The sequence below is a fragment of the Amblyomma mixtum genome, chromosome 9 (genome assembly GCF_055824585.1).
Source record: "Amblyomma mixtum isolate Tamu chromosome 9, ASM5582458v1, whole genome shotgun sequence".
In the NCBI taxonomy this organism is placed as follows: Eukaryota; Metazoa; Arthropoda; class Arachnida; order Ixodida; family Ixodidae; genus Amblyomma; species Amblyomma mixtum.
Window position 1 is genome coordinate 41,406,572 of NC_143020.1, and position 126,977 is coordinate 41,533,548.

At 46.7% G+C, this 126,977-nt stretch overlaps 3 protein-coding genes and 2 pseudogenes across 6 annotated transcripts; 2 read left to right on the plus strand and 3 right to left on the minus strand.

Moving 5' to 3' along the window:
* Positions 1-6,785: 6,785 nt before the first annotated feature.
* Positions 6,786-29,010, minus strand: LOC149328835 (uncharacterized). Its single transcript, XM_089559796.1, has 6 exons — positions 28,761-29,010; positions 23,481-23,633; positions 16,831-16,948; positions 12,420-12,496; positions 10,326-10,567; positions 6,786-9,713 (listed from the first exon to the last, which is right to left on the minus strand). The coding sequence occupies exons 1-5, from the start codon at positions 28,856-28,858 to the stop codon at positions 10,348-10,350; spliced, it is 666 nt and encodes a 221-aa protein (XP_089415922.1). The 5' UTR covers positions 28,859-29,010; the 3' UTR covers positions 6,786-9,713; positions 10,326-10,347.
* Positions 29,011-40,507: 11,497 nt separating this feature from the next.
* LOC149328836 (fructose-2,6-bisphosphatase TIGAR-like) lies at positions 40,508-63,932 on the minus strand. Its single transcript, XM_089559799.1, has 7 exons — positions 63,833-63,932; positions 63,047-63,157; positions 62,272-62,309; positions 57,445-57,563; positions 55,791-55,865; positions 50,235-50,345; positions 40,508-42,372 (listed from the first exon to the last, which is right to left on the minus strand). The coding sequence occupies exons 2-7, from the start codon at positions 63,070-63,072 to the stop codon at positions 41,638-41,640; spliced, it is 1,104 nt and encodes a 367-aa protein (XP_089415925.1). The 5' UTR covers positions 63,073-63,157; positions 63,833-63,932; the 3' UTR covers positions 40,508-41,637.
* A 17,330-nt stretch (positions 63,933-81,262) lies between these two features.
* LOC149328837 (uncharacterized) lies at positions 81,263-84,365 on the plus strand (annotated as a pseudogene).
* Positions 84,366-85,174: 809 nt separating this feature from the next.
* On the plus strand, positions 85,175-89,172 carry LOC149328838 (neprilysin-1-like; annotated as a pseudogene).
* Positions 87,560-119,756, minus strand: LOC149328839 (uncharacterized). 4 transcript variants are annotated; one of them, XM_089559804.1, is made up of 4 exons: positions 119,617-119,756; positions 93,941-94,193; positions 91,985-92,270; positions 87,560-90,356 (listed from the first exon to the last, which is right to left on the minus strand). In XM_089559804.1, the coding sequence occupies exons 2-4, from the start codon at positions 94,180-94,182 to the stop codon at positions 89,478-89,480; spliced, it is 1,407 nt and encodes a 468-aa protein (XP_089415930.1). In that variant the 5' UTR covers positions 94,183-94,193; positions 119,617-119,756; the 3' UTR covers positions 87,560-89,477. The 4 variants fall into 4 exon arrangements, with proteins under 4 accessions (XP_089415930.1, XP_089415933.1, XP_089415931.1 ...); XM_089559807.1 differs by lacking the exon at positions 119,617-119,756 and adding an exon at positions 111,840-111,857; XM_089559805.1 differs by lacking the exon at positions 119,617-119,756 and adding an exon at positions 110,769-110,909.
* Positions 119,757-126,977: the final 7,221 nt, after the last annotated feature.

Below are 126,977 nucleotides of genomic sequence, written 5' to 3' on the forward strand. Positions count from 1 at the left end.
TTATCAAACGCACAGCGACTGATATCTTTATAAACATTGAGAAGGCACTGGCAGCAGTTATTTTTTGTGACTCCTTTGGAGACCAACCGGCGCTTGCATGCCGGTCGCGTAGGAGGGCTTAGAGAGTCTCGTTAAATCTCGTTAAGTCTCGTACGGTGCCCGGATGACTGGATTTCAGTGCCCGGATGATGGCTCTCGGCGTGACGTCACCACACTGCCGACAACGGGGGCTAAAAGCATTTCATGCTTAGTAATAATATCTGGACCAACAAGCTCACATTGAAGCTAAATCGTCGCGCTTGGCATCACTTTGTAGCTGTTGTGCCGGAGGCTAATGCGTTCGCAAGATTTGGAGTTCAGCAGCTAAAATGTAAAAAAAAGAAGAAAACACCTCAGCGGTACGAGAGATAAGTACGCGCACAAGCAGGCTATAGTCGAATAGAACTCAAGCCTGCAATGAAGCTCCACCCATGTTCAGGACCATGGAACAGAATTCCTCCGTGACACAAAGTACACCGTTGTTAAATCTGTTCTTCACTCTAAACACGAATATGCCTGTATGGGAGTGAAAAGGAGTAAAATGAGACGAACTTAACGCTCCTGGCTTGTTCGGTACAGGCAAATATTAAAAAGCTGATTTTGTTCACAGTTCTGATTAGTCAGCGGAGTAATACAGAATGCCCTGGATCGCGACCCATTGTTCGCAAATGATACTAGTGTTCTGCGGTAAAGAAATCATATACGTGGCCAAATTATGGGCAAAACGGGAGAGGCCGGGGTGCGCTGACGTAGCTGTCTTTCCCCTTACAACTTTGAGCACCGGCCTGAGCCGAGTTATGCCGACGAGAAACGGCGATGCGACTTCGTTCAGTCGAGAATTTCGCGCAACCAGGAAACCAAGCCGGGCACCAGGTGGCGTCGCATCTTGTAGAGCTGTCAGTGTTTGTTTAAGCTATGGTCGGTCGGGTACGTGTGTGGTGCAGATGACGAAGTTTGCAGGGGCAAAGTGGCTGCAGCTCAAGTAAACGACAGGCATAAATGCAGGTCAAGATATATAGAACAGGCATTTGCCGCGCTCAATTACAGGGGGCCCTCTATGGCGACGACTTATTGCCATGACGTGCGGAACAGTTGCAAGGCGATTGACAATACTCCATGACATCTTTTTCGGAGCATTTGCCGCTTCCTTTCGAATTCAGTTGTATCTGGCCGCCGTGGTGGCTCAGTGGCTATGGTGCTCGGCTGCTGACCCGAAAGACGCGGGTTCCATCCCGGCCGCGGCGGTTGAATTTCTTTGGAGGAGAGATTCTAGAGGCCCGTGTACTGTGCGATGTCAGTGCACGTTAAAGAACCCCAGGTGGTCGAAATTTCCGGAGCCCTCCACTACGGCGTCTCTCACAGCCTTAGTCGCTTTGGGACGTTAAACCCCATAAAACCAAAACCAAATCAGTTGTATCTGATTATAGCGAAAATCAGGAAATTCGTAAAAATCATCACATCTGTTTGTTCATCTTTTTCTTCTCAGATGCAACATGTCGCAGACGAACTCGCGAACTCCACACACGTCTGTCTCCATCACCGCGCGGTTAGAAGGGGGGGGGGGGGGGGGGGGGGTCTGTGCAACAGTGCAACACGACTCTAGCGCCGGTGTCAGTTCCCGGCAGGCGTGGGCTGTCTCCGTGAACGTGAGAACGGACCAGAGCGTCAGACAGCCGGGACGTAAAGACTGGGAAAACGGCGAGGACTGTGCAATGCTGTCTTGCATTCATTCCAGCATGTGTTATTCTGCTTCCATTTTTCTTTAATTTTTACTCCTTTTCTTGCAATTTTACGCGGGACATACATAACGAAGGACATATATACGTGACGTATATTTTTAAGTCTTTACATATCACCTGATTCCGGCAAGCGGTTCGGATCAATCGACAACGATCGAATATCCGCTATTTTCCGTCCGACCTCCGCCCTTTCACCGCAGCCAAGCATACCAACTAGGCACTGAGCCTGTGTCGGAAATGCGCCTTTCACGAACAGTTAAGCGCTGCGCGTGAGTTAGCACAACTATACACAGTTTTGTGCCTGCACCATCTCTCATACATCACACTTCTACGCACTTCCACAGTCACCAAGAGGTTTGCAGGGCAGACTGTTAAACGTTGTAGCCCTCAATGCTCACAAGCGCCGCAAAGGAATGCAACATGCGATGTTCCGTGGTGCTTCCGAGCGTTGCATTGCCGTTTCGTGGTGTACCGACTACCGGGCGCTTCGCGATGACCTTCAACACATCGTTGTTGCGTAATAAAGATTGAATATGATATCGAGACTTGCCTGTTTCATTCCACAGAATAGCCGTACCACGCAGGCCGCTCCTCCTCCCCGCGTCGCGTGCAGCAGACGACGTGTTCTACCGGAAGCGGGTCTCGACTGCAGCGCAGTTAGTTGGCACGACCGCCACTGCCGCCGATTTGCGATTACATGCGTACGGGGGTAAGGGTTCGGACTAGTAGGTATCCTAATTCAGCGTAGTTCGAAAGTCACCTTTCACAAAACCCTGTTGGTGCAGCAGTCTTGTTAATTCACCTCGAGGCAACGTCTCGATGGTTCCTATTTCACTTTTTTTTCCCCCAGAGGACCCATGAAGGAACCACCGCCCGTTCACTGCTTCCCATTAAGTAAACTATTGCAGTACTAAATCTGAATCAGTAATAATTTTTGCGAAGCCGCTCCTAAAGAGTGAAGGAACAGATGTGCATTTTGCCAATATAGCTTATCACAAGGCATAACTTGTCACAACCCTCGGTGCAAGGTGTTTCTGGGCTCTGAAGAGAGTGTGTAGGAACTTACCTCCTCAGCTTTGACCTGCTCTACAAATAGGCACTGGAAGATGACCCCCCCCCCCCCCCCCCCTACAGTCCACCGTTGAATAAGATGGTGGCCTTTGGTCTTTTGTGAAAGTCCGAATGCCACAGCCACTGCCATTGAGGAAAGTAACCGAAAATTGTCAGAAATAGAACTGAAATGGAGTCCACACCTTAAGCTTCAATGAGCTGACTGCAAAATGCGTGCTTGCGCCTGAAAAGACTCAGGCACACGATGCCTAGATGCAACTTACTACGTCAAGCAGTCAGAGAACTCATCTTGACATGAAAACAGCTTGATTTTTTTTTGGGGGGGGGGGGGGGGAGTGGAATGACCTAACAGTGACCTGAGTGCAAGAGTACGGCCACTCAAGTGACTAAACACATGCTTTCGCATGTCTAATCGCTTTCACCACTTTAAAACTCTACCACTTTTTTTCACCCAGTTGATATGTTCCAGGATAACACGATTTTCCGGCTGCTGTTTAAAACACAAATTCCGGTCCTAATAATATGTTAAGTGACCAACTGCACATGTGAAAACATACAACAGGGCTCAACTCGGGGCACTTGACATAAAGAGCTGAAATGCAGTGGCAGTCAGCCACCGGGGTGGGTTCTCTACAGTGTCTGGCTGCGAAGGGGCAAAGCACTAAAGAAAAAAAAATTACATCGTCTAAGTTGTTGCTTAACATTGTACTATCCAGTGAAAAGCTGTCCTCGCAGAAGGATTCCCACCGCTATTTGACTCTGCTAGCATGGCGTTCATCCGTAAGCCCAAATGTAGCTAGCAGCAGTTCCATCAACGGTCCAGGCAGGGCCGAGGAGGCTGCACAATAAGTTGCTCTTGGGTTCCACCCCTCATCCTTCTTGGTTGCAGGTTCTAGGAACGTCCTCTCTGAAGCCAGCTGGCAGCAGCGTAGGCGAGTCCACCACAAATGAGCTAAAAGCAGCCGCAAACCAATGCAGCATGTTTTCTCCCGCTCAGAAGCTGCCTTTCCCAGTCAAAAAAAAACCATTGGAACCAATTGGATTTCCAATGGGTTCCAATTGGACGAGTTCAGTTTCCAATTGGAATGGTGTTCCAATTGGTCGGTCCAAATGGACTGCCCAATTGGACCATTTGGGTTTCCAATTGGTGAGCCCAATTGATCTTACCCATTGCATCCAACTGGTCCGCCGAACTGCACCCAATTTATCCAATGAATGTTTGCATGTTTGACGAAAAAGGTAGAACTAATATGGTACTTACATTAAGAGCTATCAGCAGCTTAGCCTAATAAATCCTACTCATCACCTACACCACCACTGGAGCTGAAATTAAATTAAATAACTGCGCTCAGTGGGCAAGCACCACCGGCCCCAGCATGAGAGCCTCATGAACTGGGTATATAAGTTGGAGCAGAAGTGTGTTCTTTGGATGTACATATTGAGCTAATGTATGCCACTAGTGCCTGAATGTGCAGTGTTGCTTGTGTGTGTGATGTATGTGTGTCTGTTGGCTTTGATTTCCATAAAAGCATGTTAATTTCAATTCCATAGAAAAATGTTGATTGGCACTTCCCAGTCAAAAAAAACCATTGGGACCAATTGTTTTTCAGACACCATTGGAACCAATTGGCTCAAAAGCCAACTGGAACCAATTGGTCTTTCCAATTGGTTCCAATGGTGCCCAAAAATCAACTGGTTCCAATTGGAAATCTCAATGTTTTTTTTTTACTGGGTTTCCTCCTGAATTCGCCGTTCGAGTGGTACCAGACAGGGTAGAAATGGGGAGTGCTTCGTGGGGGGGGGGGGGGGGGGGGGGTACGAGGGATATGAGGAGGAGGAACAAACTTTTATTTGTCATAAGACAAAGATGGCAGGGGTCAGGGGATAGACAGATTGTATGCCCTCTCGAGAATGCTAGGTGGCTTGAAGTCCATGCTTCACGGTGACCTCCAGCGCCCAACCCACTACCCGTAGTGGCACCTCCGGGTCAGGGCTGAGCAACGCAGCCTCCCACTGTGATTAGAGATTTGGAGGCTCAGAGGTGGCTGGTCTTCTGGGCATTTGAATAGGAAGTGATTGAGGCTTCCTTTAGAATGATAGAATGATTGCAGAGAGTGCAGCGGGAATTGTACTCCGCAGGATACATTAATGGAAATGCAGACACGAAGACATATCGCCGCCCCCTTCGCAGATGCCACAACTGCTGCTAATTTATAACCACAGCCTTTGCCAGCTACTGTGATGTCCGTCCTCTCTCTTCATACTTGGCTGTTCGGCGCACAGGATGTGTGGAACAGCAAGGGCGGCTGCACCTGTGATGGAATGCAACTTCGGTGTGGGTGAGCTCCCTAAAACGGCTTTTCTCTGTAAAAAATGTGCTCCATATACAATGGTTTCAAATTGGGCTAGCTGGTTGTAATCATGGTCTTTCATTACTGCACTTTTAACGGCACTTAAATGCAAGAGAAAAACAACACAAACACGAATGCGCATCTGTGTTATGTGTTGTTTCATTCTTGCGTTTAAGTGTTGTCACAAGCGCAGTAATGAAAGACCATGTCTAACATACGAGCGGGACATTCTCGCAGTGGCATGATAGGATGAGAAGCACGATGTCTTAAGCTAAGCAGGCAAAGCAGATCAGAGACCAACAGTGTTGTGCTTGCATGCGAGAGAGCTGGGTCTGGGGAGCGCAACATGAAATGCAAGAACTCTGCGACAGTCCACCAGCGCGGTGGTTTTGTCCTAGTGCATAGGTGCAAGGAGGCGAAGCATCCAAAAATGACGAAGAAGAGATGTTGGCTGCTTTCACCATTACCGTCAGCAGACTGGATATGCAGCGAAGTTCCATCCGCACTTTAGACAGTGCAAATGCTAACTGAATTCTGTGAGCAGTAGAAAAGGGGCTGTCCAGACGACGTTCCCAGAAATGCTAACTGATATTTTTATGCCAATAAATCAGTCAATAAATGCCGGTACACCTTATTCCCTGCACCCTCAAGGTCAGGGACACCACAAGATTCTTGGTTCAGTTTGGCGCCACGAAGTAGTGCTTTTGTACTAAAATTAAGCACTGGTGTTTTCCATTTAAAAACTAAAGGGTTGGGTTTTTGTGGCCACGAAATACTATTTAGGGGGAAAAATTGTTTTGAACTGAAATGACAAGCAGTGCCTGAAAGAATTAGCAAACAGCTCATGACTTCATGTTTTCTGCCCTCAGCACATATTTGTATGCCTTGGCTAGTCTGTGACTGCTTGGCTAGTCTGTGACGCCGTGACCACAGCAATAAGGTACATATTCCACACTCAAATACGCTTGCATATTCATACTCATTTCTTCCCCGTACAAGAAATGACTGGAATAACCTATCAGCATCACTAACAAGCATATCTGGAATTGAGAACTTTAAATCCGCATAACAAAGTTTCTTTTCATAGGTCGTGTTCATATTTTCATCATGGCTTTTAAAGACGGTATTCATATTCTCATTATGGCTGTTTCTTTATTAGGAGCTGTATTCCCTGTTTTATATTTGATTCCTTTGTCATATTTTTCTGTATTTATTAACACCGTTCCCGATTTCGAAATTTACCATCTTTACCTTTGTTCTTTTTCCTTCTTTTCGTGTGCTTACTCATGTTTTTGAACTAGTTTTTACAGAGATTCGTGTATATTATTTCGAATAACTTTTTTTTGTGTACAACGTGTATGCCTCTGCATCCGCCCCTCCCCTCTATAATGTACAGTTGTACCCTGAGGGTATAATAAATAAATAAATAAATGCTGCATGGCTGTAGGAGTATGAACATAAACCTCGGACCTTGCCACAGGCCACAATTGCTACAGCTTGGTTCATGCTTGCATGGTGGGAGTTGAGAACCCCTTGACGGCAATGCCGACTAATGCATAAGAAATACAACAAGCACACACACAAATACAAACAAAACTACACACTATATTCTCAAGCATGTTAATACAATGACTAGAAAAGTACAATGCACGCGGATAAGAAAGCACAGCTTTAAGAAATGCTATGAAAATGCCTTCGCTTCCTTGCATCACACCCACTCCACTTCAAGAGCACTGCTTGGCTATTGTGACCTAGCACTACTGAATCAGTAAAAAAAAAAAAAACACCTCTGTGTCCTTTCACTAAGATAAGCTGCCAAATCGAGGATACGTTGAGTACACAGTAGCTGCATTCACAGAGCATTGTGCAACTGTATTACAGGCACAGTACAGATTCGGTGCCAAACTCATCGTGCATCGAAGCACCAGAACGGCTCTGTGGTGAGCTACAGTGCAAGCAGAAGCAGTGCTGTCAAATTGTAGAAACCTTAGAAAGGATCACGTCACTGACACAGTACTTGTATGCGCAATGGAAACAGGCATCATTGTTACCAAACACCTCTTCCACGGCCACTGTCTATGGCAGATGCCAACCAGCAGACTCGCAAGTCGAGGTTCATTTTCGCGAATTGCAAATGACGTCGTTAGGGACCATGGAAAAAATTGCTCTGACAGAGATAAGCTGTCCACTGCCCAGCATGCAAATGCAAACAACGTGAATTTGTAATATCAGGACAAAAATGGTTTCCAAATGGCTGCTTTAGTGGTGTTATAAGTTAGGTGTACTAATTAGTAACATCTCGATGAACGTCCATGAGTGAATAATACTAGGCCTTGCTATGTCCTTCCCACATCAGCCTTTACAGTACAACAAAAGCCTTCGAGATTTCGGTCCTTTTACTTATAGCTACATGACATGCAGTTACATGGGGAAGATAGCAGGCCTTCGCTTCGGAAGATTTTGGAAATGAACGCGGAAGTTTGAGACCTTTGAAGAGCAACATATAAGTGTTCAGGAACCTTTGATAGCAACGCCATTTGGCACAATACAGTACAAGCACATGAGATACGATATATAAAAGCTGACGTTGATTAAAGGCAGCTTATGAATATCATAAATGCATATATTTTTCACTCCTAAAAGCACCCGTCTGCAGCCTGGAATGCGACATCAGCGTCAAAATGGACCACCGGTGACAAATGTCTGCAGTGCCTAGGTAAGATCAGAAGCTCTGACCAAATGTACTGCGACACCAACTCAGAGTTTCATTTAAAAATTGCATTCTTTCTCGTCTTTTAGAGTAGGCATAAGCATGAAATGCACTGCAAGGGATACAATTCACACATAAAGTTAGCTGCATCGTCCACACAGAGCGAAAGCTTCCACTACCTTCACCCACTTCTGTTTCCAGCTGGGCATCGTGCTTGGTCTCCCTGGCCGCTTTCGCATCTTTGCATGCTGCTGCTTTCGCATCTTTGCGTGCTGCCTTTCAGCTGCACTATAACGTAGCCTGATTTGCCACTCCTTTGAGGAGGAGTTCAATGAAGTGCCTTCACAGGAAAGACATTTGGCAAGTACCAGTTATAACTTGCAGCTCGTACAGTGCTTGCTGACAGAGGGAAGGACTTAAGGAGGTGCTAAACATGCTGCTGCTATGTTATTCAGTCTTAAGCTGCTATCGTAGTCTCACTGAAAACAGTCTGCCTATACCAAACAGCATATTATATAAGGCAATGCAACATAACTTCTTCATGATGGGCTAGAAGTTCATTACTGGAATAAGTAGGGCTGTGGATGTCAACCCTAAGACAGGGTCAACAGCACAGCTGGGCTTGTAAAGCAAGCCCGGACTCTCTTTGGTAGCTAAGAGGCCTCTTAGGAAAATAAAAAATTCCGCACATTGCCCCATCCATGCTGCATGGTCCTTACCTATGTTAATTTGTGCAGCACTACACTGTTCAGAAATGCACAAACTGTTTATATTTTGAAGATGCACCCGTTACATCGAGGCCACATCAAAATAGTCTGTGTAACTGAAGTTCTTTCAAGGTGGTCAGTGCAAGCCTGCCTTGCAATAATCATTGTGTTTCTACCTGAGACTGGTACGGGTACTGTTGCAGCCTTACCTGAGGGCTTGCTCAGGCTCAAATTTTACAAAGAGGTAGTAGCGTCTAGCGGTGCCTTTTCTTTCCTACAGTAGAACCTCATTAATTCAAATTTGTTCAACTATAACTTCCAGGTTATCGGAATGCACACATTGGTCCCGTCAACATAATGTGCATTAAAAAATGAAAGGGGCTCATCTTAATTAAAAAGCCACATAGTTTGAAGTAATTTGTGGTACCTCCCATTTTAGTCTCCAGTATATATCGAGAGCTGATAGAGTTCTCACCAAGTGTACTTTTCTGCGTTTCTTCATAGTAAGCGAAATACACTGGTCATAGGAACAAAGCTTAGCTACAGACTTCAAAGCCTGTTGTAGAGGTTGAGTTGCATTGTTTCTTGGTTACTGTAGACATTTCCAATCCCCTTTCCAATCCCCTCTGTGTGACACGTACTTTGATTTTTCTTTTTTTTTTTGTGTCCAATGAAACTGGCAAGTGTTACCTACAAACACAGTGTGCAACAAAATCTAACACAATATACAACCTATGAGTAAAATGTAATCCTAAATGAGCCATCACTTAGCAGTCGCAAAAATTGTTTGCATCATCTCGTAACACAATTACAGCCTTCTTTGGAGATAGTGACGTGTGAAGTCAGAACTAGACATTTATCAAAGGGTTACTCATCTCATGAGAACCCCCGATATCAAACTGCACTCTTTGCATACTTCATAAACTACAGGATGAAGATGAAGCTGACTTCACCCTTTGCGGCCGATCTTCTCCAATCCACAAGTTACAAATCACAAATCTTTCAAGCACTGCGAACATGACAAAGAAAGACGTTTACAATCCATTCCATTTCACCAGTGCAAAAAAAAAAAAACTTCGCAACACCGATGTTAAAGGCGCACTGAAGAGGAATCTGAACTCGTATTTTTACCGCTGGAACTCGATCTACACGTTACGAGCGTCCTTGGAAACTTCGAAATATCACCCTGTGTGGCCGATTTCCCTAATTTAAAACAGATTAATGTCGGGCTCCTGCCTTTTTTTTTTTAATTCCCCACAAACGGTGGGAGGAGTCGACCAACCCTTCACCCAGTCCCGTGGCGGCTTGCCGCTGTGCCATCGGCAGAATGATACGCAGTCATCAGTGAAAGCAAAGAGTCCAGGCTTATCTTTTATTTCCGTGGGCCTAATTTGCAGCTATGCAGTCTCTGACTAGACCTATTTATTCATGGAAACCTAAAAGAAACAAAATAAGAGCGAAAGCAAAGTCGCCACGCGATTGCCTGAAAGGCACTCCATGCGGTGGTCGACTCCTCCCACAGTATGCAGGGAATTAAAAATTAAAAAAAGGCGGGAGCCACGACATTAGTCCGATTTCAATTAGGGAAATCGGCCGCACAGGGCAATAAATCAAGTTTCTAAGAACGCTGGGAACGTGTCGATCGAGTTCCTGCGGCAAAAAGATGAGTTCAGATTCCTCTTCAGTGCACCTTTAACCTCAGCTAAAGTAATCACCGGCACTTTTGTGTCTCAAAAGTAGTCCACTTTCTGCAGGCACAGCTCCCTACGGAAGAGACCGAAGAAGACGGTTGTCGGGAGGCGACCGTCTTGGTGCAGAGTGAAGCGACCGTCCTCCAGTCTGCTGCAACGCCAGGGAAGGGGGAAGAAGGGCAGGCTCACGTAGGAGGGGCACACGTGACCCCTGGACGACGCATCACAGCAGGTCACAAACAGGTGACATGTCCTCCCACTGCAAGGGCAGAACAAAGGAAAAAGATTGCTACTTAGCAACGCAAAAAACGAGGACCAAAGCGAACGAGGAGACACAACACAAGCGCAGACTATCAACTGAATTTTTAGTCATGGAAAGGAAGCTTTAAAGGCATAAAAAAACATAGAAAACACAACAATCGATTTCCACACGTGCAAAGAAAATCAATGACGTTTCATTCCTGCGTCATATAAGAACACAACAACAACACGATAACAAGTGCAATCGCATCAGGCCAACCCCCTGTACTGTCTACGCACACTCAAGAAACTGCACAGAAAAGGAACCTCCTTATCCTGCAGGCTGACCTTATCCTCATCCTGCAGGCTGACCTTATCCTCATCCTGCAGGCTGACCTTATCCTCATCCTGCAGGCTGACCTTATCCTCATCCTGCAGGCTGACCTTATCCTCATCCTGCAGGCTGACCTTATCCTTATCCTGCAGGCGGTGATGCGGTAATCAAGTAAGCTTTTATCAGCTGCCCGCATACCTTATCACTGCGCCTGAACAAGATACTTGTCCTGTCTAGGTGAGGAAAGCAGTCTTTGCAACCCATGCAATGCAATGCAAGGTTGGAGGACACACAGTGCCTTTCAATGATCTGCGGTGTTCTGCTAGACACTCATTGATACATCGACCGGTCTGGCCGATGTAAGTCTTCCCACATGAAAGCGGAATGCGATACACGACACCTGTGTCACAATCTGCAAACCTATTTCTGTGGGCTATTGTACATTTACTCCTTGCACAGTCACCACCATACTCAAGCTTTCAGTTGATAGTTTGCGCTTGTGTTGTGTCTCCTCGTTTGCTTTTGTACTCGTTTTTTGTGCTGCTAAGTATGAATCCATACCAACTAGCCCAACTTTCTGTTCTTATTGAAAAAGACTGCAAGAAAAATATGCACTTAAGATTATTCTGCAGCACCAAAATTTTACAAAAGAGCTCTCACATAAAAGAATGGCATCATGGGGTCACGATCGAAACCATGCTGCCAGAAAGGGAGCAGGAATCGAAGTTCACACGGTGCCTTGAAGGACACGAGGTGAGTCTTCGCTTATGGGACTTGACCATTTGAGGGTCGAGTTTTTTTGAAACTTTCCCAGATGGTCAAATTGCTTTACTGGGGATTTTGAATGTACGAAATGTACAAAATCAGAGTCAGAAGAGTCATCGCTGTCGGTGTCAAGAGAGGCGGCAGCGTGTTCAGCCATATCTCCACTTTGCCATGCATTTGAAGAACTGGAAGGAAACTCAGTAAACAAGGAGACCGAGAATACCTCGTGAGCGTCAGTGATACGCAAGCTAAGAGCAGCGCCAATAAAGATGGAAATCAACTTCCACAGCCTTTGTGATAAAGATAAATATCAAGTTTCGGACGCCTCCATCGCAATCACGCAGCGAAACCAAAACCATGAAAGCGCGCTGCCGCAGATCGTGCGACACTCTGAAGTTAGAAATCAGTTTCGGGCCTTTTTATCCTGAACTGAATGGGCCTTTTTATCCTGGCATCATCCTGAACCATAACATTTTGCACATAATAAATACACTCTGACTGGCACATTTTTGAAATTCACATCATCGCAAAATTCTGATTAACCACAATCGTATCATGAGATTGCATGCTATCTACAAGATGCCACCTACCAGGAGTGTTCAAGAATCTGCAACTTTATTTGGACTGCTGAAACATAGGAATCTCGATGTAACAAAACTCGTGAGTTAACGAATTTTTCGGCTGCAAGTATGACTTTGTAATATCGAGGGTTGACTTAAAAGCCTACAAAATGCATCCTTTAAGTACATCACACTTGACTTGAGGCACTCACTTTTTGGAGGTCGCAAAATTTGCGGCATCCTGCAGCAATGCGAAGAGGCGGGCCACAGTCTGGTCCCCATTTTCTGTCTGAGAGTGAAAGAAACAGGAAAACACTCTAAACCACTTTCGACAATTTCCTACGGCCATGACTGCGTCACCAAAAAAGCGCTTCTCTTGGAGAAAGAAACTTGCCTATACTACTCCATTTCACGATTGGCACACATATACCACACTGCAGAAGCCACTAACGCAGCACACTCCAAATATGTTGACAATTCTGCACGTATCATTCATATTTTCGTAAGACCCTCGCAAAGGAGAGATGAAATTCCGATACAGTGCTGAGCCTAATAGAACAGCGTTACAGGTATTTTAATTTTAATGCATGAAATATTTCACGTGTGCAACTAGAGCCACAAAAAGGTGCAATATTATTAACTTGGCATCAAAACACACCAAAACACCAAGCATGACGTACAGTACTACAGTCTACCAAACTGCAGTTCTCGTATGTTTTCAGCAAACCCTATGAGCCGAGAATATAAGACACACAGCCTTCGTCAAAAGTGAACAGCACAAGCCCTCGCCATTGGGCGGAGGAGAAAAAAATAGTTCTACCTTAAAGTTATCTGGAATGCTTGCAACGCATAATGCGCCATACAGAACGGCTAAGTACAAGACCCCTTGGAGTCTATGGCTTTATCGCTTTTTGCAAAGGTTTCACTACAATTACAGCAGCAAAACTGCCAAAAATTGACTTGTTCCACCCACATGAGAAACAAACTAGGGCTGACAGCTGTTGCTTCAAATTAATATGACTGTACAATTAAACAAGCCCTTAAAGGGAAACTGCATAGGTTTTAGACATCAACGATCTTAAGAGGGTCGAATGTGTGAAACTTGGAGGTAAAGCATGCGAAGTCTTTTTGGGCTAGCACTTGAAGTAGTGAAGTAATGCCGATTAAAATCCGGACGCCCTTCAAGCTTCTCCGCAGCGCACAACGCCAAGTGGGGGGCGCATGATGACGTCATCGACGGTATCGGTACATTTCCAACGTACAAACGCCTGCTTTGAAGGAAAAAAACCAACGCCACCGAAGGCGAAACCTGCCAAGAGTTGTTTGGCGGCGTCTAACGCGTCAGGGCAGGGTATGGCTGACGACAGCGGTAACTTGAAATCATACCTTCCGTGACGTCACGCTGAATTTCTCTGCACTCCTCCGGTGCATTGAGGAGAAGCTCAAAATTGAATCGTCGATTACGTCACTATTTTAAATGCTAGTGCAAAAGCACTTTGCATGCTTTACCTACAGCCTACATAGATTTGAATCCTTGAATATCGCGAAATTCTCAAAAAAGTGGTGCAGCTGCCCTTTAAAAAACCTTTGCTAATACAGTCCCTCAGAAAATTTTTTGTCACCTCAGTTGTTCTTTGTGCAAAAGTATGTCCCACTGTCTGAACTATGTTTCTTTGAAGTTCGTTTTGCTACTGCTGTAATTGCGTAACATGAGGTAGTTGTATGCCCCTCACCAAGCCTTGAAAAAGGCTTTAAGTATAAATACTATTTCACCAAAACACCTGACAAAGATAAGACCTGGTCAGGATTTACGCCGCAATAGAAGCCACAGCCCATCAGTCGTCCTGGAGTTTTAACCCGGGATCACAAAGCATTTTGCGATGCAATGCAATGGGGGACCACTGTGATGCAAAAAAGGCATATTAATCAACTGAAATGACTGTAAAAGAAGCACGCATAATGTTTAGATCTAAAAACTGTGTTACAATCAAGTAACGAGTGCCCAAAGCAGTAAGGCATGAAGTAGTAGAATTACAGTAGAAAATTGATAGTACGAACCCCGCTGATCCAAAATTCTGGAAAAATGTCCCTAGACAAAGTGCAATGCATATAACGTGAAATAATTTCGGTGTTCTGAACACTTTTTTGCAACCACCCAGATGATGCCAACACAGGCGCTGTAACTGTATTGTCGAGCTGCAAGGACACCACAAACACTAAAACCGTATTCAGATGGATGATGGAATCCCTTCCGAAGCAAGGACAACTTCGTACACATCATGTCTTCGAAAGGCCGCGTGGTCACGCAGCTTCCAGTTTTGCTCCAATGGACACCGCTGGCGGCTACGGGGACCATTAATTCGGCTGGCACCCTATTCGGCATTCGGCCTATATATTTGTATATTATATGTATCTTTGGCAGATATATATATATATACGCCAAATATATGTATATTTGGCATTTGGCTGGCATTTGGCTGGCTGGCACGTTTAATCCCCATCTCACCAGGAGCGCTTCCGCCTTTTGTGGCATGCTAGTTAGGGTCACCTAGCATGATGCTCTGCTTGACGCAGCTGGCTGCAGTCTTTCCGCATTTCTTTCCTCTTTTTTGGGTTTCTTTCCTCTCTTACCTTCCTTCCTTTCACGCATCTATTCTGTTTTTCCGCTCTGGTCATTGTTTATTTATTTATTTATTTAGCCACCACTGTCCTCAAAACCCTGCTCCTTCAACGTGGAAGCAGCCTTCTGGCCCCTTCTTTGCTTTTCAACCGCTCTGCCTCTGCAGTCCGGTCATTTTGCTCGTCCGGATCCCTCTTGACTGCTCCCCGCTGCCCGTGTAAACTGTTTGGTTTGGTTTATTGGGGTTTAATGTCCCAAAGCCACTCAGGCCATGAGGGACGCCGTAGTGGAGGGCTCCGGGAATTTAGACCACCTGGGGTTCTTTAACGTGCACTGACATCGCACAGTACACGGGCCTCCAGAATTTCTCCCCCAAAGAAATTCAACCGCCGCGACCGGGATCGAACCCGCGTCTTTCGGGTCAGCAGCCAAGCACCATAACCACTGAGCCACAGCGGCGGCTGTGTAAACTGTCAATCCGAGAGTAGGCATGGAGTATCGCAAGCCGGTGATGTCATGCACCTTCTCTCCACATCCATCCGCGCTGTTCTCTCCCGTCTGAATACCACTTAAGCAGTGAAGTAGCACATATATCACGAACGCCGCGATCGCATGTCATGTATTAGCACTCACTATAAGCACTAGGCGGTGGGATGCAGACTATATTTCACCACCACCATGATCACCAGCTGCACATCAAGCACCTATGAGAAGCGAGTGGTGGTGTGTGGCCATAAATAAACGATTTTAGTAAACAGATTTCCACTAAAGGCATTTCCACTGCTTCAGCGCATGGATTTTGATACTGATTTGTCGAAGAAAACATACACTCACCAAGGTTCAAAGAAAAGCTTTGTGATCAAGGCACCCGTACGGGCACCGAAACGTCAATTCGTTTTTATTTTCTCCGAACCTTGGCGAGTGTATGTTTTCTTCGACAAATCAGTATGAATTTTTCTCGCCAGATGGGATTCCGTCGAACCCTAGACTTCATGGATTTTGATCCGCTTTCAGGTGACATGACTGTTTCTTGACCCCGTGAAATTCGTGTCAGCGAGCTTCTACTGTAGACTGACACACACGATCTCATCAATTTTCTCCTTGAGATGAAGCTGGAGTAGATGGTGCAACTACAGGTTTGTAAAAATCTTGATTTTTTTGCCGCACCCCAATATTAACGGATACAAATCTCATAAATGCACGATTTCACAGCTTCCGCCACAAAAAGGCTTCTAGCTTATTCTGTTTTTCCTCGCCACTCCGGTAGGAGGCTACAGGACTGCATGCAAATACAGAGACTGAAAGCTTGAAAGCGGCTATTTCCTGCGTTTTTCGTTCTGCCTCTGAAGTTCCTTCCAACAAGAGCAAGTTCTCGGCTATTCATGACAACATTCTTACATATGCCACTGAAGCATTAACCAAGTGTGTTCCCTTTGGCATGTGTCTATCTGCATTTCATTATTAATTTCTATGTGCATGTGCAATGCAGGTGTGATGTCTACCAATAAACAGTCATGAAAGCAGCATCCAGTCAATGCAAACGTGCCCTTAGCTGTGAACATGGTTTCTTCCTGCTGTAGTTATATATATATATATATATAAAAAAAGTCACACCAACCTGCCCAAAACTTTGCCTTACATAGTGTTGCTACTCTATCTAACTTTTCTTAGCTCAGGAAGTAAGTTATGTAGCGCTTAATGACACCAACAAAATGCTAGTTTCTGCCCTATTTAGATTGTTTCTTTTCAGAATTTCAAACTGGAGGGCAGTTCTTTTGCTCGCAAGAATACTTATGGACAAAAGTTTTCGGGATGCTGATTACCAGAAAAAAAAAATAAATAAATTTCGGGCTGCCTCACACATATCCTCTCATGCTTCTATGCACTTCACTGACCTGTTGTGCCAAACTGCGCCGCAGTAAATTTTTTTGCACAAATCCGCATCCTGCAAGCTTTTGCCCACAACTCTCCATGCATTGAGATACTAGTGGAGATGGACGCACCTCTGAGGCCTCCTCGATGTATGCCTCAAGTCCGTGCAGCACGAGGACATTGGGAAGCACCGGGAGCTGCTGGAACTTGACGAGGTAGTTGAAGAGAGAGTCCAGGTCCGCCATGTACCTGCACAACAGTTCACCACACAGCACAGCACCAAATCAGCATGCAGGGGGGAAAAAAAGAACAAAATGGCTGCCAGTTTGGCATCGCTAAGTGCGGAATATTGTGTGAAAGCACAGTTTTTAGCAGGTGGACACCATAAGCACACACCTCAAAGCGCAATTGAGGTGTCCACTGACCCAGGGAGCCAGTTATGCACATCTTTAACCTTTATGGCGAAAGCCTTTAATGGCTCATACTGTCGTCCGTTAGCAGAGGGTGTCACACCTTTGGCAGCATTTAACTCGTGTTAACTCGGGAACTAAAAAACATAAGACAAAACAAATAGTTGGTTCAGATAGAGGAGGAAAAAATGAACCTAGAAAGCAAGTTTGATGACTTTAGATTAATTAGTTAATTAATTATAGGCAAAAATGTTGAAACTGCGTTGAAATAGCACGGAGGTCGGTATAGCCATGGGAATGGTGTGACGTCACATCCACCGGAAGTCGTCAGGACATGGTGAAAATTGTCACAGAATGGTCGGAAAAACGTTGGATTTGTGTAAAATTAGATGGAAAAATGTGTAATTAAGCGTAATTAACACTTCAGACCCCAGAGAGATGTTTGGTTTGGTTTATTGGGGTTTAATGTCGCAAAGCGGCTCAGGCTATGAGGGACGCCGTAGTGGAGGGCTCCGGAAATTTCGACCACCTGGGGTTCGTTAACGTGCACTGACATCGCACAGTACACGGGCCTCTAGAATTTCGCCTTCATCGAAGTTCAGCCGCCACAGCCGGAATCAAACCCGCGTCTTTCGGGTCAGCAGCGGGTCCTCGCAATTTTTTTCATCGTCAATGCCAATTTAGCCAGTGTACGACGGCGGCCTATGCTCCTGTACCGCGTTTCTGCAACAATGTTGTCAACGTCAACGCATATTGCTCTAGCGCTGGGTTTATGCTACAACGTTGCCGATGCCAACGCATTCAGCGCACATATCTCTGTCACTACCACTACATAGCTCAAAGTGTAAGTATTAGTTTAATAGTAGTATTAGTTGATGAAGAAGATGTGCAATGCACAGTGCGGTAGTGTGTTGCAGTATAACACGAGGCTTGTTTGGCTGCAGAAATAGCCTACTGCTATGTGCAGTGGCCAGCGAAGCTGATGTGTTCGTGCCGCCGCGGGTTCGAATCCTGGTTGTGGGTATTTATTTGACTTATTTTATTCATTTATTTCACTTGGCACAAACTCATAAACATCGCAAGATCTTCACAAACCCGCAAACATTTCAAGGTCTTGCTCGGGGTTTACCCATCAGAACAGTGCTCTCACACTAAAAGAAGCATCACAACACAAACAGAGGAGAGATCTGTATTGCCATCACGTCTGTCACAGCCAGCCACGCACTTTGTACACAATCGTGTATTTTGCTGAATGGCAGCTTTTTCTGGGAATGTTTTTTCTCGGTTTCAGATTACTTTTTCTGGTTGTAGCTGGGGTGATTTCTCGTGTTCACTAGCCAGTAGAGTAAATAACGTTCCTCAAAACAAGTTTAAAAATGGCAGAACAAACTCCGCTACTGTCGTAAAGACAAACTTTTGCCACCAGTAATGATGTTTTTCTTTTTTTTTTTTCTCTCGCGTCATAAGATATGAGGCCCCCTAATATCTCGAGTAATCATATGACAGCTCTAGTTATTTTGATGTCACATATTTCAAAGATTGTGACACTTACTGCAAAACATTCTGCCCGCCTGTAAGCAAATAACTGCTGGTATTTTACATTTAAAACATCACCAATTCACTTTCTTGAGGCCTGCATAAAAATTTTCTTCTGATAAGAAAATAAAATGTCGGATGGAAAATGAGAAGACTAAACGAGCCCTAACGAATAAAGATGTGGTTTTTGTTTTCTTTTTTTCTTCCTTTGTGCTCAAATAATATATGTCTCAGAAACATTGCTGACAACAAGTAAGAATACCAAATTCCTAAATCTGCGCAGGTATATGTATTTTCAGGCTAGCTCTGCTAGGTGGCTTCAGTTTTGCTTTCCCTATGGAACATGGCAAGTTAAGTGTTAGTGGTGTTGTGTCTCGTATTAATCACTCGATATCAAAGAACAGATATCTCTTAACCCATACCACCCACTGCTCTCCGAGCCACACGCAGTGCAGTTTCATGTTTTGAGCTAATCTCGTTGTAATGCGCAACTGTTCATACGCAATCTCTGTTCTCCACCTCTCTTGTGACCCCGGCGATTTTCACATGCACTAGGATTGACAGTTTCAGAAACCAAAACTAGCTAGGCACCCAAAATTTCTGCCAAAAAAGGTTATGCATTGGCAAGTTGTGTGCTGTGATTCTTGACGTTGTGTGCTGTGATTCTTGACGTGACTGCATATGAGGATTGCTCTAAATTAGAAAACACAATCGAATTTATGATGTCCTTAAACCCATTTAAATGAGCAAACCTTGAGGCATTTTTTGTTGAAAACTCTTTTTGCGTGAGATGAGTCGTTTATCCCCTCGACGTCGACACGCAACATTCCCAGCAACCACATGATCATGACGTTACACAAGTTAGCCTTTTTCATCCTTTTCGAGAGGTTTAAACTTGTGAACAGTGACGAATGCACTCATATGTTCATCTATAAAACGGTGCCATTTCACCTGCAGTGAAATGCACACACAAAAAAATGTAATTCTCACGCAACAACGTTGACGAAAGATGGTAAGGGGTTTGAAAACACAAGTGTTTGCAAGTTCAAGGCCCTCGGTTCATGGCAGAGCCTGACTATGTAATTCTCACGCAACAGCGTTCACGAAGGATGTTAAGGGGTTTGAAAACACAAGTGTTTGCAAGTTCAAGGCCCTCGGTTCATGGCAGAGTCTGACTATGTAATTCTCACGCAACAGCGTTCACGAAGGATGTTAAGGGGTTTGAAAACACAAGTGTTTGCAAGTTCAAGGCCCTCGGTTCATGGCAGAGTCTGACTATGTAATTCTCACGCAACAGCGTTCACGAAGGATGTTAAGGGGTTTGAAAACACAAGTGTTTGCAAGTTCAAGGCCCTCGGTTCATGGCAGAGTCTGACTATGTAATTCTCACGCAACAGCGTTCACGAAGGATGTTAAGGGGTTTGAAAACACAAGTGTTTGCAAGTTCAAGGCCCTCGGTTCATGGCAGAGCCTGACTATGTAATTCTTACGCAACAGCGTTCACGAAGGATGTTAAGGGGTTTGAAAACACAAGTGTTTGCAAGTTCAAGGCCCTCGGTTCATGGCAGAGCCTGACTATGTAATTCTCACGCAACAGCGTTCACGAAGGATGTTAAGGAGTTTGAAAACACAAGTGTTTGCAAGTTCAAGGCCCTCGGTTCATGGCAGAGCCTGACTATGTAATTCTCACGCAACAGCGTTCACGAAGGATGTTAAGAGGTTTGAAAACACAAGTGTTTGCAAGTTCAAGGCCCTCGGTTCATGGCAGAGCCTATGTAATTCTCACGCAACAGCGTTCACGAAGGATGTTAAGGGGTTTGAAAACACAAGTGTTTGCAAGTTCAAGGCCCTTGGTTCATGGCAGAGCGTGACTATGTAATTCTCACGCAACAGCGTTCACGAAGGATGTTAAGGGGTTTGAAAACACAAGTGTTTGCAAGTTCAAGGCCCTCGGTTCATGGCAGAGCCTGACTATGTAATTCTCACGCAACAGCGTTCACGAAGGATGTTAAGGGGTTTGAAAACACAAGTGTTTGCAAGTTCAAGGCCCTCGGTTCATGGCAGAGCCTGACTATGGAATTCTCACGCAACAGCGTTCACGAAGGATGTTAAGGGGTTTGAAAACACAAGTGTTTGCAAGTTCAAGGCCCTCGGTTCATGGCAGAGCCTGACTATGTAATTCTCACGCAACAGCGTTCACGAAGGATGTTAAGGGGTTTGAAAACACAAGTGTTTGCAAGTTCAAGGCCCTCGGTTCATGGCAGAGCCTGACTATGTAATTCTCACGCAACAGCGTTCACGAAGGATGTTAAGGGGTTTGAAAACACAAGTGTTTGCAAGTTCAAGGCCCTCGGTTCATGGCAGAGCCTGACTATGGAATTCTCACGCAACAGCGTTCACGAAGGATGTTAAGGGGTTTGAAAACACAAGTGTTTGCAAGTTCAAGGCCCTCGGTTCATGGCAGAGCCTGACTATGTAATTCTCACGCAACAGCGTTCACGAAGGATGTTAAGGGGTTTGAAAACACAAGTGTTTGCAAGTTCAAGGCCCTCGGTTCATGGCAGAGCCTGACTATGTAATTCTCACGCAACAGCGTTCACGAAGGATGTTAAGGGGTTTGAAAACACAAGTGTTTGCAAGTTCAAGGCCCTTGGTTCATGGCAGAGCGTGACTATGTAATTCTCACGCAACAGCGTTCACGAAGGATGTTAAGGGGTTTGAAAACACAAGTGTTTGCAAGTTCAAGGCCCTCGGTTCATGGCAGAGCCTGACTATGGAATTCTCACGCAACAGCGTTCACGAAGGATGTTAAGGGGTTTGAAAACACAAGTGTTTGCAAGTTCAAGGCCCTCGGTTCATGGCAGAGCCTGACTATGTAATTCTCACGCAACAGCGTTCACGAAGGATGTTAAGGGGTTTGAAAACACAAGTGTTTGCAAGTTCAAGGCCCTCGGTTCATGGCAGAGCCTGACTATGTAATTCTCACGCAACAGCGTTCACGAAGGATGTTAAGGGGTTTGAAAACACAAGTGTTTGCAAGTTCAAGGCCCTCGGTTCATGGCAGAGCCTGACTATGTAATTCTCACGCAACAGCGTTCACGAAGGATGTTAAGGGGTTTGAAAACACAAGTGTTTGCAAGTTCAAGGCCCTCGGTTCATGGCAGAGCCTGACTATGTAATTCTCACGCAACAACGTTCACGAAGGATGTTAAGGGGTTTGAAAACACAAGTGTTTGCAAGTTCAAGGCCCTCGGTTCATGGCAGAGCCTGACTATGTAATTCTCACGCAACAGCGTTCACGAAGGATGTTAAGGGGTTTGAAAACACAAGTGTTTGCAAGTTCAAGGCCCTCGGTTCATGGCAGAGCCTGACTATGTAATTCTCACGCAACAGCATTCACGAAGGATGTTAAGGGGTTTGAAAACACAAGTGTTTGCAAGTTCAAGGCCCTCGGTTCATGGCAGAGCCTGACTATGTAATTCTCACGCAACAGCGTTCACGAAGGATGTTAAGGGGTTTGAAAACACAAGTGTTTGCAAGTTCAAGGCCCTCGGTTCATGGCAGATATCATCATCATCAGCCTGACTATGTAATTCTCACGCAACAACGTTGACGAAAGATGGTAAGGGGTTTGAAAACACAAGTGTTTGCAAGTTCAAGGCCCTCGGTTCATGGCAGATATCATCATCATCAGCCTGACTATGTAATTCTCACGCAACAGCGTTCACGAAGGATGTTAAGGGGTTTGAAAACACAAGTGTTTGCAAGTTCAAGGCCCTCGGTTCATGGCAGATATCATCATCATCAGCCTGACTATGTAATTCTCACGCAACAGCGTGAGAATTACATAGTCAGGCTTGAAGGTGTTTTAAGGGGTTTGAAAACACAAGTGTTTGCAAGTTCAAGGCCCTCGGTTCATGGCAGAGCCTGACTATGTAATTCTCACGGAACAGCGTTCACGAAGGATGTTAAGGGGTTTGAAAACACAAGTGTTTGCAAGTTCAAGGCCCTCGGTTCATGGCAGATATCATCATCATCAGCCTGACTATGTAATTCTCACGCAACAACGTTGACGAAAGATGTTAAGGGGTTTGAAAACACAAGTGTTTGCAAGTTCAAGGCCCTCGGTTCATGGCAGATATCATCATCATCAGCCTGACTATGTAATTCTCACGCAACAACGTTGACGAAAGATGGTAAGGGGTTTGAAAACACAAGTGTTTGCAAGTTCAAGGCCCTCGGTTCATGGCAGATATCATCATCATCAGCCTGACTATGTAATTCTCACGCAACAGCGTTCACGAAGGATGTTAAGGGGTTTGAACACACAAGTGTTTGCAAGTTCAAAGCCCTCGGTTCTTGGCAGATATCATCATCATCATCATCATCAACCTGACTATGCCCACTGCAGGGAAAAGGCCTCTCTCAGGTCTCTCCTATTAACCCTGTCCTTCGCCAGTTGTGGCCATCCTATCCCCGCAAACTTGTTAATCTCATCCGCCCACCTAACTTTCTGCCGCCCCCTGCTACGCTTGCCTTCTCTTTGCAATCCACTCCGTTACCCTTTAAGAACCAGCGGTTATCTTGCCTTCGCATCACATGCCCTGCCCAAGCCCATTTCTTCCTCTTGAATTCGAACAGGATGTCATTAACCCGCGTTTGTTCCCTCACCCAATCCGCCCGCTTCCTATGTCTTAACGTTACACCTATCATTTTTGTTTCCATAGCTCGCTACGTTGTTAAGAGGTAACACATTGCACTCGTATGCTGATTCGTTTGATGAACAGGGTGCAGCCACAAGAAATGAAGGACAACAAGAACTAATGTCCCAGCACCTTGGGCGAATGAAGTCGACCATGTCTTGGCTGAAGACGGGCATGTCGCGGACATGGTACGCTGTCTCGATGGCATTACATCCAACGATGGCCACGTACTCGCCGGCTTCGGCAGATGTGACAGCGAGTTGCAGAGCCAAGGAGTCTAGGCACCTGGAATGCAGCATGCACAAATGCCCTGTAGCAACCAAATGCTTACCTACTTGTAACAGGAGGAGATCACATTTGCGCGGTCACCAAAAGTGATGTGAATAAAAACTATGCAGTAAATAGGTAAATAGTTATTTAGAATGGCAAATGATGGTTTGGTTTATTGGGGTTTAATGTCCCAAAGTGACTCAGGCTATGTGGGACACCGTAGTGAAGGGCTCTGGAAATTTGGACCACCTGGGGTTCTTTAACGTGCACTGACATCACACAGTACACAGACCTCTAGAATTTTGCCTCCGTCAAAATTCAGCCGCCGCAGCCGGGATAAAAACAGTGTCGTTCAGGTCAGCAGCCGAGCACCGTAACCACTGGCTATAGAACTGCCATCTAAGGCCCATCGTAAATGAGGTACATGATATCATTAACATCGTTACATGCCGTTATCCCACGTTACCTTTATTTCTGCTTGGCGATTTTAATCTACCAAATATAGTATGGAACACTGGATCTCCAACCTTACAGCCTTTTTCTTCATTAGCCAATGAGTTCTTAGAAATGTGCTCAGTTTTTTTGTTTTCACAACTTGTTACGCAGCCTACAAGAATTATGGAATCTGTCGCAAACACACTGGACCTTGTATTAACAGCGCAACCTGATCTTGTTTCCGACATCACGTACTTACCCGGCTTGAGCGACCATTCGGCCCTTTCATTCAACTTGAATATCTTGCGACCAAAAACCGTTAAAAAATTCAAACCGTTTCGAAATTATGCAAAAGCTAATTTTGAAGCCATTAATACTGAATTATCAGTCTTCTTTGACGACTTTCTACAAGACTTTGACTGCCGTAGTGTTCAGTCTAACTGGAATATGTTTTCTTCCAAAATTGCTGAATTAACAAACAAATACATCCCACTTCGCACCCTTGTCTGTAACCATAACGCTCCATGGTACAGCACCTGTCTCAAGCGCTTGTCTAATAAAAAAAGGCGTCTCTACAAATCTGCGAAAGGTTCTGTTAGCATAACACGGTGGACTAAATACAAACTGGCAGCCCATGAGTATTTAACCGCGCTTAAACAAGCAAAGAATAACTTTCTTCATAATACCCTGCCATCAATGCTTAAAACCGACATAAAAAAATTCTGGCGTGTGATTAACCCCAAAGCGGATGACATGATAACCTTGATTGACAGCTCTTCCAATGTTATTCCAGCTAACGAATGTGCGTCTGTACTTAACGAAGTTTTCCTGCGCAACTTTTCTTCAACTACCAATATTACGCCCCAATCTACGCACAACAATGTTTATCCAGCAATGTTTCCCATAACCATTGAAGCAGAAGGCATCGAATCAATAATTTCATCTCTAAAACCATCTTCCGCTCCTGGGCACGATTTAATCAACGCGAAATTTTTGAAAAACACGAGCTGTTATTCTTCCATTTTTCTAACAAAGATATTCCAGCAGTCGCTCGAAAAAAGTTCTTTGCCGGCTGAATGGAAGGTAGGGAAGGTGATCCCACTCCATAAATCAGGTGACAAGCATTGTCCTTTTAACTACCGGCCTATCTCGCTCACTTGCATCCCATGTAAAATTCTAGAACATGTCCTTGCCTCAAATCTAGCTAGCTTTCTCGAATCTAATTCATTTTTCTCACCATCGCAACATGGCTTCCGCAAGACTTATTCATGTGAAACACAACTAGTATCATTCACGCATCAGCTAAACGTCATCCTTGACCGCTGTTCACTTGCCGACTGTATATTTTTAGATTTCTCGAAAGCATTTGATAAAGTATGCCATAACCTTCTAATGTTTAAGTTACATCAACTTAACATTGATCCCAAACTGCTTGCTTGGATCGAATGCTTTCTTTTTAACCGTTCGCAATTTGTTTCTGCTAATGACTCAACCTCGCAGCCAAGTAAAGTACAGTCCGGCGTACCTCAAGGGTCGGTACTTGGTCCTCTACTTTTTTTAATTTACATTAATGATCTACCCTCTTGTGTTTCCTCTAACATTCATTTATTCGCAGATGATTGCGTCATCTACAGGGAAATAATTTGCGACGATGACATATCTTCTCTTCAATCAGACCTTAACGCTATCTGTATTTGGTGCCAATCATGGTCAATGGAATTAAACATCAAAAAATGTAAATTTCTGCGTGTATCAAGAACATCCGGCCAGCTACCTTCCTATCACCTTAATAATGTCCCTCTAGATCCTGTTTCTTCTTACAAATATCTTGGTATCCATATTACTAGCAACCTCACTTGGTCCATTCACACATCTTACGTAATTAATAATGCTAATCGCATGCTGGGATATCTAAAACGTAATTTCTCTAAGGCACCTTCTTCCCTAAAACTACTTCTATATAAGACACTGGTCCGCTCAAAGCTAGAGTATGCTGCAGCAGTGTGGGATCCCTTTCAACAAAACCTAATTCACTCATTAGAAATGGTCCAGAATAATTCTGCTCGTTTTATTGTATGTAATTATAACCGAACTGCCAGCATCTCTGCAATGAAATTAAATCTCAGCCTGCCATCTTTAGCATCTCGCCGTAAAGCCCTTAGACTATCACTTTTTCACAAGATATTTTATCATCCTTCACTTCGCCACGAACTGATCTCCCCTCCCCAATACATTTCATCAAGGCTAGATCACAATAACAAAGTCGGAATTCCATTTTGCAAAACCAATGCCATGTTTCAGTCATTTCTTCCGCGCACATCTGCTGAGTGGAATCACCTTCCTGCATCTACCGCTACCATTACTGACAACCAACGCTTCAAAACAGCATTAGAAAACTTTGTATAAGTAGGAGCATCATCTTCTTTTTTTTTTTTATTCTATATTCTTGTTGTTTTTTGTACGAGCGTTTTGTTTGTTTGTTTTTCACTGTATTGCTGCGCTGTATTTTGTGTATTATACACTATTAACCAGCACACCAAGAACCCAACAGCTAATAATGTATAACTAGGAGCAATCATTTTTGTATTACTAATTAGTTTGCTGCACTGTACATTTTTTTTCTTAAATTTTTGTAACCACTCCCCTCTATAATGCCTCTGGCCCTGAGGGTACACGAAATAAAATAAATAAACGAAATAAATATCTTTACATTCAAAAGCTTGGCACTAGCTGAGCAAAGCTTTAAAGGGGCTGCGAAACACTGCTTGGGGGGATACCGGCTATACTTCAGGTGGATTCGTTATGTCACATAGATGCTGACTTAAAAAGAATTACAGGAATCGATGCACAGGAACGGGAGTTACTCAATGAAAAAATTTAAAAATACAAGCAAACAAAACGCTGCCCTCAACTCGATTTTGGCGGGGCTTTCCACTCCTATTTCACTCTCCCTATGACGGCACCTGGCGCAACCAATCAAAACAGCCTGCCAGAGCATGTCGCGGAAGTTTGCACTCCATGGTTGCCTGCTCTCTCTAACTCGTTCTTGCTGAGACTGGCAGCGTCGTTTCCATGCCAGAACCCCTAGTGGTGTATTTTTATTTTACTTGCTTTGCAGGGCTTTTATCTGAAACGAACAAGTTGTTTTTGTTGATCTAATATAAAACACCGAGAGGTGACAAAATGTGTCTCTATTTATTCACACAATTTGCAGTATATTGACTCTGTTCAATCATCAAGCTCGCGCCAGGTGAGGTCATATCCGCTGCTAAAACCAGCCACTGTGTGGGGACACCATCAGAGCCATGAATTTGTTTTTGGGAGGAGATTAAAACATTAAAAAACGCAATATACGTGGTATTACCGATGCTAATAGCACCATTGTAACTCACTCTATGCGATCAACAGGCAAAACAGTAAACTAAGATTGTGTTTCTGGGCCCCTTTAAGGCTTCCGTGTTATGTTACCTTTGAAACACTTTCAGAAAGTGGTATGGTGTATGGTATAATGGGGGTTTAACCTGTATGGGGGTTTAACACTGCTTTTTTGAGCAGCAGCTCTAAAAGTTTGTTGTAAAGCTTGCACCTGCTAGCGTAGGTTCAAGAAGGGCTAATTTTTTCTGTGCAAAGATTATGTTGTGCATGTTACGTTTTGTGCGCTGTGTATGTTCAGAAAGATCCGCCAATCTTTTTTGGATGCCAATTTTGAAATTCTGACCCCCTTGACTACACTGCAATTCTGCCAGAAAAACAAATGATTTTTGTGCATTGTCATAAGGAGACCACCGTGTGTGATGATAACGCAATTTTAAAGTTGATGCCAAATATCTGAAGCTTTATTTACCACATGCGACAGGCAATCAATGCGTGCCTATTATCTTCCATTGCAGGATGGCTCAAATGTCGGCGTTGAGAAAGATATTTCCGCTAAGAAAAGGATGATTTTGAATTGTGCAGTGAAATAAACATTTTATATCAAAATATTTTTTCATTTACTTCAAAATTCAGAAATTTCTGAAGTATACAAAAGGGAGCACATGGTTCACACTAAAGAGCTAAATTAAAATTTTTCCTCTTCATGCAGGCATTGTGCATATCACGCATCTACAGTAATATACTTTTGAAAAAAAAAAAATAAAGCAAAATGTAAGCTTCTCGATCATACTTGCGGAGTAACTGCTCAGTGCTTGTAGTAAGGTATTCCTTTTTATACTGCTTCAACCTGTGCCGTGGAGGCAAGTTTCAGGCTATGAGGGACGCCGTAGTGAAGGGCTCCGGAAATTTCGACCACCTGGGGTTCTTTGACGTGCACTGACATCGCACAGTACACGGGCCTCTAGAATTTCGCCTGCATCGAAATTCAGCCGCCGCGGCCGGGATCGAACCAGCGTCTATCGGGTCAGCGCAAGTTTCATTTGTCCCATAAATATATACCCCTATGTGAGAAAGCAAGTTGCAAGACGATGCTGTTCACAGTGAGCTCCTGCAGGTAACAAGCACATACCTCGACGTTTTACTGAGTGGATGTGAGGATGCGCCTGAACGCTGTTTTAAGTCAACGTTAAGTACACAACAGAGCCCGTGTTCAGCGCTGTTTTGAGGTATCAGCGGTCGGAAGTATACAGATAACTACAACTGCAAAAGTTCCGCATTTATTTCTCTTGATTTGCGCAAGCCGGCACTGAGAGGAAATCAAAAAGTACTCACGCAGGGTCGTCGCCCAGGATGAAAGTTTCGGTTGAGTCGAGACACACCCTTGCCTTGGCGTCGTCTTGCGAAAACGGGAAAATTCGATTCAAGCTCATCGCAAAGCATTACCACTCCAAGCCCTTCGAAACTACTGTGATTGCTGTTCCAACGAAATCACGTTACATCTCGCATGGCAGTTGTTTGTTGCAGCCCGCCGAGCATCTTGTTACGTAGTAAACAAACGCAGGTAAGCAATCGACTCCACTGCGCAAGCTACTGCGCAAAAGTGGATGAATAAGTGGATGGAAGATAGGAGCGTCTCCTTTGAAGCGGGGTAGTGGTAGTTGCCACCATGCTCGGTTTTTTGTTTGTTTATTTTTTAAACTGTGCTGTAAATTACTATTTGCGATTTTCGTTCAATACGTTTTTCTATACTTTTAACCCTAGTCACCACTCTGCTCTGAAGCCATCAATTTTTCAATCGCTTTTTGCTAACTTACGCGCCACTACTAAAACGCACCGCTCATCGTCGTTGTCAACCTCATCTGAAGCCGCTAACAGGATATTTTCAATATTTTGTGATCATTGTGATCCTCACAGAGCATCGCCTTTTACAGAGTAGTGGTACGATATAACAAGCCAAGAAGTATCAGTTTCGTTTTCTTTTGGTACCAGTTCCAAAGCTGGTTGCTTGGTTTTTGAGGAAGGGGAATTGGTGCAGTATCTGTCTCACATATCTCGGCGGACACCTGAACCGCGCGGTGGGAGTGAAAAAAAGGAAGAAAGAGGTGCCGTAGTGGAGTTCACCGCCTGTGTCTTGGCCACTCCCCCGTAGTGGGTATGTGCCATTCTACTCGAGGCCAACCAACCAACCAACCAAGTGGAGGTCTCCGGAAGGATTTCGACCACCTGGGGATCTTTAACATGCACTGACATCATGGAGGAAGGACATGACTGACATCGTACAGCACACGGGCGCCTCTTGCGTTCCGCCTCCATCGAAACGCTGCCGCCGCGGTAGGGTTCGAACCCAGGTACTCCGGCTCGGTAGACGAGCGCCTTGACCACTCCACAGCGGCGGAAGCTGAAAATTGTTTTTTGAGGAAGGCGCGGTAACTGTCTCACTTCTCAACTAATTGACCTGGCCGTGAGGGAAGTAACGCAAGGCGAGTAAAAGAGGTGCCGTAGTGGAGGGCTCCGGAATAATTTCTACCACCCTAGGCTGACTGAATTTTAGCTGCGTGGTCACCACAGGAGATGGTACACTCATAACTGGGACAGTATCCGCACTTAGCACACACATGTTGGAAAAGAAACCATTGCTCTAGTCATTGCGGGATCTTCGGCAGAAACCGTCAGCGACTCAAAATTGGCGATACGTAACTACACGTTGGGAGGAATCTCCTCACAGGCAGCACGGTCGGATTCTGCAAAATTCTCAGCCCACACGGCGCATGCGCCTAATCAGGACACTTGCTCATGATTTTTTTGCTGGTAATGAGGCGGCTCATAACCTAGCTCGAGAACTGTCCCGCCGAGCTGGGTCGTGCAGCCCGCCCGCCCTATACTCCGGCAAGGACAGGTTCCCTGCAGTAGCACCGAAACATTGCCATAATGTTACATTTTTGTTATGCTCAAATGTTATTTCAATGTACTAAATGTCCTTTTTTTCGAATGTTTTTGTAATATTACATATAAATGTTCGAATAACCTTCCCCAAACATTCATTGAAACATGTAAACAACATAAATGGAACTTTCTCGAAAACGGTAAAGCAGCAGACCTGCCATACAACACTTTGCAAGAACCAACAAGAGAGACACCTCCACTACACAACAGATTAACACGCAATTCGTATTCACTCACCTCCAAACGAATATCATGCCGTCGAGCTTATATACTTGCTACTGTGGGATATCCCATGAGTGATAGTGGGGAATGGGTATTAACTAAAGTTTTGTGACAAAATAATGGGGCTCTTCATGTAATCTATGGCGAGTACTATCTAAGAGATGTGGTTACAAGGTACAGTTAGTTGAAAAATATCGTTACTCTAAGAACAGTGAGAAAATGTCTGGAAATCCGTACTCGAAATATATTTCCAATGTTGTTTTACAGTTCCGACTCTAACATAATAAAATTTAGAAGATTATATGAAAACAATGTTTGTTTAGAACGTGAAAGTAACGTTTCCTATATAACTTACATTATGTGTTAATTTTTAATGTTAATGTAAAGTTACAATGCAACATGTAACATTACTCAAACTTGCATAACATTTTTATAACACTATTCTAATGTTCGGTGCTACCTGGGTTGTTTTCTTAGAGAAATCCTGCAGCACTACAGGCTTGCAAGACTCATGCAGATTCTCCCCCAGCAGATAAAACGCCCTCTAAACTACAGGCCAAAGCCTGGCGTAAACTTCAAACTATACCTATCCAAATCATGTGTACTCAGACAAATGCAAAAAACAGCAAAAATTGTGATATGAAAGCCTATCTAAATCATATGATTTGGAACTGCCCGCAGTCCCTACCCACGAGTCACAATTTATTACCGACTCTGATCATTGGGAGGCTCTCAGCCCCGACCCGGGGACACAGATCATGCTCCTCCAGCTGGCTGAAGACGCCGACGCTGCCCAAGGGATAGCGGCCGTCGGGTCGCTCCTCCCGTATCCGCTGGTAATAACATTTCACCACCACCACCCTGATTTCGATCACCAGGGAAAACCTGCACTGTCATCGACAGCACAATTAAGGCTGCACTTTGGCGTTTCGAATGTAGGAAATTTAGTGCCAGCCTCCAGCTACCAGACACGTGCATTGGTAAGCTAACTGCATCTTTGTTATTTTTGAAACAAAATAAACAACAGGATACAACTTAAAAACAATCAGTAGTTGGCAACGGTCTGCAGCTTCCTGTATTACTCCACTGAAAAATTAAAATAGTGAACAAAGTAATATTTTACATTTGACTTTATCAAACAAGCTAGAGGCATTAAAATTATTGGTTATAATTTAGTCTCATGATTAGTTTCCTGTTTAAGTTACAAGAAAATGTTTAGTTTAGTTTATGGGGTTTAACGTCCCAAAGCGACTGAGGCTATGAGAGACGCCGTAGTGAAGGGCTCCGGAAATTTCGACCACCTGGGGTTCTTTAATGTGCACTGACATCGCACAGTACACGGGCCTCTAGAATTTCTCCTCCAAAGAAATTCCAGCCGCCGCGGCCGGGATCGTCTTTCGGGCCAGCAGCCGAGCACCATAGCCACTGAGCCACCGCGGCGGCTAAGTTACAAGAAAAGATTTAACAACGGTCACTTTTGGCTACGGAAGAATTCTGTTTGGCGGTACTGAATGTGAAGGAGCTTTTCTGCAGACGAGTCGTACCTGGTTATATCCAACGCCCTTCTCCTCCCCCATCCCCCTTACCACACTGAAAAGAAAAAATGACGCAGTTTAGCATTGCTCAGCATGCAATATTGTGCGAAAGTACGGTGGCCCAAACCCATTCTAGTGGTGTCCCAGGTCGAATGTGGGTAAACTTAATTGGTTGGTTACCTTAATTGGTTGGTTGGTTGGTTTCTGGGGTTTAACGTCCCAAAGCGACTCAGGCTATGTGGGACGCCATAGTGAAGAGCTCCGGAAATTTCGACCACCTGGGGTTCTTTAACGTGCACTGACATCGCACAGTACACGGGCCCCTAGAATTTCATCACCATAGAAATTCAACCACTTACATCTCAAAGAACTTAACTACTGTCTTTCCCGGCAGCCTTACCTTAATTACATCACAAAGAACTTAGACCATACAGAAGTCTCTGTACAAATGCATATTCCCTCCGCATTTTTACAGGAATGAGCAATCACGCGATGTTTGTTTCAAGCAACTATGCCTTCAGAGCAAGTATGGTGCCTTAATTAGCACAGCTGCAGGTCAGCGTTTCAGCTAACGAACAAAAAATAAGGTGCATTAGCTACAAGCTCTGTCAAACTGCTCCGGGCCACTTAAAACCATGCAAATTTTTCTAAGCAAGGCAATCATAAGCAGCACTTATCTCCGGCAGCAATAAGAACGAGTGGGAAAGTGTGCCAAAAAAAATGCTGGAGTGGCTGGTGATAGTGCCACGGTTCTCGAAGGTAGTGCAGATGAGAGGTGCTGTTACGCCTTCTCCCAACCGAAGACAGTGTGCACAAACGAGCCAGTTGGCAACATTTTATTACAGGCTGTGTAAAGACCGGTGAACCTTCTTCGATCACTTTGTCATTAATTTTTTTTTTTTAAGCTTAAGCTACATATAAATTCACCAGTGTGTGTCTGTCACAAGACACTGCCAAAGCACAGAGAAAGGAAAAAATTCTCAGACTTCCAACAGCTCCTATGCCATTCTCAAAAAAAAAAGAACTTAGGCTACACCAAAAATAAAAACCCGTTGTAGTCAAGAAAATTGGGGTAGACGTCCATTCAGGGCCAGTTCACGAAATTGTGTGTTTGCCACAACGGCATGCGCTGCTGACATCCACGGTTAATCCAACAGGCTTAACATAGAATTGCAGGCATTACTATCATGGTAAGAACAGCTGGTTACCACAGCACTATTGGCAGAGCTATTGTGAAGCTGTGCCCATACAAAACAAAGTTAGCAATCAGTTTTTACCATCACCATCATCATCAGCCTGACTACGCCCATTGTCAGGCTGATGATGATGATGAGTTTTTACCATAAAATGCTACTGAACAGTTTGTACCAAAAGTTTCTCTAGACAGCTGTCCATTTTTATCAAAGAAGCACCACAAGGCGCACCGACAATTGCGATGTACAGCCAAACACAACTCCACAATGTGTTGTTACTAGGGTCTGCAGACCATGCAGACACTTGGCACTGTGCTGATACAGCAAAGGGAATAAGTGCGCGTCACACTAGAACTCCCAATAAAGTTGTACTTAAAGACAGAAAAAAAAAGCAAAATGAGTACACACTCTTCTCACTTTTGCTTGAACGTCATCAGCATCCAATGACCTGCTTTGACGCCAAAGCAGGCCTTGGTTTCTATCTATTCGCAAGGCATCCTCCGTTCACAGTCTTGCGGTGTGATACAAGCCATTTTGCGTAGAATTAAAAAAAAAAATGTGCGAGCAAAGGCACCACTGACAGCAGAATATTCCATCACCCCCAGAAAGGAGCAGGGACATTTAATTCTGCGTGTACTTTCTTTGGAACCATGTGCAAGACATTAACCCTTTAACAACCAACCCGACCTGTACTTGTCGTCGGAGATTGTACCAATACGACAAGTCACGCTCATCCAATCCCATGATGAGTTGCTACCAATGCCAAAGACGAGTTACGGTCGGCAGTTGTCCGTGAAATGTGTTCTCTGCCTTCAGCCCATTTTAAGCCTGACAACAGTCATTTTCGCCCGAAGTTGCCAAAAATTTGGCGATTTTTGATATACAATGCACAGAAAAACACAGAAGCTTGACGATTTCTAGTTCAGCTAACTTTTGCTGCAGGCTGGCTTAAGAGTTAAAAGTGAACCAAAATGGTCAAGCGACGATCACATTGCAGAGCACACACATTTCAAGCGACTTCAACATTGTCTGCGACGTCCCGTTGAAATGGTAGCAACAATACAGAAGAAACTGAATGATATATTGCTGAGTGAAGGTAGGCAAATTTAATGCGGTGCTCTGTGTGTACTATTGTCTTGCACATTGTCTTCCAACAAAAAAGAAAGTACACAACCCAAAATTTGGTGTCCCTACTCCTATAGTGTGTTGTAACAAAAAAAAAATGAAAACAAGCAAACCTTCCCTTCCCAAACAATTATCACCCTGCGCTAACACTGTGAGAGGACTCCAAAATAAGGACATTTTTAATTTGCAAGCTCAAAAAACGAACAACATTACATCACCGAGTTGGCAATTCACAGGTAACAAAGACACATTGGCGCAGTGGATTCTAGCCACTCCAGACACATTCTCAGGAAGACTAAAAAAAGAGAAGAAAACAGCTGTAATGCCCATGAGTGATTGCTAACACCTCATCTTCAAATTTAGGTACCAGAACGCACTGTTCAAAACAACACTGCCTCTCGCATTCTGCCACAAAGGGCTCAACAAATACAGCACGAGGAAAGTAAGTATGATATTAAGACACATTCGTACCGTTAGCATTTGACGATCCTCGTAATCCACGAAGTGAGCTAACACACAAACAATGTCATGTCACATTCTTCAGGCTATAGACAATACACTCGTCTAGAAAAAAAAAAAGAACAGCAGAGAGAGAGAGTTCCACTTGGCTTTCAACAAGTCCTTTCCGTCCCGTTATGGAAGGGGCTCTAGCACGCAACGCTGATCGAGTCTCTTGCACGCACACCACAGCAAGCGGCTGCAATCTGTACAATCCCTTTTATTGCTTGGCCAGGCAGGTGGGTGGAGATTATATCCCCACCAACCAAACACTTCCGCTAGTGCATTCCGCACGCTCGCAACACACCCGTATTACAGCAGCACCTGCTCTCACAGCACCACGCAAGGCAGCTCGCCGTTGACGTACAAGAAAAAGCAGTACAAACAATTCATTCCGCCCACCACTTTACGTTTTCACAAAGAGAAATGTCCCTTAGATGTCTCCCTAGCGACAACATCCACACAAATTTGCGTCTCCAAATAACCACTAATACAGCAGTCTTTGAATAACCAATACACCTGCTAATACAGCAAGAGAGCTTCGACTGGGAACATATAATGAGTGTTGTTGAAAAGTAAACGTTTTTCACCAGGCAGGTGGGTGGAGATTATCCCTACCAACCAAACACTTCCGCTAGTGCATTCCACACGCTCGCAACTCACCCGTATTACAGCAGCACCTTCTCTCACAGCACCACGCAGAGGCAGCTCGTCGTCGATGTACAAGAAAAAGAAGTGCAAAAAATTCCTTCCGCCCACTGCTTTACGTTTTCACCAAGAGAAGTGCCCCTTAAATGTCTCCCTAGACTGGGAACATAGAATGCGTGTTGTTGAAAAGTGAACGGTTTTCAACTCAATGTGTTCCAAAAACAGCCGGAAGAAGACAGAAGGAATGAAAATGCCTTCCAGAGTAGACAGGGACGTTACAAGGCCATGTCCCGCGCATAATGACAAGAACAAATCACGAAACGAGCTTCCAAAACACGAGAGCAGCGCATTTGGGGGAAGTGCTCGAAACCTCGAATGACGCGATGCACCTCTAAAGAAAACATCCAGAGAGCCTTACACGTTTTTTTTCGCCACCAGAAAACTGCCGCAGAACACTAAGGGGAGTTTCCGCTTCTCGCTTAAAAAGACCGCGTTTTGTTTCAAGTACGCCTATATGGGAGTAATGAGTAAGCTATGCTCTAGTGCGCACCCTTTTATAAAGGGAGTAAGAGGACAGCTTACTCCCCTTTTAGTCATTTCTGTTTAGAGCGTACAACGGTCACATGTGAAAAGTTTCAAATGGCTGAAATTCCAAAAACGGCTATTCCCGCATGCCGAGCGTTACATATACACTTTCTTTTGAACAACATCCACATCTCACAACAAAGAGAAGCCTTTCATGCAATGAAGAGAAAAAAGCTGCACTCAACAGAGCATTACCTTTGGAGGTATAAAAAGACAGTAGATTGACTGTGCTCGGAACGTTAGAAACGCTATATATAAGCAATGCTTCATGATCTATTCTGTATCAAATGAGAGAGAGAGAGAGAGAAGAAAACCTAATACCAATAAGTAAACAAGGAAGGATGCGTTACGCACCTGAAAATTACCTTTCCCATTGCCGAAAAGGCAGATCTTAGCAGTCAGTGCCATTTGTGTGGTGCCACGACAACAATTTCAATGGCATTACCAACCTCTGGAGTTCATTAGCCAGCTCACCGAAAGCCAATGTACAGATGAACAACGTTAAAAGCATCCAATGCATCAATAACAAGCAGAAATAGCTTCTCTAACAGCTTAGTAATTTGCTGCCAGATTTGCTAAATTAAAAGGCCATTGAGGACAGATCGATGTTCGCCTGTGACAGTAGGTTACTGCATTCTAATGGAATGGAAAACCAAAAAAGGGATCTAAGGAAAAACAATTAGAGTGCAGAAATATGATTCTTTTACTAGTTAAAAAAAATAAAAACTGTTGTCAGTTGAGCCTGGCGACAGTTCCCAGGTAATCAAAGTAGCATTAAATGCCACCAACTATTCAAATAAATGAATGACTGTTCCATGAGTGATTGGCCTAAAAGACTGAGTAACCTTTGCCCGCCCTGCAGTGTTTGTGATAACATAGCGTAAGATGGAATCACCATACTGCTCCACTGACTAACATTTTCAATACAAACCCTTTTCACTGCTTTCGCTAATCACTCCATCTTGTCGAAGATCAGTCATCATGCAGATGGACGTCTGAATATGGACTGCCGACACATAACACCCGTTTTTAAACTAACAGCATTATATTAGGAACTGTTATGCTCTAAGCACTTGAGGCCATTTTTTGTTATTTCTGCCTGGAGTAAGTAAGAACAAACTCATTCAGCCAAAAGATGTCACCGACACACCATACAACGTGCCAGGAGCATTGCGGTGACTAAATATCAAACCTCAACGTCTTTCAGAAGTGTCGAGAAAAAGGCTAGCGCAGAAGGCAAGAGTAGCCACCATGACCAAAAATAATATAAGGACAATCTTGACTGTGCCTCGATAAAAACTACAGCAACTGAGTCAATAATCTCGCTACAGTAAAAGCTCTTTAATTCGACTCCTGCTAATCTGGACACCGGGATAACTTGAACTGCCTGCTTAGTCCTGGCCAATGCCCACATAAGACTATGGCATTGGACGCTTGGTAATTCGGACGATACGGGTCTCGCATCGGTTAATTCACCAGGCTCCCAAAGGGAGGGCACGTCCAGCTACGACCGTCGTATCAAGAGATCGTCGAAATAGCCGTTTTCAAAACCGGTGCTCTATGCTGCAGAGTCACCAGCACACCTATGACATGCACGCAACAGCAGGCACGACGGGGAGTGAACGGCCTAGTTTCTAGTCTCTAAAAATAGTGCCACCGCTTAGTTTCAGTTTTCCTTTTCCAAGTTTCAAGCCAGCTCACAGTGAGAGTGGCTTGACCAGCCAGCATCAGCCAGCCTACCTAACCCAGCTGAGCATCAATTCAAATGCTGCTTGGCCATTTTCAAGCCGTTTTCAAGCTGTTTCCAAGACATTTCAAGCCGTTTTCAAGCTGTTTCCAAGACATTTCAAGCCGTTTCCTTCACTTCGGCCCACATGGTTCCATTCTTCCAGTGCACCAAAACTGCGTGCTGATGCTCGTCACATGCCACTTGCCGATCGGGTGGTGAAGCCTCCTCACACGCGAGGTTGCCACCTATGATGGGCATGTGCAGTAGCAGCGGAGATCCACCGTGTCCCACTGTGAAGGATGCGGGTGGCCATTACGATTTTGGAACCGTTCTGCTCCAACACTCCCGACAATGTGCACGCAATAACACATTGATAAAAACGTGAAAAACAGTTTTTGCCACCCTGTTCTCAACTGAAAATCAGGCCACCACTGTGCAGTCTTTCACCAGATACTACATCTACCGTGGTGCAAGCAGTTCTTTACAAGTTTTATGGGGGCCATTTGATAATTCGAACATTTTTTTCCAGTCTCCTGAAGTCTGAACTAACGAGCTTTCACTGTACCAGGAATAAAACAAAATTTAAGAGCATTTTGGTTTGGTTTTATGAAGTTTAGCATCCCAAAGCAACACAGGCTACGAGGTGGAGCTCCGAATAATTTCGACTACCTTGGATTTTTCAACGCGCACCGACATCGCACAGTACATAGGTCTCTAGCACTTCGTCTCCATTAAAATGCGACCACCGCAGCCGGGATCGAACCCGCGTCTTTCGAGTTAGCAGCTGAGCACCACAGGCACTGAGCTGAAAGAGAATTTTGTTGACGCTTTTGCACAGGACGCAAATGGCAGGACAGGAATCCACACATATTCCCTTAGCGATGAGATCAAGTGAAGAAAAAGAAGACAGAAAAGCATTGGCACCACTGCTTAAAAACACATTTGACACCAAGGGAACAAACAGCTGCGACCAAACCTTTCCAAAAGAAAAAGATCACAAAAACTGCAGAAGCACGGAACACAGTGAGGTTCAATTCACCAAAACTTGTTCCTTTCACCGTAAAAACTGAGTGCAATTGTTAACAAGTCCTGGCAGCGAGGCCAACAAGGAAATATCACCAAGCAAGTGCGATTTCCACTTTGCGAGCTTAATCCCACTAACCTGTGTTAAGGTGTGCTCCACAAGCATAAGGCCTAAGCCAAGTGAAGCCAAGCAACCCAGAATGAGTTAAAAAGACTTCCCAACCAGTTTCACATCACCTTCAGCGACTACCCTTTGTTTCATGAAATGTCGTGTGACTGAATTGGCACTACATGCCAATGAAAAGCGTCAGTTGGAATTGGCGCTGATTGCAACCGAGGAAAGAAATGAGTGCTTCCAATTACTCGTGGTGCTCAAAAATTTCAGACAAACGCCATTCTTCCGCAAAAAGCGCTGTCCAAGAGTTCAGGAGCTGGCGAAGGCCCACAAAATGAAAGGGCCTTTCCCAACTCCTCCACAAACACAGAGAGAGAAAGATACACGCAACATCCATGCTGCGGTGAGACTAAAGGAGGAATTCAAAGTCAAAGGAAGGTCGTTGGGAACAGCGACACGCAACTTTCGCAAAAACTTTTCCGCATGTTTTTTGCACCCTTTGCAAATCGATGCTAACCCCGCTTAGAAAATATGACACCTCGACGTTACTTGCTTTGGATGCCACACACACCAGGAAATTTGAGAGCCGAGTACCACCGGCCACGAACATAGAGATGGCAGCCATGATTGTCAGACCAGTCCTTAAAAAAAAAAAATATACCGGCACAATCGATCACAAAAGCTTCATGGCTTGGTCTTGGTTTCTTGCTGATTGTGACATCAGCTAGCCACTGTCGATGCTCGAGAAGACGACGCACTCCGTTTTGTCGACAACGTTCCCAGCACAAAAAAAAAGAAAAGAAGGGGTGGGGTGGTCAAGGGGGTGAGAGGCAGAACACAGCACCACACCCACACTGCCTTGCACGCTTCTTTCACTTCCGACGTCTCGAAGTCCACACTTACAAGGTGCAAAATACTGCTTCCACGTGACGCTCACACGGACAGGAAGGGAAAAAAAAAAGAGTAAAACGTAGAAAAACCGCGCAGCTCGCACAAAGGCGGCGACACAGACCACAACAGTCTCCCACCCAGCCACATGCTGTCTCGCCGAAACCGTGCACAGCTGCGGGAGCTATGGCGTGACCATGACTGATCGGCAACGAAATTTGCAAAGATGTTTGACGGCTAAAACTGTATGTGACCGGTCAGTCCCTGGGCAAGGCTCATGCTCAATGGCTGGCACTATAACGTATTCGTATTGTCGTATAATAAGGGAGTAATTACTCATTGACGTCTACCCGAGCGCATCTATACGGCTACAAAGGAAAGTTATACAGCTTTCTCAGAAACTTCGTAGTTAAAGAAAAATTCGTCCTGGTCCGAGGTTCGAACCCTGAACCTGGGGTTCGAACCCGGACCAGGTAGAGCGACTCCTCCGGTGAAGCGGTGGTCCCGGGTTCGAACCCCAGACCAGGACGAATTTTTCTTTAACTAGGAAGTTTCTGAGAAAGCTGCATAGCTTTCCTTTGTAGCCGTATGGCTGTGCTCGGGTGGATGTCAATGAGTAATTACTCCCTTATTACAAATCTACTCCACCTTGGGGGATTCCCCTAAACATTTGACCAATTGCCGTATACCGTAAGAATTACTGCAAATGTGGCCACCCAATGTTCACTGCACACAAGGACTGTACAGATTGAAGCAATATAAAAGGGAACAAGTAGGCACAAAGATGCAGGTTGACTAAGCAGTTATAGCTGCTCTATACCAATATGCCAGCTATTCACGCTGAGGTGCTGTTTCAAAGAGCAGTGCAGTTTTTGAAACTGTTGCACTTTTCAAAAATGGAGGCACAGCCCGAGACAAGAAATCACCCCAAATCGGCACGTGCTCGTATTGCACCTTTCACACCGATTCCACCTGTATGCAAATTCAGGCAGTGCTCAACACGAGTAATAGTAATAGAAGTGACATGTTTAAATAACATGCACTACTTAAAATTCCCTGATCCCTTGCTTTAAGCTAGCTCTAGCTCCGATTTTCAGAACAGGCCCTCTTATTTTGGCTTCATCCGCACACAAATGTAGGTAGTGGCTAACCGGAGTAAACATGGTAGTGGTAATGTATCTACTGGGGAAAAAACCACGCTGAGACGAGGGACAAAGAAAGAAGAAGACAACAGGACCGGCGCTGACTGTCAACTAAAAGTTTATTAGAAACAACACGCAATATATACTCCATCAACAACCAAGAGCGCATGGCAACACCAAAAGCCATAGTGATACATCAATCACCTGAACCAAGATAGTTCCGTTCACAGTCATGAACTGTTACAGAGGAGGTGCTCACGCACGATGGAGTATATATTGCGTGTTGTTTCTAATAAACTTTCAGTTGATAGTCAGCGCCGGTCCTGTTGTCTTATTCTTTCTTTGTCCCTCGTCTCAGGGCTGTTTTTTTCCCAGCAGAATGTACCCACTAGCTCAACTCTCCGTTTTACGGAGGCGTTTTACGGAGGAGTAATGTATCTACGTACTTTAAATTCGATGATGCCCGTTTAGTTCATGCCAGCTCCAGCTCCCACAGTGTTGCACCATCACAGCGAGACAGACCACCGGGCTTCGCAACAGTCCCACTTCCCATCTCCCCACAACTAGAGCGCAGTCGCGTCCGCTGACAGGCCCGCGGGCTGTGGCTCTCGCCGTCGGGGCGTTGAAGAGTCGCGTCGAACTTCCGCCCCACCCCCGCTTTGACCAAGGAAGGGACACGCGCTGCCGCCCATCAGGTGCTGCCGGTCATGGATCAGGTGGCAGACCACGCGGGGCCGGTCGCGCGGTCCCGACACGGTGAACTTGGAGATGCCCGCGTTGGGGCTGATGCGGAGCGCCTGGCAGCGGCCGCCCGGCACACAGCAGCCCAGGTCTTCGACCAGGTGCCGCACCATCTCGCGGAGGAGGGCTCCGTGGCTCACCACCAGGACACTGGCGAGCAACGCCCCTCCGCCACTTCCCGCCACGTCGCCGTCGTCGGACGAGCTGCACGCGGACAGCTTGCGGGGCGGGTCCGGGGGCCACTGTTCCACGAGCGGCGAGAGGGAGACGTTGGGCGCCGGATCGGCGGCGACGCTGCCGTCGTCCGCGCTCACCGCCGCCACGGAGGCGCCGGAGCTGAGCGCGGCACGGATGAAGTCGTCGGCGAACGTGGGCGTCGTCGTTGCTGACGCCGGAGAATTGTGGGAAGGCAGGAAGGCGGGAGGCGAGCTGCTCAGCGGGGGTTGGTCTTCGCGCTTGCGCTTGCTGGGGCTCAGGTTCTCCAGGTCCTCGGTAGGGGGCGCTCCGCGCAGCAGCTGGCAGAGGTCGTCGAAGAAGGCGACTGCTCGTTGCCGGACCTGCGCGGCAAACACACGTCAGGAGGTAAAGAAAGCATTCAGGCAGACCCTGTAAGCGAAGTAATCTCAACAGTAAGAGTGTGCAACAATTCAGAGACAGCACGGAAAAAGGAGCGGCTTGCATCCACTCAACCCATGAGAGGCAGTGCTCTGTGTGACCCTGTGGCTTGACGTTGGAAGATTTAAGGTTGACATCATGCCACGAAAGAAATGTAACGATCAATTACTTTGGCACCCATATGCATACCACACTACACATTTGCCAAGTGTGGTCATCACTTTATAGCAACCGTCTCTTGCGGTTACTTTGACAGCTCCACATATGCCGGTGCCATCGCCCGAGCTTTCGCCCTCTCCTCGCATAGCAGCGCGGTTTTCTGCGGTTGTCATATCTATATCACCAACCGAGCAAGAAACAAGCCGATTACTTTGCTATGGGCCTAGAAACAGTGTAGCAGCTCAATGATAAAAGGTCTGTTTCAATGGTGAAATACACTGCACAGAGGCAACTGAGGCGAGCCGAGGCACGGATACGTGCAGATACAAAATGGATGATGGCTACTGGCAAAAGGTGGGAATCAGAACTGGGAAAGCCATACATGGATGTGGGAGAAAAAGGCAGCAGCGCTGTTAAAAAAAGTGCCAGCGACCATAGAGGGGTTTTGACATGCGGGATAACACGCGTTTACACCGTATAAACGCGTGTAAAGGCAGCACTTTTTTTTCCAGATACGAGGGCCACTTTTTAGGGTGCAGGGTGCGACCCATACACACAATGCAAAAAAAGTAAGAAGACACCAATCAGGGAATGAGCGGCATCTATTCTATATTCAATCTTCACTCGCAGAGTCTTTGGACTCCGAGCTGGTGCTGTGCTCTTGGTGCATGTTCAACCCGCAAAAAGTCGCGCAGCGTGTCCGTTGTCAACGCGTAGTAGTTGTTCCGCACTTCCATCACATTGCTACTGTGTACTAGACATAGCAGAGCAGCTTTTCTTCCTGTTCGGGAAACTCGCATGACTCGCTCGCAAAGCGCGCTTTTTGCAGTTTGTGTTCCTCGCTGCATCCTTTTGGTTGCACCATCATCGGAAACACTTCTCGCCCGTGTCAAATTTCCTGCCCACCGCACGCCTGCCGTGTTAGAGAGCAAAATCCCAGCCATGTAGCTGATCTTAGAAAAAAAATTTTTGTTAATGAAGTCACAATAATGCAATCTTCAAGAAACATGTATTTTTGCATGCTGATTCCAGATATATAATTTAATTTTATGTAAAAGAAGTCCTTGTGGCCTTTTATAAGAAGTGATGAATTTTTGCCAAGGGCTTTCAACAAAAGCTGCTGCAGGAAACTTGCTAGGATACATGCCATTGGCTTGTCTTGACATCAAACTATGCAATAAGGGCAAAATTATTATAGAAATTGAATTACAGGGTTTTGAATTTGCCAGTTCACAAACGGGAAGCAAATGATGATTTCAAAATCCTATAACTCACCTTCTATAACAGGCAGGATGATAATTTTACCCTTATTGCACAGCTTGATGTCAAGAGAAACCAATGGCATGAAATCTAACAAGTTCCCTGCAGTAGAATTTCTTCCAAACTCTTGGCAAAAGTTACCCAATGGATTGCATAAGTGCACAAGGACTTGTACATAAAATTTAATGAAGTATTTGGAATCGGCGCTCAAAAATGCATGTTCCCTGAGGATTTCACAGTTGTGACTACATTAATAAAAATTTATTTCTGAGACCCTCTTCGCCCCTTATGAGGCTTGCCCATCGTGGTAAAATTGCAACGCTCGATGGCAGCACCCGAAAGTCACAACAACGGTGAACCAACATGCTAATACGCTACCGAAATTCCCAACTGTACAGTAAATGGCATCCGGAAGTCTTTAGTCCTAGATGTACGCACTGCAATAACATAGCAGATCTAGTCCACATGGTCTGGCCCTACCCTTCCTATAATGACCCGAACAGAAAGTAGAATCCTGGGAGACCTTATTACTCAACTAGAAAGCAGAAGAGCAACGCAAAGTCATCGGTCTCATCCTGACCGGTGCTGAGTCCCAAGGGATTCCAGCCGACGGTTAGGAGAATGAATGGGGGTTTAGGCTAAACCCTTCTCTTCTCCGTCATTTTTGATGGGTGCAAATAAAAGTTAAAAATTAGGGGTGTGCGAATATTCGAAATTTTCGAACATAATTCGAAATTTTCGAATATAATTCGAATATTACATTTTTGCTATTCGTATTCGATTCGAAATCTAAGTATTCGTATTGTTTCGATTATTCGATCTCATGCGAATATTCGTATTTAGCCGAATATTTTATTGCGAGCACCGGCGTACATTTCGGTGCGCAAGTCCAATCGACATAGACATAACAACATGGGGGCGTCCAGAGCCATGCGTGATGTTGGACCATGCCGTAGCTGACTGTGCTTGTGAGCTTCTTTGTGGCTATACCTGCAAAGCTGGTATAGTCAAAGCTGTGCACAAAGTACCTTGCAATACCTGCCACTTCAGTGCCAAGTGAGAGGGCATTTTCTGTCTCTGGAGAAGTCGTTTCAGCTAGAAGGGAACGACTCCTGCCTGACCATGTGGTTTTCCTTCGCGACAACCTTTAATGTTCATCCCAGTAACACGCTTTTGCGCTTATGGCATGCTAGATTCAATCAGTGCTGAGTACTAGCCATTTTCTGTGAAAATTCCACTCTTCTAAGAATAATGTTCTAGACTTTGATACTTTCGGTGCAGCCACACACACCTTTTGTGTTCATTTACTTATTGATAGTTGAACTGTGAGGTTCTTGGATGCTCAAATAAATGTTTTGCAGTGGTTAAATGCGTCTTTCCTTGATTATTCGACATTCGATTCGATATTCGGAACTACCGTAAAATTCCGAACAAGCGCCCCCACCCATGCAAGGGCCCCCCCTAAAATCACTGTCAATTTCACATTTCCGCGCCGTTCCGGGAAAGCGCCCCCTCCCCCGGCCGTTATCACGCACCGCACCCAAGCAACACTGGTCTACCCCGTCCAGTCCAAGAATCCAGTCCAATCCAATCCTGCTTTTCAAGCCATTCGCATGCTCGTTCCCATCCATGCTCGTTCCCATGTGTCGTTCGCACCCGCGAACGACACATGGGACCCACATGGGGCCCAAACGTCGATGACGTGCGCCGCTTACTGGTACTGGACCAGGCGCCCATCCATAAAACAGAAGCTGCCAAGAGTGCTTTCGAGGAGCGCGATACCGATGTGCTCTATGTGCCTGCGGGGTGCACTAGCATCTTGGAGCCAGCTGACGTTTATTGGAACAAGCCTTTCAAGTCCACCCTACGACGTTTGTGGGAAGAATATATGCGCGAAGAAGAGAGGACGCCCAAAGGAAACCTGAAGAAGCCGTCGCGCCAGCATGTTCTTGATTTTGTTGCCGAGGCATGGGCTGCTGTACCTGAGGAGACTGTGGCACGCTCCTTCAAGGGATGCGGAATTACTAACGCACTCGATGGCTCGGAGGACGGCGACCTGCATGGCCGATTGGCAGACGTTGGAGCCGTGGCACCAGAAGACCGGGGTGCGCTTCGAGCGGAATGTTATGAACTTTTTTTTGCGACTGACTCGGAGGATTCTTTTGATGGTTTCGAGAGTAACTGACCTAGCAATCTTTCGCTCAATAAAGTTCATGTTGCTGGAGCTAAATAAAATTTTAAACCCATGTGCACTGCGTTTTTTTTTCCTGGCGGAAAAATGTCGCCGCCATCTTGAATTTCGGCGCTGTTCCGGGATAGTGCCCCCCCCCTACTTTGCCAGTGATTTCGACTTGCTGGTGAGGGGGCGCTTGCTCGGAATTTTACGGTAAGTATTCGTATTCGATTCATATTCGAAAAATTTGATATTCGCACACCCCTATTAAAAATAAAAGTTATTTCTCTCTCTCTCTCCTGTGCCTTTGACAACAAAAAGCTGGAGCTGGCGATACTGATGCCAATATGGATAGTAGGATCTCATGGCGGAGGAAGATGATGATGATGACACGCGGCCTCCAGCGCCATCCGTGGGTGGCACTTGGAAGCTCCTGTGCGCGTGCGTGGCGTGATCAAGTGCAACATTGCTAGCAGCCGGAGCTGATCGCCAAGGCCACGGCGCGTGCATTTCGAAGGGTATTGGCACATGGGTTGTTGAAGGTTTGGGTGCGGCCTAACATGGATCTTTTTATTGCGAAAGCAATACTACTTGCACTTTCACGCCATTGCGTGCCGCGGCCGGTGGCCACCATCGCGCCCCGGCGGTGACCACCATTGACCTTCATTTGACCTTGATTGCATTACATTGGACTGGATTAGATTTGATTAGATTACATTGGATTGGGTTAAGTGAAATGAATTGGATTCGAATGGATTGGAGTGGATTGCATTGGAGTGCAGTGGATTGAATTGGATTGGAATGAATTGGAATGGATTGGAGTGCATTGGATTGGTTTGGACTGGATTGCATTGGATTGGAATGAATTGGATTGCTTTGGATTGGAATGCATTGGTTTGGATTGCATTGTATAACCGATGCATCACCACAAGTCTAACCACAAGCACCACCACCAGCTACACTACCAGCTGAACCATGGCGTAGGCACGGATATTGCTTTCGTAATTACCGGGCTTAACCAAGCTAAGCCACAGATTTTTTTTTTCAATATTTCCTCCAGGAAAACAGGGCGCGGCCCTTACATGCATTTATAAGGTATGTGGCTGGCAGGGCAAATCGCTCCGACTTCATCCCACCTAAAAAATAGTGCACACTCAGTGAGAATTACAGCCAGAGGGACCTCACAGATTCGATTGTGATTCCCAATGCTGGCTCTTCATTCTATATCGTTTTTTTGCCCAAACACTCACTGAGGCCTCGAGAAGAAGGAATGATGCGTTGCGGAGTAATATGATTTTCTGGGCGCACTATTTCTGCAGTCTCCACAACACTGCATGTATGGAATGGAGTATATCATTGATTGCTTTGTTTCAGGTGAAGTCAGGGCCCTTCATATTGCAAATATGGCGCATTTTTATGCCAACTAGAGAACGCAGAAAATAAAGTTTTTCAAAACAGCGAGCTACAATTTGTAGCCTGTCCTCTGCCGGTTTCTTGCAGGTGCATTGCATCACAGGTACTGCTATAAATTTTTTTTTTCCCATTTCTACGTGGCACCTTTGAAAAAGAGAATGATTTCACAATTCCTGGGGTGTTAATTTTGACAGTTTGCAAGAAATGGTGTACATGCACATATAAGAGTGGCCATTTGTATGTTCCGTTGGAAAACTAATGAACCTCTCCGACCTAAATATACTTTTTCGGTGAAAAAATATTTATTTTTGAATCAAATTGTTACATGGTGCACAGAAATGTTAAATGGTGGGGCTGATGTTTTCCATGTGCAGGAACTTTGTGCATGTGGGACCCTGGTCTTGAAAAAAAAATTTTTATTAATGAAGTCGCAGTTATAAAATTTTCAGATCCCATGTATTTTTGTGCGCTGATTCTAGATATGTCATTTAATTTTCTGTAAAACAATTCCTTGAGCACTTGTGCAATTTTTATGCAAGTATTTTGGGAAAAGTTTTGCAGAAAATTTGCTACAGGAAACTCGCTGAAATGCATGCCAGTGGGTTCTCTTGACACCAAGGAATGCAATAAGGGTAAATTATCATCCTGACTATTATAGAACTTCAGTTATAGAATTTTGAAGTTGTCGCTTCAGAAATGAGAAGAAAAGTGTGTATTCCTGTTTCTGAAGTGGCAGCTTCAGTACCCTATAACTCAAGTTCTATGATAGGCAGGAAGACAATTTTACCCTTATTGCATTCCTTGGTGTCAAGAGAACCCAATGGCATACATTTCAGCGAGTTTCCTGCAGCAAATTTTCTTCAAAACTGTTCCCAAAATACTTGCATAAAAATTGCACAAGTGCTCAAGGAATTGTTATACACGAAATTAAATGACATGTCTAAAATCAGCACACAAAAATACATGTGGCCTGAAAATTTCATTACGATATCTAGATTAATAAAATTTTCTTTTCAAGACTCCTCCCTTAAGAGCACGCAGTGTTCGCGGATGTCCTCTGCTGCAGCAACTGGAATAATCGTCAACAGTCCGCAGAACTGTCTCTGCCAAGTCCTTTCATCCTGAATATGCAAAGAGGCAGTAGCAGTGTGTGTGGAAAGCATACAGCTCCACGGATACGGCCAGCAGAAGAATATGGTGGCACTCTTCAAAGCAAGAAGCGAGTACCCGCAACAAAATGATGCACTGTGGTCGTGAATTAGCTATTGCGACACCGGCAATATCCAATGTTTCGATGACTGGTAAACTCCTCACATAATATGCAAGTTACCAGAGAGTGTACACAGTAACATATAGCCGGTTCCGATGTTGGTTTTTTTGGCTGTAACTGCTAGATCTTCACGAAGGCCAATGCTGATGGCACGCGTGCTTTCCTACTTTCACCTTTTCGTTCTAGGCAAGCAGCGAAGTTCCCACAGCAGTGGGTTCACTTATGCGTATGAACTCAGTCGACTTAGTTCGTTCGCCACTTTCCAACAGCAGTACAGTGATTGAATGCCAGGCTCACGAAAGTGATCGCCACCTGTATACACGATGTGACGTACAGCACCATTTAGAGTCATGTGAAGCTTCAGAATGCGCACCATATTACTGGCCCCTTCCATCATCACACTGACAATTAGCAGTTGAAGCGATTTTTTTCGGGGGCGAAATCTGATTTTTTCGGACTACCTGATATTTTTCAGACATTTTTGCTGTCTCCCTTGGACCCCCCAGAGTCCAAAAAGTTGGTATGTGAATATACAGTGTTTTCAGGGACAGTAGTGTTTTAAGGCGAATGCCTTTAATGGCTCATACTGTCGTCCGTTAGCAAAGCGTGTCACACGCGTTTAACTCAGGAACTAAAAAAGATAGAAGAAAACCAATGGTTGCTTCATATAGAGGAGGCCAAAATGAACTCAGAAGCAAAGTTTGATGACAGTAGATTAATTATTTAATTAATTATAGGCAAAAATGTAGAAATTGCATCGAAATAGCGCGGATGTTGATATAGGCACGGAAAAGGTGCGACATCACATCCATTGGAAGTCGTCATGGCATAGTGAAAATTATCACAGAATGGTTAGGGAAACGTCAGATCTGTGTCCAATTAGATGGAAAAATGTGTAATTAAGCGCAATTAACATATAAGATCCCGGAAGATGAATAATTTGGGTATTTTTATATAGCCACGGGAACGGTGTGACGTAACATCCACCGGAAGTCGTCAAGGCATTGTGAAAATTGTCACAGAATGGTCAGAAAAACGTCGAATTTGTGTCAAATTAGGCGAACAAATGTGTAATTAAGCGTAATTAACACTTAAGATCCCAGAAAGATGCACAATTTGGGTATCGATATAGCCACGGGAACGGTGTGACGTCGCATCCACCGGAAGTCGTCACAGCATAGTGAAAATTGTCAGAATGGTTGGAAAAACGTCAAATTTGTGTCAAATTAGATAGAAAAATGTGTATTTCCGCATAATGAACACTTAAGATCCCCGGAAGATGTACAATTTGGGTATCGATACAGCCACGGGAACGGTGCGACGTCGCATCCGCCGGAAGTTGTCACGGCATAGTGTCCTTGGCTTTCGCCTCTCAACACTTTAGTTGCCAAAGTGTCCTCTGTCCTCGCAATTCTTTTTGTCATCAGAATGTAGAAATCTATCAACACAGGCTTGATTTGCTCTCGGTGTCCCCCCATAACCAGACCAGAATGTGGGGGTGGAGTGGGAGTGGAGTGGGGGACTCTCACCTGGGCTAGTGTCTCGGCGCCCGGCGGGGTGTACGAGCCCACCGACTGATTGGCCTTGTTGGAGGCCTCCTTCAGGTAGCAGAAGCTGCGGCCTTCCACTGAGCCAAATTTCTGCACACAAAAACGTCACAACGTTGGGTCAGTGCTCCACCTGGCCCATTTTTTCCATTCGCCCAGTAATAAATCTATTCAATATCGAGTTCTCAGAAAGACAACAGGTCCTGGGAAAAAAAAAAAAATGCAGCGAAATCATGTGAGTCACAAATGCAGGGCAAAAGAGCTATTACTGGGGCTAGTTGGAAATACATTTTTGAAGGTATTGGTGAGCGCTACCGAAATACGGAAAAGGGACGAACACGCAGGATGAAGCGCTTTCTAACAACTGTTTTATCTCTGAAGAAACTTGAGTATATACACATACTGACGTCATATCATACACAGAAGAGGGAGGAGTGCACAACGCTGACAAGAATGAAGGAAATGGAAAAAACAAAAAACAAGAAAACCATCAACACGTGCGCTTACAACAGCCGAAGATTACTATTCTTGAGGTAGGTTAATTCAGTTCCCCCTAACATCACTGAAGGCAAGCAATAAGCAATGCAGCAGCTCGACTTCAGTGATGTTAGGGGGAACTGAATTAACCTACCTCAAGAATAGTGATCTTCGGCTGTTGTAAGCGCACATGTCGATCGTTTTCCCGTTTCTTTTTTCCTGTTTTTCCTTTTTCTTCATTCTCATCAGCGCCATGCGCTCCTCCCTCTTCTGTGTATATGACGTCAATATGTGTGTATAGTCATGTTTCTTCAGAGATTAAACAGTTGTTAGAAAGCGCTTCGTCATGTGTGTTCGTCCCTTTTCCGTATTTTGATAGTGCTCACCAATACCTCCAAAAGTGCAGGACCTTTCCTTTGTCGAATTGGCAGCAAGGTGCCAAAAGCCATGCCACCAATGTGGCACAGCCTCAAATTTACTGACAGGCATTTGTCATCATCGCCAGTGCAACAACATCTATTACAGGACAAATGCCTTTCCCATAAGCCCTGTCCTATGCCAGCTGTGCCAACAAATTTTGTAATCTAATCTCCTCCACACAATCTGCCATACTTGCCTTCTCTTGGAATACCCTCCATTCCCCTTAAAAACTATCGGTCATATTGCCTTTGTAGTACGTTATTTACTCACATAATGATCACACTTTTTAAAAAAAAAATTGACGCAAATTTAGGGGTGCGATCATTATGCGGAGTAAATTTTTTACAACAAACTTTTGAGCACCGAAAACACAAACAAGTTGCAGGCAGACAACCCTTGTCACACAGGCGTGCTACACACGGTTACGCCGCTAAACGCAGTTATCGCGAACCGAGCTCGGCGATCTCAGCTTACGTCGTTAACAGATAACGTAGAGTGCGAAAAGCACACGAGCTGGCCCGCTTCAAGAACGCAATTTCTTTGCACTGAATCGTGTTTCAAGAGCAACGCATCAAAATAGGCAGTGTGTGTAGTGCTGTGCGGCAGCGCTTTTATGCAGCCTTCGATCTCGTCCAAAGGCGCAGCAACAGCAACATCCCGGGGCGCTCAAGCTACGCATTTTATCGCCGTTAAGCCGAAAAATGTCCGGTCCCTGCCGCATCGTTGATGTACTTAGGTGACACATTCGCAACGCTCAGAGCACCGGATTCCGCGCACTTACCGCAATGGTGCCGCCCACGAGCGTGGCAGATGATGGCGTTTTGTACTCCCTAGTCTTCGCTAGGCCTAACTTGTTTCATATCAAAGCCACAGTGGACAGCACTTTTGAACTGACCAATGCTATAATGAATGTTCTACTTATGGTGTTGCCTTACTGACAACCTAATTGTTTCATATTAAAAGAGATATATATGATCGATTTCAGCGATGCCTTAGCAGCGGAGCTGGAGTGCAAGCAGAACGAGTCACTCGCGCCGCAACGGTGGAGTAAAGTTGTGCCGGTGGTGTTGGTCCGGAGGTTTCCAGCAATTGGATGCACCACTTGAAGGGCTTCTCGATGAAGTGACTTCCAGGCGAATCGATTCAGGGAGAAACGAAGAACTTTTATACAGGCTATTTACAGATGGGTACAAGATTCAGTACGGCCAAACTATCGCGGCCGGCCTAGCCGACCGCCTGCACAGAGGCGAGGGACACCACGTCCCAACAGTCGAACGGCGCGCCTTGCACCAGCTCCCAACGGCCGCTACCTCCGCGCTCGGCCCGACCAAGCGCCTGACAGCTACGAGTAGCTAGAGCCAAAAGCCCTCAGGCACGGGTCTCTTCACGAGTTCACACCGATCTACCCGGGCCCCTTTCCATACGCAAAAATAAACTGTGCTACAGCTTCCCGTCTGACATCAGTTTTAACGAATAGGAAAGCTAAGAACTGATGTCAGGGTCTTTTCCCTCACCCCGAAATTCCTCCCTAAGTGGTTGCGCAATCCTCCGCCAAGTGGACCGGATGCGCGCCAGATGTCTGGGGCTAACGGACACTTTCGGTTCCTAACCGTGCTGGCCAGTACACAGCAAGTCGCTTAACGCGACGAAACCCAGACCTCTCTCGCTTGTTTATGGCCGGCGGCTTCTCCCCCCCCCCGGGAGGCAGGATTCCGGGAAGTCGGGGAGTCGGGGGACAGGGGCCCAAGGTCGATGCCGGCAGAGAGCCCCGCCGTCTGGAGTGGCAAGGATAAACGCAAGGACGAACGGGGAGACCCACCGAAGAGCATGGGCGTTTGAACTGCTCCTCCCCTTCAAACGGCACGCACTAAAACAAAACAAAACAAAACGGGACGCGCAGCCTAGGCCACTGCCCTCTCGCGGAATGTTCGTAACACATGTACAAAAAGAGGTGGCAGCGTGCCGAACCCTACAGGCGGCAGCTGTTACGAGGCGGCGAATGTAAGACTAGCTTGTATCGCAGTTATTACTCCTGCCAGCAACTCGGTACAGGCCAGCAATCCTCAAGGAGGATTCATTTATGACGTTCCCGTATCCCAGGGCTTATTATTTACGAGAACAAGAAAGTTTAGCCGGATCAACACGTCACTTCGTTTGTTGCACCGCAACCCAGAACAGTGGCGAGGCTTGCAACAGTGAACCGTGATTTGATATAACCACAGTTAAGTTTGGTATCCGCCCATGTGACTGCAGGTCCGCCAACAGGCGGCTGCCGCTGCAATGCTGACAGAGCAAGATGGTCATCTGCACATGCCATCTGTCAGACAGACAGCAAGTACGGTCATCGCCGGCTAGACTCGACATCGTTGACAAATTGCAGCGGCAAGTTCGGGTTGCAATCATCACGTGGGGAATAAAAAATATTGAATTTTGCCAACAAAATTTTGGGGTACCATCATTATGAGAGTAAATACGGTACATGCCCTGCCCGGACCGGTTTCTTCTCTATTTCGACTAGGATGTCCTTAATTCGCGTTTGTTCACTCATAAATTATGCTCTCTTCCTGTATCTTAAAGTTACATCTAATTTTTTTTTTTTGCCATGACTCATTGCGCTGTGCTGATAATTGAACTTCAAGCCTTTCCATTAACCTTAGGTCTTGCGTCACAAACAGGTTAGACGGTCTTACAAACTGCTCATAAGTGTTTTGTGTGTGCCCTCCAGCGTCTGCTCTTTACCTTCACTCCGTCCTGCCTTGTTCCCATGTATTGTCCCTTTACCTCCACCCTTCCACTTGTGCATCCCTGCCTTTCCACTGTCTGCAGTCACTCTGTTTTGCGTGAAAATTGCAACTCTTTACATGATAACAAAGTTCACATCACGATCCCATACTCTGCCACCCTTGGTGAATGTTTGCAAAATTTCAAGCATCTTGTTTCTCCGAGCAACAAAACAAACTCAACTGCAACCCCTCCTCAGTCAAAATACACCTGAAGTAGATGCCCACCGTTTTTGGTCACAGAAAAAAAGCCCAGCCAAGTGCAAGAAAGAGCACAACATGTCCTTGCAGTCAGTCCCGTGACTGTGAGAAAAGGCTCAGCACCAACAAGCGAGCACTCCACATATCAGATGTGTTTCTTGCACAGCTGTCAGCAGCTCATGTTTTGTGCCACGAATCTTTCCTTCGAAGAAGTTGCAAAGTTAAATCCTGCTATAGTGAAGTCAAGAGGCTGCTCAATTTGTTTCATTACAGCTACTGCGCCATCATATCCATTAGGACTTCAATCACGGAACGCTTCGAAAAGAAATGTGTTTTCCTTGGCCCACCTGTTACATCAAAGGAAATCATTGTGCTAACAGCAAGATGCAAGTCATTAGAATGGTGGGAATCGAGTATCATGGAATTCCGCAGGCTAAACACAAATGTACGTCGGATCTCCGCTTTTTCGACACTGGCAAAAACAACTGCACAGCCCTGCTGGAGTGATACCTTTATTTCTGGCCAGTTCTCACAGCTTCGACATCATTTCAATCAAACACCTGCTAACGAACTTCAGCCCTGGTCCTGCCGTGTTAGGTTTGTGGTGTATAAGCAGCATTATGCTTCAGACACACAATTAAAAACATCTCTCTGTTGTGCTGAAGGACAAGAACTTTTTAAAAAGTTTAAGGTTGCCTGATCATTTCCATCTTTTAGGAACTTAATGACTCGCAACAGATCAACAACTGCATTTTCTTCAAATAGCGAGCTGGGTTGGGAACGAACGTGTTCATCATGAAGTACAGTGAAATGTTTTTATCATTCTTTCTCTAGATGTGTAGACAAAAACAAAATGCGGTTTATTGCGATCATGTCTCCGCGGAGTTCATGGAGAGGCTTCCCTTGTTGCATGAGCATAAAAAGGTATGTACGGCATTTGTAACCAATATGAAGGCAGCATAAAATCAGTTCAATAAAATGTTTTTGGGGCTTGTCTGACTTCTACTCATCCAGGATTGTCTCTGCCAGGTGCAGTTTGTGTAGAGTTCAGGCATGTGACCAATGAACTGGTTAGTTCTGAGAGAATTATCCAACGAGCACCGAGCCGTAGCTATCATACACCTTCCTGCAATAGCATAGGTGCCTTGTAGTTTTCTGCACATAGACATATTAAGGCAAAAGCCTTTAATGCCTCATCGTTGTCGACAGAAGGTTGTCAGCAGAGGTGTCCCGCTTTTCGATTGGTCGAAATGGTGGTGACATCAGAGTGCACGGAGTAGAAGTAATGTGGTCACCCACAGATGCCTGACGCCCCCTTTCAGAGCAGACAACAACTAATAAAATAGTTGTCGTCCACTCCGACAGGGGGCGTAAGGCGTCCGTGGGTGACCTCATTACATGCCTCATTACTGCGAACCAAACTCATCGAAGCAGAGAGAGAGTCATGCTAAAGAAGCACTCAAAATGTGTAGTTGTAATGTGTAGTCAAAGTGCGTTGTCAAATGAAGCACTAGTACAGCACAAACAGTCTCGCAGTCAATGCCAAACAGTGCGCCAGGAAAGGCTTTTGCCTTGCAGCACTTTAGAGAGCCGAAGTGCCCCCTGAATTTTTTTAGACACCCCCTGTGAGTGCTAATCTCTCACAACAGAGCTCTCTCACCCGTTCGCGGAGCCGCTGGTCTTCAACAATGGGACCGGGCGTCACCTGGTTCTTCTCCAAGATCGACAGGGCTGTCTGGAGACGGAGACAAAAAAAATGTGCGCGCAGTGGGTGAATATAGACACTGCTTAGGGCTACAGAATATCGCCAACACTTCGCATGCACTGCTCTAGGTCAATGACTGGCTCCTAATAGACCACACTTTCACTTAAAGGCTCCACAGCAGGGAACAAAATTAAGTACAGATGCATCAATGCAGAACTTTCCAACCAAACACAAACACTAAGAGAAAAAAGTATCTGGGTTAAAATATTGAATACATTATCTTCTCTAAAGAGCTCCATACACTGAATCAACTGAATTTGTGCTTTATAGGGGTTTAACGTCCCGAAGCAACTCAGGCTATGGGGGACGCCGTAGTGGAGGGCTCCGGAAATTTCGACCACCTGGGGTTCTCTAACGTGCACTGACATCGCACAGCACACGGGCCTCTAGAATTTCGCCTCCATCGAAATTCGTCTGCCGCTGCCGGGACCAAACCAGCGACTTTCGGGTCAGCAGCCGAGCGCCATAACCACTGAGCCACGGTGGTGGCTCGATTGAATATGTAGCATACAAAACATCTGACGACACTTCTAGTTGGAAGTGAATGTTCACTTGGTTATGAAGCATGCAGAAAACCATTAGTAACAATTTTTGCCATAACCATAGCAGCTGCATAATAGTAGAACCACATACAACTGGCAAAAGAAATGGAAAGTTCAATTACGTGTGGAAGCAACAGGAAATCGCTTTTACCATGCCTTAAAAAAGATGTAAAGGGGAGATACAACTCTAAGGGCCAAACATTGTTCTGGTGATGAAAGTACATTTGGCTTTGTTAACCGTGTAATGCCCAGGAAACAAAAAGAGCGGATAAAAGTTAAAAACTTCAGTATTTCGCCATCAGTAGTCCCTAATTGCACAAAGGTAGAAAGCTAATAAATTTATAGCAAAAAATACAATCAGTAAGGCAAATAAATTTACACAACTATGATAACATCCGAGTGTACAAAAATTGATAAAAATGCACACAAATGCTTAGTCACATACAATAAATCTGTACAAAAATTGAAAAACTGTTTCACCAGCTGCCTAGTGCAGCGGTAGAGCCCCAAATTTCAGGCTGCTTCGCCGCTAGGGTTAGCTATTGCAATTAGGTGAGACTCCAGCCGGCCGTTGGTCTCTCTGCTGGCACTTTGGCCATGAATTTTGAAAAAATATGTTAGAAAAAGCCGCTTCCTCACTAATATATATCTCGAGATATATATCCTGCCTAATATATACCAGGATATATATGCCGAGATATATATTAGTGAACAAATGGCTGAGATATATATCCTAAGATATATATTGGGATATATATCCCGAGATATACATTGGAATATATATCCCGAGATATATATCGGGATATATATCCCAAGCTATACATTGGGATATATATCGGGATATATATATCTTGAGAAGCAAAAAAAAACTACACAAACTTTTGCTACTTGCGCTGTACGGAATATAACCGGCATATTACGGGGTTAGACACCACTTCACAACCGTCATCTCTGCTACCTGCACGGTGCCTTTCTCTGCTTGGTTCTGGCGAATGCGATGGACGCACCTGTTTGGCACGTGACAGGTCGCTGCTGTAGACGTGGGTGAACTTCTGCTGCTGCAGGTGCTTCCCGAGGAGCTCCGCCTGCTCCAGGCCGATGCTCGACAGGGGCACATCCAGCTGACCTGAGGGGGAAAGCGATGCGCAAGGAAGGCACAAATGGGGGTTTGTTGCTGGAAATCGACTGAGCAAGCATGCAAGAGCAAGCCTCGTGCAGCTCAATTTATACGTTTATTTACTGACACTGTAAGCCTTCCTCAGCCTTATATACAGGAGTAGGTCAAATCACATGCGCAAACAAAACAGCACGGACAAGGGACGAATGATAGAAGAGGAGTGAAATAGCGATAACAATCTCATAATACTCAAATCGCATCACTTTCACCACATGCCATCCGCCCCCCCCTCTCCCCAAAAGAAAGCCCAAAAATTCCTCCAAACACATCAACATTCAGAGAACTAGGAACTTCACTTGGAAAGGCATTCCACATTTCAACTGCCTTTGGCAAAGCATTGGCTTTACCACACCTTACACCAGGGTTCCTAATACTGGGCTCTGCAGAACTCTTGTTACTGGCAGTTAGGCAAATAGTTAGAAATGTTTTTTTTGGGGTGGGGGGATATGGGGCCCATGGTAACAGAGTAGAGCAAGTATGGGGTGGTGCTGGGCAGTACATGCCTGAAAGGAACACTGCCAAGAGAACCAGGGGTGTACGGGAGGTAATAATTTCAAGGAAAGTCCCCCCCTCACATGCTTTCTTTTCATTACACAGCCAGTCACTGTTAACACATTGAGTGTGGCAGCGATTTTCGGAGGCCTAATCCCAGTGCGTTGTGACCCACTGGTGGGCCACCAATGATGTCAACTTATGGAAGCTGGAAACAGATGGCAATAGTGAATTCGCGTGCGTAATTATACAGGGTCCTTGAAAAATCTGAACTGTCCCGCAGCTTCACTGCGCGACTCGGTATTCATTCCACACAGCAGGAATACACAATGTGACCCACCGGTGACCCAGGAAGCAATGAATGCATTAACTGAACCTGGCAGTTCTTTTGAGGAGCCGTGCTCATTTGTACATGTATGTCCGGTAGGAAGGGACAGAACCAATGACATAAAGGGGTCCCCAGCAACTATAAAAAGAATTTGCGTCCCCCAAGGCTTTTCAAATGTGAAAAGACTCGGAACCCTAGCAAGGACCGAAAATAAAGAGAACTCGGCCACACACAACTACAAACTACTGTTAAAACAACAAAATCTAAATGGCTCAGCGTCATACAAAGAAGCCCAACTCAGCACACTTTTAGGGCTCATCTCTAGTTAACAAACCAAGAGCGTTTGTTGCATCTCTCCCTTCATTGCTGTCTTTGCAGCTCTCTATTTGTTTCACCCTTATGGTGCACCAACTAGCCATGACTGCTGTAACCGCTGCCAACGCACCTAATAATGCACGATCCTTGCTCTCTTAATGACATTGACTGGCTGATCTAAAAGACTACAGCAAAGTCATTTGCACCACATGCAGTTACCTTCGTGGGGGACACTGCTTTTCACACCAGCGTGTCTTTGACATTACCGGCTGCAAAACTTCCCATAGCGTCCACACACCAAAAAACAGCGGTCCGAGGTAACCAAAATTCGGATGTTTACAGATAGCTGTGCTGTTTGCGGTTAGAAATGTTAGCGATGCTCAAGTTGCAAACTTCGAGATTGTTGATTAACGCACAACCACCTAGCAACAAAATCAGTGAAACAGGTGCATTAATAGTTTAGTTTATGGGGGTATCGCGTCCCGAGGCAACTCAGGCTATGAGGGACGCCGTAGCGCAGGGCTCCGGAAATTTCGACCACCTGGGGTCCTTTAACGTGCACTGACATCGCACCGCAGACGGGCCTCTAGAGTTTTAGCCTCCAACTGGATCATCATATAGGACCTACTAATCCATCTTAATCCACCCTATAAACCACCTTAATTCATTTTCTGGGTGGGCCCAATTCCAAAACTTTGGGGGTGGACCAACTTCGGAATTATGGGGGTCCTCGGAATTGCCGGTGCCCCATGATTGGTCCACTAGTGGTCACATGGTACTCATGACGTCATGACCCGCTCGACCAATTGGGAAATATCGTGACAGAGAAGCCGGAAATGGTTTGTGCGACAACAACCTAAATGCGACCGTGTTCATAAATGCATCTTTCAGTGCTGAACATCACTATAGCCAGAAAACGCCATCATATCAATTTTTAATCACAACAAAAATTGGATGAAGTCGTCTTCAGCAAAAGGTGGCCGCAGTTTTTTGCTTAATTCCTCGTCGTATTTTTGCAGGTGTGCCGAGATCTAAACTAGTACCCTCATATCACTGTAAAACTGGAGAAGCAAGCCGGACAAAAAAAAGTGAGTCATTCAGGCGTTAACAGATGCTAACCAGCCAGTCATACATTCCAGAACAATGAAACCACCTATCAAGTTAGATGACGCAACAAAACAGCTGCACAATGGCAACGTAGCTGACAACTTCACGACTGTACGGCTAGTTAGGAAAGCTAACCACTTGTCACATCTATACATAGGTCAACTCAGGAATACTATTCAACGCACAAAGACGAGCGTGCCGGCATTCAATACAGGGCAACTAGGCGCTTTTTCGAGGCCCACGGGGACAGTGAGGATGACTCCGCCCAACTACTGTCGTCAGTAAAAGTTGATTCTCTGGCTGGTTCTGGCTTTTTTCACGTCAGTCCAGACTCTTTCATCATCAAGAAAATTGAATTTAAAATGCTTCTCGCCGGTTAATCCAAATTTGTGACATCCTTGCTGAAAAGGACGGGTAGCCACCATTTTGAAGCGTTTGGCGGTGAAGTTTAACCTCAGGGATCCGACCCCAAAATCGCTGTCGATGCACACAGAAGTTACTTGCAAAACCGTTCGGTGATGGCCACACCTGTATCTCCATCTTTGGTCTTTTTAAGCTGTATTTACAGCTGCATTTACAGTGAGACAGGTCTCTTTGTCATTAGAATGCACCACCCTATCGATGCAGGCCTGATTCTGTCCTTGAGGAATTCACTGTAATTACCACCCTATCATTATCATTTCCAGCAAATTTGGCCATCTTGCGCAGCTTCATTTGTGAGCAAATAGTAAAAAAACTAGCCACTTTTGTCACCTCAGTTTCAGATGGTTTCTGTGGACAACATTGCATCTGTGACTTCACCAATGTCTCTTGAACGTTGATATCTACTTCTTGGTTGTTGTAGAAATGTTTTAAAGCTAGTGCCTGCTTACTTCAGCCACTTCACAAATGGAGTTGTCGTTGCATTGCTTTTTTTTAGCCATTCAAAGCTCACTTGAGAGTTTTCTGAGAAATAACTGTGACTGCCTCTTGCAACACAACTGAGTTTAGGTTTCGTTTCGCAGTTTCAGAAATGTTTTACCAGATATATTGAAAATTGGCGTGTTGTACTGAACAGAGGGAACTGTTAGCAATATAAGAATTGCAAAATGTAAACGATCTGTTTCGGGTTTCCCCTCTTTCGGAATCAGCTACGTAACTCAATTAAAACATGCCCCTAATTAATAATTTTCAGGAAAAACATCAAAACTCAATCATTACTTATTCTTTCTTCGAGTACCGTGTAACTGTCACTGCTATATTTGTATTTATAAACCGTGCTGTACATATTTCCAACACATGTACCTGTTTCCTGTCATTACTCAAGTTAAACAACCCCAGGCACTTGTAGCCCTTCATTATCCCATCCCTCACAGTGTGAGTCACTTAGGGATGTTAAACCTTGAGTCACTTTGAGACATTAAACCCTAGACCAAACCTATTATTTTTCAGACTGCACTATTTATGCTCATTTATACTAATAACTTACCATGAAATTTGGCAGATTTTTTCGACGTACTTCCATCACTGGTTTCCCGATTCATTACATATAACCACCCCCCCCTCCCCCCCCTTTTTAGCCCTCAGTCCGCCGCTTAGGGACTCTATGATGTATTAAAAGATATCAACACATTCAGCAACTTCAAAAAAAAAAACAGGCCTGAAGCCAGTCACTCCAACCTAAACCATTCTAAACCTATAAACCCAGATGTTTAGAGTAGTTCAGAGTGGTTTAGCAAACTGTTCCGCTGAAAACCTGATACAAATAACTGCATAGTTCACATCACAATACGCTAACTACAAGGTCAGTCATGGAGTCTAGGACACTACAACTGCATGTCAAAGCAATGCACAGCAGCAACGCAATGCACAAAGACAACATACATGAAAAAGTTTTGCACTTCTGAGTACCACAGCACCTCGTCAACATACACTTGCGAGCACAAGTTATGGATGATCCCTGGTACTCGTGTTAAGCACATTAAAAGACAAAGCGGGCTGAATGCACTGCTTGAACCCAAGAAAGCATGGCAAATCGGTCTGTTGCTAAGCGCAAGAAAGGCTAACAAGTAAATTTTAACACGCACAGACTCTGCCAGCTATGGAAAGATGCCTTTTAGTGTGGCTGGCTAGAAGAGACTCGCCCAAGATGCCAACTTGCTAACCAAAAAATCACGAAATGTCATCATCCACAGCACCAGTAGCACTTATTCCTTAGAGGAAAAACATTTCATATTTCTGATCGACACCAGTTAATCATGGCTGGTCATATTCACACATTCGTTCTTTCTCAAAGGTGTGAATATGACTTCAGCGAGTCACCAAAGCTCAGGATTCAGTCAAAGCGATAGACCAACCAACACAAGATAAAACTTTGCAATAAAGAAGGTAGGTTGTTGAGGGGAATAACATCAGCACGTATCGCGCAGGCCTCACCTTGAATAACGTTGTCTTTGTTGTGCAGGGTCTCTCCACTGAAAGGAATGCAGAAAAAAAAAAATACGACGTGAGAAATGCGATCAGCGAAGCACTGTACCACCGCAGAAAAGGCGCTCAGACGCGAGCAACCCGGCGCCGGTGTGTTTTTGTTTCTTATTCGCCGCATCCCGGCACAATCGGACTGCGCCAGCGGCTAGCAACTGTTCCGAGCCTGTGGATTTCGCTGCCTCCATAACTCCAATGCGCGCATCATTCACGGTCTTGCATAAACACACCGGCTAAAAGCATCTCTGCATCGATGATTTGGGTCAGGCGCGAAGCTATATAAATACACCGTCGGTCGCGAACGAGTTGAGAAAGTTGACGGCCAATACCCGGCGACGAAGCACCCGACAAGGCAAGCGTCTTTTTATTTTTGTTTTTGCAAAAACAAAAAAGAGCTTCTCAACAACAACCGGCGACAGTAGAGTGAGTTGAAAGCGCATCTAGATATCTCCAGTCTCTCTAAAAAAGAAACGCCGCGCGATAGCGCTGTAAGGCTTCGCCTTTTCGGGACCGCATTCACGGCAAAACGCCGGGCCGCTTTTGCCAGCACAAACAAACATTGGCCGCACGGCCGAGAGACTAAACGTTCGGCGCCCGCTCACTGGCGATCCCTTATTTTCATGCTCCCCGTAGGTCTACGGCGGGCCTCTACGGCGTTTACTCAAGTGCCTATGTGGCGGACTGGAAAGACGTGCAAGGGTTTTTGAACAACGTGCGGTGTACTTACTGGCGGACCAACGTGAGTGCAAACATAACCCCCGCTTCTAGGGCAGTATCGAGGGCGGCGAAAACCTAAGGCACGCTCCCGCGGTGGCAGTTGTCGCTCACGATTCGCGCATATTAGACAGTTTTAGCAGAGCGTAATTGCGCCTCCGCTCCGCTCACGGTTCCCGCTCACCCTAACCGGAGCGTTGGCCATAAAATTTCTTTTTAGCTGAGCGGGAACGAGGCGAACTGCACAAAGAGCCTCTGGTGTTGAAATGTGAAACTAGGCAACAGGAAAAAAAGAATAGCTTCATTTTCCGTCGCAGTATAAATACATATTTTTGCACGTAAACATTTTATAAGATGTAGATAAGATGTAAGGTGAAATGCATATGTTGTTTTTGAGCAGTCGTTTTTTATTTCTGTTATCGAGCACAGTTGCGAGCCAACGCCAGGTCAGAAAGTAGTCGTGATGAGGCGAGCCTCGTGTTCGTGTGCGAAACCTTTTTCTAGGTTTGCGGTTGCATACGCCAATGCTTTTCGCGGAGGCCGAGGCACATTCGCTGTCAGCTGCAGAACAGGCGGCTGCCTTGTTGAACGCTGCCGACTCCGCGCGCGCGAGACCAGAATGCCTTGCGTGAGCCTCGCTCGTCGCGCCGTTCCGCGCTCCGCTGGGACTGCGCGCGAGCGGAACGGAAGTGCCGGTCCGCTCACGCGCTCCCGTCTGACGGTTCGGCGCATGCGCAGTAGCGCTCCCGCTAGCCGGCTTACCGGAGCGGAGGCGCAAATACGCTCTGCTAAAACTGTCTATTACAAACTCGTACTACACACTTTCGCGAAAACACGCACTCACTCGCTCGCACACATACACACGCACGCTCTCCTCTCTCTGGTTTTGCGGGGCTGGCTGGCTCAACAGGATGGTGATGATGATGACCGCAACCACGAGATTCAGTGTTGCGGGAGGGTTACCAGCGCCGCCCTACCGAGCGCTCTCTCGATTCGCTTCAAATCGAGGCAAGACGTGAGTGCGGTGTTTAAAACATGTTTAAAATGAGAGCGGTCAGGATTTTTGTTTACATCTTTTTGAACCAAAACAGGACCTCAGTTTCCACTTTGCCCGCGCATAAATTTCACGGCGTGAAAGCTGATAGCCAGAGCCGCAAAGGAGGGGAATAGGGTAAATTAGTGTGGTAGGAAACGTAGGAGGGTAAATTTTTTTTTTAAAGGATAACGTGGCCGCAGCTGCAGCAAAGCAGGAAAATGGTAGGAACAACTTTTACAGTAAATTACACTATACTCTACTTAGTTCACTTATTATTGTCCTACGCACTTACAGTGTCCATGTTCCAGCCTGTTTTCTTCTTTAAGAAGATGCGTTATGCATTAGAATACATGGATCACGGCGTGGTATTAACTTGTGACCTCTAAATAGTTTACGTTTGAATAAATAAATTTTTTCTCGATGCTGTTTCGGTTTCATCAACTGAACAATAATTGTGACCGGTTATGACGAATAGATGATCGTTAAGTTACGTGATGCATAAAAACATTTATAATTACTAATACGTTGTACTTATTCACTATAACACTGAAACCAACTTGTTCCAACAGCATGGATGACAACAAACGGCATGGAGTTCTTTCCTTCCTCCATGACAAACGACTTATTGTGTCACGTGATCTAAAGACTACACGTCACAGCCATCGTTCGCTTGATGAAATCGAAACCGTAATATCATTCAAAAGAATTTAAATTTTAGTTTATTTAGAGGTTGTAGGGGGATACCATGTTGTGATCCGCGTATTCTAATGCAAAAAAAAAACATAATCAGAAAGAAGATACCACGCCAGTAAAGTTAGATGTCTAAAGTCCTTTCAGCGGGCTCTACTAGGCTGATGATGATAATAGCTGGGACAGGATGCGGATCGCGGCCACTAATTACTGATCCAGTTATATGTACTCAGCTACAGTGAACTAGAATTCTAGTTCACTGCAACTCAGCTATGTGTACGCTGAACGTTGGCTCGACGTCGGTCGCAGGTTCACCTGCCGATAAAGTCGGTCGACCATCGGTAGTCGGCATTTTCTCCTTGGGTTCACTGCTATATTACATTACAGGCGGTGGACAAAGAAGACCTAGAAGCCGCATGCCTTGTTCTCGCCACATTACAGACAGCATACAAAGAAGACCTAGAAGGCGGGTCCCACGTTCTTTCCTTTTCTTTATTTCGCACGTTTGCTATAAAGGCATAACTTGAGTTCGCTGTGTAGTAAAGGAAATCATCTAAGGCGTTTTCATGCATGAACCGGAGAAGGCTTCTGCTCTTACTGTTCTCGGTCAGCCACCTGGAGATAGCCTCCACCCTGGTTGCCGTTAGTCCCATTTCCTGTAAAATTCGTGTCCTTGAAGCCCTTGCCCCTGCACAAGTCCACAGCAGGTGGCGAACATCCACCTCTGCTGCCGGTGTGAAACACCTCGGGCGGGTGGTGGACCTGCGTCTTCAGAGCCCCATTGGCCCGTTGCCGACGGGGTAAGGGCAGCCCCCAGCCCTGATCCTTCCAAGGGATACCTCCTCCAATCTGGATAAGTTATGAGGCAGGGGGAAAGTGCATGGGGAATGAGGACACGTGCACTTTTCCTTAAAAAGGATGCTAAAATAGGGAGAGTGGAGGGGGTGTGAAAAAAGAGCCTGGTGGGAGTTGCATTAGTGTTTAGAACTTTGGGCCTAAGGTTGTGTACTTTTCTCTGCTCAGCGTTCTCAGCATCGTCTTGTGTCCAGTGCACCTGGATTCGTGTCTTTGTTCTCTTATTGAGTGCATGGATCTCCTGAGTTGCACATAGTGTCTTTGTCACTCCTTTCAATTGTCTATGGCTACTAAGGAGTCTGAACAGATATGAGCTTCTGTTACAGGCTCTATTATTTATGGCCTCCATAGCGTCGCGGATTGCATAAAGTTCCATCACAAGCGGGTCTGGATGGTCCGATACGCAATCATGATGTACAGTATTTGCCAAAAGTAACCAGGCTGCATGGTTTGCTTCTCAATCGTATAGTAGAGCCCTTAATGCTTCCCTAAAGATAAAAAGTTCTTCGAAGGTGAGGACAGGGGTTCTCCTTACCGTACAGAGATTCAGAGCTTGAGTGCTGGCATAATAGATCCAATATACGAGTGAGAAGCAAACCGTGCAGCCTGGTTACTTTTGGCAGAGACTACGTTTAGCTCTCTGTGTTGGGCTAGTGGCTGCTGTTCTACCGTCCTTTTCTATAATCAACGGGTCCGTATATGCTATACATGTTAATGGCCATACATCAACCAGAGGTGGAACTCTCGGCTTCTCTTTACGAAGAAGTTTAGTCGTTTTTTTGGTCGTAATAGTCGTGAATTCCCACGGAGGGCGGTAAGCCATTATAGGTGTTTGCACTGTCCCTGCATTGTACGAGGATGCTATGAACATAACGTACTTTCATTTGAGATTTCTTGTTGCATCTCATTGATCAATTAGTTGTGTCAGTCTATTCAGCTTTGAAAATTCTTGGAAAATTGGGATGGGGGTAAGTTTTGGTTAGGTCATGATATGGTGAGCATTGCGTTCCTAATAATTGTTTCCACCTCTGCCCATTGTCGCCACGTTCGCTGCCAAGTCCCTGGCAGAGGAATAAAGAGAGAGAGAGAGAGGAATAAGAACACCTAGAGGGCGTGTGCCACGTTTTTAGACACTCTCTTTCAACGATTTTTGAAATGTATATCTTTCCCGCCTTAGAATTTGGCTGCGTTTTGTTATCGGGTGCACCTGCATACAAACTGCAGTTGCCCTATCCTGCTCTTAGAGCGGGAAGCACGGTGCCTCAGTTTGGGACTCCGTGGCCAACAATGTTCTGTATCTTCAGGGGCGGGTGATATATCTTACCGCAAGATTTCACATTTCAGCGCTGCGAACGTTCTCAAAGTTATGCAATTCGGAGCAGCATGCGTCGTTAGGGGACTGCTTTCGTGTCCGATGGTCTCGTTTTCACACTTCCCAGACCTGCTATGCTGAATCCTTGCTTGGGCCACTAAATGTACGAATACCTGAAATTATTCCGGTGCGGTCCATTAACTCATTTGTGCACATAATCTTTGATGCTATCATCCGCGCAATACCAAATTAACGCCTTTCCCATTGTTAAATAAGCCGCCGCGGTGGCTCAGTGGTTATGGTGCTCGGCTGCTGACCCGAAAGACGCGGGTTCGATCCCGGCCGCGGCGGTTGAATTTCTTTGGAGGAGAAATTCTAGAGGCCCGTGTACTGTGCGATGTCAGTGCACGTTAAAAAACCCCAGGTGGTCGAAATTTCCGAGCCCTCCACTACGGCGTCTCTCATAGCCTTAGTCGCTTTGGGACGTTAAACCCCATAAACCAACCAACCAACCATTGTTAAATAATATGTTGCAAGACTACTTGACGACCTTCCACTCCTATGTCTCAATTGCCTCGCTGTCTGTAGAAAAGGCAGGTGTGGGCATTTTCTCCCAGTCACTTGTTTGTTTTTTCTTTCCGTCGTGCAGATTTTACGCCTATTTATTTGGCTGAGTTCCTAGCATGTTTCCTAGCAGTGAATCTTGACCTGCGCAAGTTACCCAACTCATTTTTTTCTGATAATAATAATTACGGACTTATCATCCTTGTTCACTTCGTTACCCGCGTTTTCCGAATTGCAGCCATTTCGCAAGCCCAAGTTTCTGGTCCCTCCTCATGTCCAATCAATTCTGTTTGTTCGGGTTCCTGGCCACAGGAGCCTACATTTCAATGGAGTTGCTGATGCTTCAGCGAATACATCTTTGAGTGGACCAATCATTGACCTCCTACCTACCTGTGCGTACATTACGGTGGTGCAGGTTTCTTACGTACACTTTAATACAAGAATTTGCCGCATCATTGCTTGGATGATCTTCAGAACCTTCTCTTCCCTTGTAGGAGTTAAGTTTGGCGATCTTGTGAACTTGAAGTTTCCTTCACGCGACCACGTTGTCGTGTGCTGCATTTATAGGACTTGTCTCGCGATCTCCCCTTTGTGCCTATATTGTGCTGAGTGAGAAACAAATAACTTTATTCTCTATTGTGCCGCTTCACTCCGTTAAGGAGGCGACTGTAGAAGTTCCATTCCGTTTATGGTTTTATGGTTTGGTTTTATGGGGTTTAACGTCCCAAAGCGACTAAGGCTATGAGAGACGCCGCAGTGAAGGGCTCCGGAAATTTCGACCACCTGGGGTTCTTTAACCTGCACTGACATCGCACAGTACACGGGCCTCTAGAATTTCTCCTCCAAAGAAATTCAACCGCTGCGGCCGGAATCGAGCCCGCGTCTTTCGGGTCAGCAGCCGAGCACCATAACCACTGAGCCACCGCGGCGGCCCAAGAAGTTCCATTCCAGAAACTCAGTTTTCGCCTGTCTTCTGCGGTTCTTCTACCCCTGGGCGCTTCTATGCTATCAGGAATGTAAATGTTTGCTCCGCCATTGCAAATTTTCTTCTCGAATCAAAATGTCCTCTATCCTAATTAATCGTTTTTCTTATTTTATTTCGGTCTTCCCTTTTCTGATATGTTCGAATTTATGTTTTTCTTTTCTTTTGTTCTTTATCTCTCACACATTTAAGGTTATTGGTCCCTTTACCACCCTCAGCCCTCACTGTCACTTAATCTGAGATGATCCTTTTAAGTGATCTCATCTCAATTCTGCTGCATCCAATGAAAAAAAAAACTGGTAGTAACAACCTCGTCATGGCCAATTCTCCTCGTGGGCATGCGCCATTATATATCGTGGACGACAACAACAACGAAAGAAGCAGCAGCAATAACAACAGTAGCAGCAGCAACAGTAACAACAGCAACAACAACCAATACAACAACATTAGGTTTCCGCAGAACAGCAGGCCGCGCGGAGCGTCCATCCAGGGTCCTTTCCATCACCCGGGGGCGGCCAACAATGGCGGCTTCCGCCATGTTTGCCCAGGAGCGGGCGTCGTTTCGGCACAGCATTATGGAGCTGTCCCCTTACCTGGCTCGCCTTCAGCAAACGCCTTGGGCCAAGGTGACAGGGCGAGGACACCAACAGTGACGTGCGATCCTCGTGCAACGCAATTGACACGATGCACTAGCAGAGGACGGTCGCGACTAGAGAGGACGTTTAAATTGTTTCTCTTCATAACTTTGATAACGCATGTTCTTGTATACGAAATGCATTGATCTAGGCCGCACAGGTTGCGGTTAGCAACCAGGCTGGCAAGTTATAAGTACACTTGAGTTTGCCGCGCAACTAGAGGCTGAGGTTGCCTTAACCGTGGTTAAGCTCTAGGCTTAACCTTATGATTATGCTTAGGATTATGCTGGCTACGGCGTTGTCAGGTTCTAGCCGTAAACCGCGAACTCATGACAATAGATCGATGCTGTACGCTAGATGGCCTTCTTTGGGGGAAGGGGGGGGGGGAGGGTCTAGCCGAGAACGCATTCATTCTCTGCTTTGCTTGGACAGAGTTGTTCCCAAGTGAGCCTGAGAGAGAAGTGAACGGTGCAACGGGTGCTCTTCAAAGTTTGATATTTTTGGCCGCGTAGTCTAAGTGAGCTTGGGATTAGGTGCAGTCGTGGAGCTGGCGTAGGGGGGTCGCAGTTGTTGCCATTTCCCTCCAGAGGAGGCCATAAAGTCTGTGTAAGGACGGTACATGTCAGAACTAGTGCCCCCACACATGTCCCAGTGCCGCAGGTGGTCAGGGTGATGTCGCCCTGACCCGTGGAGATGTCGCGCGGCGTGCACCGTATCGCCCAACGGGGCCAGGACGCCGTGATCGCAGGCAACCTCAAGGACAGCTTCGCCGAGGAGGTTAAAAGAGTATAGGCACCTTATTATTGGGTGTGTGTTTTCTCCCACGTAATGATGCGCAAGGCATTATTATACATGGTTTACTACGTGGTAGTCTCGTACGACCACTAAACAATTTCTAATCGAATTTCTTTCTCGTGCTGTTTCGGTTTCAGCAGCCGAACGAAGGCTGTGACGTCCCTGTATGGTTATGCAGTCGGTAGTCGACCGAGAATTCCACAGCTACGAGGCAGAACACGACGATGACTTCTAGGGAGATGTGCGAGACTTTGCCGGTGACGGACTCTGGGTACGCCTGGGAGTACTTGCGTAAGCGATCGCTGATCCTGGAGCTGCTCTCGGTAGAGAACGAAGTCCTGATAACGTGGTGCAATCCGCTGGCCCAGGCGGATAAGGTTGTGTCCAGCGAGATCATCATTATCATCAAGAGACCATCAGTGCTTGGAGTAGTCTCTGTATTACAGAAAGGTTTGTGGTTTATTGGGGTTTAACATCTCAAAGTGACTCAGGCTACGAGGGACGCCGTAGTGGAAGGCACCGGAAATTTCGACCACCTGGGGTTATTTTACGGGGTTCTTTTATGGGCCTCTATAATTTCACCTGGGATCGAACGCCCGTCTTTCGGGTCAGCAGCCGAGCGCCATAACCACTGAGCGACCGCGGCGGCTACATTGCTGAAAGGGGCTAGAAAAATATGGTCCAGTGTGCCTAGAATCTCTCACCGCTCCTAGCCTTCCGTGCCGCTTTCGGTGAGCTATCTGGAGAATCAGTTGTTTTCATGAGTTAACAAAATTATATACTGCATGCGAGTATTGCTTTATGCCGATCTAGAAAGCACTACATTAATTTAAAACGGCTGAAGGTCACTAACAAATTTTTCATTAGCCTCTCATACCATTAAAATCAATTACGACCATAGCCTTATTTGAACGTTGTAACTTTTCTCGTGTTGCATTATTTTTCATACCCAGAAATCCTGGACAAACGACTTTTTCAACGGGAAATAGATTAAGAACGCAGTTGTTTTATCAATAGTTAGATTTCATTGTAACAATCAATATATCCGCCGATCTCCCCTCGGAAGGCTGGCAAGTTTTTGCTACAAACGTTTTTGCTATCGTCAAGAATGTTCGCCATCGGTTTTTTATAGAAGTCCTAACAACTAAATGCGAAAGATGGAAAATTTCAAAAGAAATATTTTGTTACACATCGGAAGAGTGGACCATAAGCTTCAATATTTCCACAGCCGTACATTACAATATTACAAGATTCAAAATTGATGCCTAAGAATCCTAGACTTGTTGCTCATGAAATCTGTCTGTCCTTTGGAACTGAGGTTTCATTACGTGAATAGACTGTATGTTTCTCATTGCTTGCCAATAAACTGTTTTTACTTTTTACTGAACAAAGAATCGCAAATTAGATGACATAATCACAAGCGGTGACTACTGACGATCGTAAGATTTTGAATGAGCTATTTTTTTAACTAGCGGAATATTCCTCTGAGGTGATGGACGTGTGTTTTCATCACAGGACAAATTTTCTGTGCTCAGCGCTATTTAGCTCGTGTCCAAAGTAGCAGAAACGTTAACGAAGTAAATAATTTAACCAACTTGTACAGGACATCTGCTGACGTCAATCTGAAACCTACCCGAAACAAGCACACAAAGTGACAACGCAGAATTCGAAGTTTTTGGCAGAAACAACATCTCTCCTTGGGCAGGGTCAGTGAAAGCACTGCTTGTATACTTGATCTCATCAGTTCAATTTAGTTTAGTTTATGTGGTTCAACGTCCCAAAACTACTGAGACTATGAAAGAGGGGGGTTTAAAATAATTTGAACCACCTGCGGTTCTTTAACGTGCACTGAGATCGCAGGGTACATCGGTCTCTATTATTTCGGATCCATCGAAATTCGACCACCGCGGTCGGGATCGAACCCGTGTCTTTCGGATCAGCACAACTACAGAACCACCGCAACAGCTTTGAGCACATGTGCGACACATTGGCTAGTTATGAATAAATGAGGGTGAACTATAAAAAAAAATAGTCGTGGTCAGCAAGTGTCCTGCAGTGCTTGTCCATTCACTGCCAATGCAAGTTCCGCCCAGTCAAGTATTTTCCATCGTTCTGAACCAACTCTCAATTCTTTCTGGTCGTCTGACTTCCTGCGTTCAGAGGTCACTAAGTTGGCGCAGGCAAACCCCGACCTCCTCTGCCACACGCCCTAGGACCTGTAGTACATGATCACTCTGTACTTCCTACTCGAGGATAACCCTGATCTGTCCTATCTGCAAGCCTGGGCCGCCGTCTCCCCCGCCAAAGTGCTGGTCTTTTTCTCCCGCCTCTACTCGCCACATACGATCACCGCCCAGTGCGCCGTTAGGGTGCTGTCTTCGTGCCCACCGGACTTTCTCATCCCAGCAAACCAAAAACCTCTCAGAGAGAGGTTTTTGGTTTGCTGGAACGTTCTACATCCCGCTGCTGCCGCAGGCCGCGCGCTACGACACCATGGGGTACATACGCAACATCATCATCGAACAACATCAGCCAGCTGTTGACGCACCGCTTGATCTGGAACATGTGCACCGACTGTTCCGGGACGAGGACGGCCAGAAGAAGGACGCTGACCTGTACGAGATGTTTAACTCGATGATCGACACCAGGGTCAACCACCTGACGGGCAAGAAGCAACTCTTCAACGATTCAGAGTTCGACTTCTTCATCAAGATCGCCGCTGTCTAAGGAGTGTGCGTCACTTCCGCTGGACGGTTCTGCCAGTATTGCGCGACTTTTAGAGTGATGTGCTTTTGTTACTATTCGCGTTGCCTACAGCTATGCGACTAAATCGCAGATGAAAGCGTATCACTGTCTTGACTATTCTGGAATGGACTGTTCACACTCTGGACACCAATACGCCTATATGGTAGTAACAAGGGAGTACGCTGACCTCCAGCGCACAGCCTTTCATAAAAGGGTGTGCGTTGGAGGTCAGCCTTACACCCTTTTTATTCCTTTCTGTTTACAGTGTAGGATTTGAGACGCACCGCTAAAGTTTCACGGAATACTTCACTCGAGCTGACGCGTGAGTACAGCCTGGGACTCTTGTTATTGCATTTAACCGTTACTGAGTCAAACAATCTATTAACAGATTAAAAAATTCACAGATGCCAGTCATTCGGCAGAACGTGCGTAGCATAAGTGCCCTCTCCTGATGGAGCTGCCGCTTACGGCTTGCGAGATCCGGTTCATCAATGACAGTGGAACACGCCGTACCCCGTCTCCCCTACTGTCGATTCCGATTGGCGACCGAAGTGCCCCTTTCGCCACCCGTCGCCTGCCGCCCTATTTTCTCCTCTCTCCTCTTATTTTCCCTTCTCTCTCTTCTGGCCTGAAAGCGGAGTGGGGGATTGTTTCTCTCCACTTTCCCTCCTGCCAAACAAGTCTTCACACGCCAACGCCGAACACACTTGGCGATAAGAAGCGCTGTAATACTAACGCATCAAGTCACTCCAGCTGCTTTTATTAGTGAAATGTACAGGGTCTGTCCTGAAAGTAATGAGACAAGCCACGGTGTGGCGCGTGCATGCGCTAGATCGGGAAACCACTTTTGGGGGAAGGAGGGGGAACCTTCAGCTTAACAATGCAAAGACCTCAGTTGGCTTCGAGCAGGTCAAATGAGTGGACGTGTTCAAACGTGTACCCCGGTTTCGTCGCTGCGTAGAGGAAACCATGGAGCGAACGTTGGAACAGCGCGATGCGGTGAAGCATTGCAATAAAGTGAGTAAATCTTCAACCCAGACATTTGACAGCATGTGGTAATGATGAAATGTCCAGATCGCAAGGGTTCAATTGGCACAAAGCATTTACAAATGGCCGTGAAGACGTTCAGGACCGCACAGTCAACGTTACCGTCCGTAACCGTCATCGACGGGCGCCCGGACCGTTGCTCGTCGTGAACGTCGTCAAGACCGTTTGTAAAGGCTTTGTTCCATTAGAACACGCGACCTGGACATCGCATCGTTCCCACATGCTGTCTTGATCACGTTGATTGACTCGGTAGGTGACTTACTCAGTTTATTGCAAAGCTTCACCGCGTAGCGCTGTTCCAACGTTCACTCCATGGTTTCCTCGACGCAGCAACGAAACGTGGGCACACGCTCGAAGATGTCCACTCGCTTCGCCTGCTTGCAGTCAACTAAGCTTGTCGCATTGTGAAGCTGAAGGCTCCCCCTTCTTCCCACCAAAGCTCTTTCCCAATCCAGTCCATGCACGCGTCACGCCGCGACTTGTCTCATTAATTTAAGGACAGACCCTGTATAGTCGGACAACGGACGCAAGCACCTTTTAGCGTGTTGCAAAGCCGCTGCTTGTCTATGTCGATGACTGGAGATGCGAAGAAAATGGAGTGGACCCAAGAGCAAATGACAGATAACGATATCCCAGCTGAAATAAAGAAAATGGAATGAGCAGGGCATGACATGCTCAAAGACATCCGATAATCCGTTATGGTAATGGTGTGGATTCCAGAAGGCAAGCGCAACAGGGTGCGGCACAGTCAGACGGGTGCATGGATGAAATTAGGAAGTTTACGGGGAGCAAGTGGTGGCAGCTGGCGAAGGACAGGATTAATAAGAAGAATATGGAGACTGCCTTTGTCCTGCAGTGAGCGTAATATATGCTACTGCTGCGCTGCTGATGACTCCAGAAGTATTGTGCTCCGCCAAGAAAATAAGTTCTGTGTAAGGAAGCCAAGAATTGCTGGCTAACTTGTGTTGCATTACCTTATTAACTCGGCAGCGTTAAGGAGCTCGTGTTGCAGAAAATCCGGCGTTGTTATCGGCGTTAATTGGAGAGACGTGGGAGGGGCCTTTACCCTGCAGAGGGCGTGGTCAGGCTGCTGCTGATGATGATGTCGGCGTGCATGACCGTGAGCTAAAAATCCACGAAAAATCCCCAGAGAAGCAACCCACCGTAGCAGGTGGCCGTTAAATTAATGACTGGTCGCGAGAGGATCTTCAGGGAGAGCGCCACCTAGGTTGGACAAGCCCCACCCGTGGCAGCACTTTCCACCACAAGCCTGTGGAGCATCGCTTGCTTACCCGCTGCACCACTGTGCCGGGAGAGGTATGAGGACTCCCAGGGATTTATGAATGCAATATCGAAAATGACCAATTTCGCCTATATGAGCATTAACCGATTGCCTTTCATTTCATTTCACTTATTTGTCCCTTAAAGGCTCGGAGGCATTACATAAAGGGGGGCGTACATATAGGTTGTAGGGTAGTGGCAGAAAACAAAAAAAAGAGACGGAGAAAAAATGTATGGGGTACAGAAAGAGTAAAATAATATACAAACTAAAAGCAAGAAGTAAACAAAGAAAAGGAAAACAGGGAACAGTTGGCACTTCAGTGTCGCAGTATGAATGATGTTTATGAGATGTGATTAGCCAGTTTCTCGCCGAAAAGGTGGCGATCGGAGCATGTTATGTTATTATGGTGTCGGGAAGGCCATTCCAGAGCACTATGGCGTCGGGAAAAAATGAACTGCTTATTGCGGAGGTGCTGGTTTTAATGCGTGCGATTGGACAACTATGGTTTAGGCGGGATGACGTTCGTGGGGGTGGCTGCAGCAACAAATGTCTTGGTGAGCGATAAAAGAAAGAGGGAAAAAGGCATAGACGTGAAATTACGCGGCGAGTTGCTAGCGTTTGAAGGCCGAGGGGTCGTTTTAGTAATGTTACGCTGGCATTTCTTGAGTACTGCGATGTAATGAAACGGGCGGCGCGATTTTGAATGGCTTCAAGGTCTGAGATGAGATACGATTGTGATGGATGCCAGACAGATGACGCGTACTCCAATTTAGGACGTACGAATGTTATGTATGCCAACTTTTTTACTTCAGGTAATGCAGATTTTAGTTTGCTCCCGAGAAAACCAAATGTGCGCGACGCTTTGGAACAGATGGTCTGAATGTGTGTTGTCCACCATGACAGTGATGATGTGATGTGTACTCCTAGGTATATATAAGATGATGTTCTGGTAACAGCGACCGCTTTTGTGTTGTAAGTGCTATCAATAACTGTGTTTTTGCGAGGGAATGATATGGATTGGCATTTATTTAGATTAAGAGGCATGTGCCATTTGTCACACCACGCTGAGATAGTGGTTAGATCCTGTTGAAGAGCGGTAATGGTGCTAGAGCCGTGGATGGGGCTGTAAATAACGCAGTCACCTGCGAACAAACGTAGCGTGGATTTTATGTTGACCGGCAGGTCATTTATGTAGATGAGGAATAAAAAGAGGTGATAAGCCTCCACCTTGAGGTACGCCGGATGTTACGTTGGTAAAAGCTGAGCGACAGTTATTAACCCAGGTGAACTGCATACGTCCTTTAAGTAAGTGTTCTAGCCAGGAGAGCAAAGTTTGTGGAATGCCGAGCGATGACAACTTAAAAAGAAGATGATTATGGGAAACACGATCAAGTGCTTTTGAAAAGTCAAGAAAGATAGCGTCGATCTGGACAAGGTTATCTAAATATTGTAGAATGTCGTGGGTGAATTCGGCGAGCTCCAATTTTTTTCAAAGACTAAATTTGTTACAAGTATAGTTAAGATAAGTTCAAGGGTGCTTGATAGACCCAACTTTTCTTTTTCTTCTGCATAAGCTTACGCCTTTTGAAAACTAACGTCGAGGCCAGGTGGTGCTGTCTCCAAGAATTACTCCTACCTACGCGACTTAAGCAGAGAAGACTCACACTAACGGTATATCAGATATGCACCTCACGGAGCTCCAAATGTGATCCCGCTAAGAGCAGCATATGAGCTTCTTCTGGCCGACAGCTTGAAAAGCATTCTAAGCTAGCAACATGATGTACAATTCGTTCTCCAACGCACGCGGAGAAATACAATAGACGCAATAGACGCTACAAGTGTTTTGTCCTACCCGAACTCGTCTGTGAACTTGTCTGTCTCGCTCGTAAAGTGCTCAAAGAAAAAGCTTGGAGGTAAAAAATAGAACATTCGATAAGAACAGTAATAAATGTACCGAGATATTATTTTAGCATTATTCTATGAGTGAAAGTAAAAAAGTAACGCGTTTACTCCGTTCTTCTAGCGCTTCTATTTGTTTTGTTGTGTCGTCTTGCCAAGAATCTGCCCAGTTTTACTGCTGCTACTGCTACTACTGCTACTACTACGTCTACTACTACTACTACTACTACTACTGCTACTGCTACTACTACTAGTATTAGTAGTAATGGTAGTAATGGCAGTAGTAGTAGTAAAACTGGGAATATTCCTTCACTACTTTCAATACTACTACTACTACTACTACTACTACAATTACTACTACTACTAATATTACTGCTACTACTACTACTACTACTACTACTACTACTACTACTACTACTACTACTAGTATTAGTAGTAATGGTAGTAATGGTAGTAGTAGTAGTAAAACTGGGAATATTCCTTCACTACTTTCAATACTACTACTACTACTACTACAATTACTACTACTACTAAAATTACTGCTACTACTACTACTACTACTACTACTACTACTACTACTACTACTACTACTACTACTAGTAGTAGTAGTAGTAGTAGTAGTAGTAGTAGTAGTAGTAGTAGTAGTAGTAGTAGTATGGGCACAACAATTAGGCGCCTAAGACGTCGATGGCCTTCTGCACGAGCAAGCGCTGTTCGTCTTCTCCGTCGGCTCTACGCCACTCCAGCGAAGTCCCGACAGTGTGGGAGGGGGTTGGAAGGAAACCCTATTGCACAGCAACCGGGCAGGAGAATAAACAGTGGGAGAGGTTGGCATAAAGGGCAGGGCAGTAGAGACATAGAGGATCGCGACAGAATTTGTACAGATAAAGCCGTGCAGATGTAGCTTAAGTGTTATACAGACTTACAAAGACAGGAAGACCTATACAGACCCATACAGACCTACAAATTTGAAGAAAATGTTGGCGTCAAGAGTCAGAGCAAGAACAAATAGTTAATGGCAGAACAATCGCAGTGAATAGACTGACAAAATGACAAGGAAGAGTAACGTTAAAATAAGCACTATAGAAGAGCTAAAAAATAGGAGACAGAGATAAGTACTATAATGAAAAGAAGGGCAAAGAGGTCGGTCTGAAAGTTGGATATCTGGCCTGCTACTCTGCATTGGGGAAAGGGAAGAGGCGAAGAAAGATGGTCGTGCTGGGCGACTATGTTGACAAAAGAGATATAAGAGTATGTGCACGCACATTTGATGGCATCACAACCGCGAGTCGAGGCCCTTGTCGCTCAAAAAACGTGAAAGCGCCCGCATTTCCTAGGCTGCTTTCCAACTCTGCGGCCAAGCGCTTAGAAGTAAGTCTACGGTGAGTGGCCTGTTGTTTAAACGTTTCTAGGAAGCGGCCAACTTACGTCTTTCGCGCGCATATACTCGACACACCACTAGCACATGCTCCACGGTTTCGTTTATGTAACAAGTGGAACAGTCCGGGGAGTCCGTCAGTCCAATTAATGTAGGTACTCGAAAAGTAATCTATGCATAAAGCATACATGAAGCCGTGGAATTCCACGCGGAACCAAAAATTCATTCCGGATCTAGTCTTCTAAGGCGGATGGGCTGAGCGTCTGGTTGGGCTTAATATCTCGCCGTCGCACTCTCCATACAGTGCAAAAGAAAAGTAGTGTCCGGACTAGAGAAAGGCCCATCTGTACTGATGCCATTGCTAAGAGCGTTCTTTGCTTCAGCATCGGCCCTTTCATTTCCATCGAGCCCGCAGTGACCAGCGATCCACTGAAATGCTATTCGGTTACCTTTTTCTTGAGCGGATAAAAGCAGCTGAGTGATCTCTAGTGACAGTCACTGGTAGGTGGTGTGGCGTAAAAAACGTCCTAAAATTTGTAGCGCAAATTTTGAGTCCGTCAATATATACATCAGTCTTGAGGTGGTTCCTCACTGATATGCCGAGTCGCTTCCCAACGAGCCACAAGCTCAGTAGCGTTTGGTGTTAAAATATGTCCTAGGACGAAATTTAGAGTTGTTTGCCACTGGTGACACAGATCCGTCAGTTTAGACGTGAATGTAGTTCGGGTATTCTAAGCAAATGTTCGACTGGATCAAGTTGTTTCAGTGCGCTGACTGACACCATGGATTTCTTTAGTATTCCGGGAACACTCAGGCATACCGAAGGCTGAATCATCACCTACAGTGGCTTCATGGTATGATATGGACGGGTATATATAGCCTGATGGTATTTGAGACTGATGGCAGCAGAGTCCGCCTGTAAAACTGCTGTCTGGCCGCTCATTCAGAATCATCGCCAGTGGGTGACAACGGTGTCGGGTAAGTAAGCGCAAATAGAGACAAAGTGGTCCGTATGACAAGTATATCGATACTGGGCACGCACATGCCTCTTCAATCGTGCCTTTGTAGCTGGTTCACCGTGGCAATCTAAGGCACGCTTTGTAAAGACTGTAAGGAGGAAATGCTCATATTACGAACAGAGTGTGGTACACTCCCTTGGAAACTATTTCATGCCTGCTGCGAAGGGAAGATTATGGCCAAAATTCTTAAGTCTTTTCATTAGCATATTGATGTGCCTCGACTATGACAGACTGCGGTCAGTGATAACGCCCAAGAATCTGTGGTGGGAGGCATATCGTATCTCTGTTACGTGTAGTGTTATCGGGTAGCGGAAAACATATCTGCGCGTGAATGAAACCACAGCCCACTTTTCCGCTGCTAAGAACAAACCTTGTTGCCTTAGGTATCTCGATGTAGATGTCACAGCTCGCTGCAATCTGGCACGCATTTGTGGGTATGTCGAACCAGAAGCCCAGATGCAGATGTCATTAGTATACGCACAGATGCGGACGTTATCTGGCAGTTCACTTACTAAACCAATGAACGCAACGTTAAATGAGCTTGGGCTGAGGACTCCTCCCTGTGGGGCTCCACGGTATACCTGACGACGAGCAGTTTCTCCCCAAGGCGTAGACATGTGAACTGAGTGGCCACTGAATTAGCTTGCAATCCACAGGTAGAGCCGGCCGCCAACAGCCAAGTCGTCCAGTGCATCAAGAATAGCTTCATGAAGGACGATGTCGTAAGCTCCTTTGATGTCCAAGAAGACTGACGCTACGAGTCTGCAGCGACGTTTTTGATGTTCCACCGCTGCAAAGCTGCACACGGGCAAAGAGGGATTGGGGAGATCCAGAGGGAGTCGTGACCTATCGAATCCATTGTGGAGGGTCCCGGCCTAATTTCAACAGTCTGCGGAGCCCTGCTGACGGTTTCGAACCCCTTGATCTCCTTAAAGTTCTGACAAAGGCTAAGAAGCGAAGAAAAGGCGAAGAAGAGGCCATTCTCTTCCTCGAGGCCTCGCACCATTTGCGCGAGCAGAAGAAGAAGAAACAAGCGAAGGAAGAGGAGGAGGATAAACTTTATTTTCGTCGACAGATGTATCTGACGGTGTGGGGTTATAGCCCCATCAAGTGGCCATGAGCCCAGGGCAGGCGGCCTCTCCGATCACTACCTGCTGTTCTGCCGCCGATTCTCTTCTTTGAGGAGGCGCCTATTAGAAATTCCGTTTCACCAGCTGGGGTCTGCCTGTGTCCACTGAGGTTGTTCTTTTCTTTGGCGCTACTTCGCTTGGACGAAGCAACAGGAGTGCGCGCTGTGCAGTTCAAAAATTTCTTCTAGAAACACAGCGACTCCCATGCTAATGCTAATTTTATTTATTTATTTTTCTATTTGTTTTCATTTTTCTGATTATCAGACAGTTCATTTATTATTATTATTTTTTGTCTGTCTCTCTTTCAGTCAATACAAAATTGAACCATTCCATATGATGCATTCAAATTTGCATATAAAGCCGTCGTCCCATCTTCGATCTCCCAGCTAACAGGACCCCTTTCGTTGCGTCGTACAATCTGTCAGCCTATACCCTATTAATACTCCTTTTCCTCTAAAACTCCTAATCATTCTAACAGTTCACCGCCTGTGTCTTTGCCACTCCCCCGTAGTGGGTATGCGCCATTCTACTTGAGGCCAACCAACCAACCAAGCCAACCAAAATTTCGCAAAATTCAAGGATTGAAATCTATATAAGCTGTAGGTCAAGCTTGCCAAGTGTTGTTACGTTAGCGTACAAAATAGTGACGTAATCGGCGATTGAATTTACGCTTCTCCTTTAAGCTCTGGAGGAGTGCGGGCAAGTTTGGTGCGACGTCTTGGATGGTAAGATTTCAAACTATCGCTGCCGTCAAGCATGCCCCGCCGTGGCTTGTTTGATGCTGCCAAACAACTCTCGGCGAACTTCGCCTTCGGTTGCGTTGTTTTGTATCCTTCAAAGTAATCGTTTATGCGTTGGAAATGTTCCGGTACGTGGCGCCGTGCGCTGTGGAGGAGCTAGATGGGCATCGTGACTTTAATCACCGATTACGTCACCATTTAAAATGCCAGGACAAAAGGACTTCGCATGATTGACCTGCAAGTTTCACACATTCGGCCCCTTAAAGCTTGTCGATTTCTAAAACCTATGCAGTTGCCCTTTAAGGGCATGAGAAAACAGCGTAGTGGGTTAATTCTCATATATGTAAAAGGTCATCCTCTACACCCGCCGCGGTGGCTCAGTGGTTACGGCGCTCGGCTGCTGACCCGAAAGACGCGGGTTCGATCCCGGCCGCGGCGGCTGAATTTCGATGGAGGCGAAATTCTAGAGGCCCGTGTACTGTCAGTGCACGTTAAAGAACCCCAGGTGGTCGAAATTTCCGGAGCCCCTCACTACGGCGTCCCTCATAACCTGAGTTGCTTCGGGACGTTAAACCCCAATAAACCAAACCAAAGATCCTCTACACCCTCATCAAGATGTTGTTCCTGTTGCACAGGCCAGAGGCGCGCTTAACCTATAGATGACGGGTCATCCGCATTGTGGAGGAAAATCTCGGAGACAGATCTGCCCGTCACCTTTCTCTTCCGTTTTCATAAGAACACCCACTCAACATTAACGAATGACAAGACCGCATGTACTGCACTACTAACCATGGCATATGCTGAAGAGATCACATGCGTCGACCTGCCTTCGTAACGGTTCTTATTGCTACGTTTTGAAGTAGTGAAATAGTTAAGGTGTGTTTAAACATATGACCGTTATCGGATGAGGAAAAACAGTCAAAACATGACAACTGGCGGGCATATGACTGAAATCCTGAAACCAGTGTTTTGTTTGGGAGCGTCTTCCCTGCTTGGACGCTGAAATGAGGAGAAAAGCTTCTCTTGGTGGTGCTGAAAAAATTTTATTACCAGTACACCTAGCCCAGGGCTGTAAAAGCATCGTTTTGAGTTTAATTATAAGAATTTAGCCTCAGTGTTTTATCTCCAAATCTTGCTCCTGTTCTGTCTTCGATGCACCAGGACTCCGGCGGCGCTTTCGGCCCGGAGCTACCACCCGGCGCGGAGGCAGGACGCCGACGGCTCCTACCTGGACTCGCCGGGCTTCATCCACAACAAAGCGCCGACATGGCACCGGTGGAGACGTGCGACTCGGACGTCTGCCTCTGGGAAGGTATACACGGCAGCGGAAGGAATTTTTGTACTTTTACATCGCGTAGAAATATGGAAGTTCTGTTGCTTGGCTCAAACGTGCAATAGCGTCTGGTACATCTTAGTCCGAACCATGTAGCATTACAAGAGGAACTCGGGATAATGCTCAATTAATGCCGCTAAGCCTAGCGGCTTAGAGTACTTCAACGGCACTTGGTGATTCACCTCCTTGCTCACCTCATGGACGATGTCAACGGGCTATTTTTTAGTTTTCAAAGCCATGCGCCATGTGGTGTCAGCCAGGGGAACTAGAAGCGCTTCTCCTGAATACCTGGTTATGATCTTAGTGAAAATTTAATGCAGTGCTCGTTTCGGAATTCGTAGAGATCGTATACAGACAAATGACCAACTCATCTTGACGCGATCCCGTCATCTTAGGGCGCAAACTTGTACGAGAAGTTCAACGAGTCCGTGAACCCGTGCAACGACTTCTGCGGCTACGTCTGCGGCTCAACGAGCTGGTACCGCGCTGAGCAGCGCATCGACACGCGACCCTACCGCGTCCACAGCCCCGGCCAGCTCATGTACGACCTGGCAGAACTGCAGCGCCGCCTGTACCGGCTGAGGGGCGACCGGTACCGGGACCAGCCGTACGCTCTTCTCCAACCAGGTGACAGGCTTGAGCATGCGGAGCCGAGCAGACAGTTAGGATGCCAGAGTGGGCAAGAAGGGCATGGGAAATTTGCTAGAATTACCTAGTCACGGCTAGCTGGAAATAGGTCTATGGCAGAGCACGGCTTGACTCGTGCAGTAAACTCAGCTGCTAATTATAATGTGTTAGAGCCGCTGATTACGTCCCCGGAGGTACCACAGCACGTGTCAGCGGGGCGCACGTCGAAGGGACACTGAATTGTGAAGATCACGTGATCTGCTGGTGTTCAAAACTGGTTTGGTTTGGTTTATTGGGGTTTAACGGCCCAAAGCGACTACGAGGGACGTCGTAGTGAAGGGCTCCGGAAATTTCGACCACCTGGGGTTCTTTAACGTGCACAGACATCGCACAGTACACGGGCCTCTAGAATTTTGCCTCTATCGAAATTCGACCGCAGCGGCCGGGATCGAACCCGCGTCTTTCGGGCCAGCAGCCGAGCGCCGTAACCACTGAGCCACCGCGGCGGGGTATGTTCACAACTGGTGTACAGTGGAATTACACATGGCGCTCACTTGCGCCATAATTCATCTTGTGCACACTGTTAAAAACTCATAATTATCTGCAGCTTCGACTACAGATCGTGACTCAAGCAGAGGAGTCAGGAGTTTGTACTTTTTTAAGAGCTAGCTGCACAGAGAAGGGAAAAAAACAGACGCCTATGAAGTGTATGCCAAACTGACATCGCGCATTTTATGCCGATGTCGCAGAAAATTATAGAGCACGTAACTGTTTCTTGGAAAGTGCTCTGCCAAGACATGTTAGTTTTGACCAAAGATTAAGCGCTTCTGAACGAAGGTTCAGCTAAGTTAAGCGGCGAGTTGTATTGTTCAGTGTCTACTACCATACTCTAATGGCGTGAATTACAAGTATAAAGCACCCCTAACCGGTGTGTGGAAGTTAGTGTTTTGAAGACGCTTTTTGTTCAGACAATAAAAGGCAGTACTGCGCGAATAAGACAGTACAGTAGACATAAGAACGAAAACGACACCAAGGGTGCAGAATTCCAACTCAGAGGAAGTCTGCGAACGTGGTGTCGTTTTCGTTTCTATGTCTACTGTCCTGTCTTATCCTCGTAGTACTGCCTTTTATTAAAACGAACCAAATACCTCGCAAGAATGCTCTTCTTTTGTTCAGACTTCTTTCTGTCTATATGAAGGCCACCAGACGAAGGCCCTGGCCCATACTCCCACCCTCGTCCTGTTGACCGTTATACGGCCGTAGTGTTTACTCCTCTGCGTGCGGTAGCGGCACCACCCACTTCTCTGATTTACGTGACGTTTTCGTTTCGTGCATTGATCGGGAATGGAGAGTCACGACAGACATTGGGCCAAAAGAATGCACGGGCGAAAATCGACTGCAGCGTTAGGGAACCGGCTCCAATTTCAACGTTTTTCCTCGGACTGGTCACAAGACGGAATACTGTCGAAACGATCGACATTTTCTTGCTCTCTGCTGAAAGGAAGAAATGTGGGCTAGAATCTCCGAAACCTTGACCGAAAAAACTTGATCACTTTGGATTAACGTTTGACGACAGACAAAAAACTGGAGAAGCAAAAACTTTGCTAAGGACAGTTCGGATCAATGCCGTCATCACGGCTTTTTCCTGCTGGAGAACTATGGGCCGCATGCAAAACAAAGGCTGCAAAGAACTAGCCATAAAATACAGAAGTGTTCAGAAGTGTAGTGTCCTTGAACTTTTTTGAAAAGCTCTGATACACTTTTGGAGTAAGGGGATTTGCGTGAGGTCAATAAATTTTACAGGCAAGAAATTTGTGAAGAACTGCGCGGGAACTAGCGATTCTACTGTTTTACGTTCTTGTGGTGCTGACATGTCACTAATGCGACATTTATACTTTTCTGTGAGGCATTTAATTTATATTTAAAGTTAAGTTGACCGCTTTTGGTGGGCCTGGAAATGTACCCAAGCACTGCTTACGTAGGCACGTTTTCGCATGTGGGAAATCACCATCCACTTAAGTTAATGAACTTTGGCCCCGATTATTAAGTTCTCTTAACCATATATCGCTTTTTCCTCCTCTGAGCTGCTGTTCTTCCTAAGCAACTGCACCCAGCCGGAGAAGAATGAGTCGGTGTGGGTAACCCTGAAAAAGATCTTCGAGGAGAACCTTCTGGAAGGCTGGCCATTTAAGAAGGACCCCAAGCTGCTTCGCATATCGGACACAGCCATGGCCCTGGACAAGTTCATCGGCCTCTTCGCCTTCGTCAAGGTAACGCTGCAGAAGGACTTCGAAGACGACGACTACGAAGTCCACCTGGAGGCCCCGGAACTGCTGCTCAAGAGGCACCAGCTGACCTTCCCGAACGAGTCGGTGGCCGACTACGCCAAACGGGTGGAGCGGCTCATGTCCACCTTCACCGATGCCAGCATGGTCAAGGCCGCCGAGGACATCGTGCAGCTGGAGCAGAGGCTGTTGCAGATCAAGGCGCCCAATTTAGATGTTTCTTTGTGGCTTCTTGGATAATAAGCTTTCGCGAATCTATCAGTTACATGTAGTAGCAGAAGACCTAGAGGACGTGCACACCACGCAATAAGTCTTTGCTGTGCTACTTGGTGCGTTCGTGGCCGACTGCGCCAAGAAGGGGTTACACTTTGTAACAAGTATACCACAAAACGAAGTTGCAGTGCCCAGTCTTTTACCCCTCGCGCTGTAGCTGGTGGTTCCAATGATTAATGTCCTTGCATCACCTCAGGCCACACTACCTGTTCCTGAGATAATTAGTTCATAAAGAAAACATCAATCGATTACATTGTTCAGAGGTGTACAGACTGTTACACCACCTTAAGCCAGTCAGATGAACTGCTTAGCAGTGCTGAGGAGCTATACAAAGTGGTCAATAGGTGATGCTTTAGCTGCTGCTTGTCGCTTGAGCGCAGCCATTCTGGTAGCTGGCGAACCCTCAAGCGTTCTGCTCTGCCTCTGGCATAAAAACGTACCGCACCTGACGAACCCGTCCTCAATGCATTCATTTACAGGTTTAGGTGGAAGTTATGCTGACAGATTGCGGAGATTGACAACTGCCCGTACCAAATGTCCCTTATAGAGTTTAATCCTGCTTTCGTTAGTCAGGCTGTTTAGATTTCAGAGAGAAGTTACGGCACTAAAAATTTTTACCGTGTTCTGGCGACCAAGGAAGATGTTCTGTGTGCTTAAAACACTTGTCGGAGCGTGCGCTTTATCGAATCGTATACTAAAGAGTAAGGACACCGAGTCCTAGTGATCTGAACTTCCACGAAAATTACTGACGAGCACGCCTGCATAGGTTTTCACTTCCTTAAGAAATGCAAACAGCAGAACATGATAGAAAGGCACGACGACAAATAAAGGAAAAAAAAGGACGTGCGCGCCTTGGGTTGGGATGCTGGGTACCAGACGGGGAACTGTTTGGGTGACCACTGCATGACATGAAATGTACGGGAAGCGTTTGAGGCCTCTCAGCTGCAAATCTCTGGCAGGAACGCACTGCCTGGTTCTGTAAAAAATTCTGAGACACCCCCATTACACGTGAAGAAGCCTTATCACGTTGCTTCGTCGGTACCGATATTTTGCTTTCCCGGCAGCCACTGAATTGACCCTCAACCGCTGGTTAACTCACCTCATGCGTTGCAAGGCGTAGTTGGAGGAAAGAAACGAACAATGCTTCCCATTTAGTGCGTGACGATCGAAAGCGTCTTTTTGTGGCAGCTTATAAGATTGTTTTTACCGCAGGAATACAATAGGAGGTAATGAAGCTCTACAGAGAATAATGAAGCACGTGAGGAAGGTGGCGTTTCTGTGGTTGTGGTCTTCATTTTTTTTTTTCAACAGGCACGTCGGTTCTGGAGAATGTAACAAAGAAAACATGTTAGAATTTTGTAAGAGACGTTTACCCCGGGAACAGGGTTCCGATCTACTTGTAGGTAACATGTTGTCAAAAATATTTAAGGCAGTTTCTTGAACAGACTGAGTAGTTATTAGGCCGTGCTTGCGTAGTATTTCGGCGCCGGTGCTTCTGCAAGTTTACATGAAAGACGAAAGCTTTTCACTTTCTTCGGTCTTAGTGTTGAGGGTGGCGGCGACGAAAGAAAAGCTGTACTTTTACTCGCGTCTGTGCATTAGGTGGCAAAAGAGTTTTCAATCGTATTTATTGGTTGCAGGACTTGTAGTCGAAAGTACAGGCATTTAAGTTTTGCGTTGCCGCATGACAGCCTCTTGCGTTCATGTGCCATAACCCCAATTAGTATTGTAACCAGAGGAAAAGAAGCACTTTGTGAGCTTTTGCTAGTGCATTTTCTGCAGCTTTACTTTCATAAGCTTCCGATTTGTGGAGGCGTTCGTGCGCTGTCGTTAACTTGCCGCTGAAGTGCGCATTTTGGAAGTTCTTCAGTGTCAAGTCAAACAGACAAAACTACAGAAACCTGTAGACAAAAAGCTGTATTCATAATTACAAATAAATAAGCAAAAGCGACACAATAGTGCAGCTTTAATACAAGTTTCACACACCACTGGATCAAATGGAAACAAAGCGATTGGAGAATGTCTCAAAACATAGCGCTTTTGGTATTACAGTGCATTGGCGATTCCAGTGAGTGATTTCCCCTGTCATGCTGAAGAATGCTTCTTTAGCCGGCGATTCCGCAGATCCCCGGAGGTTTCTACCGTATGACAACCGGACGGCTACCATCAAAGAGCTTCAGCGGCGGAATGCGTGGCATTGGCTGACGTACAAAACTATCTGCTCGAGGACACTGGCGTCCAGTTTCACCGGCAGTCCAGCGTGATCGTCCTGGACCGCGAACACGTGGGACGCCTGGCGCTGCAGCTTAGCAAATTTTCGGGCAAGACGCTGCTGAACTACCTCGGCTACGCCCTCATTGTCAAATTCTCCCCGCTTCTGCCCAGCGACATCGACTTTATGATTCCGTTGAGCCACGACAGCTATCTCGAGACAGTACCCGAGCGTCTTCAGGCATGTGTCCACATGATGAAAAACCTGTGTCCTTATTTCGTCCGGAACATGGCCAGGATGACGTTCGCCCTCCCGCGAGAACGCTACGACGCCTCGCTGGCACTACGACGAAGAAATGCGCGAACTGCTCTACCTTGCCCGCGAAAGCATGACGCAGGCAGTTCAGCGAGCACCCTGGTTGAGCCAAGCCGAAGTGGACGCTGCTTCTCAGAAGATCGAGAAACTTCGAGTTGACATCTTGGCTGCCAGAGAGAGCGAGGAACAGGTGAACGCCTACTACCCGCAGTTTGTCAGTCCATTTCCCGCTGATAACGCCTTGCTTGGCTACTACAATCTCCTGAACGAGACCATGTCTTTCTACTGGATCACCAACTCGTCGTACGACTTGGACGCCCGCTACCAGTCTTCGTCTCTGGTCGCCGGTTAGGTCGAGTACATCACCGAGCAGAACCTGCTCTTCGTGCCTCACGGCCTCATCGCCTTCGTCAACAACATCTCAGAGACCTTCAACCCTCTCTTTATCCCAATAATCGTGCCCGACATCTTGCGTGGCATGTTCGCCGCCGTCGACCGGCGGGGATCGACTGTCAACATCCAGAACCAGGTCGTCAACTGGTGGTCCAATTCCAGTAGGGCAAAGTTCGCGTCCAAGCTGCAATGCTTCCAGGACCAGTACACCGCCGAAATGAAAGCCGCGTTAAATATCGAGGTCGACGAAGACTTCTTTCTGGACGAGAACGTCGCGGACAACGCCGTCTTGCACCCACTGCACGACATTTACCGTAAGGCGATGCACCTCTCCCGCTACATGCCACGAGACTCACGGGTTCCAGGGCTTGAGTCGCTTACCATGGACAAGCTGTTTTTCGTCAACTACGCAGCGGCCCACTGCGATCGCGTCAGTTCCGAACTATATCGCAGGCAGGTGTTATACAGGGACAGCGTTCCGGCGAAGCTGCGTGTCAACGTCCCGCTCAAAAACTACCCAAAGTTTGCCGAGACTTTCAAGTGCAATCTGGACACTCCCATGAACCCACAGAGCCGCTGTGAGCTCTGTTAAAATAAATGGCTCCAAGGGTACGAACAGTGGTCTGGTTTGTTTCCTCTGAAAGTTCTGATGCACACCTTGACCTGCGCTTCAAAAAGTACCGTGTTGCTTACTACGCTCTGTAAAGCAATCAGTGCTTTTTACTTGCGTTAGTGAAGGTGTGCTAACAATAGCCGCTAGCTCATAGCGCCGCCGTGCTCGAGCGCTACCGCTACGCCAGCGAAATTGGCATTCCACCAAGCGACTGCTTTCTGCAAATTGTCGCTATTACTGCGATTATAACGGGGGTACGTTTTCACGACGCGAATAGATCGCGTTCACACAATACTCGACACACTGCACCGTCCTGTCCTCCTGCAAATCTCGGCCGCGCATAGTGGGCAGCAGAGGGTCCCTATCCTTACGTGTGGTGCACTGTTCTTCAAGAACAGCCGTATCTCGGCAGAGTTCGTAGCCACGTATCTAAGCGAGGGCAGGGACTCGAGCAAGGTGTTGAGGTCTTCCTCGCCAAGTCCATGGTGTTCCAGAGGGTGTTCCAAACGGAGTTCCAGGTTTCTGAGAGAAATGAGTGACGTCTTCGGAAACAGGCGCGACAGGAAGAGCCGGGACACCTCGCTGGAACCCAACTTGAGGTACTCGAGCTCCGGGCACTCGCACAGGAGACACTGGAGGGTCATGGGAGTCGCCCACGTAACCCTAAGCGCCACCAAATTTCGGAACGCGCTTGACTTGACCTCTTCGTCAAGGACGTGGCAATGGTCGAGAGATAGTATGCGCAGAGTCTTTTCGCCCGTCTTGGCGACCTTGTGGAGATCGACGTCTTTGAAGTTCTTCAGGGTGAGTGCGGACAGTTCGAACTTCTTAAGGGCTGGCACGACGCTCGCGAACGGACAGAACGCCGTCGTCTCAGACTCGTAGGCGACGGACAGCTTGGACGGCCCGTTGAACTCGGTGAGCTCCAGGACAGAGTCTGAGGAGTCAACCGCGAGGTACAGGAGGCCAGCGTCGGGACAGACCTGGGCGGCGCATCTGATGTGATCAGCCGTAGCGGGTACGAATGATTCGACGGTGCCGTCTTCACCGTACACGTAACCACCGAGCACAAGCTCAAGCTGGTTTCCGATGACTGCGCGCAGTTCTTCGTTTTCCTGGGCAGCGTCCAAGGCTGGGAGGATGTCGGCAGACAAGCATCGCATCTGGGGAGGAAAATACAAGAAAATTAGTGAATTAGTTCTGCGGTTTTAGGTAGTGAGTAAGTGCGTTCGATGCATTAATTTGTATTCTGGAATCTTGCCAGAAGTACTGACAGCGACTAAGCGAGGAAAACTAGGCAACGCTGACGTATGGATGGTGCCGGGGCATAAGGGACTCAAGACGCACGCAGGGGACTTGCAATCCTATTCTAGAATCTTTTTCAGCGAAAAATTTGGACTCTAGCTTTCCGGTCACCAGGTGGTAGTACTGGTAGAACACCAATAGGATTCAACTGGGGAGGCTATGACTTCACGTTCCAGGATGTCCCCCGGTGAAAAAAAGCATTGCAAACATTTAAAACATTTTGTTGACGGACGAAAAGACTCAAAACTTTTTAATCCCCAAGAAATGGCATCTGTGTTGAGGGATCGGCAAAAATTTCGGAGACAATTTCAGTCTGAATGACACAAGATATGTCAGTATGAATTAAGAAACAATAAGTGGCAATGAATGTATGACCGCTGAATACCCCTGGGTCCTGCACTCCTTATTTAATGCCCCTAACGGGATCGTTAAAGGAAACAATTCATGACGATGCCCCCGTTCTTACGTGCCAAGCTCAAAGGAAGACGCAGGGGCAGGTACTGTATACCAGCTTGTTGCGCCGACAGCTACGGCTGTAGGCTGACACTTTGTGAACATACGTTAAAACGGATGCTTGGGCGGGTTGCTAGGCCATTTTCCTGAAGAACAGCGCGAGCTTGGATGAGGGCTGAAGAAAGGCACACAGACGGGCGCCCGCCTGTGTGCCTTCCTTCAGCCCTCTTCTTAGTTGGCGCTGTTCTCAGGAAGTGAACATACGGCGTTTGTACCTCACGACTCTGGAACGCCCCAAGCACAGAAAGCCTGGCGTATCTCTGTACTAAAGTGAGGACCTTTAATCCGTTACGCAGAGGCATTGCAGGCCCCGGTAACCACGCCTTTCATCGATATTGTTGAGACTTTCTGAACGAACGCCCCCATCTCGCTGAAATACTTGCAGGTTTGCGTGTGCCAATGCCGTTTTCAGGGCCACTAAGCCGACCAGCGTTCTCAATACCAAAGAAATAAACCAAAGCTCTTAAAAGTGGCATGATATAGCAACCAAAATGTTCCGAACTCCAAAAAACAGAACACTGGAAAACACTATCGTGGCTCTGTTTACCTTCTCTCGTTTGTTTACATATCGAAATTGAACGTCACGCACCATCCGACGACGATGGAAGACACGTCGAGCGCTAGTCGTCTAGGGTTGTGTCGACCTCGATTTCAAAATTCCAACGTGCCCACACGCAACTCTCTACCTTGCTGCAGTTTGTTGTTCGCACTGTGTTTCTTTTCTATAGTGTTTATCTTTTGCTGTGACCCCGCTCCCGCGATGTTTCGTTATTCTCACTCTGAAAAATGCACAAACCGATCGAAGTAACCTTCTTGCTGAAATACTCACAGCATAATGCGACTTAGTGTCAACGGCTGTACGCCGATCGCTTCTACTCTGCCAACAGGAACTGCTGGCAGCACGAAATGCGCAAAGTGCATTTCAACAAATCCAATTACATCTGTGGCGACGCACAAGAAAGAGGACCCTCACATTTGGACAGACGGCGAGCAGGTCGGCAACAGCGTCGCCGTAGACGGTAAGTCTGGAATCCTCGTGGTCGAGGAAGTTGCCTTCGATGTGCTGTAGTGGGTGAGGCTCTTCGCTTGCGGTGTGTACGTAGCCCTCGATGTCACTCAGGTCGTGCTTAAGAACAAAGCGTTGCGTCCGCGGGAAGATGTCCAGAAGGTCGGACAGTGTGTTTCTGTTGTGGTAAATGTAGATGGCTGGCGTCCCGTCCAGGACCTGTGCCACGGCTTCTGCGAATTCGGGGCTCGACCTGAAAGACAGTTGAAGCAGCTTGTTACTGAATGCACTCAGGTTGGTCTAAATAAGAAATAAGATGGGACGAGACAAAGCAAGCCAGCAGTCATAGGCACAGGCCAGGGAAACCAGAAGCTAACTGAAATGCGGCTTTCAGATTAAAACTCGTTGATACACTGGGTCATGATAACCTGTGCTGGATATTCAACATTTGTACTGCGTTTCATACATGCAGGCAACGCAGCGGAGGCTACAGAAGTAGTGCGCCCGAAAAACATATTACTGTGCTACATATCATTCGTTCTTCTCGAAACCTCGGTGAGCGTTTCGACGAAGTCAAAGAGCAGTATAAAACGAAGAGCTAGCGTTGGGAATCACGGTAGAGGCGCTCAGTGTTCGGGCCGTCTGGCTGTAATCTTCACTGAGAGCACACTACTTTCTAAGCGCTGATAGAGTCAGAACGATTCGCCCTACCAGAAGCGTGTCATATCGCCACATGTGATTCTTACTTCTCGAAGTCTCGATGAGCCGCACGACGGAAATAGGAGAAGAGGTGAAACGATGAGCAGGAGATTACCAGTCACAGTACTTAATATATGTCGCAGCTAAATATGCCCTGGTGTGTCACTTTGGTCGAAATTCCCGGATCCCTTCACTACGGCCTCTCTCATAGCCTGAGTCACTTTGGGAAGTTAAACCCTCATAAATCCATAAACTTTGGTCGCACGGTGAAGTACTTTTCTGGTGCGGACTCAGCTTGCGCGAACAGGTGTGCAAGCTTTGGTAGTGTTGAATGCTATGTATGAAACGGAGTATACCCTCATCTGTTGGCCGCGACTTGCCAACGCCACTTTACTCAATGGGGATATTTTAAGCTTGTAACTCTGAGAAAACTAGATAGTTCCGAAAAATATTGCCCGAACGCTGTGATTATCCCGGCCGAGTCTTCTTCCTCGCTCCATACTCTGACATATAAAATGCATCCAGCGCTCACAGCGGCAATTTCCGACGGCCACCGAAAACCAATGGGATGGAGCGAACATAGAAAGTGACAGCCCAGTAAACGACCATAGTTTTTCCAGCTTTCCTGGGCTTGTAATTGAGAGAAGAAAACCTCTAACCACTACCATTAACGTACTCAGCAGCCAAACGCAGCACCTATTCAGCCACCACGAAGGGCTAGCCATGGGGGTGAAATACCAAATCTCTCGTGTATTGGGACATAATTAGAGGATAAAGAAACCAGGTGGCCAATAGTCGCCGAGTTCTCTTCACCATCAAATCAGTGGTTTAGATTTGAGACATGAACAGGATGAAAAGAAATTTATTTCATAGGGCCCTCATTTCGCGCGGCTCTAAGTGATTGGGGGTGGGGTTGTAGAGAGGCCCTGTCAGTTCTGAGACGCGAGGATGTACTATCGGGGAAAAACTGTCCAAGCCGCGGAAGAACCGATCTAGGTTCATAGGTGTCACGCCTGCCAACGAACGTCTGCTTTCACTGCACCCCATTAGAGCACGTGAGTCCGACAACCACTTCGCAAGTCTGGCTTTAATCAACAGCCTAATAACGGGGCTATTAACTTTTGTTCCCAGGTACGCGTCCTGGACAGTTTTGTCCCCAGTAGCACATCTCGGTGAGCACGAATTGAGAGAGTGCATGTTTATGGAGCGAATTATCCGGCTCACCTGAAGGCGTCGCATCCGGCGAACGTGGCGAAGGCGTATCGGTGCGTGGCCAGTGCGTGGCGCTGCGCGATGAACGCGTCCTGTCCCATGCGCAGTCGCGACGGGTGCGGCGCGGCCACGTCATGGGGCAGCTGCCGCGAGTCCAGCCAGGGCTCCACCAGCCCCAGCTGGATGTGGTCCGTCTCGCGGGTGAGCTCGTCGTCCCACTCGACCAGCTCGTCGCTCCACGAGGCCGCCGGCATGGCTCAGAATGCTGGTGGTGGGGAGGAGGAGGAGGAACGGATGAGTGGGCTACGAAGTCACGCACGCAGGTGGTGGCGGTAGTGAGATTATGGATAATTGGAATTACAAACAAACAAACAAACAAACAAACAAACAAACAAATAGACAAACAAACAAACAAACAAATGGATATACGGGCAAACAGCAGACAGACAGGCAAACGGACATACTGCCAGACAGACAGACAGGCAGAGAGACAGACAAAGAAAAACAAACAGATATACAAACAGACAGACAGACATACAGGCGAACGTACATATTGACAAACAAACAAACACACAGACAGACAGGCACACAGACAAACAAATGGAGATAAGGGCAAACAACAGACAGACAAACAAACGGACATACTGCCAGACAGACAAAGAAAAACAAACAGACATACAAACAAACAGAAAGACAGACATACAGGCGAACGTACATACAAACAAACAAACAAACAAACAAACAAACAAACAAACAAACAAACAAACAAACAAACAAACCAAAACTACCAAACGAGCAAGCAAACAAACAACAAAACTAACAAACTAAATGAAGCACATAAGCTACCCATGAAGAAAGGAAACTTGGGGAGCCCATCCAAGCAAACAAGCAAGCAAAGAATCCAAGAAACAAACAAAACAGGCAGAAAAGCAAGCAGATAACTGTGGACGGCACCGTTAAGAAAAACACATGAACAACCGAACCCACATCGGATAGACCTCGTGCAAAGCACGTCAGCCTCGATTCATTGCTTTTCTTAGAGCGGAAGCTCTACTTCCCACCCAAACCTGCAAAAGGCGATTGATCGCTGAAGCCTTGACCTTGACCATGAATAAATAAATATTGCTATGACTGGGATTCGAACCCGCAGCGGCGCGAACAGAGGCGGCACTAGAGTACTGTGCTGTCGCCGCATTTTTCGTTATTGCCGCAGCCGATCACGCCTCGTGTTGAGAGGCAACACACACTTTCGCGCTATGCATTGCGCATCGTCGTCGTCTTCATCAACGTTCATCTGTGGCGCGAACGTATCAGATCAGCTTAACCTCGATCAGAGCTTAACCTGAGGACGTGGCGACGACCCAGCAAACGGAAACGATGAGCCAGACAGGCTAAATACGTGCTTTCGCGTGCCTTCTCGGTTTAAGTACACGTTAAAACCCTGCCTTTTTTTTTTGTTTGCAGGTGGTCATAAGGTGGGCGGCACCAACCACGACGTGGGCCATTGCCTTCGCTTCTTCGACTCAGAGTAAGAGCGATGTCTGGCGGCTTTAATACTGCTTCTATAACTGCACTGTTACAACTACCTTGATATCACATTGTGTACGCTATTCTCAGTGTTCGCTCGAAACTGTTTTTCCACTTTCTCTCTCGCGAAGAGAAATTTTGATTTACATCCTTACCCACCAAATAAGCTTTGCTCCTTCACGTATGCCATCGCGTCGTCTAATTCCGTGTTCAACTTTGGTCTGAAGAATCCTTTACAATATATACTCTCTTCGGAGTTCGGAGGTTTCAAAATCTGCATTAAAACACAGCCGTGTGGAAAAACCACGCACAAAAATCAGCGCCTTTCCTTGAAAGAGCTCCTGACAACGCTCATATACGTTCGTTACATACTAGGATCCAAAAGTGGCAACGGCAAAACCATGCGCAAAAAAAAAAATTGCCCCATGCAATGAGCCTGGCGGGATTTCACGCTTATGGCAGCGGTCCGCTTCACAGCAGGATACCCGGTAACTTTGAATCAAACACCCGGAAAGTTTCTTGTTTATATTTTCCGACGCGCGTCTTAACAATGTGCAAAAGTCAGGAGATGGGAGCTGGGCGGCCGCAGGCATCACGTTTGAAACTGCTGGTACGTGACAAGGAACTGGGAAAGTACGGCTCCGCCATTCCAGACGAGACGGAGGCGAGCATTCTTCCACGGTGGGCGCGTATTCGCGGCAGTGGCGGCTCGAGTTCTTCGGGCTTAAAATACGTGCTGCATTGTTAACAGAGAGCGTTTAGGCCGGTTCTTGCCTAAACCGCTTAACGGGAGAATCCGAGCTGAAAACCCGGACAATAAATGCGTCTCCGAGTACTTATGGTGCAACAATGCCTTTTGCACTAGTACCTGTTTTCTTGGTGCGAGAATGAAATAAAGAAAAGAGTATTCCATCATAAGCAGACACCTACTAATAAAGTGTTATGAAGTTTTATGAAAAAATAAGTTATCTCAAATACACGCTGAAAAGCTGCCACACTTTAGTCATAGTGTCAACCTTTTGTAAGGAGAAATTAAGAAAAAAGAAAGAATTAACCAGCTTTATTGCTGGTGAAACTTTGTTTCACCACAGATGGGAAATGACTGACAATTATGGATTGATTCACACCGCAAAAAAGCGCTAAGTACCGTGATGGCGCCAAGAGCAGGCGAGTGGAACGCTTCTTTCAGACCCTCACGAAAAGGACGTGATACTACCCTCCGCACTGGGCCCCTTCACTAGTATGTGAGCTTCTCATCACTGCATTTTCTTCATTTTATTTTTATTTTTAAGAACATCCTGGGCCGCCGTATCCCCGCAACCTTCTTAATCTCATCCGCCCACCTACCTTTCTGACGCCCCCTGCTACGTTTGCTTTCTCTTGGAATCCACTTCGTTACCCTTAAGGACCAGCGGTTATCTTGCCTTCGCATTACGTGCCCTGCCAAAGCCCACTTCTTCCTCTTGATTTCGACTAGGATGTCATTAACCCCAGTTTGTTCGCTCACCCACTCCGCCCACTTCCGATCTCTTAACGTTACACCCATCATTTTTCTTTCCATCGCTTGCTGCGTTGTCCTTAACTTAAGCTGAACCCTCTTTGTTAGCCTCTACCTTTCTGCCCCATAGGTGAGTACCGGTAGGATACAGCTGTTGTATACTTTTCTCTTGAGGGATACTGACAAGCTGCCACTCATGATCTGAGAGAACCTGCCATATGCGCTCCACCCCATTCTTGTTCTTCTAGCTATTTCCCTCTCATGATCCGGATCAGCCATCACTATATTCCTGCTGAAAGTATTCTGAAAACTTGAATCCACATCAGTAAGGCGAGTAACATTTTGTGCGAAATTTACAAGACAATTCTCAGGTCAGAACCTCATCAATTGGACATAACTGCTAGGATCTACTCACAGCACTCATCATTACTAACAGAAGAAGAGGAGGGAACTCATTATTTCCTTTTAATTTCTTTTTTGCAGACGAACACTCGAGGCTTTCTACTACCCTTTTGCCCCCCTCCTTCCAAAATTCTTCCTAATCCGCTTACCAGGAGTGAACATCCCGAGGTCCGCACCTCTCAGCATTCTTGTTCTAGCTCTTCATTTTCATTAGCAAAGCTAACCCGACAAGAAGACATTTAATCATTATTAATGTGAAAGCATGATATGGCTCACCGGCCGAAAAACCCGGCGTCGGCGTTTACCAGCAGCATTGGTCCCGGAAATTCCAGATGACATCACCGTGGTATCAAAGAAAAATAATTTTTCTTCCGAACGTGAGGGGGATTGAACCCAGGATTCTCAGGTTACGAGGCGAGCGAGCAATCTATAGGCTACCAAACGGCGATGTAACGTGGCGAACAAAGGCGAGCTTAAAAAGCAATGCTTGGTCATTCAATGTGAAAAATCCAAGCGCTAACAAACAACGACACAGCGCTGTGTACCCTCTGTATCGCTGTTTGTTAGCGCCTGGATTTTTCACAATGAATGTATGCCAACTAGCTCAGCTTTCTGCCCTGTTGCAACTTTTGTCACTCAAAGCACGTAAGTAGACTTAAGTGCCCTCCATAATTTTTTACCTTCACCATACAGTAAACACCTATTACATTTCTTTGAATGGCTGCAGCTCCGATAGTACCAATACGTTTTTATCTGTCTTTCTTGATTTTCCTTTTCCGCTGTGCAAAATTCCGTTCTTTGTTATTCTTCCACTTTTAATCGAGCCGCCGCGGTGGCTCAGAGGTTACTGTGCTCGCCTGCTGACCCGAAAGACGTGGGTTCAATCCCGGCCACGGCGGTCGAATTTCTATGGAGGCGAAATTGTAGAGGCCCGTGTACTGTGCGATGTCAGTGCACGTTAAAGATCCCAGACGGTCGGAATTTCCGGAGCCCTTCACTACGGCTTCTCTCATGGCCTGAGTCACTTTGGGACGATAAATCCCATAAACCAAACCATCAACTTCTAATTGAATGAAGTTCGTTGTACTTTGTGGCACGGGCCGGGACACTTCATTTTTTAATATTTTTTTCTCCGTCCCACCATAGTATTAGTCCATACTCCACCTCGTCTACGGCAACGCTTCCATGCATCGTTTGCATAGCAAGGAGCTGCGCGGAACAGTAGTCGCAGTCGTTTACGATCAGGCGCATTTGCTACTTAAGGAACATGCAATCTAGAGCTTGTAAACACATAAGCGACTTATTACAGGTAAGTGTTGCCTGAGGTACATACTCCAACGAACCTGTCCGGGACTTCTGCCGAACTGTCGTGGCTTTGGCAAATGCATCTTCTGGGGCCGCCTCTTTTCCTGCTGCTTCGAAGCACACAAGGCACTTTATTCGTGTTTGTATGCGAAGTCGCCGCGCGCCTGGATGCCGGCCTGCTAAGCAGCACCCTTTTCAGTCGCTATCTCCATTTCATGGCGCAATACATGCAATCCACCATGCAGAAACACCCGTCTCATTCGCCTCACAACACGGCAGCGTAACATGTCCTGTGACGAAATAGGACTCTCCACACAGCGGGAGAAACAATCCGCTCTAGGGCTATTACGCTCCAAGGCAGAATACAGGCCCTAAAGAAAGCCTTCTTTAGACCGGCGGTGAGAGGGGGCTTATTTATTTGTTTACTTACAAATACTGCAGGCACTTCTCGGGCCTATGCCGGAGTGGCTACAAAGGTAAAAAAATGACAATAGCGAATCGAACAAGAAAAACAAGTGCAGGCACAAATAAATACAAAACAATTAATCATCACAGGGGATCACTGTGATAAGGATGTCAATTCATGGCGACTAACATGCTCTGTGAAAGATTCGACTGAGTTGCAAGTCACAATCGTAGAGGGCCATTTGTTCCAGCAAAAAATAGCTCATGACAACAAAGAATATTTATGATCATTAATTATATACATATTATTACAAAAACTCTTCGTTCTGTGCTGCTGGCTTTCTGTCGGTTGCTGGAGAGTACAAATACTGGGAAGTGCATGTAAAAAGAAAGCACAACGCATAGCTTTTAAGCAGTCATTTGGATTTCAGTCTACTCGGCGGCAAATTGTATTGACTGGAATTTTAAACCCTCATCCCGTCCCGCGTCTCTCTAGAGTCTAAACAGACTATGTTATTTCTAAACGCAGGTTTCTCCGCACCACAGCAACCCCCTGACCTATCTCGGCAGAAATAGCTCGGGCCGAGAAGGGCCAACAAACCATGCTATTCCGATTGCTTCTCTACTTGATCCTGGCTCTGAAAGATCTTCTCGGAACCGGGAGGGAGGTAACAGACGATTCCCGAACCTCGTTTACGTGTATACATACAAAAAAAAAAAAGTCGTTCCTCCATCTCTACTAAACTCGATCCAGCTTTAGATCGGCGGCAACCAACTGAATAACAAACAGCCTTGCCCAGGTAGACGATAAACTCCCCCGGACGCCGAGCCATAAGTAGGCTATAGAGGAGCACCGACATCGGCTCCGGCATCGGCATAAACAAACAGCAGGAGCTCCCGCGTTGGCACCAAACTGCGCCACACGATCGAAACAACGCGCGCGCCTCTAGTTTTTTTTTTGCCGCGTAGCCTCTGAACTTCTCCCGCCAAGCGGAAACCGGCTTGGCAAGCTAAGCAGAGTCGAAGAAGGGGGTTCAGCTCTGAATGGTCTCCCAGGGCGGCTCTTCTTTCGAGCCGAGCTCTCCTAAGTGTTTTCTGTTCGGCTTTTTTGTTCTGTATGCTTATTTTCTCTTGTTGCGCTTGGCACGAGAGGCAAATTCATAAGTGCGCGGTCGTTTAGACCCTCGCTCGCTCGCTTGCTCGCGAGTTGTGAAACACGTCCTAGAAGCGAGCAGAAGAAAGAGGGGGGCGGGTTGGGCTAATTGCTGAAATTGAGGAGTCGGTCTCTGGCTTGCCAGCTCTGAAGCTTCACTTAGCCGCTCAAAGCAAACGGAAACGAGGGGTTGTATTAACAACAAGGAGAGCAGATGATATGTTTATACACTGCACTCGCGTCAGTTGTTTATGGACGGTTTGTTTACAGATTTCGGAAAAGGAGGTCCAGAGCCGTGGCTGCTTTGGAAACTTGTGCTGTGAGATGAGTGCGGTTGTGTACGACCGAAGTGTAAGGAATCTGCACTGGCCGTTCGCCCCCCGGAAAAACTCTGTGTGCCTTCGCTATCGTTTGCAAACAATACATAAGCTGCGAGAAGTTTGACCCATGCTGAAGGAGAATCCTAAATTCCTCACTGGTGTTGTTCCTGGCGCAGAGGGATTGGGAGCGTTGATAAATATTTGAAGTTCCGGAGCTAACGCCCTAAGCAGGAATAGCTATGTTTATCGTCTATGTACAAAACAGAAGTGCAAAAAAAAATGCAACGCAGTCGAGGACTAAAAGAACGGCACAAACTCTTGTGTAGTAATTTTCCTTTTCCTTTGTAACTATTTTTCTTGAGCTTTCTATTCATCCAGACATAGTAGGGAACACCACGAAGTAGCTATGTTAAGCCGACGTTGCGGCAAGAACAGCTCACTGGCCTCTGAAAAGAACTGATTTTAATTTAGGCATGCATTTTTGCGCTCCAAATACCATTTATTGCAGTCATTAAGAAGTGTTACAGTCAAAGTCCACTGCATCTGCCTGATTACTGAAATCGTCCCGTGTGGTCTTATATTTTTATCTTGATCTCATTCGAAATGAACTGCGCAACAAACTTAATTTAGCAGAAAGGTTTGCGACAGCTTCAGATCTCGTGAAAGTTTCCACGTTCACGTGCAGACAAAATCAGCCATCCTAAGAGTAACGCCTGCGTAATCTGGAGAGAGGCAGCTGGAACGGGTATCGACTTATGTTGTTGCTCAGAGAGCTGCCATTTTGACATGAAAAAAAAAAATCCTTGCGCAAGACGAAGAACTACTCGATGTGGAGTGTCCTAAAGAAAGCGTTGTTCAAGTTGAGATGTGAGTGAAATGCAAATAGGAAACAAAATTTGTTAATTTATTTTTCGGACACACAACGGAAACTTAAGATTGAGGAGTTCCCCGCTTTTCTAGTAACTTTGTGCGTGTTCTGCAGGACACCGATAAGGAGACGGTCTCTAAGTTTATTAGTTCGGGCATTTCTGAGGGTGCGGAAAGACCGTGCGGAGGGTACACTGCACTGCGCCTGTTCATGTCGTTGATACGTGCCCCAGCTGCTTGTCTTTCCGTACCCACAGTGACTCACTACACCGAGCATAAGTATGCAAGGCGAACTAGTCCATAATCAGGTTGCATGCAGAAAGTATCCAAAGACCGTGTTGATTACAATCTGTTGTGGTACACCCTCAGCGATCAGTAGTGTATAAGAGATCGCTGTGAGGCTGACACCAACTAACGGGAAAATGTGGCTCGCTTAAAACCCCTTCAGTGGTATAAGAGCAGCGACAACTGCTCCCCCTCGTTCTATGCCCACGCTTTTTCTCTCGGCTCCTCCCGGGCGCCGACGGTGACGGCACCTATAGTAGGATACAACTTAAAAAAACAGCAGCTGCTAACACTGGGCCGCGGTCCGCGGCGTTCTGTATTACTCCGCTGGCCAATCGCAACAGTAAGCGAAATGAGCTTTTTAATGTTTGACTATATCAAACAATCCAGGTGTCAAAATTATAGAGCTCATAATCTTTTTCAAGTGGTAAGCTTTTTATTTACGTGGCAAGAAACGTTTAAGCAGCTGACTACTTTTTCGTCGTGGAAGAATTCTGCGCGCGGAGGCTGAATGTGGGAGGAGCTTCACTGCAGACTTAAGTTGTATCTGACTATAGGCCGGGTACCGCGAACAGACGCTCCCTACGTCCGCCCTTTGGCGCGCTGTAGACCACGCGCAGGAATGAATTGTTTGCTGCATTTTCAGCTCTCGTTCCGGTCGAATTAAACATCACCATGGCATGAAATATTAAAAAATTAATTACTATAATAACTGCTTTACCGAAGATTTTAACAGTGCGATCGCATTGATTGCGGTGTACACGGTGAAAGTGACGTGCGCGAGAGAGAGTTCGCCGGAGTGTTGTTTTTTGAAACGACGGCTTTTTGCCCAATCTCCTTCGAAATTTAACTCCGCCAAAAGAAAGTCGAACCCACATACGCGCTGGACGTGTACACTTGGATTTTAGTTTTGTTTGAGACAGATGTGCGGTCTAGGCTTTACATTAACCGGGGTGTAATGCTTCCATATATATTCTTCTTAAATACGCGTTTGCCAGTGTAATAGATTATGCTAATCAATGCGCAGTTTCTCACCTGTCTCAATTTTCTTTTTTTTTTTTTAGTGTGGGATAGCTTTGTTTCGAAGTGACTATGCCCGTGTACGTCACAGATTGACGTTGCAATGATTCGACTGGCGGTAGCCACTCAATTTTTGTGTGCTCACCCATCTCAATTTTCCTTTTTTTTTTATCGCGGGATAGCTTGACGATTGTTTCGAAGTAACTATGCCCCTTGTACGTGACAGGTTGACGTTGCAATAATTCGACTGGCGGCAGTCACGCAATGTTTGTGTGTATATTGGCTAATACAGTGCTCTAGTTGCGTTCTCTTTATTGCCACTACTTTGCGCAAAGATAGAACACTGAGCGAATCACTAGAATACTGTACGTTTAGGTGACGGTCATCTGGCGTCAGCGCATGCAATAATGGCTCATGAGAGGACGCTGGCTTCGTCTGTGTAATTGTCATGCATAACGTGCAGCAGCCTCAACTGCCGCAGTAAATAAATTTAGATTTTGCATGGCACAGTCTCACGAGGAAAGATGTACGGCACGGAAGAAAAATATAGACCATGTCCTTTCATAAGCCATTTAAGAAGCACGCACAACTATTTCCTTAAGAAAGATTTCATTACACAGTCTCTAGATTGCCAATAAACCTGTCTATAAAGTCTATGGACTTTCCATAGACATCCTATAGACTAACCCACAAGCAGTAAGATCTTACAGATAGTATATAGACAACCCATGAATTTATAACCATGCACTTCATTCGACTTTTTTCTACAGACAGTATATAGACTATGAATAGAAAAAAGGAAATACCCATAGAAAGGCAATACAGTCTGCAAAAAGTCTATATAGACACTCTATCGACCATTTTACAAAGGTTAACACTTTAGCACGCCGTACACACGGCCATAAGAGGCTTAAAAACGTCGAACGTTGAAAATGGTCTCTGTTATTGAGCGCACCTCAGAGTTAGTGATTCATTTTACCTCACCTATCCACGATACAACAGTCCCAACCAGCCAGGTTTAACGCATATTCGTCGGCACGGACGACGACCTTTAACCCAATACGTTTGCGACTACGTTTAACGCAGGTCACTACTTGCATTCTCGAATATTATATACGGAGGTATGGCGTATTCAAGAAATGGCACAACGGCCGACATTGGTAACAATCCTGCCAGTTCAAATATATACAGCAATGCGCGCAACATAAGGCTACAACTTCTCCGTGAGCTGCATGAGCAGCGGGGGCTCAAACAACGAGAACCACGAGAATGTACAACGAGAATGTACAACTGCAGCAAAACAATATGTCCAGCAATGCGGGCAACGTAGAACATAGACCAGCACAGCGAGCAGTGTAAACGGCGGGGCTTAAGCACCAACAAGAACCAAACGGATACGTCATGCAATGAACGCAACATCAAGGCTAGACCTGAGGAGCTAGCAACGTGAACTGCGGAGCTCATACAACACGAAGCATGGCTTTCGTACACCCCACGAGCGAACTAGTCCAACTATAATCATGCCGAACGGAGTTTGCAGCAAAGAAAGGCTGCAGCCGCTCGCGCTTCGCACAAAGACTTCCGAAAAAAAAAAACAAAAAAAAAACACTACTGATTGCTCAAGATTGACCACTTACCTCTCAAAGGCACGAATTCAACGTATTATCGAAGCTTGCCAGCCTATCCTGCGCAGTGAAACCTTCCGCCGACCCGCGTTGGTTTTGCCGTACGGAATAACGAAAAGTCTTTTCCTGTTGCCTCCTCGATTATCGCACCGATAAGTAAGCACGACGCAAGCTGTGGATCGCCGCAAACCGTAAAGGCCGGGATACATGGAGCGTTTTCTTCGGCGTTTTTCGCCCGACGGCGCGCATTTGACGCCCGGCCTCAAAAAAAACGCCCGCCGCCGCCGATCTGGACCCACCAGATATTTGACGCGCGTCGTCCGACGCTGCCGGAAGCGGCCAGCAGGGACAGCCAATCATGGCTCACTGGCGTGTCGACACTTCCGTCTTCCTCGCCGGCGCATGCCTTTCGCGCGCGCGCTTCTGTTTACTTGCTCAGCTCCGCACTTTTTTAAGCATGGCTCTGTCAACAAAGTCAGCTCGTGTGGAATTCAACGACCGGCTGATTTGCGAGGTGCAGAAGCGTCCCATTTTGTGGGACAGTTCGAGGAGCGACTATAAAGACAGCAAGAGAAAGGCGGAGGCGTGGGCCGAAGTCGTCAGAGAGCTTGGATGCGACCCAGGTATGTTTACATTGCTACGAGTGTACCTTTCAAAGCAGGGCACCCTTCATGCGCCATCTGCGCCTGCTTGAAAGAAAGCTGGCAAATGGTGTTGCGGGCCGTGGTCAATGAGCTTCAACCGCGCCGCTGAGCTCGCAGCATGCACGGCGGTGCCCGTCTCCCGAGCTGCTCGTCGCGTATTCCCTCGCCCGAAAGCACATTGTAGTGGCCTCTAGAATTCTTCCACAGTGCAAGAACGAACAGCGGCGTGCCGTTTCGTGACAGTGCAAAGATTACTTGTTTGGAGAACTACTTTCATAGAGATGCAGCTTTTTACACATACACCTGGGCGCATAGACATACGAGAGACTGAGGTCCGAGCATCGCGGTTCAAAGTGAGCATGCAGGCGGGCAGTATGTCATTTGTGCCACAGCACAGCGGTTGACCGCTCTAGACTGGCTGCTCATTTTTGTAGAGCTGGATTGGCCGCTTGGAGTTCAGGGTAACATTCACGGAAAGTTTTTTATAGCTCAGTAGTCGATTAGCAGTAATCAGCTATTTCCTACTCGAAGAACGGGTTGTAACCACCTTTTGTAACTTTTAGAACCTTGGCGAACACTGGTGCTAGCGAAGAATTCGGTCGCGCTGCCGAAAAGCCGCGCGAACGAGGACGTCCGGAAATGCTATCCTGAGCGGCCTGCATTTTACTAGCGCCATATTCCGCGCTTCGCATTTCTTTTGCGATTGCGAACAACGAAGCGCGACGCTTAGCTGCTTCTCGTGTGGTTTTAAATTCCGAGCTGGTGCATAAAGACGAGAACAGCTTTTATAAGTTGTTTTGTGATGAAAATTAACAGCGTACAAATTGCAACTGGCAACGGATTCTGGAAGCCACACTGGCTCATTCCATGGAGTCCATGTTTTGCGCTGGTAAAAATGGAAATGAGAATAACATAATAGTTATCAATTACTTTTGGGGTGCTGAACTGACCACAGAAATCTGTTACACTTTAGATGAATTGCAATTTCAGGCCTCGCAACCATACCACGGTGAGTCAATAGTCAAATTAGTGGCACGCTAGTGAGGCAACTACTGCTGAAAGTGATACCAGAAATGCTCATGTTGACCTTTGTACAACTGCTGGCACAACTGGCTTGTGCACTGTAGCAGTGGACATTGTAGCGAAGAAAGTTGAATCCAGTTGGTCTCTTATAACAAGCACTCTGCAACTGGCACGGCAAATTTAGTCCCTGTACCTCTTCTCTGCTACAAGCATAGTCTCTAGAGCAGAGTACCTGCCAAAAAATGTCACTGCCTTTGTGTGGCAGGGCAGCGTTCCAGCGCTTTAGGCTGGCATGCTGACAGCTGTGCTAGATAGGATATGTGGTGGTGAACAGAGTTTAATGCTGTGAAACTCTACTTGCAGGCTCTAATGTCCAGGCACGGTGGAAGAGCCTGCGGGACACTTTTACAAAAAAACACCGTGCCTGGAAGGATGGTGCACCGAGTGGGTCAGGTGCGAGCGATGGCAAACAGGTGCGGTGGCCATATTTCCACCTGCTAATGTTTTTGAAGGACCAGGTGGATGTTGGCAGGTATGTTATCATTGGCCAATGCTCATCTTTCAAAATCATTTATTTTTCTTTTGGAGCCAATGACAGGTTTAACATGTGTGGGGCAGGGGTCAAAGCACATGGCAAGTGAGACCGGCAGACAATGCAGGAGCAGGTAAAATATGCAAGTTTACAGTAGTAGTTCCAGTACCAGCAAGGCGAAAATGTCAGTCACTTTCAGGTTGTACAATGAAGCTACTTGGGTACCTCATTTTAGGCACAATGAGATCAGAAAAGTTGGGGTGAACAAGTGTTTGCAGAACTGTTGGGATGACAAAGCCACACAAAAGCTGATGACAAGGCCACACAAAAGCTGGTACAGCACAACTTATGTAACTATTTACACTCCCACAACAGTCCTGTGTTTCCAAACATTCAAAAGAAGTGTTTATGAAGATGACATGTGAAAAGCAAAGCAGTGTGTGCTAACCAGCCTGACAATTTTTTTTTTTTTCAGCACGATCTCGAACAGCCAGAGTGCAGCTGAAGAAACGGCCGAAACATTATTTAATTTAATTTATAGTGACACAGAAGGTGAAGGTAAGAGTCTGCATTCCAGTTGCAAAAGTGCGTACTATCGGCCAACACTAGAATTAGCCAACAGTGAAGCCTCACACATATGCAAAATGTAGTTCTGCTTTTCATAAGTACCAGCAACAACCATTACAAAAGTGCAAAGTACTGCAGTACTGACTTCTGAACTCTGTGTTAGCCACAGCAGAGTGGCCTCAATTCTGAAATACATGCATGCATTATGAAAAAACATTGCACAGAAAGTTTTCGGAGAGCCATATTGGTCTCCTGAACTGCATTTATACCATAATGTAAAACAGTTCACAGTGCCTCAGCTTTGCTTTTATTTTTCTCTAGACACACTGGTAGAGCCCCCACAAGAGGATGCCCATCCAGTGCAGACCACTTCAAATGGCGTCCAGCAGCCCTCCACCACCGCGGCCGCCCCTCATGCTATGAAACCACCGCAGAAAAGAAGAAGGAAGGAGGCCCAGAGGTCGCGGTGGGAGGAGGATATGGACAGGGTGGATGCCCTCATTGCAGATGATAAGGATCAAGCCTCAGTTTATGGCCAGTTAGTGGCACATAAGCTACGGGCGTGCCCAAAAAGTCTTAAGAAGACAATGGAACTTGAGCTGCTTGCTTTTGTAACCAAATATACCTTTGATGATGCAGATTAAATGTACATTTCCAGCAGCACCCTGTCGAATTGAATACACAGTGTTGGGGGCAAAATAAACCCCTGCCAAAAAGGTGCAAGGAGAACCAGCAGCTAAAGCACGGTCAATGCGCTGCTCAAAAACGACAGGAACCAAGCTTCCTTGCATGAGCAGACAGTGGCCCACAGACAGTGGGCATGTCTAAAGTATGCTATGGAGGCTAACTCTTATATTCATCACAAAATAGACATTTCATGACACACAATAACAGCAAATACATAGCACTGTCTTGTTGCTAAATGCTATGAGTCACAGGTAGACAGGATGAAAGGTAGTAAAGCGCAATTGCAATGCACAACTTTTTTTTTCCTGTCTGCTACAGTACACCAGCTATCCTTTTCTAAGCTCGATTGATAATCTGCAAACGCGCTCTTCAATGCAAATGGCATTGAGGGTGCCGAAAGAAAGAGTGCATATTTTTGTCAACTGCGGCACAAGCACGTGCGCAATGCTTTGCAGTTTGCTAGCACCCGTGAAGGCAAAGGAGAATAAGTTTAAAGAACTCATGGTAACTCTAAGCAGCCACTTTTAAGCCCCGCTCATCCCTGTCGTCATGAAAGGAATGGGAAGGCGTATGGTTTGATGGCTAGGAATAGTAGCTGAAAGAAAAAAGTGCACTTCACAATGCGAACAGTGTTTGCACAACTCTCCAATGTTAAGACAGAACCAGTGTCATGGCCTGAGCCAAGTGAATGCTGGGAGTGTGCACCTAGATTATGCCGCACCATTTGGTGGGAAAATGCTTCTTATACTTGTGGACACCAAATCAGAGACACAGAGATGCTCCCTAAAGACCCGGACTGTGGTGTGCACAGCCACACGCTGGTCGATGCAGCAATGTAGCTAGTATGAATTAAAACCCTTGTTATGTTAAAGAAATGCACCACAGTCGAAGCATCGCAGCACTCAAGGCAACCACAGAACAAGTCGCGAGAATGATAAACAGTCAGCGAACAGGAAGTGCAGCCTGAAGGAAAAAGACATGCTAAGTCTTGTGGATAGCCTAGTAGTCAGCAGGGTGCAATACAGCCTGCTGTATCAGGAACTCTAACGACCAAGGTAAAGCAGGAAGAGACCGTAACACACAGTGTGGACAAAAATGTGCTCAAAATACCACAAAACACCCCCAATGATAAATGAATGGCCCTGGATGTGCACAACACTTTTAAGCAGTTACAAAAACACTATAAGCAGTGCAGAGGCAACGGGTGATGCAAACGAGTACAGGAAGGGCTCTCCTAACCAAACTTGGGATGGGGACAGGAGAAGGCGAATACTATATGAGGAACCTGAAAGATGAACACGTGTCTGCTCAGGGTCATGACTGCGCCCAAGCACATAGACCCGAAGCTCCATAAATAGAGGAGAACGGCACGAGCAGAGGAACTACAGAGGTTGCATGGGAAAAGCAAAGGCACCGCACACATGGATGCAGCGAGTACCCAAAAGGGGCCTAAGCAGTTGCAGCAGCAGTGAAATACCAAATGCAAGTGCCAAGTGCAACCATCAAGGGAGCCAGCATAACCAAAGCAAAGGAAGTTGCCTCGCAATGGCCATAGTTGACGGCATCAGAAGGGACACTCCTGACGGTACTAATGGACTCCAAGCAAGCATGCTGAACTACCTCAATGGTAGGGTAGGCAGGCAAGCGGGAAGAAATACAGAAATCAGAGAATCAAAATTGAAAACCAGCCATGTGCTGGTATGGATGCCAGGACATGCAGAGGTCAGAGGCAACCAAAGGGCTTATGACACTGCATGAGGATACGCAGCAAGCCGCAACATCTGCAAGACCCGAAGGGCAACCTGAACCCAATGCCGGCAAAATACACAACAGACATTCTGGATTATTACAAAGGGAGCAGGAAAGGTATCTGGAACTTCACAAAAAAAAAAAAAGACTCCGAGCCGATGCATACCTGTGCCTAAACAGACGAAGTAAAATGTGCCCAACACAATACAAGGACAAAAGCCCATGGTGCGGGGGCAAACCTACACTCTACCACACCACATGGTAGTGCGCCAAAGTGCCTTTGAACTCTGTGGTGGAACTGAGTGCAGTGCAGTGGAAGCAGATGCTTGCCAGCGAGAACAAGGACCAGCTAGGCTTGGTCTTCGAACCAAGTGGGTACAAAGCAGTGGACTACGGGTACACCCACGAAGCAATCAAGAAGCACCTGACAGGGATCTTTGGTTGCGACTTACAAGAAGTCCAGTACAGTTGACCCTATCTCTCCCGTGTTGTCAAAAATCACATGAATTACACAGAGCAGACATGGAAAGGGAAATGAGCAGCTTGCCATGACATACATATAAAGGAAGCGACATGTCACCGACACACAAGAAAAGTGTTGGGGATTTTGTTTTTAATCAGTCGTGTTGAGCAATAAGGGCCTCCGCAGTGGCTGAGCGGTTTGGTGCTCGGCAGCTGACCCGAAAGAAGCGGGTTCGATTCCGGCCACAGCGGAAACGCAAGGCACCCGTGTACTGTGGGATGTCAGTGCACGTTAAAGAACCCCAGGGGGTCGAAATTATCCGGAGCCCTTCACTACAGCGTCTCTCATAGCCCGAGTCGCTTTGGGATGTTAAACCGCATAAATCATGTTGAGCGAAAGCAATTATTAGTGCAATAATTCTTTTACTGAACAATATTTCATTAGCAAGTTGCAGAAAAGACAGCCAGATGCTGCAAACTGGTTTGGATCACATTGGTGCCATGTGGTCTTTCTTCTGATCTGTAATCAATTACCTTTCAGGTAAAAAAAATATTATGCAGGTACATCTTGAATGATTTACACCACAAATTAAAGAAAAACATTTCCCTATGCTCTGCTTGGTGTCGGTGGCTGTTGGCTTCCTTTATATGTATAAATCACAGCGCATTTCAAGTTCTGTACACACTAGGGTGCTGGAAGTCCAGTGTGTGCCCATTGCCATGGCACAGCCCCTTCACTCATGAAATACTGTGCAAACAGGTTTCTTGCCTGTGCAGCACCTGCCCTGAAATTCCGTGACTGTGTCGACTCCAGGTTAAGCAGACCTCCTGACTCAGCATCAGCCCTCCACTGGCCTGGGGAAATGTTGCCGAAGCTGTCCTCGCTATCTGCATAGCCAGGTGGGCAGTAAGGTGTGTCCTTAGCAGCCGAAAGAAAGTTATGCAAAGCACAACATGCCAGGACGGCATATGATGCATTTTTTGGCAGGAGGTTGATTGGGCCAAATAGGATCCTCCAGCGTGCTGCCAGAATGCCGAAGGCATTTTCCACGATGCGCCTGCAACAAACACACTTAGTAAATCCATGATAATTCTGTTACCCTGCAATAAAATTGCACACGTTGGTTATTTTGTACAAGTATCATATATGGGAATGTGCACTGGACAAGTAATTAGTACTACATATCACGAAACAAACTGTACAGGCCAGGTGCAGTATATGTGATCTGGTAAAGAGGTTTATCTATGCTGGTCTGCTTTGTTTTAGAAGTTTCTTCTCCTCCTTGCCCTTCATGTGCAGCATAAAATAGTAAACAGGATAAATAGCACTCTCGAGGAGCAGTATGAAATAAACAGCACTTGTGTAGTCTTTCAGTGTTCTTTCAGTAACCAATTTTTTTTTCTTTTCTAATAAGAGAGGAAGGCATGCCTAACTTATACCTTGCTCTGCTCAGCCTGTAGTTGAAGACTCTCTGGGTCGGCTGCACGTTTTTTCCAGGGTATGGACGTAGAAAGTCTTCCCTCAGCTGGAAAGCTTCGTCGCCCACAAACACGTGTGGCGCAACTCTCTGGCTTTTGGGGAGCCGTGCTGCAGGCGGCACGTTCGCAACGCCGCTGCTGAGTTTTTTGCCAAACGTCGACGACTTAAAGATGCCCCCATCACTGTGGCGTCCTGGAGCCCCAACATCTACAACGAGGAATCTATACCTTGCATCGACCACTGCCATTAATACAATGGAAAATGTGCCCTAAAACAGAAAAACACAACATATTCATGAGCAACCTTTGTACATGTATGAAGCTTGGAGCAGTTATTCTAATGAAAAACTGTGCTTAATACCTTGTAGTTGTAAAAACTGCTGCCAGAATGTGGTGGAGCTGTAATTTGCACATGTTTGCCATCAACTGCGCCAATGCAGTTGGGGAAATTCCATCGTGTGCCGAAGTCCCGTGCCGTGGTCTCCCACTGCTCAGGTCCTGGATCCTAGAAAGCAGAAATAAAAAGGCTCACCATGGTGAAGGAATAGTTTTGCATGCGAGTGAAATGCCAAAACTGATTGTGCTTTTTATATTACTTCACCTCAGCCCTTATACTATATAGTTTATATTACTGCACTTTTGGGTTTTTAATATGTATCAAACATACATGCTACCCAATAAGAGGTGAGCAATACTCACAGGCATGTAGAGCGGCTCCAAATTCTTCCAGAGAGCTCGGCAAGTGCCATGTATCACGAGCCTGCATGTAGATGGTGCTACCCGAAACACCATGGCCACTTGCTTTATGGCCATCCCTGAGGAGAGGTACCTGTATACAATAAAAAAAAAACGATGATAACTTGTGTGAAAACATTAGTATCGTCACAAGTGTTGCAGTACCTGAGGGTGATCGCCAGCCTTTCTTCTGAGGAAACAGGCTCTCTACACAGATGATGGCGCTCCAAGTCCTCCCGGACAATCTTGAGAAGAACATCAAATTGTTCCGGATACATCCGGTAGTACCGGAAAAACATTGGCGGGTCTTTTCTCATGACTTTGTACTGCAATAATGACAGCAAAACAAACATAAATCTGTTAAGTGCATACCGCTCTTTATGACCATGACACAACTGCTCTCCTATCCTGTCACTGCATCCACGTCAAGGTACAGCACTTTTTAAAATGCAGCTAACAACCAATCGGGGAACAACCAGCGAACAATGCAGTGGTCACTACACTTTGCAGCGTTTCTTTGAGATGTACACAGCCAGTCGCTCCCAGTCTCCAATCAAACTTTTTCACGATTCCTGTCACGCGTCGCGCGGTGTCGGGATTGGTATGCAGGAGGATCATGCTCGCTGTTTATAGCAAAATAAACGCCTTTCGGGAGAATGCCGAGCTCCCGACAGCATGTCTCGGCCCATGCGAAGCGTATTCGAAGCTTTAATCATAGGTCAGAAGCAAAGAAGCAATCTTTGAAATAATTCCCATATAAGAAAATGTGCCATGACATCGCACAGTACACGGGCCCCTAGAATTTCGCCTGCACAGAAATTCAACCACCGCGGCCGGAATCGAACCCGCGTCTTTCGGGTCAGCAGTCGAGCGCGTCCACTGGCTGAAGTCAGTGCGAGTACTAGGCGGACGGCGCAACAACAGTGATTTTCAAAAGTAGCATGTAGGAAGACACCCCTACCGAAATGTAAGCGCTTGCGATGACGCGTTGTACGAACTTTTTCATTTTGAGTGCAATTACCGCAGCTCACGTAAAGCCATTCTCGCGTTTTTTTACACTAGTTTGCATCCAGAATGTATCACGAAAAATAAGCCGGAAGACCTGTCTGATGTAAGGTGCTCTCCGAACGGTATAAACTCTGATGGTTATAGAATGTGCAAGCAGGAATAGCGGTGCTACTTTAGGATTTCACTCGTACTGTAGCAGGGTATTACACGGGATGAAGAGCGTACGATTGTTCGCAATCAACCAAAAGGTACTTACCGCGGTGTGGAATTCGCCCTCCTGCTTTCTTGCCTCCCATACTGGATGCACCCAGAACCTCCTCTTCCTTTTCTTCTTTTCTTGGAGCAGCTTCATCAGCAATAACTTTTTCTTTAAAAGCAGCAGACGACGAAGTGCACCCATGAAGGCAGTCGAGGTAGCGCTGTGTACTCGATCCAAAAATCTTCCCTATGCTGCTCGCAGTGCGCCCGAAGTCTAAATTTGCACCGAGCAAGCACAGCTCGAATCAGCCAAGGCAGATAGATGTGCTCCGCGTTGGATCAGCGACTGGAAAGAGACTCAGACGCGTCGCTCACTTCTGCGCCTCGATTTCTGCCGATCACGCACAGCGTGGCCATACCACCAATTTTCCAACGCGCGCACTCCGCTAAACAGGCACAAAACATATTGAGACATTCTCAAAAGCAAGTAAACGAGTTATAGACAATTTGTTAGCAATTATTGTTTGCGTTTAATTGTTAAAAAATACAAAAATGGTCTTTATACTTTATTTGTGCGTTTCGTGTTGAGAAAAGCATTTTTAGCTCGTCTGGCCACACTGAGGCGGCACCCACCGCTTTTTCGCTCCATGTATTCCGACCCGGCGCAAGTTGCGCGTCGCGCCGCCTCAGCGTTTTCTGCTGGGCGAAAAACGCCGTAGAAAACGCTCCATGTATCCCGGCCTTAAACGCCGTCAACGCTGGTGAAACAGTTCCCGCCAAAACTCCGTCGCACAAAAACAAAACGAAATGTGCTTTCATACCCGCCAATGGCACCGACGTCTGCTGCGGAGCAAAAGGGAGCGAGCTAACACGTGACCAATGCCCCTCGGCCAATGGGCGGCTCGATCCTACCGCGACGCGTCCGGAGAGGGGAGAAGCCGGAAGGTTCAAAGGAAGTCGTTAATTTTGGTTCATTCAGGGGCTCTAGGCTCGGGAAGCAGCAAACGATATGGGGTGACAATGCCAAGCTCTTGACAATTGCAGCTACGGTTGAAAGAGGGTGTTTTCGGCTAATTATGAAAAGGCCAGGCGTTCTTGCAGATATTTTTTCCTCCTTTGCTGAGAGCAGTTGTAACATGACCTTTCCCAGGCTTTACGACCGCTCCGAACGATATTACAAGGCTACGCGCAACAGCCTGTTGATGAACTTGGGAAGAGGAAGTACGTTCTGCTTTGCTTGACATTACCCCGCCTCTTGCATTGCGTTGCGCGGAAATGTGTCAAGACTTGGATAAAGCTGCGGCAGACTGTACGGAAGCAATTTCCTTAGATAAAAAGTAACACGGTCAGAGGCAACCCATCCGAGCATTGCGTAAGCGTGGTATAAGCGAAACACCTTGTTTAAATTTGCATTAAAGGGGAGGGGGTGAAACGAAGCTAAGATACTTGCGTAATTCTTGTTCAGCATATATTCAAGTAGATTAGGGTAATAAAGCTAGGAAGAGTTGTAAGTTGTTTCTAGCGAGTGAGGGTGTCTTAAGGTGTTTGAGCCGCCTCGGTGGCTCAGTGATTACGGTGCTCGGCTGCTGAAAAACGCGGGTTTGATGCCAGCCGCGGTGGTAGAATTTCGATGGAGGCGAAATTCTAGAGGCCCGTGTACTGTACGATGTCGGTGCACGATAAAGAACCCCAGGTGGTCGAAATTTCCGGAGTCCTCCACTACGGCGTCCCTCATAGCCTGAGTCGCTTTGGGACGTTAAACCCCATAAACTAAACTAAACTAAACTAAACTAAACTAAACTAAACTAAACTAAACTAAACTAAACTAAACTAAACTAAACTAAACTAAACTAAACTAAAGTGTTTGAAGGTTTCCCCTGCCGAACTAGTTTGAAGACGTTTTCCGGAACCTCTGCGGACGTGGCGCCGAAACCTGTTTGTTTTCAAATAGGAACTGTTGCTTACAGAGCCTGGTAAATAAGGTGAATTTGCAGCTCGGAAGTTTTGCAGCTACCCACGTGCATCTGTTAATTTTTCTTTGAAGGATCTGCTTTGAAGGAATTTTTCCTCGCCCCTGTTTTTTTCGCAAATAACCCATGAAGGTTGAAAAATGCTCAGCCTCGCAAAGTTCAGTTTCATGTTAAGGAAGGAGAGCAGTTTGAACTATGCCTTGTCTAATGATATTTCGTGGTGAGCAACACAACCCAAAAATACAATATGGCTCCCGAGCGCTCACAGTTCAATACACGAACGGAAGAGAATGGACGCCCATGCAGGAAACATACAGCAAACGTTTACAACCGGCTATAGACTCTTTTTTTCCCATCCCGCAACACTCGTGAAAGTAATTTGCAGATCGTTTCATGATAGTTGCTCATATACATTAACCACACTTCAGAGCTCGGGTATCGAAGTGCAATTTTTTAATTTAATTCCCAGCAGAACACTTCATTAGCAAGAATCAACCCTAAAATTTGCTTCAACAACAATTCTCATTGGCACATCTTTCTGCGCCTGTTTCTTGCGGACAGCCCTATGAGCGCCGAAGGCTGTTGCGAATTCAAAATGACGGAGTAAAAAATTCGGGATGCGCCAAAGTTTGCTTTGCACGTTAAAATTACTACAGAAATCAAGTCCATGGTAGAGAGAGGGTGCGGTAGATGGTCCTTGGCGATCACAAAATGAACAAGAGAGGGGAAAACCTAAGGTTGCTAGAGCCAACGTTTCGACAAGGGGACTTGTCTTCGTCTGGGCAAAGCGTTCATCATCGGCAGGGATTAAATAGGGCCTTCGCTCCGAGGAGGAAGGCCCCGGGGGTGGGGAAGGAAAGTGGTGTGGGAGGGGATGCGTGTCAGGAAGGGGAGGGAGGTGAATCATGATTCGTTAGGCTGCAATAGTGGAACAACTTATATCCGGGAATGTGTAATGAACAAAAGGCTTTGAAATCAAGGTTTTTCACGCAGAGACAGGAAGACGGACGCAAGTCATGCCTAGGACATAAACCTGATAACCCAGGGCAACATTGTACTAAAGGTCACGTTTTGAAGATACTAGTGACGTGCGACCTACACGCGGCAACTAGCCGCCAGCGGTACGATATACTTCTTGCTTCTAAGTACAGCGCAGGTTTAGTTTGCTGGTTTCGCCAAAGAATCCTCATTCGTCGAAATGTTCACACGCAAACACCACACACACAAACACACAATCATGATGCTCATATTGTTCGCATAAAAACAAGGCAAATACATTGATCTAAAGTAACGGAAAAACCATCGACGCTTCGCTACTAAGGTGTGTATAGATAGCTATGCGGACTAATCACGGGCTGCTTAGCCGCAGACACGATGACAGGGAGGGAATATATGTTGGCACGAGCTGGAAAACCAACGATATACTAATATTGGCACGAGCAAGGAAACCAACGATGCACCAATTTTGGCCCGAGCTGGGAAACCAGCGTGGAACCAATATTGGCACCAGCTGGAAAACCAGAGAAGCACTATAACGCCAGGACGGCCCGCAGGAGAGCTTGTATAATCTCTGTCGTATAGCTCACTCGCTCATGGAGGCCACATTTCTTTTGTGACCGTGAATGTCATCTCGCGGGAACGGCCATCCGTGTAGACGCCACTGACCGCAGAACCTTTACAACTCCACCTCGTGTTTCGTATTTCGCAAGCTATATTTTTTTCTTTCTTTTTCAGAACTTGTTTCATGAGTGACACGGGAGCAAGTCCAGCTTGCTCGCAGAGACTTACGCCCTGATCGTATCTCAAAATCAGCCATCGTGCTTCCCTGTTTCGACATGGTCTAACACAGGTATTGGCAATATCGCGCGCGTGAGAACTAGAACTGCAGTTTTTTTTTAATTGGAAGACTTCCCATGTGGCATATGAAGGTGCTGACGATAAGCTAAAGTCGACCGTGGAGCCTATCCTCTTCAAGAAACCCTAGCAGGCTCCGGCTCTTAGCGTTGTCCGTTAACCACAAGGACAAATGCTCCTCCTTTGCAGCCGTAAGAATTGGAGTTGCATTACCAGAGCGTTGTTCTCAGCGCTTCAATAGATGTTCTCGAAAAACGGATTTATCCGATTGTAATACGCCGCAAGCTAGACAAAAAAAAAAAAGTTGAAGGGAATGCCGGCAGGCAAGGAAGAAGGTCAAGAAAGAAGGCCTCCTTGAAACCTCTAGCCTTTACAATGGTTTTGCAATTTTCTCTAAGCTATACATAAATAAAAAGCGATAAATCCCCGGTTACAATGTGCACGTAAGGCAGTGGGGATATAACAGTTCAATTCTAGTTTTATTTTACTTTGACTTTTTTTTTCCCAGCAGGCTCACCAAAAAAGTTGCAGCCGTTTTACCTTCACGGTGCAACGAGTGATCAGCGGTAGCTGATGGTGCTACGGATGACAGCACGTATCACGGCCATTGCCGTTGGACTACTACTGAAAAGACTCAAATGGCCGCAGTAGCCTACGAATAATTGCTCTGGTTCTTGATTAAGGGGAAGCCTACTCTGCTTGATGAGTCTGGGCTCGAGTCTCCGGTTTGAATTTGGTTGCCCAATTTGGCCTCCGGTGGCCATGATGAAGACCAGGGTGTAATATTGTTCGTAGGGTGGCCGTGCCCGCGCTGGAGGCTTGTAGCACGTATGTATATAGTTGACTGTTTCTAGACGAACGACGACACCTATGACGCCTAGGAAAACACAATTAACACGGCAAACATGTCTCGGATAACACAGCGACTGATATTGTGGCGGGCGGATCATGAAATTTTAATAAAAAGAGCCCTTAGAACACACTGTCCTTGGTTTCTAACCTGGTACCACATAGCTAAGTATTAAGTTTCGCCGTGTCACTGTATTCTAATAGCTTACGGCAATGAGAGCCACGAGTAGCCAGGCAGGGAGTTGCCATAGCAACACGTAAAGGCACAGTTTTCTAGCGTAGCTTCCCATCTGAGTCCACCACAAACGACCGCGGACTTTCTGAAGTCTTGAAACCGGAGCGGGTTGTTAGTCAAGTTCCGTTGTGTGTGCCTATTTTTTTCTAGTACTCCGTCAGCTTTGATCGGTCTGCTATGCATTCGCACTTCTCTATCGGCGCAAATAATTCAGTGCTGCTGTCGTTGAAACTGACGTGCGCAGCTTAAGACCACATATTATAGGGCCATCAAAAGGCGTTACTACCCCGCGGTCCGTCGACCACTCTAGAAGGAAACAAGCCACCGGCAGTTGGTTTCACGCGCTTGAGTGTCTCCAAATCAGAGCAACAGAAAACGGCGTCGCGGCTATTTATAGCTTAATGCATTGCAAAAAGCAGAATACTTGATTCGAAGTCTAACGTAGTTGATAACTATGAGAAGCGAAAGAATTTCGTACGTTCAGCCATACACGCACCAAGTTTGTAGCGTCGTGCGGCTATGTTGGCTACAAAGGAGCACTTGAATACAGACCTACAGCACTTAGACGTAAGTGCATTCTTTGGAAAAATATGCAGGCTACCTCTTTTACTACTGGGTCGCTTAGGGGGACTCCGATTGCATCGCGGTCTTGTCACTAATAAACGAGAGGGTTGATAATGAGATGTCCTTTCAACGTCGAGAAATTTCGTACTAGTGGCGAAGCAAAACCAGCAACAATGCATAGGTCAGGAGCACGCTTTGTGGTATATGTGTTAAGCACAAAGGATGCATTTACGCGCAAGTGTGGTACACGCCTTCGCTATACTGCAGGGCCAGACACAATTTAAATACAATGTCCCGTGCCTTCACGCATAGGATATTCAAGCACAAGGAAAACCAGTGAAGGAAGGCGTTATAGGATATTCGTACATCGCTACGAGCAGTTGACACTCGGAACGCAATGAACGCTCAGCTTTTACTTACGGCATATTCCAAATGGCAATCCAGAGCAGAGGCCTGAATCCGCGAAGGAGCACAAAATCCATCTCGGCCAACAAGAACTCAGGATTTGAATCTAAATCGCCCACTGAAGCACGCTTTTTTGTTCGCGGAGCAAGGGAACGTGTTCATGATCGCCGACTGGAATACGCCGTAACTAACCTCGTGCGATTAGGAAAAGTTGCGCAAGCAGGCTATGTTTTCGCGGGGAGTAGCCACACCAGCGGTAATCAGTGTTTGGACACACTGCGCTCTCATTCATGCACAGGCGATTGAAGCTAAGAACTCACCTCATAAGACGCGACGTGTGCGACTTGAACGATACTCGTTCTACTACTCTGCGTCTTCTTGCAGGATAGCTCGGCGGCGTCGCATCCGAAAGGCGCCGGGCGCAGATGCGTCAGTCGTTGGCGCCCCAAACACGTTTTCTTCACCAGGACGCCGCACTTCTCTCACCCACCGCGCGGGCAGATTGCCAGCGCCTCCCCGCAACGTCGTCCTCACTCTCGTTCAATCTCTCTCTTCAAGCCAGTGGGGTGCAGGGGAGGAGAGAGAGTGCTTCAACTCTTTCCTTTTTTATCTGCCGGCGACGACTCACAGAGCACGTTCAACGCATCCGTACGAACAAACGTGCCGAGGTGCAGACACATCTGCGAACCATTGCAGAAACACACAACGCGACCAAACAAACGCTACCGCTTCGGGAGCGCAGGCCGAGATCAGCGGAGCTGAACGTATACACACATTACCGGGGGCACATTCCGTGCATACGCACAAACACAGGAAAAAATAAACGTCCCAGATGACGAACGATCCTGCAATGCACGAGCAATGCAAGTGTTCGCGGAATGCGTACACAAAACAATTAGGATATGCCCTAAAAGGAAAGAAGAATGATAACGCCGTTCTTACCCCGCCTATTGGTAGAACGGGCTATATATACGCAACGCAACAGGGACAGACACATAACATGCTAAGCACGCACATACGAGTTAGATAGAGACGAAAAAAAAGCCTTTAGACGTCCATACCCAGGCCGAACCCAGGAACTAAGACTGACGTCGGATAAATGTGCGGCCATTACCATCTAAACCCCCCTCCTTGCGTTCTGCCTGACGCGCGCATCGTAGTACGACCTATCGTACCCCCTTTCACACACACATGTTCTCTAAAGCACGTACGGATGCACAAACGATGACGTTCACACAATGGAATGCGCACGCAGTAGCAGATATGGACATTGCGCACATGGAGGCAGACACGGCTTGTACCAGCGCACGGACGCTAACAAGCTGCGCCAGCTGACACACCCACCGGTACATACAAACACACAGACATATAGTATAGTGACGTCGACAGAGAACGCGTGCCCAGCCGCACATACGCAGCCCACGCTGGGCAGGACGTACGCAGTTGGTAGGAGAGTCAACAGGAAAGGGAGTCGAGCTCGAAGGATAGGCCAGATAAAGCGGGCACCGACGCTGCGATCGGAAGTGCGCCGAGGCGCATGAATGGCGAAACAGAGCGCGACTTCCGGGCTTCACGACAGAAAAGGGGCCGAGGGCGAGAGAGCGGGTGCCAAGGCTTGCCGGAGATAAAACGACGTAGACAGACAACGGCGCCCTGAGGAAGTGCCGCGAAAGTTTGTTGCACTTCCCTTTCAAGGCCACCGCACCCGAACGTACGCACTTTTTTTTTTTTTCTATTCAAAGTCCCAATGGCTTCTGTCCGTTCGGGTCATCAGGCACCCGGAAAGAAAGTACACACTATGCACGATCATAATCGAGTAGCGATAGCCTAAGCAGGGGCTTCTTAATGCCAGCAATACGTTGTTACCCTACTCAATGCCACTGCCCGTCGCATTCACATCGGTAACGAGAAACTGTGGTCTTTTCCCGTGTTTGACGCACGCGGGTTTGGCCTTGTTGATGCGCTCCACGTAAGCAGCAAAGAAAAACAAAACACATGCAAATGAACTGACGTGACTGAAAGGGCGCTTTCAGCAGTCCAGTGAAAGTATTTCAGTGAGCACGTTTTGAGCACTGCTGTTTCTTTGTGTTCGAGGCTTTTAGTGATATCCCAGCTTTGATAGCTGGGCGGCAGAGTGAATCTTGTGGGGCTCTAGCGGTCTTCGGCCAACAGTACACTTAAACGACGCTTGCTTTCTCCATTCTCTCTTGTTGATGCCTGTTATGTAAATATTCTCACCCTTCTCGTGCTAGTATAACCAATGGCGGCACTTTATTTACAGTGGCCCTTGGATGCCACCGTGACGAAACATAAGTCGCGGAAGAGGAGGCGATTCGAAGAGCCGTCTAAAGCGGTGTAGGTGTGCTCTAACGCAGTACAAGAACAAAAGTTCGGACTTCGGATATGTGTTGAGCACGACTAATTGCAGGAAAAAAAATTGGAGGGACCACTTAAGCTCACTCCCCTTTATGGGTATGACGCGGCAACGTTAATCGGTTAATGCGCTTATATGCCGAATTAATCATTCTCTACTTTACATCCGTATCCCTGGGAGTCCTCATAGCCCTCCTAGCCCAGCTCTGCAGCGGTTAAGCGATGCGCCATTGCCCTGCAATGGCAGACCCAAGTTGTTCCGAGTAAGCTCTTGCCACCAGTCATTAATTTACAATGGGCAGTTTGTTCGCAGTCCGGTAGGCAGGTTTCGTTACATACGGTACCCCACCTGCTAACTACGTGGGCTACCTACCTTGTTTACAGCTGGGATTTTTCGCTGACGGCCAACAATGCCTGCAGTGGACGCCGGCAACGCCGGTTCTTCTGCGGCACGGGCTACCTAAGGCTTTAACGTTGAAACGCCAAGTGTTTGCGTTCCTATATGTAAGCCGCTAAACTAAACGAAAGCTGTCGCTGAGCTGGTGCCTGTCTTTTGCGAATGCTTAAGACCTACAGCAGTGCCTAAGATCAAAAGACTCTGTAGGCACTTGGGCTACCACAATGTTTGCAACTGGTGCACGGTGACGTAGGCAGCACCGGCCACGGGACCGGATGTTGGTGGTATACTCTGTGAACCCACCCGGGAAGGCTTGGTATAACCGCTTTCGCTGTAAAACAAAAAAAGCAGTTCATAACTGTTTAGCATTCATTTTACCCGCGAACTACTGGGTAGCATGAAGAAAACTGAATAAAAGGAAGAAAGTGAGGAGGTAGAGGGCGCAGAACGAAACAGTATGCTCAAGGCAGATCGCAGACTTCAGTCGAGAGTAGTCGTCTAAAGAATACGGTTTAGCTACGCATGGCACAAGTCCATTCAGATCACTGTAAAATTTAGAAGTACAAGAGAAGGCAAAGGTAGCAGAGGGTGCTAAGAGTCAGGTAGGCAGATGGGGCTAGGAAGCCTCTTTTGAGAAGGTGGACGCAGCAGGCACGGAATAGGCTTAATGGGATGCCAATGGGGCCTGTGTACTGCAGTAGGCTGATGAGGATGATGAGTCTACTCTCCGTCTCCCAGTCACATCTCAAACTTTACGTGGTCTTCACTTTACGTTCTGTTCTTTTCTATTTTACTTTTCGCCCCATCTTCCGTTTGGTATCCTGCGGCTGAGGTATCTGTTTGAGTGATGCAGTCACAAAACAGTTCTTTGATCAAATCTCTCACATACATGTGCGTTGTGTCAGGAGTATGGTGAGTTGAGACGGTATGGGCCTGAGCCCAGGTTGATCGTGCCCAACGGCCCACGCCCTAAACTGTTTGTGTAGCAAGTGGCATCTGCTCGCACTTCCTAGAACGCAGATTTTAGGCGCCCGTTCGGGGAAGAGCGGCATGCCTCTCCCTCATTGGCGTAACAGAGCGCGGGGATCAGTGGAGGTTGAAAGACGAAGATAGCGAAGCGAGCGCGTGGAGGAAAGCAGAGGAGGAGGGCACGGCGGTAGCGCAAAGGTGGGTTGCGTGGGGCGGCTGCTGAAGGCCCTGGTCTCCCCGGGTGTCCCCAGGCGTCCTGTATGACCCACTGACATATCAAGAGCCATCAAGGTAACAGACCAGGCAGAACTTATGGCAGACCAGTTCACCGCTGCCCCCCAGGCCAACTGCTGTCGCAGCACTCCCCCTGCTGTCCTTCGAGCTCCAGGCTGTCCTGGACCGCTCCAGGCACAGATGGAATCACGCATCACATATTCTGCAACTTGGACGCCCCCGAGAGGATCCGCCTCCTCGATTGCCTCAACACCATCTGGGGCACGACCTCCCTTCCTCGGGATTGGCTCGTGGCTGTGGTGGTCCCTATGCTCAAGTAAAAGAAACGGTCGCGCCTGCCCTCCTCTTACCTGCCCGTGTCCCTGAGATCTGCCGCCTGCAAGACCTTGGAGGCAGTGGCCCTAGCTCGTCTCGAGTCGACTTCTCTGAACAACTTACAGGCTTCAGGCGTTGCAGATGCACGGCGGACTATATTGCTGACCTTGTGTCCATTTTGGAGGATTCCAGGCACTACTGCGACATCGTCACGCTAGTGCTCCTGAATGTCCCGGCAGCCTTCGACTCCCTGCTGCACACCACCATCGAAGAGGCCCTGGACCACCTTGGAGTTCCCGCGCCACTCCGGGAATTCATCCGAGGCTTCCTCCAGGGCCGCACCTTCTGCGGCCGAATTGGTGGTTACCTTAGCCCCCCACGGCCCATCAGAGTAGCGGTCCCACCGCTCCTGAGCCCCTTTCTTTTAAACGTGGATATGGCTGGGTTACCAGCCACTTTTAGGCCAGGTTCCGCCACCAGGTGCACTGTTCTTTCTACGCTGACGCTGGAAAGGAATAATGGTGCCGGGACTTACTTTCGGCAATGCAGTTCTGTGCTTCAGGGCAGAAGTTCAGTCGAGATTAGACATAAATCAGAGAGCTGTTGGAAGATTAGCACTAGGTGCCCACGGCAAAACCACAAACGAGGCAGTACAAGGGGATATGGGCTGGGCATCGTTCGAAGCACGGGAAGCTAAGAGTAAAATGCCATATGAGTGAGTGAGTGAACACTTTATTGTATCTTTCAAGGGATTCGCGGTTGTGAAGTCTCCGTCGTCTTCTCTGGCGCTGGCGACTTGAGGCTTCTCGTCAGCAAGGGTGGGCCCCTATTCCAAGGCTCCACTGAGTCGTGCTGCATCAGTCGCGTGCTTCACTAAGGCCCTTTGGGTCGCGAGCTCGCCGCTGGTGAGCCGACTCTCCCATTGCTCCGCACTCGGGTGTTCGTGTTGGTGGAATGCCTTGTTGCGTTCGCATTCCCACGTGATATGATAAAGTGTAGGTGTGGCATCGCACCAAGGGCAGGTGGCTCTGTATTGTGTCGGGAACATCTTATTAAGTATGTGTAGGTTAGGAAAGGAGTTGGTCTGTAATCTGCGCCAGCCGGTCGCTTCCTCCTTTGTTAGGGCTTTGTGTGGTGGTGGATATATAATTCTAGCTCCCCTATGCAAGTGCAAGGTCTCTGCGTATCCCCCCTCGCAAGCATGTAGGCGGAGCTCCGGAGCATTTGACTGCCCTGCTCGGAATGCGTTACCTCGAGCTAGGCTGTCTGCCCTTTCGTTCCCCACTATGCCCGCGTGGCCCGGGATCCAGATTAGGTTATGCCTGGGTTTCTCCTCGGCGGAGGTTACCCCGCTGAGTATTTTAAGGGCTGTTCTGCTGATCCTGCCCCTCGTGTAGTTCCTACACATCTCCTTCGAGTCCGTCAGTATGTTGAGAGATCGGCCCGTTCTGTAGCCTTCTGCTGCCGCCAGCGCAACGGCAATCTCTTCGGCCTCCGCTGCGCCGGCGACCTTTGCCGTGGCACACGTGATCATGTTTCCTTCCTTGTTTACCACTACCGTCGCGGCTACGCGTTCTCTCTCGCGCGGATATACGGCAGCGTCCGTGTATACGGTGTTGTCTAACTGGGCTAGCGTTCTCTCCACGTACTCGGCCCTCGCTTTTCGTCTGTTTTCGTGAAGATTGGGGTCCATGTTTTTCGGCAATGGTCCTACGTTAATGGTTTTCCTAAGGTGGTCCGGTGGTCCGCGTATCTGTCTACCAGTCCGCTCGTGTCCCGACCCAACCTTCTTAGGAGCGCTCGTCCCGTGGGGGTGCCTCTGAGTCTCGTGGTTTGCGTTCCCAGCAGAGCTTCGGTGAGCTCGCTGAAGGTGTTGCTGATGCCTAGCTGGAGCAACTTTTCGTTCGACGTGTACTTGGGTAGGTGCTGAGCAGTCCTGTACGCCTTCCTGAGAATGATGTCGGCTTGCTCTCTTTCCGCCTTGGTCGTCGCGTGGTGCGGCAGGGAGTACGTGACTCGGCTGACAATTAGGCTGTTAACTAGCCTGAGAGTGTATTCTTCTCTCATTCCATATCTCTTTTGGGAGACTCTGTTGATCATACGGCCCACCTGCTCTGCCGCCTTACTCAGCAGGCTGATGGTGTGGCTGCATTTCCGGCTTCCTTGCAACCACATGCCCAGGATCCTTATCATGTTCTTTTCCGGGATGTTCTGTCCCTCGAGAACGACCTCCAATGTCGCTTGGGTGGGATGCTTGCCGACCATGAAGAGTTCCGACTTCTCCGTCGAGCATCTTAGGCCCCTCTCTCTGGTGTAAGTTTCTATGCAAGTTGCCGCTTCCTGTAGTTTTTCTTGCTTCTCCCCGAGTGATCCTTGGGTGACCCATATCGTGATGTCGTCGGCGTACATCGCGTGTTGGATGCCCTGGATCTCCTTGAGCCGTCTTGACACGTTGAAGAGGACGGGCGATATGACGGATCCTTGGGGTGTGCCTTTGCACGGCATGGGGAAGACGTCGCTTCTCAGCTCGCCCAGCCCCACGGTCGCCGTTCTGTCGCTCAGGAAGGCTCTGACGTAATCGTGCGTTCTCTTCCCGCAGTTGGTGTTGTTGATGCTCTCCATGATGGCCGCGTGGCTTACGTTGTCGAAAGCCCCCTTTATGTCGAGGGCCATGACGACGTTTTCGCCCGCCTTCGGCATCGCCTCGAGCACTTCCTCCTTGAGTTGGAGCAGCACGTCTTGCGTAGAGAGGTTGGCTCTGAACCCGTACATGCTGTCCGGGTACCATTGTTCGTTTTCCAGGTGCGACTGGATTCTCTTCGTGATCACTTTCTCGTACAGCTTGCCCGGGCACGACGTTAGAGATATCGGCCTGAGGTTCTCGATCTGGAGCTTCTTGCCTGGCTTCGGAATCATCACGACGACGGCGTGTTTCCACTCCGCCGGCACTCTTCCCTCTTGCCAGAGCTTGTTGAGGTAGGTCGTAAGCTGATCTATCGCCTCGTCACTGAGGTTCCTTATTAGCGAGTTCCGGATCTTGTCCGCCCCCGCCGCCGTGTTCTTCTTGGCCGATCTTATCGCCTCGACGACCTCCTCTCTCGTGATGGGTCGGTCCATGGCCGGGTTCTCCTCGCCACGGTATTCTTCTCGGTAGCTCTCGACCTGATCTTTGCCGTAGCACTTGATCCGGACCTCTTCGAGTAGTTGTTCGTCCGTGCCTTCGTATTGGTGCACCAGCCGTGCACCTTGCTGCCTTCGGATTTGTTTTTGCTCGGGTCCATGAGGGCCTTGAGGATCTGCCACGTTCTGGCTGTGCTGAGGGTGCCGTTCAGCGAGTTGCTGAATTGCTGCCACCCCTGCCTGGCCAGCTGCGTCGCGTACTGCTCCGTTTGC

What these genes read in the sequence shown, in the direction of transcription:
- LOC149328835 (XM_089559796.1), bottom strand. Translation starts at nt 28,858, where the DNA reads ATGAGCTTGAATCGAATTTTCCCGTTTTCGCAAGACGACGCCAAGGCA. An exon ending in GTCGACTTCATTCGCCCAAG is followed by an intron (nt 16,949 to 23,480) that starts GTGCTGGGACAT and finishes ACTGTTGTGCAG; the next exon opens with GTACATGGCGGACCTGGACT. An exon ending in ACATCGAGGAGGCCTCAGAG is followed by an intron (nt 12,497 to 16,830) that starts GTGCGTCCATCT and finishes TTTCACTCTCAG; the next exon opens with ACAGAAAATGGGGACCAGAC.
- LOC149328836 (XM_089559799.1), bottom strand. Translation starts at nt 63,072, where the DNA reads ATGTTTGCACTCACGTTGGTCCGCCA. An exon ending in GCACTCACGTTGGTCCGCCA is followed by an intron (nt 62,310 to 63,046) that starts GTAAGTACACCG and finishes CATTCCTTTCAG; the next exon opens with TGGAGAGACCCTGCACAACA. An exon ending in ACCTGTCACGTGCCAAACAG is followed by an intron (nt 55,866 to 57,444) that starts GTGCGTCCATCG and finishes CTCCGTCTCCAG; the next exon opens with ACAGCCCTGTCGATCTTGGA.
- LOC149328839 (XM_089559804.1), bottom strand. Translation starts at nt 94,182, where the DNA reads ATGCCGGCGGCCTCGTGGAGCGACGAGCTGGTCGAGTGGGACGACGAG. An exon ending in GCCGGATGCGACGCCTTCAG is followed by an intron (nt 92,271 to 93,940) that starts GTGAGCCGGATA and finishes ACTGTCTTTCAG; the next exon opens with GTCGAGCCCCGAATTCGCAG. An exon ending in TGCTCGCCGTCTGTCCAAAT is followed by an intron (nt 90,357 to 91,984) that starts GTGAGGGTCCTC and finishes TTTCCTCCCCAG; the next exon opens with ATGCGATGCTTGTCTGCCGA.